Source organism: Microplitis mediator, chromosome 3 (genome assembly GCF_029852145.1).
Source record: "Microplitis mediator isolate UGA2020A chromosome 3, iyMicMedi2.1, whole genome shotgun sequence".
NCBI lineage: Eukaryota > Metazoa > Arthropoda > Insecta > Hymenoptera > Braconidae > Microplitis > Microplitis mediator.
In genome coordinates, this window is record NC_079971.1 from 18,219,888 (window position 1) to 18,364,066 (window position 144,179).

The 144,179-nt window shown below is 29.4% G+C and overlaps 13 protein-coding genes across 14 annotated transcripts; 6 read left to right on the plus strand and 7 right to left on the minus strand.

Moving 5' to 3' along the window:
• Positions 1 to 648: 648 nt before the first annotated feature.
• Positions 649 to 3,955, minus strand: LOC130665954 (uncharacterized). The gene is made up of 5 exons (XM_057466585.1): positions 3,624 to 3,955; positions 2,894 to 3,549; positions 2,741 to 2,851; positions 1,869 to 2,575; positions 649 to 1,659 (listed from the first exon to the last, which is right to left on the minus strand). The coding sequence occupies exons 1-5, from the start codon at positions 3,953 to 3,955 to the stop codon at positions 649 to 651; spliced, it is 2,817 nt and encodes a 938-aa protein (XP_057322568.1).
• Positions 3,956 to 12,871: 8,916 nt separating this feature from the next.
• LOC130665955 (A disintegrin and metalloproteinase with thrombospondin motifs like) lies at positions 12,872 to 18,974 on the plus strand. Its single transcript, XM_057466586.1, has 8 exons — positions 12,872 to 12,932; positions 13,004 to 13,055; positions 14,459 to 14,661; positions 14,731 to 14,832; positions 14,906 to 15,050; positions 15,135 to 15,364; positions 18,564 to 18,721; positions 18,812 to 18,974. The coding sequence occupies exons 1-8, from the start codon at positions 12,909 to 12,911 to the stop codon at positions 18,972 to 18,974; spliced, it is 1,077 nt and encodes a 358-aa protein (XP_057322569.1). The 5' UTR covers positions 12,872 to 12,908.
• A 127-nt stretch (positions 18,975 to 19,101) lies between these two features.
• Positions 19,102 to 20,654, plus strand: LOC130665378 (uncharacterized). Its single transcript, XM_057465721.1, has 2 exons — positions 19,102 to 19,218; positions 19,299 to 20,654. Exons 1-2 carry the CDS (start codon positions 19,145 to 19,147, stop codon positions 20,086 to 20,088), a joined length of 864 nt encoding a protein of 287 aa, XP_057321704.1. The 5' UTR covers positions 19,102 to 19,144; the 3' UTR covers positions 20,089 to 20,654.
• A 22,067-nt stretch (positions 20,655 to 42,721) lies between these two features.
• Positions 42,722 to 46,308, plus strand: LOC130665537 (uncharacterized). Its single transcript, XM_057465980.1, has 3 exons — positions 42,722 to 43,143; positions 43,436 to 44,357; positions 46,169 to 46,308. Exons 1-2 carry the CDS (start codon positions 42,987 to 42,989, stop codon positions 44,350 to 44,352), a joined length of 1,074 nt encoding a protein of 357 aa, XP_057321963.1. The 5' UTR covers positions 42,722 to 42,986; the 3' UTR covers positions 44,353 to 44,357; positions 46,169 to 46,308.
• Positions 46,309 to 55,452: 9,144 nt separating this feature from the next.
• On the minus strand, positions 55,453 to 69,623 carry LOC130664772 (enhancer of polycomb homolog 1). The gene is made up of 9 exons (XM_057464862.1): positions 68,839 to 69,623; positions 67,729 to 67,867; positions 67,394 to 67,635; positions 67,051 to 67,310; positions 66,138 to 66,576; positions 65,905 to 66,056; positions 64,614 to 64,751; positions 63,296 to 64,534; positions 55,453 to 58,273 (listed from the first exon to the last, which is right to left on the minus strand). Exons 1-9 carry the CDS (start codon positions 68,989 to 68,991, stop codon positions 58,153 to 58,155), a joined length of 2,883 nt encoding a protein of 960 aa, XP_057320845.1. The 5' UTR covers positions 68,992 to 69,623; the 3' UTR covers positions 55,453 to 58,152.
• A 1,143-nt stretch (positions 69,624 to 70,766) lies between these two features.
• On the plus strand, positions 70,767 to 74,355 carry LOC130665018 (glyoxylate/hydroxypyruvate reductase A-like). The gene is made up of 4 exons (XM_057465255.1): positions 70,767 to 70,996; positions 71,507 to 71,878; positions 73,546 to 73,910; positions 73,991 to 74,355. The coding sequence occupies exons 1-4, from the start codon at positions 70,903 to 70,905 to the stop codon at positions 74,120 to 74,122; spliced, it is 963 nt and encodes a 320-aa protein (XP_057321238.1). The 5' UTR covers positions 70,767 to 70,902; the 3' UTR covers positions 74,123 to 74,355.
• Positions 74,356 to 74,642: 287 nt separating this feature from the next.
• On the plus strand, positions 74,643 to 77,623 carry LOC130665017 (glyoxylate/hydroxypyruvate reductase A-like). Its single transcript, XM_057465254.1, has 4 exons — positions 74,643 to 74,838; positions 75,588 to 75,962; positions 76,235 to 76,599; positions 77,270 to 77,623. Exons 1-4 carry the CDS (start codon positions 74,745 to 74,747, stop codon positions 77,399 to 77,401), a joined length of 966 nt encoding a protein of 321 aa, XP_057321237.1. The 5' UTR covers positions 74,643 to 74,744; the 3' UTR covers positions 77,402 to 77,623.
• LOC130665019 (translin) lies at positions 76,449 to 80,065 on the minus strand. Its single transcript, XM_057465256.1, has 5 exons — positions 79,864 to 80,065; positions 79,449 to 79,548; positions 79,151 to 79,366; positions 78,955 to 79,034; positions 76,449 to 78,019 (listed from the first exon to the last, which is right to left on the minus strand). Exons 1-5 carry the CDS (start codon positions 79,930 to 79,932, stop codon positions 77,786 to 77,788), a joined length of 699 nt encoding a protein of 232 aa, XP_057321239.1. The 5' UTR covers positions 79,933 to 80,065; the 3' UTR covers positions 76,449 to 77,785.
• Positions 80,066 to 84,477: 4,412 nt separating this feature from the next.
• LOC130665488 (trypsin-like) lies at positions 84,478 to 91,406 on the minus strand. Its single transcript, XM_057465909.1, has 3 exons — positions 91,218 to 91,406; positions 91,003 to 91,127; positions 84,478 to 88,562 (listed from the first exon to the last, which is right to left on the minus strand). Exons 2-3 carry the CDS (start codon positions 91,049 to 91,051, stop codon positions 87,748 to 87,750), a joined length of 864 nt encoding a protein of 287 aa, XP_057321892.1. The 5' UTR covers positions 91,052 to 91,127; positions 91,218 to 91,406; the 3' UTR covers positions 84,478 to 87,747.
• Positions 91,407 to 93,311: 1,905 nt separating this feature from the next.
• LOC130665489 (frizzled-like) lies at positions 93,312 to 95,678 on the minus strand. The gene is made up of 2 exons (XM_057465910.1): positions 94,340 to 95,678; positions 93,312 to 94,219 (listed from the first exon to the last, which is right to left on the minus strand). The coding sequence occupies exons 1-2, from the start codon at positions 94,803 to 94,805 to the stop codon at positions 94,173 to 94,175; spliced, it is 513 nt and encodes a 170-aa protein (XP_057321893.1). The 5' UTR covers positions 94,806 to 95,678; the 3' UTR covers positions 93,312 to 94,172.
• An 8,712-nt stretch (positions 95,679 to 104,390) lies between these two features.
• LOC130665060 (dual specificity protein phosphatase 3) lies at positions 104,391 to 115,687 on the minus strand. 2 transcript variants are annotated; one of them, XM_057465315.1, is made up of 4 exons: positions 115,268 to 115,687; positions 114,580 to 114,755; positions 110,567 to 110,790; positions 104,391 to 104,667 (listed from the first exon to the last, which is right to left on the minus strand). In XM_057465315.1, exons 1-4 carry the CDS (start codon positions 115,295 to 115,297, stop codon positions 104,471 to 104,473), a joined length of 627 nt encoding a protein of 208 aa, XP_057321298.1. In that variant the 5' UTR covers positions 115,298 to 115,687; the 3' UTR covers positions 104,391 to 104,470. The 2 variants fall into 2 exon arrangements, with proteins under 2 accessions (XP_057321298.1, XP_057321299.1); XM_057465316.1 differs by lacking the exon at positions 115,268 to 115,687 and adding an exon at positions 114,818 to 114,959.
• A 9,273-nt stretch (positions 115,688 to 124,960) lies between these two features.
• Positions 124,961 to 127,781, plus strand: LOC130664743 (protein will die slowly-like). Its single transcript, XM_057464824.1, has 2 exons — positions 124,961 to 125,131; positions 126,508 to 127,781. The coding sequence occupies exon 2, from the start codon at positions 126,514 to 126,516 to the stop codon at positions 127,510 to 127,512; it is 999 nt and encodes a 332-aa protein (XP_057320807.1). The 5' UTR covers positions 124,961 to 125,131; positions 126,508 to 126,513; the 3' UTR covers positions 127,513 to 127,781.
• A 9,118-nt stretch (positions 127,782 to 136,899) lies between these two features.
• Positions 136,900 to 142,682, minus strand: LOC130664678 (uncharacterized). Its single transcript, XM_057464711.1, has 2 exons — positions 142,408 to 142,682; positions 136,900 to 138,820 (listed from the first exon to the last, which is right to left on the minus strand). Exon 2 carries the CDS (start codon positions 138,813 to 138,815, stop codon positions 136,953 to 136,955), a length of 1,863 nt encoding a protein of 620 aa, XP_057320694.1. The 5' UTR covers positions 138,816 to 138,820; positions 142,408 to 142,682; the 3' UTR covers positions 136,900 to 136,952.
• Positions 142,683 to 144,179: the final 1,497 nt, after the last annotated feature.

Sequence of the window (144,179 nt, forward strand, 5' to 3'; positions counted from 1 at the left end):
TGCGTAACGATTCGATTTCAAATCAAAGTTGAACTTTTATTTATTTATTTTCTTTTCTTCATAAAGCAATAATAATAATAACAATAACAATAACAATAATAATAATAATAATAATAATAATAATAATAATAATAATAATAATTTAACGATCAAGCGAGCCCGCCGAAGGCGGGCGAAGCTCGATCGCAATTATACGTAGCGTCTCGTTCGAAGATGATTAAATAATTGATTACCTGTAGTACTGTTAGTACGTGTCAACTACACAACGTTTAGAGTTTAAATTCAAATGCTTTTTCGCGCCAGTAGCCCTCAGCGCCTGGCGCGCACCCTAGCAGTCTCATATTTTTTAGAGTCTTTTTCTCTTTTTTTTTTTTTTTTTTATTTTTTACCTATGTAAAGTTATCCCGCCTTTCGCTAGATGATTACTGGGCCTATCTTTCTCCTTTCGGGCTCAAAATCTCTATCGGGAGGGTAGTAATCATCTTCGAACGAGACGCTACGTATAATTGCGATCGAGCTTCGCCCGCCTTCGGCGGGCTCGCTTGATCGTTAAATTATACTAAGCGTCTCGTTCTCGATGATTAAATAATTGATTACCTGTAGAAGTTTAGAGTTAGTGATAACTTTATTGTCAAAATTACACATTCTTTACTTTTTATCGGCTACTGTAAGTGCAAAACTCTCGCTAGAGCTTTGAATCGGCCGATTGTAGAAATTGGCGAAAACCGCGGACTTGGATGACCACCCTGCGGTTCTTCTAATAGTGTCCACATCTACTCCCCTTTTATGTGCCTTCGACACGGATGCATGCTTAACGCTGTAGGCGGTGAAAATCTCTGTATCAACTCCTGCTTTTGCAATAAGTGCCTTTATCCAGTGCCCAATCGTCTGAGCGCCAGCTGGTTTATGTGGTTTTACTGTCCCAATAAACAGTCGATCCGAGTTGGTTCTTAATTCTTTAGTACGCTCTAAGTAGTATAATATGATAGATGCTACACAAATCTTCTTCCTCTTCTTGAAGAATGGAATCGATAATACAGGTTGTTCTTTGCCCGGCTTTGAGGTCTTAATTAAATCAGGTATCTTAATTTTTAATCCAGAAACAGTCTTAGTGATATTTTCGGTTTTTATCAAGGACAACGTTTGCATTCTATGTGCCGTGATGAGAATAAGGAGTGTCACTGCCACCTCTGATAATTCCTTCAATTTTAAGTTGTCTAAGTTTCCCAATTTTTCAATATATGTCAGGACCTGGTCTGTATCCCAGGTATCGGAGTACTTCGGTCGCGATGGTCTCTTCTTGAATGTCCCCCGGATGAACCTCGATAATAAGGAGTCCTTTGAGAGGTTGTTCCTAGAAATCAAGGAAATAGCAGCCCGCATAGAGTTAAGAGTGCCATGCTTCGCCCCTTCATTAAACTGCGCTGTAAGAAACTTGATGACCTCCGTACTCTGGGGATTAAAGGCATCGATATTCCTTGCTTGAGTAAAAACTAGCCATTTCTTCAATGTTCCCTCATACTGCTTAATCGTTGACTCTGACAATGAACTGAGCATGATGTCTATTGATTCCTCTCCGATGCCCTTGGTGACAAAGGCCTGCCGGATAATTTGCCGACCACTAGTGACAACTTGTTCGCTAGGGGGTGACACTCCTGCCTAGAAGGAGATAATAATAAGAATAATGAAGGCTTGAAAATCAAAGGAGGTTCGCAGAGTAGAGAAGTGAATAACGGGTACCATGGTTGCGCTGGCCAAAAGGGAGCAACTACGATACCTGATGCTTCATCGTTGATTATTTTCCTCAAGGTTGGTAAAATTAGGGCAAAGGGTGGGAAAGCATAAAAATATTCGTTTCTCCAAGAAACCGTAAACGCGTCTACTGATTCTGCATCTGGATCTGGATAACGCGAATAGAATCTTACGCACTTCCTGTTAATACGCGATGCAAAGAGATCAATCGAAGGCAAACCAAAGGTGTCCAATACGGTTCGGAAGGCTTCCCTGGATAATTCCCACTCGGTGTCCAGGTTTTCCACTCTGGAAGCGGCATCTGCTTCTACATTCAGCTTCGATGGAATATATGTTGCCCTTGGCCAAATTCCTCTTAATTGACACCATTGCCAAATCTCTCTAGCTAGATCTGATAACTTTGGATGCCTAATTCCGCCAGCTTTATTGACGTAAGCGATCGCTGTTGTATTATCTATACGAAGAAGGACTTCGCGGTCGCGTAACTCGTGAGCAAAACATTTAAGCGCGAAGAAAGCTGCGTAAAGTTCCAGATAATTAATGTGGTGCTTCTGATCCTCTGGATTCCAAAAACCCCTTGTAACAACACCTCCAGCTTCCGCTCCCCAGCCTGTCCTTGAAGCATCCGAAGTTATCACTATGCTATATTTGTGAGACTTTATTCTGCTGTTAGCGCTCATTATATTATCTCTCCACCATTGAAGATCCTCCAAAACGCCCGCATTTATTGTCATAAAACCCTCAAAGTCATTATTATTCAACGTAAGAGCTAACCACTTAGCTCTTTCTAATCTTTTGCAATATGCTCTGCCATACTCTACGCCTGGAATACATGCTACCAGTACCCCAATTAACTGAGCTATAAATCTGATCCTGAACCGTTTTTTCAACCCTATGGAATCTAGTAGCTTCCTAATATATACCCTCTTCTCCATTGTTGGTTCTACACAATATTTCTCTGAGTCTAAGATAAAACCTAGGTATTTACACCTTCTATTAGGAGTCGTCGTACTCTTACGATAGTTAATGATAAAACCAAGCTCCTCTAAGAGGCCTATCGTATTCTGTACATTATTCTTACAAGCTTCGTAATCTTTGCCTACGCATAGAAAATCATCCAGATATACTACCGATAAAAAACCTTTTGACCTAAGTTTATTAACCACCGGTTTCATTATTTTTGTAAAAGTATGAGGGCTAGAACACAAGCCAAAAGGAAGACACACGAATTGATAAAGCTGGCCTTTGAACCTGAATCTAAGGTATTTTCTAGAGGATCTTTTTACCCGGATCAGGAAATACGCATCCTCCAAGTCTAGGTTAGCCATGAACGCGCCCTTATCAATGAGATCTCTAGCGGATCTCAGGTCCTCCATTTTGAAGTGATATGTCTCAATAAACTCATTTAATTGCTTTAGATTAATAATGAAACGATCCGACCCATCTGCTTTTGGTACTAGGAAATACGACGATATAAACTGACTCTCGATGTCTAAGCAAGGCTCGATAGCCCCCTTTTGCAGAAGTTTACCGATAGCTTGCTGGACCCTTAATTCATCACCCGGAGACCTTACAGGTTCACTGGGTTCCACAAATTGTATAGGTTGGGACTTAAAGGGAATACCATAACCTTTGAGACAATCAAAGATGAATTTATCATCCGAAACACCTTCCCAACTCTCTGTGAAGAGACTGAGTCTGCCTGCTAATTTATTTACCTCTTGTTGTTCTTCCACAACAATCTCCGCTACTTCCTGTTCTTCTCTGAGCTGGGCTTCAGTGAAGTCTTCGCCATCCCTGTCGTGGATCTCGGTTTGTACCTCGTGTTCGAGAAGAATCTCCTCTGCTGATAGTTGCCCACCTGCCTGAACTTCGCAGGTGGGCCTCTCAAGTTTCCCTGAGACGCAGTCCTGAATGCCTGTTTCTTGACAACTGGTTTGTCAGAAGGTTTTAAAGATGCAGCCGCTTTAACGATGGCTTTTGCATCCTTAACCTGGTCATTGAGTTTCTGACCGTAAAGCCATTCATCTGGGATACTAGCCTCTAGCGTAGCCTTTATGTCCTTATCCAGAGTCGGAGTAATAAATGATTTTCTCGCTATTGACTGTTGGTGGAAAACATCACTTAAGATTTTTCCCGTGTCCCAGAGATATTTCATCAGAGTAATTTGATCAATCTCCTCTGATGAGTTATCTGACAGCATCGATATGGCTGAGCTTAACGATGATAGCCCAGTAAACACATTGACGTAAATTTGACGTCAGAGTGACGTTACGCTATGTCATCATTTACGTAAGATATAAGTCACGAATGAGTCAGGTGTGACTCATTATTTCCCACTTTTTTACGTAAGATTATGATGTAAAACTAATGACGTATGCATGATGTAAATGTGATGTCTGTGTGACCTTCTATGACGTCAATATGACATATGGGTGATGTCAAAATTATCAATTCGGAAAAAATATATTTTGAAAAAGAAAAAAGTAAAATGAAATACCGAATTTTTGATTTGATTATTACCGCGCGAACGCATTGTGAATTCTGAAACAAGATTAGATAACGTTAAATGATGAAAAAATCCTGGGCGTCTGCTGGGTTCGAACACGGCTCCTCTTGGCTGGTAGTCCTGAACGTTGCTCACTGGTCCACATCACGAGAGTTCAAATCTCGTGCTTAATTGATGTATTTAGAGTGAAATGCCGGAAAAGACAGAGTTAATAAGTTTTCGTGATGGATTTTTACAAAATTTCAAAAACTCCATGAATTTATATGAAATTTTATAGAAGCAATATTTGTCGACCTCGATGATAATTGTATAAAATTTCATTAAGTTTCATCAAATTTTTTAATTTTTTGTTGTGATGTGAAATTTAAAAAATCTTAAATAAAATTTTGCGAAACATTAAATAATTTCACAAAATCGTATGAAATTCAATCGATTGAAAAATTGTGATACTAAACTTTAAAATCATAATAGCAAAAGAGTTCAAACTGTCGTTACATTTTCTTTGTCATCCTAAATGATATTTTCGATATATCATTTAAAAAAATAAAGTTAATTTTTTTATGCTCACGCTAATGTTTTAATCTAAAACGTCTGAATGATCTATTATCGAGTTTATCGATTACTTTGACCCCAAAAATGTTCGACGTTTAGTTGTTATTTTTACACATTTACACATGTTTGAAAATTCATTCTATGATTGTTTTATTTCAATGAATAGATGATAAAAAACTATGACTCGGACATTACATCAGCATTGCGTAAAATACTGACTTGTCACTGATGTAAAGATATTATTTAAGAGTGACATCCACATTACGTATAACCGTGACTTTGCTACTGACATAAATGTATGATTTTAAAATTACGTCATTATGATATACGGATAATGACTTTATTATTACATAACAATGTGATGTAGATTCTATGTCAAACGTACGTAATACATAAGTCATAACTGTGACATCGTACAAGAGTCATGCTTACATCAATATGATGTCACAAGCTTTACATCATATTAAAGTCATGTAGAACGTCAGATTGACATCAAATTTACATCAAATGTCGTGACATTGTTATGACCTACGTATGACGTCAAAATAAGGTCATGTGTTCACTGGGAGCGCTGATCCTACACAATTTTGCGTATCAGTAAAGTGAGCATCACGTTTTTTGGCGATCTCAGTCAAGTGACGCTGAATTTCAAGGTTAACCTTGGGTGCTTCAGTTCGGAATTCTCCATCTCTAACATATTTTTTAAGTAGAGCTTTCTTAACCTCTTCAGTTAAGCCCTTTGACATCCAAGTCTCCCACCATTTTTTCAGGCTGTCATTTACCTTGACTGAGGTATTCGTGTTTGAAACCTCTTCCCCAAGTACTTCACGAAGTTCATCGTCCAAGTCATGCTCATCCTCTACTAAAAACCTCTTCCGGAACTTCTCCGTCTTCCAAAACCCCTACGTCTTCCTTCCGGGAATCGTCGGCTACTGCCGTACTGGTCAATGTCTCAGTACCCTTATTGGGTTCTATACTTTCCTTGTTGGAAATACTGGCCTCCACTGTAATAAAAGATAAGGCCACATAAACAAAAAAGGAAGAGAAAAAAAAAAAAATTTTTTTTTTTTTTTTTTTTTTTTTTTTATAATGATGGTTCCATGCTAGATTTTCTCTCTTTATCTTTTTTTTTTTTTTTTTTTTTTGTATTTCGTGTGGAAATAATGCTTTAGAAAAGTAAAAAATCAAACTTTCTGTCCATAGAGGATTAGGTTATGTTCGTGTGGAAATAACCTGTGTGAAACTTCGTGTGGAAGAGACACACCAACCATATACCCTTGCAAATATTTTTTTTTTTTGCTAAAATGTCCTCACCTCTATTCTGCTCTGCAGTTTCTTTAACTGTAGCCTGCAACTCTTGTTGCGCTTTTACCAGATCTTGGACGCTCTTGGCGATGGCCTCGATTTGGCATTGTAAATCTTTTTTAGATATCTTGGGGCATCTACTTTCCACTGAATTTGATCGGGAACGTTTCTTGGATTTCCCCATTATTAAAAATCCAATCTTTTGATGATGTAATAAAAAATTATCAAGTTTTTTATTACAAAAAATTTTAACCCACGTCCGTTGTTGTTGACACAACAAAACAATATGAGACTGCTAGGGTGCGCGCCAGGCGCTGAGGGCTACTGGCGCGAAAAAGCATTTGAATTTAAACTCTAAACGTTGTGTAGTTGACACGTACTAACAGTACTACAGGTAATCAATTATTTAATCATCTTCGAACGAGACGCTTAGTATAATAATAACGGGATATAAGTTTTAATTCGATCCAGATTATATTCTAGTATACAAAAATATTAATTTATTTGGCACTCAGGTGAGGCCCTCGGTAGAGTCGGACTACCGGGGATAACCCCCTGAGCATTTAACTAAAAAAGAAACAATAATAATAATAATATAATTTATTTAAAGCCGTAAGATGGACGGTGGCGTCTGAAAGTTCACCTAAAGTTTACAAGTCCAATGATATTCATGCTTGTAAACTTTGACTACTTGAAATTGGTTATTTGTCAGTTTTCAGTCAGTAATCTATCGGTCATCAATCAGTCATCTCGATGGAAAGTCTATAGAAAGTGTCTGGCAAGTGTCTGGGAAATGTTTTTCGGAAACATTTCGACCAGATAGATACCTGTCAAAAACTTGCCGAAAAACACTAGTTTCACATAATAAAACATTTCAATTAATAATAATATATTTTATGTTGAATTTATTAAACTTTAAATAAATTATTATTATTATTATTATTAAAAAAAAAAAATCCTGTTCCTAAGTAGGGTTCGAACCTGCATCCCTAGGCACGGTACGAGAAAAATAATTATTATTATTTAAATTGTTATTATTATTCGACGCCTGGTTTCAATGTAATCCTGCACTGAGAAAAAATTTCTCTTTGGACAATTAAATTGGTTTTGTTAAATCCTGTTAAAATAAAATTTATTTGGGACAACTAAATTTTATTACGTCATTATAATCTATTTTGTCATTTTTAACAAATGGTTTAATAGACTCTATTTGGTTGACATTAATATTTCTCTCTCTAAGATAATAAAACCATTTGGTAGAGTTAAGAAAATATTTATTTAATGGACAACTAAACTATTTAATAGTGCCAACAAATCCAAATATTAAAGCAAAATATTATTATATTAACTCTAATAAATATTACTTAGACACAAAAAAATATATTCATTTAGAATAAATATATATATTTGTTCGAGGTTAATAAATGTATATTTGAACCTAATGATTATTGATTTAAAAGTTATGGTGTTAGGCAGCAGTAGCGGGAGTAGTTCGGTGCTCGCCACTAGATTGCGCCCACCATTTGTGGTGTCCCTGGTAAGATACTTATTTCAGAGTTTTTATATTCGCCAGCTTGAAGCATTCATGGGATAGGTTATCCGCTGAATATTTTTGATATTTATGTAGGGGTATCCTGTATTACACTATGACATTAATGTTTAATAATCATGTTTTTCCTGAACAATTTTTGTCATAGTACGAAAAAAAGTACTTGTGAAGGACATAAATTATTTTTCTAAATATGCATTTATTTAACTGTTAAATAAAAATTCTGCCATTTTTAAATAATATTTAATTATTATTAATAACTCATTCTCTTTAATGATCACTCATATATTTCATTATGACTACTTTATAAACTCTACAGGTAATTAATTTGATTTTATGCTTTCTACTAAACGCGTAATTATTTTTACTAAATATTTTATAGTTTCTAATAATTTGTTTTGTTGGTCAATTATACAATATTCAGTGAAAACAACCAAATATATGATTGACAATCGGCAATCAAATCATTTTCTTGTCATAACTAAAATTTAGTTGTCAGAAGAACATTTTTTTCTCAGTGTGTTAAAATGGGACAAAACTCCACTATTTACAGTCAAACCAGGCGTCCAGTTCATATGGTATTTTATAGAGCAGACTCTCTCTTGACCACTCAATTTTCTGAAAATTGTTAGAAAAAAATACAATTTAAACAGGTCTGAGTTTTCGACTCGGGTAATTGACATTGCGAGGCGAAGCCGAAGTTTTTGCTGGTCGGGGCGGGCATCAAAAACATTAAATAATTGAAAAAGAAAATTATAGATTTAATTTTAGTTGAAACTAGGTATTTTATTTCTCTATTTAGCAATATACGATAGACTTCTTTATAAGCTCAAACATTAACTACAATAATACACAATAGTAAGAATATATTATCATCTCTCGTATATTTTCTTACTTAATGCGTTATTTTCTTTACTGATAACAAATTTTTAGCCACAAGACTTTTCAAATTTCATTAAAATTTATGGTTATGATATGATAAATAAATAGACAGGTGCATTCGTGACTATTTTGACACATGCGCTGTCGTGTATTTGTCAGATATTTTTTCATTTTAATAATTGAAAAATATAAAATAAAATGTCGTATGAATAAAGAATAAAAAAAGATGCACATGTAAAGAACTAAAAATACAGTTTAAATAGGTCTGAAGTTTCGACTCGGGAGGCTTCTTAAAACATCGTAAACCAACAAATTTTCATGCGAGATCGAAAAAAAAAAATAGTCGGTTTTTTTGCGCCACCCTAATGATCATGCATAATTGTCTATATATATGATTAAATCCAAAAATTTGCCAGGTCTGATCATACATAACTTGATATGTTTATATATGAACAGATATGATCATATATGATCATGCATGAACGAATATAGTCAATTTTAGAATTTCATTTAGAATATCTGTAAATTATTAATTAAGTAATTTAATTAGAATTTATTGTCTTCATCAATTTAAATAACGGTTAAAATTAAAAAATTAAAAAAAAAAAAATTATTATCCGTTGACTACTATTTTACTACGAGGTCACCCGTCTAATTAATGTCCCACACCGATGCTGCTTAACTTTGGTTATCGATGGATTGTAGTCTGATCCTCTAGTCTGTTGTACACTTATAATTGAGAAAAGTTTATGGCATTACTTAACTTGAATAATCAAATCGATACTTTATGACAGAGTGATTAGCTTTCAAGTCTGGTCACACCTAAGTATTATAGACGAATATTAGGTCGCCACTGGAAGATGGACTCGGCCTTCCAGAACCGGATGTTAATGTAATTTTATTATATGCTCAGGGTCGTTCGTAAATTTTATAATTTTGTGAGAGAGGAGAGGAATAGTGAACAGGCTGAAATAAATTTATTTAAAACTTTAATTCCAATTTCTTATTAATTAAGCACCTTGCTTATTATTTTTATTTTCCCTTAATATTAACAATTAATAGCCTTATGACAAACTATGCTTATGACAAACTAAACTTATGACAATCTAAATGCGTCCCCTGGACATTTCCACACTCCCACCCACACACGTATTTTAAGCGTCTCCCGGACGTAACACACACACACTCTCTCTTTAAAAAACGTAAAAGTAAAGGTTGCCATCAAGTTATAGTACAATTTTTAAACTGAATTCGATAGTATACTGTTAAAAAAATTATTTGAATTTTCAAAACATTGTATATAACGCAATAAACACATACATTTGTGCTTGAATTTCATCACTAATTTCATCACTAATTTCATCACTAATTTCATCACTAATTTCATTTAGAATTTCAAATACATGTTTTTGAATTTTCAAATTAACATTTTGGATTTTCAATCACTTCTTTTTGAATTTCCAAATACAAGTTTTTTAATATTCAAATACTTTTTTTTTAATATTCAAATACTTTTTTTTGAATTTTCAAATACTTTTTTTTAATTTTCAAATACTTTCTTTTTAAATTTTAAATAAATGTATTTGAAAATCTGAAGCATTTATTTGAAAATTCAAAAGCGTGTATTTTAAATTCTATACGATCGTTACAATGAAATTTCAAACACAATTGTATGTGTTTATTGCGTTATATACAATGTTTTGAAAATTCAAACAATTATTTTAACAGTGTATGTCACATTTAATACTGTATCATTTTATCATTTATCATACTGTCAATGATGTTCAGTTCAGTCACAAATTTTATTTACTTTATATTATTGAGGAAAGAAAAACTTAACAATAATAAAGTCTAATGTACACTGCTCACATTACTCACATAGATATTATATATTTCACTAAACAATCCTTGATTACTGAACGCGCAGCACGTCACGCGCAGAAATTACATATACAAGCATTTGAATTTTCAAATTAGTATTATGAAATTTCAAATGGAATTATTATTAAAATTCAATATGTCTTAGAATTTTCAATACTTGGTTTGAAAATTTAAAAAACAAGTGTAAATTATAAGTACGTTTATTAAAATTCATATGTTTTATCTTAATTTTAAGTACCAGCTTGATTATTAAATTACGTTTATTAAATTTGAAGTTTTTTCTATTGAAAATACAATTCAAATATCTAGTTATGAAAATTCAATTTCTTTTGTATTGTAATTTTCAAATTATTTTTAACAGTGTAGTGAATATCATTTAAATTATTAAATAAACAATCTTTTTACTAAAACTTAAAAATTAAAATTTTGCAACATAATAATTTAGAGCTAAAAAATATGTTTTTAATTACAATCTCAGGTTCTGTAAAAGATAACTATTAGTTATAAGCTAACGGTTAAATAATTATAAAATAAAAAACTCATTTCATTTTCTGATAATTTTAATATATTATAAAATCTTTTGTCTGTTCATAGATTACAAATTATTATGATTATTATTATTATTATTATTATTATTATTATTTTTCTATCGTTATTATGTCATTAAAATAAATTACACTGTAAAAAATTCGCGGAGTGAATGCGGATTTAATCCGGAGTGAATGCAGAGTGAATGAATTTTTAATTAATTTAATCCCTCCGGAGTGAAATTCACCCCGGAGGGGAGTTTTAAAAATATTATTGATAAAATATAACTCCACTGAGGAAAATCGAAATAAAAATTCGCGTATTACAGTACTGATCAACCGATACGCACACATTCGCACACACACGCACACACCCGAACACACACACACACACATATTCGCACACACCCGAACACACATACGCACACACTCCTGAACACACACACGCACACATTTGCACACTCGCATGCGAACTATTAAGAAATAGATAAAGAATTGGTCAATTTGGTAAAACCATTCCCGAATCTACAAAAAAATGGTTTTTCCCGGAATAAATGTTATCTACTACAAATTAAATAGCGAGATAAAACATTCCACGTCTGCTCTGCATCATCTGATATTTTTTCCACTATCAAATCAAATTTTCTTAGACGTGGAAATCCTATTTATTATTAGTTATAAATATAGAAAGTAAACAACATTTTTTTGTTAAGTAGAACTTCCTTGGTCGAGTTTTCATTGTTGAAAATTTCTTTTTTTTTTTTTTCCTCAGCCTCTTAGAAAATTGGAATCAGCGAATATTTTCAGATCAAAGGAAAGCTCAGTCACGTTCTCAGTGCTTAAAAATTTTTAAACAATTAATTCCTTCGATACGTTAAGAAATAAATTCATATGTAATGGTTTTTTTTTTATTTTTATGTTGAATCCATTTTTCAATTCGACATTAGTAAGTAATTAAAATCAATTTTAAAAAACCCACTTTATTGTTCTTGACAATCTCGATTTTTATTGATTACTATTTTTTTGTTCGTGGCAATTGATTATAATTATTTTTTTTTTTTATTATTATTAGTATTATTTTCCTTTGTCTTGAATTGATACTGATACTTTATAGATCATTAGTACAATAGATATATAAAGCACTGATGATTTTTTTCAATCATAAACGTTGAATTGAACGATTGGCGAACATATCGACGTGGATTTCAAAGTATTCATTCAATCAACTATGGGTAAATATATTTTTTTATGCACTACATTGACTAGATATACAGTAGGACCTCGTTATAAGACTAGCCCGGGGCTATAGGGGAAAAAATTCTTGAAATTGAGGTACCCCCACTATTGTGCTTAACAGCGATTGCTCCCAAACCTCGCTATAAGACTATCGCCGTTTTGCGTTTATGTATTCGGTTCAACTGTATTATTATACAGTGAATCTATTTTATATATAATCATAAATAAACAGAATTTTGTCGTTATTTTCTGTTAATTAATTATGTGATACCATGAAATTTTAAGTATTCTTTAGGAAAATAAATTATTTAATCTAAAATCTTTATGTATGTTTATTTTATCTCGATTTTAGTCGTACTGGTCGTTAGTCTTATAGCGAGGTTTCGGCGCAAAACGTTTTTTGAGTTGTTGGTGGGGAAAGCGTTCCGAGCGAGTTTGAACAAATTCAGAAGAAGAGTCTTATAACGCGAAGTCTTATAACGAGGTCCCACTGTAATATACTTTTACATGAATTTTCTTATATTACATTCCACTGTAAAAAATTTACTGATTAAACAAGGATTTAATCCGGATTGAAAGAAAATCTTCATTTAATCCAGATTTACTCGAAATTGTTCAATCTTTTATTTGAAATGAGCAAAAAAAATTAATGAATTTTTTTTAATTAGATAACTTGAATACCAAAGTAATAATATCATGGGTATTATTGAGTATCATGCTTTTTGTAATCTCAAATTCGGTGAGTAATATAAATAAATGAATGACTAAATTAACAGACTATTATAATTAATGAACCGAATTAATTAATAGTTGGAGACTGAAGATCAATTTGAAAATACAGATCGGCATGCTGACTCTCAAGGTGATTATTATCAAATAACAATAGTAATTAAATGAAAAATTAAAAAAATACATGATTAATTTTATTTATACACTGTAAAAAATTAGCAGAGTGAACACGGAGTAAATCCTCAGTAGATAAGGAGTGGATGATTGGCATGATTGCTTATTTATTTAATCCCCTCGAAGTGAAATTCACTCCGAAAAGGAGTTTAATTTAATATTGAAAACTCGGTTCGTAGTGAAATTGACTCGTAAAAAGTGTTTATTTTAATATTAAAGCTCTGAATTGGAGTGAATGCAGATTGTAATTAAATCCAGATCAGTCCGAAATCACTCCGCTGAAAAAACAAACTCCTCATTTACTCCATATGCGAAGTGGTTTTTTTTTAAACTCCGGAACTCGAAGTGACGGAGTGAACTTGGATTTAAATTAAATTCGTAATCACGTCGAGTTTGCTCCCAAATTTTTACAGCGTAAAAAAAGTAATAATTTTTTTGGTAATATTGATTTCTTGATGAATAACTTTACTCATACGTTAATAAAAACGATTCAAATCATTAAAATGGTATACGGTGATATCATTTATCTGAAAACGAAAAAAAAATCGGTCTATCGGTTAACCCCGCGGGCCAGCCCCAAAACTTCCCGCTGTTTTCGAGCTCGTTGAGCTCGAAAACATTATTGTGAATACGTTTTCGAGCTCTTCGAGCTCTCAAATACTTTTGCATGCCATTGTTTTCTAAAAAACCATTTTTTAGCATTTCTTTCTCCCACGATATCTCGCGAACGAATTAACCGATTTTGATTGTTGAGGCGGCAATCGACGCGTTTTATTAAGTTCTAAAGCTGATCAAATTTTAAAATTGATTTATCCAGCCGTTTTTTAGAAATTTCAAAAAAACTAAAAAAAAAAAATTTTTTAATTCTTTCGACAATGGTTTCTCTTGAACGAATGAACCGATTTTGATGGTTGGGATGGCATTCGACGCGGCTTATAAAGTTTTAGAGCTAATTAGATTTCGGAATTAATCTATCGAGCAAATGAAAAGTTTTACGACTTCAAGATATTAACAAGCCGCGTCGAATGACACCTCAAAGATCAAAATCGGTTCATCCGTTCAAGAGTTATGAATATTAACATACATACATACGTACGTACGTACGTACACACATACATACACTCGGACATCATCGTGAAATTAGTCAGGATAGCTTCCTAGAACCTCAAAACGTCAAAATCTGATAGAAATTCGGTTTTTGCAAATCGGACCGAAACCAATAACTTCCCGAATTTTTGAAAATTTTTAATTTTCTTAGCGGGAAGTTAAAAAAAATCAAATCTAGGCATGGAAAATAAAAATTAAAACTATTTTGATATTTTTATGTATTTATGTAACTTATAAAAATTTATGTTGCCGTAGAAAAACGTGAAATTATCGAAATAAAAATTCCACGAAGACAGAAACGATCTGCTGATTCTTCAATTAGTTTTCCGCTTAAAGCGTTTGGTCGAGATATAAATTTAAATCTACAACAAACGAACGGCATTCTCTTCAGCTCCAAAACCCCAGTTTACTTTCTAAGAACTGGGCAATCACAAACGTTAATGGAAACAAAATACAATGTACGTATGAAATTTTTTTCTTATAATAACGCATGAAAATAAAATACTCAAACAAAAATTTGTATTTAGATGTTCAGTTCAAACTTACTATCAAAGCTTTATGTCGACGAAGAAAAACAAGCGGCATTTACTCTAACGACTGATCCCACAGACGGATCAACAAAAATTAAAGTAAAATTATAATTTATCGACATTTATAATTGACAGCTTAAAATAATTATTAATCATATTATATACCATCTAGTACGGATTTATCGGCTCAGAAAATCTAATAATTGACCAATTAAACCCCAATGCATCGATAGACAGAGAGTCAGATATTACTTACAATCAAGATCATTATGTGGCTACTTCCATCGCTAATATAATATCTCATGCAGTAGCGGACTGTTAGTATTTTTGTTATAAAAAAAAAAAAATATTCAAATAAATTACTTAATGATGATACTGATTATAATTTTTTTATTGTTCAGTTATTGGAGTTGGTGTAAATCGTCGAAACCCAGCTAAATCAACTACAAGCATTCCCGAGACAATCTATCCTGAGATATTGATAATGGTCGATTATGACCTTTACAGAAAATTTAATGACCATGAAATAATTCCATTTTTGATACAATTTTGGAATGGAGTTGATTTGTATTATCATCAATTACAAAATCCACGGTACAAATTGTGTGTCGCAGGAGTAGCAATAGCTCAGGTACATGAACAGAATTATACTATTTTTCAATTATAAGTTATTAATTGTGAGTGTAGTTGACGTTGAACATAAGAAAACGGTCGTGAAAATAACTGAAAAAGGCCGTTCGGCATCCGAAATGGAAGTATATTACACATTATTTCTTTATTTTAAAGTTTCAAGTTATAATTGAATTAAATACTAATTTTTTTACATTTTTATGAATTTCGAACTCAAAAAACTTGATCAAAATAATTGTCAAAACAATAAGTATATAAAATTTTATAATCTTCCGTTAAAAACTCTTAAAGATATAATAATGACATTTTCACCATAGCAAAAAAATCAATCATGTAACTTTGAACCTTAATTAAAATTCGAAAAATTATCATACAATTAAAAATAAAAAACAATCGAATATACTTTATCTTATCAGCTATGACGTTTTTTTTTATCGAATGAGGCTACATGTTTTCGGTCAAAAGTTATCTAAGAAAAAAGTGGTGAAAGTAACATCTTTTGGTAATTCAAAAATTTCAATTCACCACCATATCTCAATTAATTGACTGATTTTTTTATCTTTGAGCTTAACCGAGCTTACCATTCATAGAATAAGTTTGCCGGGTTTCATTAAGATCCGTTTGGGAATGTAGTTGCTATCGTCGCAACACGATGCGTTACACATTATACATTAGGGTGTTTAAAAAAAAAAAACTTTTTTTCTTATGGTCTCAAAAGTTAGTCTTAGGTATAAAAAAATCCTCCCAAAAGAGCAGCTCGAAATCTCAATTCTACTAAGAGCTCAACGAATATTCATTTTCCCATTCAAATTGCATCTAAAAAAATTTTTTTTTTGGTTTTATGAAAATAAAAGTATTAAAAAATTTTTTTTTCAAGAATCAAAATACATAGTCTGGTAGGAAATTAAATTCTCTACAAAATAAGCTCTTAAGTGTTTTCTCTGGAGAACTTACAGAAAAAAAGTTATCAAGCTTTAAACTATATTAATTAGTATAACTTCATGTTTTGATTATATTAAACAGTTTTTTGATAGAAATTTGTTCATCCGAACTAATGTTAACTGTCAATTGTTTTTTGAACAGATGGGAAAAATTTTCCTTACTTTCAAAACAGAACTTTCTTTTTAATTTAAAAATACAAAAAAAAAAATATTTTTCTTTTGAAATTTATACGAAAAATAAGTAAGATCTTAGAAATCTTTTTTAAACACCTTACTGATTATACATAGTTTATAGATTCACCGTGTAACATGTACACGTAATAAAATCCGGAAATTATCTGTACGTTAAGCTTTTCAATTCACTATTCTTAAAGCTTCATAACTTTTTTTCTGTTAGTTGTACGAAGAAAACACTCGAGGCTTTTCTCTAGATGATTTAATTTCCTACAAGACCATGTCCTTAGATTTTTGAATGCTTTTATTTTCAAAAAACAAAAAAAATATATTTTTTACATGCAATTTGAATGAGAAAATGAATATTCGTTGAGCTCTTAGTAGAATTGAGATTTCGAGCTGCTCTTTTGGAAGGATTTTTTTTATACCTAAAACTAACTTTTCAGACCATAAGACTTAAAAAAAAAAAAATGTTTATTTTGAAACACCCTAATATACACACATATATACACTAATGCAAAAAATTAAAGGAGCAGAAAAATTTTATAAATTTTTTAGTGATTTTTGGAAGGCTGTAACTTGGTGAAAAAAAATCGTATCGAAAATTTAAAAAAAGCATTTTATAGCTTGAAATCTCTAGTTTAGGTGTATTTTTTTCAAAATTTTTTAAAAGTTCCGATTGTTGCGCAAACATGAGAAATACCGCGAGCCAAAAAATTTCTAAATAAATTTTTTTTTTCCGAAGAGCCCACGGACCGCGGAAAAATTCTTTCAACTAAACGAATGCATACATCGTTTAGCAAATTTATTCAGCTTCAATTTGGTTTTTTTTTTAATCTCGTAGGACGATTTGTCGCAGAGATATCAGCCTTCAAACAGAAAATGATCCTTTCGGCTTTGATCTTCGATATTTCAGGTACCAATGATCGCACAGAAAGTTGAAGGGCGGCGTTGAAAACTTGAATAAATTCCCTAGAAGACCCTGCCATCATTTTTTGAAAAAAAAAAATTTTTTTATTTTTAACATCCATTAGAAGAAAGTACAAAAAAATGACTTTTTTTGGTTTTTTAGTAAATCAACCGCTACTCTGCAAATATCGATAAAAAAAATAATGGTGCCAGGGACTTTTTTAGCTTAATGTACCCCCAAAACCCCTGTAAATTTTTAAATTGATCTATCGAACCGTTTTTTGGGAATCATCGATCAAAGTTTAGCTAAACAATTAATGGAGCAAGTTTTGTTTCTTTAATTGTGTAATCATAATCAAAATGAAAAAATTTTTTTTTTCGACTTTTCTCAAATTTTTGCGTTGGTAACTCAGCAAATGCAAGGAAATAACAAAAAAAATGAAAAATTTCCAAAAAATGTCAAAAAAAATCGAAGAAAAAAAAAAAATTGAAACTTGTTTATTGTGTTCTAAATTTTTTTTTTGACATTTTTTGGAAATTTTTCATTTTTTTTGTTATTTCCTTGCATTTGCTGAGTTACCAACGCAAAAATTTGAGAAAAGTCGAAAAAAAAAAATTTTTTCATTTTGATTATGATTAAATTTTCGATACGATTTTTTTTCACCAAGTTACAGCCTTCCAAAAATCACTAAAAAATTTATAAAATTTTTCTGCTCCTTTAATTTTTTGCATTAGTGTACATATTTATAAACTTTTGAATCAATGGTATTTTTGGAACCTACTCGATGAATTAAGATAGACTATGGTGAAATTCTTTGAAAATTCCTCCATGAGGACAACTGCAATAGATAGATTTCTATAAAATCGACTAAAAATTTAAGCAACTAGCAATTAAAATCAATAATGTAAGAGAAAACGCCAAAAACTTTTAATAAAATTAAAATATTAGACTACTATGCGGAGAAGAAAATCGTTATTTTTCCTATTTTTCCATAAGGGTTTTTTAATGGTGATATAGAAATTATTCCTACGTTAATAATGTCAAAATTCCTATGTCAACATTGGAAAAATGGAGCTAAAGTTTTGAAAAAATGAAAAAGAAAAGAAAAGTTGTGTTGATGCCTTCACAACATAAATTTAAGAATTTTAATAACCATATCATTTTCAAAAATCTAGGATCAACATGTCTGGAAAATGTTATCTCCATCATCCTCGTGGGGGGGACAGAGTTTACTTCATTTTAATTCAGTCATATCTCAAATGGGTCCTTGGTTACGAAATGCTGGAAATGCAATCCCCATTAATAGCTACGACACTCATATTATTATGACACCGTAAGTATTTTTTGAAAATATATGAATTCAAAACTTTAAATCCGAAATATATAAATTGATGAATTAATTATATGTTATTGAACTAATAAGTTATCGTGATGGCGTTGAGGTCCCATCTGGAACGGTTGGAATGGCATATATATCCAGTGCATGTTCTAATGTGAATGGATTCGATCTACAAGGAGGAGCTGTTTACGAAACCGGTAATTTACGCCAGATTCTTACTGCTGTTCATGAGTTAGGTCACATGTAAGTTTTTTTTTTCTATCATTATTTCTTCAAAATTTTATTTCAACCAAACCATTACTGATATGAAAACTTGTTTCATCACTAATACTCAAAATATCGATTTTTTTTACAAATCATATCTGAAGCTTTGGTGCAACTCACGATGAAAGTGGGCCTTGTTCTCCTCGTTCAATAATGCAGCCTGTTGAGTCTCCGTCCAATGAAATATGGTCACAATGTTCAATAAATGATTTTAATAACAACCTTAGGTAGCAAAATAATTATCATGTCCATAATCTATGAGAAAAATTACAGATAATCCATAGCTATTCATTATCTTGAATTACAGAAATCGAGATTTTTCATGCATGTACAATCAACCTGCTTTTGATAATGGTGCTGGTAATGGTGATATAAATCCACCAACAATCAACACTCCGATACCTCATGATCCGAATCGTAACGATAATCAAGCACCAACAGTGTTCCACGTCGAAATCACCGACGATAGAGAGCAGTTAACTGTTGGTTTGAAAGATTTTTCAGAGAACCGCAAAATAAAGATCTACTACGATCGTTATAAGCTGGTGATAACCCAACGAGACACCGACTATTCGTCGACATCAACTGGCTACAGGCAAGACCTTCAAATACGTGTAGCTGATAATAGGATGATCACACTGGATCCATCAGAAATAAATCCATCAAAAGTGATATATATTTACCACGATAATGGATACATTTACGTTTATCAAGGTAGAAAACCCGGAAGTGACACAAATGATGTAACTCAACCACCAGTTAATAACAATCCCGGAGGATTTGATCATTGGCCGTGGGGATATCAATATGCATTTTGTTTTGGAAGATCGTATTTCCAATTAAACAAATTGGTATCGATAAGTTTCAGGGACAATAGATTATATGTATCACAGCTTAATGCTCCAAATAATAATAATGTAAATAGCCCACCTCCACCTTCTGATCTGGCGTACACTGGACCTGATACAAAGGGAATATATATTATTCCTAGTGAAATAAAACCTAATAAAGAAGTTTGTGCATGGCAAGCTAATGGTCAGATACATGTTAGAACTCGAAATACGAATTCTGCACATTATAGTTATTGGCATTACTAGGAGGGTAAGTTATTCGTAATGTGTCAGCACGATGCGTTTAGTACGAGTCGTAGGTGCGCAGGCACAAGCGAAACGAGTGCATACTGCGCACCGGAGACGAGAGCTAAACACATCGCGGATGACGAATTATGACTTAACCTACATGTTGCGCCCATAATTTTATTCAACTCATGTGCGCTATTTACGTTTTATTCATCGCCTAAAAAGCGAAGTCTAAATAGTTGTTTACTGACATGGTGAAAAAAAACTTATAATATTAAGAATATGACAAAATTATAGGGATATAGATTTAGTTCAACGGAAATCAAATTCAATAAGTCAAAGTTTCAACTCCACATTAAAAACAATCGGCATCACAATCTTGACTGCTCAATGGGTAACAACAGGGAGTTGTAAATACCCAATATTCCCGAAGTAGTTAGAGCCCGAAAGATAGTTACGTTTATATTTATTACATTTCAATGGCCGTGATAGTAGACATCTTTATTGCGTTTTGACAAATAATTTTTCACCAGCCGGTAATCGGCCTTTTAGGGTTCGGATTTTAGGCATGATAAAATGTGAATAGCGCGCATGAGTTGAATTAAAAATATTGTAAGTCTGTCTTAAAATAGATGACCAAAATAAAGCAATAAAAAAATTGAACTTTATTTATAGCATTCGAACTTTATTTCCAAGAACCTGCATCTAATTCTGAATCATTGAAGCCTTATCATAGAAAACCAGATCAAATCCCCCTGATCCGGTATATAGTTTCCCTCGCAGATTTGAATCACGGTGGAAACACGGTGGGTTTGTTCCATTTTACCACTGTGATTACGCGGTGTATCCACCGTGATCCCACTCTGGCTTGACCACTGTGTATACACAGTGTTTCCACTATGATTACGCGGTGGATACACCGTGGAACCACGGTGGTGAAATAGTACAAAGCCACCGTGGAATCACGGCGGATACACCGCGTAATCACAGTGGAAACTCCGTGTATAGACAGTGGTCAAGCCACCGTGGGATCACGGTGGATACACCGCGTAATCACAGTGGATACACTGTGTATACCCGGCGGTGAAATGGAACAAACCCACCGTGTAACCACGGTGGATCCACGGTGTTTACACTTCCACGGTGTTTCCACCGTGATTCAAATCTGCGAGGGTTTAAATCCTGATTTATTATTAAATATCCTAATCAATAATTAGTATAGTTTTTTTAACACTATAGTTTTGATTTTTAACTTCCCGCTAAGAAAATTGAAAATTTTCAAAAATTCGGGATGTTATTGGCTTCAGTCCGATTTTCGAAAATCGAATTTCTATCAGATCTTGACGTTTTGAGGTTCTAGGAAGCTATTCTGACTAATTTCAAGATGATGTCCGAGTGTATGTACGTACGTACGGAACCAATTTTGATCGTCAAGGTGTCATTTAACGCGGCTTGTTAATATCTAAAAGCTGTGAGAAATTGAGCTTGATCGGTGGGATGCGTTCGGAGATATTCCAAAAATGAAATTTTTTCAAAAATGTTTTTTTTTTATAACTTTTAATATACTCGGTGGATTAATTCCAATATCTAATCAGCTCAAAAACTTCACAAGCCGCGTCAAATACCACCTCAACCATCAAAATCGGTTCATTCGTACAAGAGAAACCGTTGATGAAAGAATTAATAAAAAAAATTTTTTTTTAGTTTTTTTGAAATTTCTTAAAAACAACTACACGGAGAGAATTTTATGGTAAAGGTTGCCATCAAGTTATAGTACAATTTTTGAACTGAATTCGATAGTAGTAAATATCATTTAAATTATTAAATAAACAATCTGAATGGAAGTATCTACCAACTATATGGTACAATTTACAATTATTTATCATAACCAGAAATTATAACTTTTATTATCTTAAATAATTACCACTATTACAAAAAATCGTAATTCTTAATAACCTGATGGTCATGGTTACTATCAGCCTAAATAATGATGACTATCTGAGCTAATAAAAACTTAATAAAATTTTAATATCAACGTTATAGTCTGACGCTAATCTATGTGTAATTTGTTTTACTGGGGAAGTGATTAATTTCACACACACACACACACACACACACACACACACACACACACACACACACACACACACACACACACACACACACACACACACGGCTCGTGGGGGTAATCTGCGTACTCGGTCTCGTTGTATAAGCGCGCCGTTTCTTCTGACGAATGTCTCAATTAAGGCCTGTGAATGTCTCATTTGGGACATATGTATCGAACAATATTTTTTGTAACGACTGCTTTCCAAAGTTCAATAGAGAGAAATTATTCATTTACAAATAAATATTGTAATTAGCTTAACTATATTAGTTATCAAAAAATTTTAATCAATCCATAATACGGTTACATTTTAAATAAAGTTTTTAATTAATTGTCATATAATTTTAATTCTATTATTTCAAATTTAGATCTTAATTGCTGATAATAGAACAAAAATAGTATTGTTGTTTAGCGTCGAAATGAAAATTAACCGTACAGTTATTAAATGTAAAGAAAGATGTTGTTTTGTTTAATTTTTGCCAGGTCATAAATTTATCATACGCTTTTTTGTATTTTGGTCCAGATTTTGCAGGTAATAAATTACGTGTAACATTTTGAGCAGCAGATACTAGGTCAGGAGGCATACAATGTCTCGTTAATTCATTCATTGTTCACGTAGACTTTTAACAACTTTCTTTTTAAATTTTAATTAAAGTGATAGATTACTATAAATAATACACGCAGTTATGGTTAGGAATCGCATGCAGTTGGACGTATGATCGACAGGCTACTTTTTATGAGCGGTTATTTAGTATGCGCAGGCGCTAGAATTAGTCTCAGTACACTTTATGGTTTGAATGTAGTGGTCGTGGCGAACACGTACATTCTATGAATCGTATACATTTCTTGTAGTTAATTTTCATTCCCGCACGGTCAATCAATTGGGAAGTTCGACTCCGCCTACTTTCCCGCACGCTACTATAGTGTATACAACCATCACGGGAATACGCAACTTTACGTTTGCTAGGCAAGGCTCGAATATTGAACTTTGGATGCTGTAGTTACAAAAAAGTATTTTCGAATCCCAAGAGCTCGAAAATGTATTCACAACAATTTTTTCGAGCTCAAGGAGCTCGAAAACAGCAGGAAATTTTGGGGCTGGCCCACGGGGTCAACTGAGACCGATTTTTTTAGATCTAAACGTTAAATTTAAAAATCATTAATGTAATTAATGTTAATTTTCTAACTCTAATTTATACGATCTATAAGTATTAGTTTGAAATTTTAATTAGTCATGTGATGTTGATCTGCAGAAGATTTGATTACAACTACAATGTATACACTGTAAAGAATCACCGGGGTAAGTCCAAGCGGTGTAGGTGTTAAAATTTTCGGTGTTAAATTTACCCCCGAAAGCGGTGTGAAAATAACGCCGCCACCGGTGTAAATATTCTAGACCGGTGTTAAAATAACGCCGCCGCCGGTGTAGATATTCTTTACTTGAACTCTCTACAAAAAAGGTCTGATTGAAAATTTTCGTCACACAAGCCGTTTCCGATTAATTAAGCTTAATAAATAGATATATTTTTTCGATTTAACATTTTTACTTTTGAATTTTGTAACTGACGAATCAATAAATATATAATAAAGACCATGACAAATTTTCGAAGGAAATTTAATGCTCTACAAAAAAAGGCCTTCTAACATTTTTTGCTAAATTCACTCCTACGAAAGTTATTCAAGGTTGAATTTGAGTCAAAACGATTTCAATAACCTGAATGACTTTCGAAGGAGTGAATTTAGCAAAAAATGTTAAGAGGCCTTTTTTGTAGAGCATTAAATTCCCTTCGAAAATTTTTCATGATCTTTTTTAAATATTTATAGATTCGTCAATTACAAAGTTCAAAAGTAAAAATGTTAAATCGAAAAAATATATCTATTTATTAAGCTTAATTAATCGGAAACGGCTTGTGTGACGAAAATTTTCAATCAGACCTTTTTTGTAGAGAGTTTAATTTTAAATAAGAATAAGTGGAAATGAATTTTTTTTACTCCAATGTTTTCGCAGTTCTGACGTAAAACATCAAATTATGAATCAAAATTTAAAATAGCGATGATAGACCTCTCAAAATTAATATTAAGGGCTCAAACTTTCATGAAATTTTTTTTTGTCATTCTGAATAATATTCTCGATATAGCTAAGAACAAAAAAAATAGTCAATTTTTGGCCCAGTCTATTATATATATAAAAAATTATTAAATTTTTCATAATACCAGCATGTGTTGAATACAATTAATGAAAAAAACAAATGTGAGATAATAATTTTCAAAATATATATAGAATTTTTATTATCTTAAAAAAATTCTCATTCTTACATATTAGGTAACGCAAAATATATGATAATATATTACGTAATATTAATTAACAATTTATAAATTATTAATTATTTTGCTTACATTTTATTTATATTAAAAAAATAATAAATAAATAAAAATGAGTTTATGTTAACAAACAATTTTATTTAAATGTTATGAAAAAAAAAAAAAAAATTGAAAATTTACCCGATAAATCCAATGTCCATCTATTGGGAGGTGTCCATCTATTGGTGTTTTACCCTACAGATTGTTTTTTTTTTTTTTTTTTTTTTTTATATTAAATTTATTTTACAATTCGACATTAGTAAGTAATTAAATTAATTACAAAAAAATCACTTTATGACATTCTCGATTTTTATTAATCACTTTTTTTTTTTTGTTCGTGACAATTAATTATTATAATTATTGTTTTTTTTCTATTATTATTATTATTATTATTATCCTTTGTCTTGAATTGACAATAATACTTTGTAGATCATTAGTACAATAGATATATAAAGCACTTAAAATTTTTTTTAATCACACCCGGGAAAAAATGATTTTGCCTAATTATATATAATTATATATGATTATATATGGAATATATATAATTATATATGGTATTATATATACTTATATATGGTTATATATAGGCCTATATATAAGTATATATAGCCTTATATATAATTAGACCTAATTATACCGGGAAAAAAATGATTTTGCCTGATTATATATAGAATATATATGGTTATATATAGACCTATATATAAGTATATATAGTCTTATATATAATTAGACCTAATTATACCGGGAAAAAAATGATTTTGCCTAATTATATATGATTATATATAGAATATATATGGTTATATATAGACCTATATATAAGTATATATAGCCTTATATATAATTAGACCTAATTATACCGGGAAAAAAATGATTTTGCCTAATTATATATGATTATATATAGAATATATATGGTTATATATAGACCTATATATAAGTATATATAGCCTTATATATAATTAGATCTAATTATATCCCGGGACAAAATGATTTTGCCTAATTATATATGATTGTATATGGAATATATATAATAGTATATACCCATATATAGTTGTACATGGGTCTATATATGATTAGATCTGATTAGACCTGACCTATATAGACCCATATATAGTAATTTTTATTATATTTTAGATCTTTAAATCTATATATAATCAAATATAAATTAATTATTTATATATATATATATATATATATATATATATATATATATATATATATATAAGTTAATATTTTATTTATAGAATATATTTAATATTTAGTTTTTCTTATTTAATATATTAGATGCTCTATGGTCTTTATTGATATTTCATAATCAGTACTCGTTAAATGCATTATAGTTTTAGGTGTATATTTACAGAAATAATGATTACAATTTTACTATAAATTATAATTTTAAAATATTTACGAAGCGTTACATTATATTTTTCAGTCTGTTAAAAAAGTAATAAACTTATGTATAATTAAACGTATAATTAAAAAAAAAACTTCCCTCTGAATACTTCAATATTAATCGTACATGAACATACGTAATTGTATATAAATTACACATAATCATATATATGATGAAACCCGCCTAATTTTCGGATCTAATTATATATAAAATATGATATATATGTATTATACATAATCATATCTAATTATATATGAGTATATATAACTTATATATGATTATATATAATTAGACCTGGCCAATTTTCAGATCTAATTATATATAACGTATTATATATAATCATATATAACCTATATATAATTATATATAAATTATATATAATTAGACCTGGCCAATTTTTAGATCTAATTATATATAAGGTCTTATATATAATTATATATAATTAGGCAAAATCATTTTTTCCCGGGCAGACGTTAAATTGAAGGATTGGTGATCATATTGACGTGGTTCCCGAAGAATTAATTCAATTAAATATGAGTAAATATATTTTTTCATACATTACATTCACTAAATGAATATTTAGTTACATGGGTTTTATTATTACACTGCAAAAAATTTACTGAGTAAACAGGAATTTAATCCGGATTGAAATGGAACCTTCATTCAATCCGGATTTACTCCAGATTTCACACACGGAAAAATGTGCAGCTCAAAATTAGCTAATAATTATAGTCGTCAAATAAAAATTACTTTCCTAAGAGAAATTTACAATCCAAACTAAAAATTACTATTATCAATGGAAAAATCAATTTTTTTGCTGATTCTTACAATCAGTATTGTAAATTTTACGATTTGAAAAAATTATAATGAAGATTAGAAAAAATTAAATAAAGAATGGTAATAATCTATAATTATTTTACAACGATCATTCTGGAAATAACAATATTCAAAAATCTCTTTAATAATATTACAATTCTGAGTTAAAAACATTGTTAAGAGTATAAATTGAATATTACAATTCATTATATAAGAATAAATGACTATAAAGCTTATACTTCTTTTTATCTATTCTATAAAATTCAGTAGATAAAATAAAAAATATTAGTATAGAGTAGATAGTGATTTTTATTTGGAAACAACAGAAAAGTCACTCATGACTCAAGTTATGTTTATATGAATTTCGCAAAAATTATTCATTTATATCCCGATTAGTACAATTTGTAAGATTATTAATTTAATTTCATAACATTTTAAAACTATTACTGAAAACATTGTAAAAAGAACTCGAGTATTCTAAAAATTATAATATCAAACGAATTTTGTTGAGGTACCGCAGTTTTTAAAACATCGATAACGTGAATTGCTACTTAGTGGGTATAAATTACTATTTGCCATTGTAACTTCTAATTCGTGAGATTTAATATCGAGCGCATTGTATTTTATTTATATTTGGCATATACTTCAAAATATTTGAAGGCTACCTGTAGCCGAGTGGTTAGCATGCTTGCACTCGAACTGTAATGTTTTGAAATAAATGTAATGGTTTTTAATTATAAACCCGTTAATCTTGACATTTAGTAGAAATTTTGAATTTTAATTACCTAAAGTTCATATATCTTTTTAAATATTGATTTGAGAGATTTGACTTCTAAAAACTTTTTTGTAGAAAACAAAATTCCCTACAAAAAATGTAATGTACTTTTTTTCCCAAAAGTCAACCGTTCCCGGGTCAAAAATAGAACTTGATTTAGACTTGGTTTACCAAGTCGAAATTTGGAGCCGTTTTTCACAAGACAAACTCGACTTTTTTATGGAGGTATGAAATATATTAAGTTTTCGCCTTGGTTTAGACCTCACTGGCTTACTTAGTCACGATTTAAGACGAAAAAGTTGAAATCAACTCGAAATTGACTTGATTTAGACTTATTCGACTTAAATTATAAGTCGAAAAAGTCAGAACTAAGGTGAAATAATTTTTATATATTCAGGCGAAAGTAAGGCGAATAAATGACTTTTGTTCGACTTGGTTTAGCAAGTCTAAAGTAATGTGAATGACTATCGTGCTCAAAGTAAAGACGAATAAGTTGAAACTAAGATAAGAAAAGTTCAAAAAGTTGGAAAAAATTAAATTTAAGTCAAAAAATTCGAGATCTTTTCAAAAAATCGTCGGCAAGTTGATAACTTCAAAAGAAAATAAGGCGAAGCGAGCCTGAATCAAGTTTTATTTTTGACCCGGGTTACAAGTTAACAACAAAAAACCACTAATTTCGTAGGAAATTAGACTTTCAAGGCTTCCACGAGGGCTGTAGTTGAAGGTACTGCTAAGCACATATAGGATTTTTCAAAGAGCATACAATTCTCTTCCAAAAAAACTTTGAACCAATAACATACGTGAATACGGGGCTGAGTTGTATTCGATAAAAAGAAAAGAATCGAAATTTACATGTTTTTAGCATGAGAAAACTTCAACGACGTTGTTCCAGTTCTTAAAATTGTTATTAAGAGTTTTACTGAATTTTTATTTCTACATGTAGAACAAGATTTTTTATGGGGAACGAAAAAAAAAAAAATCTTCATTTTAAACGGAGCACCCTAATATATATATTAGGGTGCATCATTTCGTTGCAACATTTTTTTTTTTTTTAAGTACATGTAGAAAAAATCATAGTTCAATCATAGTTCAACACAAAAAAAAATTTTTCGCGCAAGAAAAAAAATTCTAAGTCGTTTACAGACCTAGCTCATTGAAAACTTCGATTTTCCCATTTAAATAACACGGAAAAAATTTTATTTTTAGCTCTAAGTATTGTTAACTCATTAAACAAATCAATAGATCGGATAGACTACTACATATTTTTGTAGGAAATTGAACGTTCTACAAAAATGGTCTCTTATCATTTTTCGATAAATCCATCTGTTCAAAAGTTATTGGAGCTCGGAGTAAAGTTGGAGATCTTTTTACTCTACCGACAAAAATATCAGACTTATCACAAAATGTTGTGAAATCTTTTTTGTTAACAAATTTATTTTTTACAAATTATCATCAGTAAAGTTATTTCAAATTCCGCATCGTTTTCTAGTTATTTCCATTTTAATTTCAAGCTCTTAAAAAAGTGGTTCTGATCGATTTCAAGAGCTCGACATTAAAATGGAAATAACTAAAAAAACGATGCGGAATTTGAAAAAAAACTTTACTGATAATAATTTGGAAAGAATAAATTCGTCAACAAAAAAGAATCCACAACATTTTGTGATAAGTCTGATAGTTTCGCCGGTAAAGTAAAAAGATCTCCAACTTTACTCCGAGCTCCAATAACTTTTGAACAGATGGATTTATCGAAAAATGATAAGAGACCATTTTTGTAGAACGTTCAATTTCCTACAAAAATATGTTTTAGTCTATTCGATCTATTGATTTGTTTAATGAGTTAACAATACTTAAAGCTAAAAAAAAATTTTTTCCATGTTATTTAAATGGGAAAATCGAATTTTTCAATGAGCTAGGTCTGTAATCGACATAAAATTTTTTTTCTTGCGCGAAAATTTTCTTTTTGTGTTGAACTATGATTTTTTCTACATGCACTTAAAAAAAAAAAATGTTGGAACGAAATGACGCACCCTAATATATATATTAGAGTGTCCCAAAAAAAAAATCTGGGCGTCGGTTGAGCCTGCGGGCCAGCCCCAAAACTTCCCGCTGTTTTCGAGCTCAAGGAGCTTGAAAACATCACTGTGTATGTATTTTCGAGCTCGAAAATGCTATTACATGAAATCATTTTTTTATGAGCTTTTCAAGCTCTAACAAGTTACGTTTTATGCTAGAGTTTGAAAAGTTAAGAATCGAAAATCATTAATGAAGAAGCGGCTTTTCAATTTTTATTATCGATTATGTTCTCTGAAATATATGTGTTAAGGCAGAAATCAATGTCAGTGATCAAAATCAAGATTTGAATGAGTTTTGACTTAGGTCAGAGCAATAATAAATGGAATATCTGAGAAAAACATTAAAGACTGGGTTTTTCCATTTTTTTCTGACAATATGTTTAAAACTAAGGAGCAAGTTATATGATATTATCTGATGATCGAAAGAGACTATAAAAAGAAAGAGTTGGTATGATTTCAGACACATTTTAGCACATTATATTTTGATTTATCTGGAAAAAATAACATAAAATGTTATTTTTTTAACTTTTCAGCGCCGATAACTTTTGAACTAATCAACCGATTTTGACGTTTGAGGTGGCAATCGGTGCGTTTTCTTAAATTCTAGAGCTGAGTAAAATTTAAAATTGATCGGATAAGTCACTTCAAAGATAATCGAAAAAAACCGTTTTTTATCATTTCTTTCGCCTACGATATCTCTCGAACAAATTAACCAATTGAGATGGTTGAGGTGGCATTCGACGCGGCTTATAAAGTTCTAGAGCTGATTAGATTTTGAAGCCGATCGTTCGTCTCTGAGAAATCACTAAAAAACTAAATAAAAAAATTTTTTTTTTTCGTAATTCGCCAATATTTTCGAGTCTACTTGATCAAATGATCTGAAATTTTCAGGAAAGTTGAGGGCATTGTTTTCTAGTTATTTTCATTTTAATGTTAAGTTCTCAGAATAGACTAGAAGACTATTATTCTTACGAGCTTGGCATTAAAATGAAAATAACTAGAAAACAATGCGGAATTTCAAAAAACTTCACAAAAGATAATTTGTAGTGAATAAAATTGTCTATAAAAAAGATCTTATAATATTTTTTGATAAGTCTGATAGTTTTACTGGAAAAGTACAAAGATCTGGAAATTTATTATAAATTTGACTTCCAGCTCCAATAACTTTCGAATGGATGGATTTATCAAAAAATGATAAGAGATCTTTTTTGTAGAGCGTTAAATTTTCTACAAAAATGTGCTATGGACTGATTTATATGAGGTGCGAATGCCGAGCTAGAAAAATAAAAAAATTTTTTTTCCCATGTTATTTAAATGGGAAATAGAAAATTACGATCCGCGATCTGTAAATCTTCAAATTAAGAACTCTTACTTTGACGAGGTCCTTATTTTGGCATTCTCTGAAAGAATTTGCTGGCCATTTGAAGAAATAACAAAAGTCGATTTTTTTAAAACACCCTAATATATATATATATATATATATATATGAATGTGTGTTGGAAACAAAATTTATTATTACACACAAGGAGACAATTTTTACAATCTGGATTAGTAAATTTCGATAACAGTCTCAGTGAAAGTTTTATTCTAAAATAGATTTTTTACTAAATCAAACAGTAAATTTTATTGAATGCTCTTGTTTTATACTCTAAAACTCAAAGTAATTTTACTTATAATTTAGTAATTCATTGGATTAAGCGATTATAATTTTTACTTATTCAAAAGGAAAATTTCTACGTTGTTGGACCGTTTCAAGTTTGCCTCGGCGAAATAGTGATTTTTATTTGAAAAATAACGAAAGTTATCAGATTTTTTTCTCCGTTCAGTGTCTAGTTTAAGATGAGTAAATGAAATTAACAATTTTTTTTTTTCAATTAGATAATTTAAATACCAAAGTAATAATGTCATGGGTATTGTTGAGTACTGTGTTTTTTTTTATCGCAAATTCAGTGAGTATGATAAATAAATGAATGACTAAATTAATAAACTATTGTAATTAATAAACTGAATTAATAAATAGTTGGAGACTGAGGATCAATTTGAAAATACAGATCGGCATGCTGGCTACCGAGGTAATTAGCAATAATAGGAAACGATTTGAATCTTTAAAAGGGTACAATAATATCATTTACTCTCTAAACATGAATTAGTGAAAATTTTATTAATTGCGTTAGTGAAGCAGTATTCACTTAACAATCAGTGTATTTCAACAACAAATTAGTGAATTTCCACTAATGAATTTAGATTTATAATTTTCACTAGAAAATTAATGATTTTCACTAATAATGATCTAGCGATATTTTTATAATTTCCACAAGTGAAGCTGTTATGCACTTCTTAATTTGTGAATTTGACAATTTTACTAGTCACATTAATGATTTTCACTAGTGATCTAGCGACATTTTCATAACTTCCACAAGTGAAGCTGTTATGCACTTCTTAATTTGTGAGTTTCACTAATTCACTAGTAACTTTAACTAGCAAATAATTAAATATTTTATTAGATATAAATAGAATTAATAATTATTGTGCTATTTTTAAAAATTTTAATAAAAAACTTTCAAAATAAAAAAAAAATAGAAGTACAGAACAATAATATATTTATATGAAGAGTACGTCAATCATAACATCACGGACTTTTTATTTCTTCATCAGTTTTCGTTTGTTATCATACCGAATATACTATTTACGCTCACGCGATCACATGCGTAGGTCAGTGCAGTGGATAGCATCAAAGACTTTGAATCGGAAGGATGCAGGTTCAAGCCCAGCAGTCACCGGGATTTTTTCATCAATCAAAATCATGTATACTTCCTCTAAGTAATGATTTTAATACATTGATCACATTTCGGATCTAATTACAAGTGTCTTATATTTTTTTTTGCGATATAATATTTTTTTTCACCGATGAAATCAGTGGATTCCCATATTCACTTTTCAATTTAGTGGATTCTCATATTCACTTATCAAATCAGTGAATTTTGATATTCACATATTCATTTAATGAATAGTCACTAATTCTGAGTGGTACGATTGTCACATATACAAAAAGTGAATATTCACTTAGAATTAGTGAAAAATCACTAATTCATGTTTAGAGAGTATCTATGTGTTAAGATAAGTGATTAAAATGAGGCACGGGAGATAAAAATCAAAAAATATTTTGATATTTTTACTCTCTAAAAATGAATCACTGAAATTCACTTCGAATGAGTAAATATTCACAGCCCGGGTCAAAAATAAAACTTGATTCAGGCTCGCTTCGCCTTATTTTCTTTTGAAGTTATCGACTTGCCGACGATTTTTTGAAAAGATCTCGAATTTTTTGACTTAAATTTAATTTTTTCCAACTTTTTGAACTTTTCTTATCTTAGTTTCAACTTATTCGTCTTTACTTTGAGCACGATAGTCATTCACATTACTTTAGACTTGCTAAACCAAGTCGAACAAAAGTCATTTATTCGCCTTACTTTCGCCTTAATATATAAAAATTATTTCACCTTAGTTCTGACTTTTTCGACTTATAATTTAAGTCGAATAAGTCTACATCAAGTCAGTTTCGACTTGATTTAGACTTTTTCGCCTTACATTTTGAGTCGAATAAGTCTAAACCAAGTCAATTTCGACTTAATTTCAACTTTTTCGTCTTTAATCGTGACTAAGTAAGCCAGTTAAATATGAACCAAGGCGAAAACTTAATATATTTCATACCTCCGTAAAAAAAGTCGAGTTTGTTTTGTGAAAAACGGCTCCAAATTTCGACTTGGTAAGCCAAGTCTAAATCAAGTTTTATTTTTGACCCGGGAGGGGACCAGCTATAAGTATACCACTGGTTGAATCAGTGGTATACTTATAGCTGTAAAAATAGTGACTATCCACTGATTCGCAGTGAATTTCACTAATTCATTTTTAGAGGGTACACGGAAAAAAATAAATAGTAAATGCAACATGATGCAGTCTTGGTAAATAAACATGATGAAATCGTGTTGCATCCACATGATTTGTCATGTAGCCTTAATAGGATAAAATTAAGCTGCAACAACTAAATATTTATGCTTCAGAAAAATTATTTATTATCAAGCAACTAGATTTTTTCGGATTTATAATATCGCAGATGAAAAGTAGAGTAAATTATCAAGTTAAATCATTTGCAAATGATATTTTTGCTTAAGGGGTTAGGGGTAGTCAGGATTTTCAAAAAATCGATTTTTTGCTTGATTTTTGCTTGATAATAAATAATTTTTCTGAAGCATAAATATTTGGTTGTTGCAGCTTAATTTTATGCTATTAAGGCCACATGAAAATCATGTTGCTGCCACATGATTTTTCTCATGTTACTGCAACATGATCATCATGTAGCCGAAACATGACAAATCATGTGGATGCAACATGATTTCATCATGTTCATTTACCAGGACTGCATCATGTTGCATTTACTATTTATTTTTTTCCGTGTATTTACCACGATAATGGATACATTTACGTTTATCAAGTTAGTAAACCTGGAAGTGACACAAATGATGTAACTCAACCACCAGTTAATAACAATTCCGAAGAATCTGATCATTGGCCGAGGGGACATCAATATGCACTTTGTTTTGGTAGATCGTATTTCCAATTACACAAATTGGTATCTATAAATTTCAGGAACAATATATTATATGTATCACAGCGTAATGCTCCAAATAATCAGTATGAAAATAGCCCACCTCCACCTTTTGATTTGGAGTACACTGGACCTGATACGAATGCAATATATATTATTCCTAGTAATATAAAACCAAATAAAGAAATTTGTGCATGGCACGCTGATGGTCTGATAAATGTTAGAACACGAAATATCAAGTCTGTAAATTAAAAATATTGTAGCCCTGACTTCAATTAAGTGACTAAAATAAAGTCATAAGAAAACCTGAAATTTGTTTAAAGTGTTTGAACCTTATTATCAGGAACCCACACCTAGTCTTAAATAATCTAAACCTGATCATAGACGACCAAATTAAACCTCTCTATTTAATTATAACCAGTTTGAACTTGGACCTAGATCATTTAAACCTGATCATAGAAGACTAGATTAAATCCCCCTGACCCTACATTTGGTTCTAAATCCTGATTTATAATCAAATAATAATTAGTATAATTTTTTAATCACTAATTACGATTTTTGCACGACTCATAATGCGAAGCATTAGGGAGTGCTTTACGATCGAAAACTTTTTTTCTCCTCCTTTCTACAACTATTTCTGTTATTATCGTCTTATTAGTGAACAGAAACATCTCAAATGATTCACCAATTTAAAGACAATGTAATAAAGATTATTTCTGCAATTTTCAAAAACAAATTCAGTGCAATAGAAACGAGAAAATCATTAAAATAAACGAAAATTTTTTCCTGTCAAGCAGTAAAAAAATTTGTAGCTTGAAAATACAATATCTCAAAAAAGAATCCATAATTTAATTCCATTTTTTTTTTTTTAAATGACCCGTTTTGCCCTAGAAGGATTTGCTTTCGAAAATGACTATCTAACTTTGTGTTATGCAATTATAATTAATAAAAAATTAAATCGCATTTTCTTTAATTCTAACCACGAAGGCTACATAGGAGGAGAACGATCGTAGTGTTAAAGTGGTCCCAGTAAGAAAATACACCTCGGAAATTGCCCCCACCACCGAAAATTTATGAACTGCGCATGCGCACAGAAAAGTGGGAGACATTTAACACATAAAACATCCAGAGTGGGAGCAAAAACCGACGACACCCGAGGTGCATTCTCTTGTTGGGATGACAATATAAATCTGTCCCGAATTTTACGTATGATAGGATGATTTATACTGCCACCAGAGAGCGTATCGGTTCGACAGGCCGGATTCTTTCTTAATGTAGGTATATAACTATATATGTGAGTTGAAAAAATAGATGATTAAATTAATTAACTAAACAATTAATTGGATATTAATAGTAAATTAGTAATTAATAATAATATTTTTTAACGAAGCAACTAATAAGTAAATCTATTAAAATGTAGATAAAAATTAAATTAATAGTTATAGTAAGCGAAAACATCAGTTATAAAAAGTACGAGTGTGAATGTAGCAGACGTCAAACAAATTTTAAATTATAAATAAATGGAATAAATAATTTAAAACATAATATATATAAAAAATGCACTTATTAATTTCAAAATTTTTTAAATGCGCATTTAAAAAAAAGTTTATTTTATTAATTATTTACTCTATTTATCAATAAATTAAAATTTGTTTGATGTCTGATACATTCACATTCATTAAAAAATTACTTGGTGAGCTGTAAGTAAATGAATCGATTAAATGATAATTAATTGGGAATTGTTAATTAAATTGCAAGAAATATGCCATTTATAAGAATAATAATTTTATTTTACGGAACTAATACTGATTAGCTTATTATAACCATTTAAAGAATAATAAAATGATGTGTAAATTATCTCTTACGCCAATTTTGCACTTTTACGATGACGTTTAGTCAATAGTTTTCGTTGGTTAAAATTTTTATTGAATAATTTAGTGAAAAAGTTACCTCGCATAACTATAAAATAATTAATTACTTTGACCATTAACTGTTTAGTATGATCCAACAGTAGGTAGTGATTCTCTTAGTGATATTTTGTCTAGAACTTGATGCATTGTATTGCACTTGATAGTTTTAGTTCCTACCACTGATAAAACATCTTCTTCGAGGCTTTTAATAAGCAAGAATAAATTTTCACTTGGGTAAATCAATGCACCATCACTCATTAGTTCGATAAATTTATCTCGGCCACTTGTAGCTTTATTTAATGATTGTAACGTGTCTATGCATGTAAAGCACTTGGTATACCGACTCGTTTTTCGTGCCAAGTAACCAGCAATATACGCGACAATTTCATCACTCGATCGGACGACATCATAATCATGATCGTGGTGAGGGTCTTGAAATGTAGAAGTATTTTGTTGGTCTGAAAGGTATCCGCTTGTGCTCTCGTTTTCATGGTAATTGTCGCAATCGTCATCACTGTCATCACTATCGTCTACCAAACTCTCGAAAGGTTTCGATAAAATATAGCTGTTAATGAAATAAATTTTGACACAGCCATAAACGAAAATCAGTGAACGGTTAAAATATATTCAATGAAGACCAGGCGGTCTTCATTATAGTTGATATGATGTCGTGAATCATACAATCGATAATCAATGTGTGATTAATGTGTGATAAAAAGCAGGTCAAAGGGTGACATTAGTTAAGTAATCAGACAACGTAGTATTCACGTCTTTCACTTTTTATAAATTTATGTACTTACACTAGTTACGTTTTGCACCAGTAATAGATTAAATAGTGATATCATTATCACTTTTATCCTGACATATTCTTTGTAGACAGGCTTTGATAAGTCACTAAAAAACTTGTATCATCGGAAAAGAAATTTTGCTATGTCAGATAAAATACCTTTCTCATTTCACATAAAATATCTGGGCGTAAAGCATTTTCTGGTGTCCTTGAAGTCATAGCAGTAATAAGTCGATCACCTCTTTCCATAAATGCAATCGTAGATTTACACCCTTTCAGCTCAGAGCACTTCTCTTCAAACATCTCCATTGCCACTCTCAATCGCTTGGAAAACAACTACAAAGAAACTTGTTATGATAAAAAAAAAAAAATGATAATTCAATTTACCTCCACAGCCAAAAGTACATTCATTTTCTGATATTGTTCCGGCTTGATGTGTCCAGGTGTTAATCTATAAGTCACGGATAAATTAGCTTTGAAGCTATTTTCGTAAGCTAAAAGAGCCTCCCAATGTTTCCGGTAAACATAACCATCTGGAGTCTAAAAACAGTGTAATGTAAGGAAGTATGAATTGGGGGAATCTATATCAAAATGTTACCCAAAAAGACGGCATTTCCATGATTTTATTTCTCAAATTTTTTAGTAAATGATGAAAATCCGAAATGAACCACAAACGCCTACTCGGATCATGTGGATGCTGACAGCTAAATTTATAATCCTCAATTCCAAACAGCTTCCATGCGCCTCGATTCCATTGAGCTCCATCACAAGTCACTGCATCAACTTTAAATCCAGCGTTTTCCAGTAGTAATACACATTCAATTATTAATTTATGTAAAATTTCACTGACAGTCGCACTGCGACTCAGAAAGCAGCCTATCACCTACACCCAGTCGCCTTCAAATGGTTGGAACATGAATACCAACGCATGATCAGCTCTAGTGTTAATATCTTTTTCCGGCGTATGAGAACCTAAATCAACGAAACCATCGAGCTGCATAGTTCGTTGATTTAATTTAATAGCTTTGCTTAAAGCTACTTCATCGAGCAATACAGTGCCTAGCAAATGGAGAAAAATATTTTTTATTAGTATACGCGTACTTGGAATTCAGTTATTATAAGCGTTAACGAAGCTTCAAAAAAGTCTGAAATAAACAAGTAGAATTGGTTTTGAAGCAAGGAAAAACAAAAGCCAACTACAGCAAAATAGAAAGGGTTAAGAAGCAAATTTGGCTGAAACGCGATAGTTTTTTAAAAAATACTCGGAATAGGTTTTCAATTGGCTAATTTTGTTTGCACCAATAAATATAACTTCTTTGAACAATTAAAAAAAATGCAATCTGTTTATATCGCTAACATAAAACATACAAATATTGACTGATTGAACCATTATTTTCAGCATACTTTTCAATTTAGTTACGGAAAAGACGAATTCAGCTAGTGGTTTCCAAGATTAGCCAATTATTCATTGTGAGAATATGAATATTCCAGTTATAATATAATATGTTTTGGTGTAAGTTAGGAAGTACGTTACTTAGCTATTGTTAATTCTACGATATGCTGCAACAGGCTACAAATAAATAAAATAAAAAAATACCCCTTTTCGTATTTACTTCCATTCGAGAACCTTTTAGTTTTAGAGTTTCAAAACGAGCTTCAGAAAAACCGAATGCGCTATCTAATTTTTGGATATATTTTTGAAGGGTATCTTTACAAGGAAGGGGTAAAATTTGTCTAGATCTGAGTCGTTCATAAACAGATGCACTTTTTATTCTTATTAAGAGGCACTCGTATATCCACTCAATTGTATATCTCCGTTGCTTAGAGTTTTTAACTTTAGCAGCAGCAAAACACGCTCTAACTGATTCTTGTTGGATAGGTGGCAAATTGAGAATTTCCTACTCGATTACTGTTTCAGAAGCATTAGCACATCGTTGTCTTTCTTCCTCTACTGTTTGTTTTAATGTTTGATTTTAAAATAATGAAGTTATTATACCAGTGTATAAAGTATATTCTCAGAAGTCTTATTGATCGAATAAAAAAATCAAAAACTTTAGAACAAGAGTTAGTCGTATGGAAATCAAAATACAAACCTTATGAATCAGACGAGTACACTTCTTCTTTGTTAAGTTCAGGTTTTGTTTTAATTTTTTGTTTTGTTCATCAATATCAATTTTTGGTCTATACAATTGATTACTTATTTTTTTTCTGAGTTGTCTACATGCATCACAGCGATACGTTCCCGCCCGTTTTTTATATTGTTCATTCGGCGCCAAGAAAACTGTACATGCTTCTGATGATCTATCATAGAATGGGTATAGTAATGAAATTAGAATGTATTTCTAGGAAAAAGAAAGTGATAGTATGAAAGAATAAATTATAGAATAAATACTTTTCACTGTCATATCCACTACCACTGCACATTTGGGAGGTCTCCAACAGTTCTAGTAATTTCCAAAAATCTAGTATACTAGAAAAAACAAAATTACTTTTTGCTGATCGATTGACTTTTACATTTGTGACCTGTAAAAGTATACAATCAATAAACTTCTCTAGGAATTTCAAAATAAAATTAAAAATTATTACTATTATATTCAGAGCTTTATCAATTTTAACACGAAACTTGACATCAAATGATTTATAATCTAGGTGGCAAAGAATGACTGCAGGTGAGTCCAGATGATCGTCAACCCAGCTCCATTTTTTCGGTAATTTTTGCGTTTCCAAAATTTATGTCGGTTTGAAGGCGATTTTGCGGAAAATCAAATTCAAAACCCGCGATTAGTTTTAATTCGATTCAAATTATGTCTAAGTATACAAAAATATTAATTTATTTAATGCCGTACGATGGACGGTGGAGTTTAGGTCTATCAAAGTCACGAGAATACCGGTATACTGTTCCCGTGGTTGCGGTCAAACTTTAAGAGCGAGGTTATCTGTTTAATTACCTGTCTATAAAATGTAACAATAGAAATATTTCTATTTTTTTGAATTATTTTCTACTATTATTTATAATACAGTGATAAATCAACATTTAAAATTCATTTTTAAAAGAAAAAGATCATAGTTGTAAAAAATTTTTTTTTTTCAATTGGAAAAAAAAGTACACGGAGAGAAAAAAATAGTTATAATTCCTATGTAGAATGGTAACCATTACTATGTTACATAGAAACGAGGATTTTTTAACGTCGAGAGTCACCGGGCAGAGTAACCCTGATTAAAAAAGTGAATTGAAAAGTATTGAAAATTATCTCAATTCTTTTCAATCCCTCGGCGGTTTTGGAAAGTATTGAATGGAATTGAAATTTCGATCGTTTGAATACTTTCCAATTCCAAAGTGGAATTCGAAAGTATTGAAAAGAATTCAATCTTTCATCATTTCAATTCAGGTATTGAGAAGGATTCGGAAAGATTCAAAAATTTCAATTCATTTCAATCTTTTTCAATCCCACTCATGACCCGAAATGTGAAATTATTTAGGTATTGAGAAGGATTCAGAAAGATTCAAAAATTTCAATTCATTTCAATCTTTTTCAATCCCACACTTGATCCGAAATATCGGACTATTTAGGTATTGAGAAGGATTCAGAAAGATTAAAAAATTTCAATTCATTTCAATCTTTTTCAATCCCACACTTGATCGAAATATCGGATTATTTAGGTATTGAGAAGGATTCGGAAAGATTCGAAAATTTCAATTCATTTCAATCTTTTTCAATCCCACACTTGATCCGAAATGTCGGATTATTTAGGTATTGAGAAGGATTCAGAAAGATTAAAAATATCAATTCATTTGAATCTTTTTCAATTCCTCGGAAGTTCAGAAATTCTTTTATTATTTTGGGATTGAAAAGTATTCATTTTATGTCAAAATGAATACCTTGGGGTATAGAAAGTATTCGAAAGGATTCATTTCTCATCATTTCCAATACTTTTCAATTCACTTTTTTAATCAGGGAATCCCCCCCATTCTACACAGTAACGGTGGCTATGCTAGCATAGAAGTGATTACTATTCTACATTGACGAGAGAACTATGTAAATGGATATGGCTACAATGTTACCTAGTAACGTTTACGATGTTTTATTTATTTCATTTTTAGTAAATAAGGTTATGACAAAACAAATAACTCAGGTTACTATAAATAGATATATGTAGAAATTGAATTAATCTATTGAAATAATTAAGATATTGCTCAAAATGAAATATCATTTTTTGATAACAGATAAATAATAATTAAATAAATTAAAATATTTAATAATATACTTCGCACATATACATGTAACACATACACATAGGTTACTGCGCAAACGTCCGCGCATGTTTACTTTCTTGTCTCACTTATTAAACTGTAACGACAGCTATTCCAGCATGGGACTGAGTACCATTCTACATAGCCCTGATTCCCATGCTAGATAGCGATTTTTACCATTTTAGTTGTTTCAATGTAACATAGTAATCATTACCAGAAAAATGGTAATGAGTCCTATTCTACATAGCATTATTTACCATTTTACAAAAAATGAGTCTGGTTACTATGTAACATAGTAATCATTACTATTTTTTTCTCTCCGTGTATACATCGAAAAAACCATCACTCGGAAAAAATTTAAGGATTTGCAGAAAATGTCAAAGTTTTAGATAAAAAAAAAAAATTAAAAATCAAAAATGGTAAACATCGAAAAATTTTTGATTTTTTCCAAAAGTACATTTAAAACCAAAAATTTTGAAAAAAACGTCCCGATCAGTCGAATTTTGAAAAAGTTATAGCTATTTACAATAAAAAAAGCCATTTTTTTCAAAAATTTATAACTTTTTTTTGGTTGGATGAAAACATTTGAAAAAATTATGAGAAACGTTTTTGATGGAGTAGAAAAAGAGAAAAAATTTTTAGCCAAATCTAAAGGGGTCGAGTTCAAAAGTGGTCGATTTGGCGTGAAATGCCCCATATATAAAGAGTTAACAATTTTTTTCTAATTACCCACACGGAAAAACATATATCTGGGAATATATGCCGGCAAAATAGCATACATACGACAATATTAAAGATATAAGCCGGATATATACTATTTTGCCGGGATATATATTTTTTCGTGTGGGTAATATGCCAATGGTAATGGAAATTATATCCGTTTATATATAACCAACACGATAATATGACTTCAAACTTTTAATATTTTTTGTTTTATGCGGAATATAGCATTTATTAATTTAAATTTAAAGATAAAGCGCGGAATCAGTTCAAGGATTATAACCTTTTGTTTGATAACCCGCAAACAAATGTTATGTCATGATAACTAAACGTCATGAAAATCTAACAAATAAAAACCTAATTTTTAAAACAATTTCTATCTCCCTAGAGTATTTGGGGGCGTAGATTAGCATAAATTATGAATTATCAGAAAGCATAATCCATACTATACTTGATCAGAGAATCGACAGCTTCTGAAGAAATGTAAGTAGAAATCATACATTAAATAAAAATTATATATATTATAGTATATCATTATAAAATGTTAAAATAATTGTTATAAAAATCCAGTATTTTATAATAAATTTAAAATTGCTTCGTATCGAAAATGGAAATTTTTGAATTCGCAATCGAGATGTTTTGTTTTTGATTAAAAAAATTTTTCAATCTGCACACTTCAAGCGCGTAAATAAAAATTGTAAAAAATGTTATTATCAATTTATATTTTTTCAGTCGCAGAATTCTTTTACTTGAAAATGTTCAACATGAAGATATTCTTATTGGCAGTTTTGGTCGCGGCTCTGTTTACTGTCAAAGCGAACGCTTGTATTACAGACGACGCTGATGTATGAACGAAATATCATTATACTACGCGGCTCGTTCGAAGATGATAGATAACATGTAGTACTGTCAAGTATGCTTAAACTTTACAACTTTTAGAGATTTGAATTCAAATTTATTACCGCCCGCCTGGGTCAGTTGCTCTCGCGCGCCTCTATCGGTCGTCATATTGTTTTGTTGTGCCAACAGCTTTAGACGCTTAGAGAGATTTATCAAACTAATAATATCATTTAAATAATATTAATTGGAATTTAAATTTTATTGCTTGCTCTTCTTCACAATGGGTAAGAAGAGGTCTCGCTCACGATCTAGGGAGAGAGATCGGGACGATCGTAAAACTAGTAAAAGATTAAAAGCAATGCGGGACCAGATTGATAACCTCACAAACTGTGTAAAAGAATTCATTCAGAGCCAAAGCCATGAAATTCAGCCTGCAGGTAAGGAATTAAATTACTTAATGTGTTTGTTCCATACGAACATTACATATTTGGGTAACTCCATACGAGCATTCCCAGTTCCACACGAACACAATAAGCTTGTGATTTCCATACGAATAACAAGCATAGTTACTAAAAGACATTTATTGTCATATGAGAGTAAAGTTCAATAAGAACTAACTCGAAAAAAAAAAAAAAAAAAAAAAGCAAAAAGCAAATAGGTTCTATACAGATGTTGTGGATATATATTTATGTATATATAAATATATATATACCTTATTTTTGCTTACAGATGTAGATGATGCTAATAAGGAAAATTCACCAGAAGAATTTAATAAAAATTCTGAAGGGTCTAAAACTCCTGAAAAACAAACAGATGATTTCGAGGTCGAGGGCCTTGTGACCACAAAAAATAATGCCCAGGAAGCAGATGATGAGTCCTCAGACTGGAACAAAGAGTTCCTCGAGCTGATGGGAGAGGAACTCTCACCTACAGGTCCGACGACAAAAGTCGATGATACCATCGAGAAACAGTGGACAAATTGGATGGCTAAAGGCCTAACAGGTGAAGCTCGAAAGGAACTACTCAAAAAATATTCTCGAGTAGATAATTTTCGAACAGAAGCACCAAAGGTTAATTTGGAGGTAATCACCCATTTGTCAGAAGTTGCAAAAAAGAGAGATCAACATTTTGCTGACACCCAGAACTGCGTAGGTACAGCTCTTGTATCTCTTGGTTCAGCAATATCAATGCTGATGGAAAATCCTGAGGATGGTGTAGATCAGGTGCAACTCATGAAATACATCTGGGATGCAGGAAAAATTATGGCAGATGTTTTTCATCAACATTCAACTGCACGAAAATCATTTATTACTCCTAATCTCGATAAAGATATCAAGTCAACGTTAGAAGCGACAGTTTCTGATGAATGGCTTTATGGTCAAAAGCTAACTGATCAGGTGAAAGACGCTAAAAATATTAAAAAAGCGTCTACATCACTTAAAGCCCCGGAAAAACCAACAGCTAAGAAGACAACTAGTCAGGTAAATTGGAGAGGCCCACCTGGGAAAGCCAGACAGGTGGGCTATTACCCAAAACGGCAGTTCACGAACGTGAAATACAAATCGAGACCATTTCAGACAAGACCATCTCAGAGTTCAAGTCGCTCGACGACGCAAACGTCAAGTCGATCGACGTCGAAGAAGTAGAAAAAGTAAGTTTCATCGCAGGTAGGCTACGACATTTTGTAGAAGAATGGAAAACGATCACAAGTGATAAGTTTATTCTTAATTGTTTGAGAGGGTATGATCTAACTTTCAAGTCCAAACCAGTTCAATTTCGAGAACCAAGTATACCCAACTGGTCCTCAGACGAACTTGAAAAAATTAACCAAGAGGTTTCCAATCTTTTATCAAAAAGAGCAATCGAGAAATGTGTAGCTTGTGAGGGCCAATTTGTATCATCCTACTTCCTAGTTGCAAAGCCAGACAAATCTAATAGATTTATATTAAATTTAAGCAGGTTGAATGAGTTTATCGAAACGACACATTTTAAAATGGAAGACCTCAGGACAGTAAAAAATTTAATATCACAGGGTTCATACATGGCGACCTTAGATTTAAAAGACGCATATTTTCTAGTACCAGTCAATGAACGTGATAGAAAATATTTAAGATTCAGATTTAATAATATCTTATATCAGTTTACTTGTCTTCCATTTGGCTTATCGACTAGTCCGTACATTTTTACAAAAATAATGAAACCAGTAGTCAATATTTTGCGCTCAAAAGGCTGGTTATCGGTGATATACTTAGACGATCTTTTATGCATTTGCAGTTCATACGAATCTTGCAGCAGTAATGTAAAAAATATCATCAAGTCGTTGGAAAAATTAGGGTTTATTATAAACTACAAAAAAAGTTGTACAAGACCGAGTACAAGATGTAAGTATCTTGGATTTATTGTCGATTCAGGAAAATATTCTGTAGACCTACCAGACAATAAGAAAAATCAAATACTGCAATTTTTGAACCACTTTGAAGTAGGGAACAAATATAAAATCCGGGCTTTTGCGCAGTTAATAGGAGTCCTCGTTGCGGCATCCCCAGCGGTAGAGTACAGTAAAATATATATCGTAAGATTAGAGAGGGAAAAATGGTTAGCGTTAACTATCAATGATAATAACTTTGAGGCTTATATTAAAATCACTAACTCCATAATGGAAGATCTTACGTGGTGGAAAATAAATTTGTTAACTGGTTCTAACCCAATAAGGACACAAAATTATAAAATCACAATATCATCTGATGCATCCAGATCAGGTTGGGGTGCGGAATCTAATTTAGAAGTCACTCAGGGGTTTTGGAGCCAGAAAGAAAAAAAGTTCCACATCAATTACTTAGAACTTCTTGCTGCCTTTTTTGCTTTAAAATGTTTTGCTTCAAATCTCAGCAATTGCGAAATTCTGATGCGTATAGATAACACCACAGCTATTTCATACATTAATAAAGCAGGTGGAATAAAATTTCCTCACCTGAGTGCGCTAGCACGAGAGATCTGGCAGTGGTGCGAAGGAAAAAAGATTTGGATAAAAGCATCATATATAGCCTCAAAAGAAAATATCCACGCAGATGCAGCCTCTCGTGTTACTAATTTAGATACCGAATGGGAACTTAGGGCAAAGTACTTCGAACAAATAGTCGAAAAATTTGGCCTTTGTACTATTGATCTATTCGCATCTAGAATTAACACGAAGTGTAAAAAATTTTGTTCACGTTACCCTGATCCAGAGGCATTAGTAGTAGACTCTTTTACAATTTCATGGGAGAAAAAACAATTTTATGCATTTCCTCCTTTTGCCATGGTATTACCAGTACTTAGAAAAATAGTCAATGATGGAGCAACTGGGGTAGTGGTTGTCCCTAATTGGCCCACCCAAGCATGGTACCCGTTTTTTACCTCACTTCTCTGCGAGGATCCCTTAGTTCTAGATCCATCAGCTGACTTGTTAATTTCTCCTTGCAGGAAGAAGATCCATCCTCTATCACACAAGCTTTCTCTAGTGGTAGGGAAACTATCAGGGAAGCGTTTCTAATAAAGGGAGTACCGGAGGACTCCGTCGACTTCATGGTAAATTCAATCACGCCATCAACACTCAAACAATACGAAGGCTGTCTCAAAAGATGGATACAATTTGCCACAGAGAAAAAATTCAATGCATTCGATCCTAGCACTGCCAATATAATTGAATTCCTGACGAAAAGATTTAATGAAAACGTGGGCTATGGAACCTTAAACTCGACGAGATCAGCAATCTCACTCATCGTAAAAAGAGACTTATCTAAAGATGACCTTATATCAAGATTCTTTAAGGGAGTTTTTAAGAAACGGCCCCCTGCTCCAAAATATTCCACTACATGGAATACAGAACAAGTGTTAGAGTACATAGAAAACCAAAATACAATAGAAAATCAAACTCTAAAACAAGTATCTGAAATCGCAGCAACACTACTTGTCCTCATTACTGCTCACAGACTCCAGACTATATCTCTTATCGACATAGATAATATTAGTAAAGGTTCATCAGGCCTTCAGATCAAAATAACGGAATTAATCAAGACGTCTAAGTTAGGAAAGAACCAGCCAATATTAATAGTACCATTTTTCAAAGAAAGACAAAAAGTTTGCGTAGCTTCTATAATACTACATTACTTAAAAATAACACGATCTATTCGAGCAGAAAATAAAAAACTGTTTTTATCGACGGTAAAACCACACAATCCAGTAACCGCTCAGACAATCGGGCACTGGATTAAGACGTTATTAAACAAAGCTGGTATCGATACCGAGAAATTTAGCGCATACAGTGCTAAACATGCTTCTGTATCGGCAGCATATAGAAAAGGAGTAGACATCGACACTATCAGAAAAACAGCAGGCTGGACAGATGGATCTGCAACGTTCGCGCGTTTTTATAATAGACCCCTTACAGAATCAAGCAATAAGTTTGCTTCAGCAGTTATAAATAAATAAATTAATTAAAATATATAAGAAACGTTAAGACCTATAGAGGTAATTAAAGACGGGAAATAGTTATAAGCATTTTTTTTTTTTTTTCCCTTTTGTTTGATGTGATTTCATGGAAAATAGAAACATTATCACAGACGCTAAAGATCTACATGTTATCTATCATCGAGAACGAGACGCGTTGTATAATTGATCGATCAAACGAGCCCGCGAAGCGGGCGAAGTTCGATCGAGATTATACTACGCGGCTCGTTCGAAGATGATCACTCCCCACCCATATTGGACCCACAATCCAGTAATCATCAATACGAATCTGTGATAACGACAAAAAAAAAAAAAAAAAACAACAAAAAAGGTAAGTAACACTCTAAAATATATGACGACCGATAGAGGCGCGCGAGAGCAACTGACCCAGGCGGGCGGTAATAAATTTGAATTCAAATCTCTAAAAGTTGTAAAGTTTAAGCATACTTGACAGTACTACATGTTATCTATCATCTTCGAACGAGCCGCGTAGTATAATCTCGATCGAACTTCGCCCGCTTCGCGGGCTCGTTTGATCGATCAATTATACACATGTATATATTAGGGTGCTTCGTTTGAGATGACTATTTTTTTTTCCAAGTCTCATGTCAAAATATCATTGTACACATTCGAAAAAAAAAAATTCTCACCAAAGATGAGCTCTTAATTTTAATTTTAAGTACTCGCTAATTGAATTAAAAATTTTCCCATTTAATTAACACGTAAATTTTAATTTTTTTTTTTCAATTATCTATAGCTTCGCGGCATTTCAAAACATTTAATCGGCCATAGGTGGAAATCATAGAGGAATCGTTCCTCTTTGAAAGTGCTTGTAGCTAATTTATGTTTTCTAACTGACCTCACCGGTAAAAAATCTTAAAGCCAATTTTTTCTCGAATTTCATGGTTTCTTTTATTTTACTCACAAACCATTAACTCTACGACAAAATTTTACAGGACTTTTTTTTGTAGGGAATTTGATTTCCTACAAAAGAAGTTATGTAAGCTATTACCGTAGAGCTAGTAGTTTTCGAGATAAATCCAATTAAACATCTCAAAATTTGAAAAATCGTTGTTTTATCCAAGATTTTAGTACTTTTTGGTAAAATCATTGCTGAAAACACAAATAATGTATAAGAACAAAATATAAAAATACATATTACACATTCATATGTAAATATAACAAGTATGAAACAATTATCTTTGTACTGAGAGAGAAAGTAATTAAAAAAGCTTCCGATGGTCAAACAGAGGCGATTGGATTAAGTGAAGAAAAGATGGAGGAAATGTAGTAGGAGACAGTTTTGTTTTACATGACATATTTTTGATGATATATTAACCATGATATGTCATATATTTCTTCGGCCACAATTTTATCAAAAAGTACTAAAATCTTGGATAAAACAGCGATTTTTTAAATTTTGAGATGTTTAATTGGATTTATCTCGAAAACTACTAGCTTTACGGTAATAGCTTACATGATTACTTTTGTAGGAAATCAAATTCCCTACAAGAAAAGTCCTGTATAATTTTGTCGTAAAGTTAATGGTTTGTGAGTAAAATAAAAGAAACCATGAAATTTGAGAAAAAATTGGCTTTAAGATTTTTTACCGGTGAGGTCGGTTAGAAAACGTAAATTAGCTACAAGCACTTTCAAAGAGGAACGATTCCTCTGTGATTTCCACCTATGTTCGATCAAATATCTTGAAATGCCGTAAAGCTATAGATAATTGAAAAATTAAAATTTACGTGTTAATCAAATGGGAAAATTTCAAATTCATTTAGCGAGTACTTAAAATTAAAATTAAGAGCTCATCTTTGGTGAGAATTTTTTTTTCAATGTGTAAAATGATATTTTGACATGGGACTTGGAAAAAAAAAATAGTCATCTCAAACGAAGCACCCTAATATATATATATATTTGGAGAGGGCGGGCAAAACGGGACCTGGTGAGTAAAACAGACCATCCCCAAAGTTTGGCAAAAAATTTGTTATTCCATCATTTTTTGGCAGTTTTGAGTGTCCAAAAATTTTTTCCCATGAATTTTCCAGTAGGTTCCATTATATTGTTGGCCATAAAAAATACATACGGTGTATACTTAGCTATATTTAAAATTTAAATAAGTTAATTACCTTCAATAACGTTTTTCTCGGCAAACGGAGAAAAATGTCAAGTAAATATTCCTATGCAACATAGTAATGGTTACATTACTCTATAGTTTGTGTCATGCCGCTCTTGTGTGACTGATTTTACACAGCAAAGTAATGAAACCATTACACGGAGAGAAATTTATGATAACCGTTCCTAGTACGTTTATGAAATATCATCCCATACCGTTATGGTAATGATTACTTGGAATTATGGGATATAGGCCCATACTGTCTGGTAAAAGTTCCCATAAGTATGGGCATATCGCATGTGAAAGAATTATGGTAATGATTACCATAATATTATAGTAAACGTTACCATAATATTATGGTGATGGTTACCATAATATTATCCCATACGAAAAAAATATATATCCGGATGTATCCCGGCCAATCTGCATATAAACGACATATATAAAAATGTATGTCTCATATATTATGCAGATTGGCCCGGATATATCCGGATATATATTTTTTTCGTATGGGATGGTAAACATTACTATAATATTTTGGTAATGGTTACCATAATATTATGGTAACGATTACTATGATATTATGGTAATGGTTACCATATATTATGGTGATGGTTACCATATATATGGTAATCGTTACCATAATGTTATGGTAATGGTTACCATAATGACATAGTAATGGTTACCATAATATTATGGTAACCATTACCATATTATATAGTCATGGTTACCATATATTACGGTAATGGTTACCATACATCATGGTAATGGTTACCATAACATTATGGCGTTCCTATGATCAACATTTCAAGAAAACCAGTTACCATGCATTATGGGAACCATTCCCATAATATATTGTAATTGTTACCATAAATTTCTCTCCGTGTACTATTCTGCATACGAATATTTACTTGACATTTCTCTGTGCTTCTTTATTTACTAACACGATTGCAAATCCATTTTTTCACTTAGATTTGATATAAATAACTTTACTCGTCATTTCTTTTTTTGGAGGTGGTTCATTTTGCTCACCGGGAAAAAAAAATTTTTTCACGGTATTGATAATTTGGTTTCATTGCTTAAAATGTTACTCAAAAAAAGAAAATTCACTGCCTTCCCATGCATACAACTCCAATATTTTTTTAGCGGTCTCGTTTTGCCCACCCGCTCTCTATATACAAATATAAATATCTATTATATTGTTTACTGAAATACGTGTATTTCTTAAATAAATTTATTATTTTTCTTTTAAGTGTGTAAATAATGAGGACTGTTGCAGCCATATTTGTTATACTGGTGATTTTATGCTCCGCCATTTTTGTGGTACAACTACTGCTTAAATACCAAAAACTTCTCAAAAGCTTTTAAAAATAATTTTTATATTAAATATTTTTAATTCATCTCTACAATAAAAATTTACTTAAAAATTACGTTATTGTTAACATAATTAATATTAATTAATAATAATTCATGAAACTGAACATAGAATTTGTTAATTTTTAAATAATATATAGAAATTTATTTAATTATCTTCCATTTAAATAAAATATTTTGAAAATAAAAAAATATGCAAACGCTGAGCAAATAAATTTTTTTTTTCTGTCCATATATAAGTTACTTATATGACGCTAAATGTATATGCATTTCTAGCCAGCACAGGCCATGCTGTCAAGAGATGCATAAGCGTCTCTGGATGTTGCTAACTTACTTTTCACGATGTGTCAGTCAGGGTCAATTAACAGATAAATAAATAAATGTTGATGAAAAAATTACTTTTTTTACGCTAATGCTCAGTCATTTTATCTAATTGCGTCGTACAAGGTGACTGAACGTTATTACACAGAAAAAAAGAATTTCTTGGCGCAAGAAATATTTTGTATTATGAATTGAAGATAAAAATTTTTCTTGGCTCAAGAATTTTTATCTCGCCTTAAAAATTTTTTTCTTGTTCCGAGAAAATTTTTTTTACCCCAAGAAAAGTTTTTTTTTCACTTTATAATACAGAAAAATTTCTTGGGTCAAGTAAAAATTTTTTGCGCCAAGAAATCCTTTTTTTCTGTGTATAAATAAATCAATCTATTTATAATAATCTTCAGTTATTTTGTACGAATCAATTAGATAAAAGACACGAGTCTAAATAAATAAATATAGTAAGATCAAATAATATAAATAGACATTTTGAGTATTACACAGAAAAAACAGTTAACTTGGTTCAAGAAAAATTGTCTTCTGAATTTTCTTTTTGATGATTCTTCTTTTTTTTTTTAACTTCCCGCTAAGAAAATCGAGGATTTTTGAAAAATTCGGGAAGTTATTATTTTCACCCCGATTTACGAAAATCGATATTTCATCAGATGTCGACGTTTTGAGGTCCAAGGAAGCTATTCTGACTATTTTCAGAATTATGTCCGAGTGTCTGTATGTATGTACGCGTGCGTGTGTGTGTGTGTGTGTGTGTGTGTGTGTGTGTGTGTGTGTGTGTGTGTGTGTGTGTGTGTGTGTTTGTGTGTGTGTGTGTGTGTGTGTGTGTGTGTGTTTGTGTGTGTGTGTGTGTGTGTGTGTGTGTGTGTGTTTGTGTGTGTGTGTGTGTGTGTGTGTGTGTGTGTGTGTGTGTGTGTGTGTGTGTGTGTGTGTGTGTGTGTGTGTGTGTGTGTGTGTGTGACCGGACTATAACTTTTTAACTAATGAACCGATTTGGATGATTAAGGCAGCAATCGAAAGAGCTTGTTGGCCATCAACTTTTCTGAAAATTTCAGATGCTTTGATCAAGTAGACTCGAAAATATTGGCGAATTACGAAAAAAAAATTTTTTTTTTCTTAGTTTTTTATTGATTTCTCAGAAACGAGTCCGTTAACCATCTCAATCGGTTAATTTGTTTGAGAAATATCGTTGGAGAAAGAAATGGTAAAGAACGATTTCTTTCGAAAACAATGGCACACAAAAGTATTTTCGAGCTCGAAAACAGCGGAAAGTTTTGGAGCTGGCCCGCACGGTCAACCGATAGACAGATTTTTTTTTAATTTTCTAAATATTGAATACTGGAATACACTAATTTTCAATGTTTTTTTCGTTATATTTATAAATTTATATATACAACACAATAAAACGTGTACATAAGTACACTGTTTACAAGCGTATTTATCTGAGTATGATTAATTTAAAAAACCAGAAAAAATATCAAACGCGACAATCAATAATAAAAACAAATTAATCATAACATATGTGTTAAAATAATGAAACAAAGAAAGAACTCATGCAATTTTTTTTCTTTCCTATTAAATTAAAATTACTTTCAATAAACAACTTCTACTTAAGTCAAAATATTAAATCCAAAATTCTTTCAAACTATATACGATAAAAATTTTTAAAACGATGTTTAATATTTTAACGCGGTATTTTTAAACAATGTTGAGAGATGAAAACATGATTAACACTGTAATATTTTGCATCAAAAGTTTAAATATTTATGCGGAAAATTAATTTTTTACTCATTTTTATTATAAAATTTATTATATAGAGTAGAAGTACCATTTATGGCCACTGCTCTATTTTTGGACATTTAATATTTTATTTTCATTAATGAAAAAGTATCAAAAAAAATTTCATTCAAATACAGTAACAAAATTGTCCTTGAATGAATTAAAAAATTTAATTATGTCACTGCGAACATTGCAAATTATTTTATTAAAATTTTTTAAGTGGCCGAAACTGGCCCTATAAAACGGAACCTCTACCCTATATATAACAAATAAAAAAAAATACTGATAACTTTTTAGAATTGCAGTCGATCCACGCACAAAAATTAATTTTCGAGCACGACATGGAAGTTTTAGAATCAGAAATATACACTAATGCAAAAAATTAAAGGAGCAGAAAAATTTTATAAATTTTTTAGTGATTTTTGGAAGGCTGTAACTTGGTGAAAAAAAATCGTATCGAAAATTTAAAAAAAGCATTTTATAGCTTGAAATCTCTAGTTTAGGTGTATTTTTTTCAAAATTTTTTGAAAGCTCCGATTATTGCGCAAACATGAGAAATACCGCGAGCCAAAAAATTTCTAAATTTTTTTTTTTTTCCGAAGAGCCCACGGACCGTGGAAAAATTATTTCAACTAAACGAATGCATACATCGTCTAGCAAATTTATTCAGCTTCAATTTGGTTTTTTTTTTAACCTCGTAGGACGATTTGTCGCAGAGATATCAGCCTTCAAACAAAAAATGATCCTTTTGGCTTTGATCTTCGATATTTCAGGTACCAATAATCGCACAGAAAGTTAAAGGGCGGCGTTAAAAACTTGAATAAATTCCCTACAAGACCCTGTCATCATTTTTTGAAAAAAAATTTTTTTTTTATTTTTTACATTCATTAGAAGAAACTACAAAAAAATGACTTTTTTTGGTTTTTTAGTAAATCAACCGCTACTCTGCAAATATCGATAAAAAAAATAATGTTGCCAGGGACTTTTTTAGCTTAATGTACCCCCAAGACCCCTGTAAATTTTTAAATTGATCTATCGAACCGTTTTCTGGGAATCATCGATCAAAGTTTAGCTAAACAATTAAAGGAGCAAGTTTTGTTCCTTTAATTGTGTAATCATAATCAAAATGAAAAAATTTTTTTGTTTCGACTTTTCTCAAATTTTTGCGTTGGTAACTCAGCAAATGCAAGGAAATGACAAAAAAAAAATGAAAAATTTCCAAAAAATGTCAAAAAAAAAATTTAGAACACAAAAAACAAGTTTCAATTTTTTTTTCCTTCGATTTTTGTATATTTTATTTTTTTGTAGTTTCTTCTAATGAATGTTAAAAATAAAAAAAAATTTTTTTTTCAAAAAATGATGACAGGGTCTTGTAGGGAATTTATTCAAGTTTTCAACGCCGCCCTTTAACTTTCTGTGCGATCATTGGTACCTGAAATATCGAAGATCAAACCCAAAAGGATCATTTGTTGTTTGAAGGCTGATATCTCTGCGACAAATCGTCCTACGAGGTTAAAAAAAAACCAAATTGAAGCTGAATAAATTTGCTAGACGATGTATGCATTCGTTTAGTTGAAATAATTTTTCCACGGTCCGTGGGCTCTTCGGAAAAAAAAAAAAAATTTAGAAATTTTTTGGCTCGCGGTATTTCTCATGTTTGCGCAATAATCGGAGCTTTCAAAAAATTTTGAAAAAAATACACCTAAACTAGAGATTTCAAGCTATAAAATGCTTTTTTTAAATTTTCGATACGATTTTTTTTCACCAAGTTACAGCCTTCCAAAAATCACTAAAAAATTTATAAAATTTTTCTGCTCCTTTAATTTTTTGCATTAGTGTATTTTGAAATGATCTTCTGAGCATTTATTGGATACTTTAGAAACTCAGAGAAAGTGAAGCATTTTTTAATTTCCAAAATTTCTAACTCATTAACATATTAAGATTTTTTCACTTTTCGTTCTTTTTCATCCATCAGCGAAACGTTATTAAATATTTTTAAAAAATCCAATTCCTAAAGTAACAAGAATTTGTTTTCCTTAATCGCATTCAAAGTCAGCCCCAATTCAAAATATTTAACAATAAATTTTTTAATTTATAATAAGATAAATGATAAAATTCATGCTGCATTTAAAAAAAATTCTTTGTTTTTATTATACTAAAGGGAAAAATTGTTTTGAGCGCTATAGCTAACATTCAATAGAAAATAAAACAAAATAATTTAAAAGTTACATCACACGATTGTTTACTCGTCTAATTATTTATTATTAACTAATAATTAATTAATCAATTAATTATTATGGTGGTTACTGTTTTATTATTTTATTTATTACATATTAATTATCACATGAGAAAAAAAATTTGAGTTTTTCTTTTGTTATTTATTTATTTAATTTATAACGTTAATTTTCTTATTTTATTTGACCTCTACCCTTGGTTATGTATTGTTAAATATTCTTCATTTATTTATTTCATTCTATTACTTTTTTTGTAATTTATTCACATCGGAATGTTGCAAATATTTTCTTATATTTTATAATTTATTATTATAATATATGTGTATATATAATTATATACAATCATTGCAATTATTTTATATAAACTAATTTAAATTTTTATTAATCAATTAGATTTTCAACTTCGAATAATTCTATAGGAAGTGTTTTTTTTTTAATTTTTTTTTTGTTTAATATGTTTTTTTGCGCATTATAATTTTATATGTATATTAAATAATCCAATTAATAAGTTTATTTATAATAATTAATTTAATGTCAAAATTCGACCCGTAGTTGGCTCACTATTTACAATACCTTTATTTAGTTTTATTATCTAAATTTACTAATTTCATATATTATTATTATTATTCTTTTGTTTTTAGTATAATAATAATCATTTTATTTGTTACTCATAATAATAATTAGTAAAGCTTACATGAACAAAATTAATCAAGGCAAAAAGTCCATAAAAAAGAGGAATACCCTAAATTTCAATTTAAAAAAAAACATTGAGTATTTTATTGGCGCTACTGTCGATGGAATTAGAGCGCAAAATTTTAAATTGCTTGAATATTTTTTTGTTAGTAATATTAGTTTTTTTTGTTACTGCTCAATAATAAATAAATATTAGATGGTTTAAACTCACAATCAGTCTTGTTTATTTATTTATTTTTTTCACATTCTTTATCATTTATTATTAGTACTATTATTAATATTATTATTATTATTATTATTATTATTAATATTATTATTATTGTAATCGTAATAATCTAAAGTTGATTATTTTTATTACTAATATTTTACGAAAACTTGTTTTTCTAATTTATTTTTTTAGTTTCTTCTCATATTTACTATCTTCTTTTATTACAGTCCAATTGAATAGATAAAATGTGTTTGGCAGTGTTATAATTCTACTCACAACATCTCTACTCAAGGGAAGTAGCTATAACTCTACTCACTCACAACTTTACTCAGCCTCAACTCTACTCACAGTTCTTTTTACTCAGGTTTAACTCTGCTCAGTTATATTTTTACTCAGCCTCAACTCTACTCACAGTTCTTTTTACTCAGGTTTAACTCTACTCAGTTATATTTTTACTCAGCCTCAACTCTACTCACAGTTCTTTTTACTCAGGTTTAACTCTACTCAGTTATATTTTTACTCGGCCTCAACTCTACTCACAGTTCTTTTTACTTAGGTTTAACTCTACTCAGTTATATTTTTACTCAGCTACAATTCTACTCAGAAAGAGTTGCTATTTTATCGATAGGCTAAAATACGTGAGTAAAGTTGTGAGTGAGTAGAGTTGCAGCTGAGTAAAAATATAACAGAGTAGAGTTAAACCTGAGTAAAAAGAACTGTGAGTAGAGTTGAGGCTGAGTAAAGTTGTGAGTGAGTAGAGTTGTAGCTACTTCCCTTGAATAGAGATGTTGTGAGTAGAATTGTAACACTGCCATGTGTATTATAAAAAAAAAAAAAAGTGAAAATAATTCATTTGTTTTTATTGCGCATTATCAGTAACATTAGGATTAAAAAATAATTATTATAAAATAATAGTAGACAATTGATTTTGAGCTGCTAGAATAAAAATGTAAAAAAAAAACAATTTAGAAATGAAAAAAATTAAGGCATTCAAAGGAATTGAAAAATATTCAATACACAACAGTATAAAAAATAAATGAGTTTAACAAAAAACAAAATAAAGAAAGAAAAAAATAATTAGTTTATGAAGGATAAAATTTCTTTATTACTTCTCCTAAAAATTGTAGTTTTTTTTAAATGTATATATTTTTTTTACTTGGAATTAGTCCATATTTTTGTTTTTTATTCTTTACACATCGCTGTGTACCTACCACAACATTTAATTACATTTATTTATTAATTAATAATTAATTAAATTGCCTAAAGTTAAGAGATACAATAAGCGTAATGTATTTTTTTTTTAATATTTACAACGATTTTTATTATTTTTATTTGTATTTGTATTATTTTATATTTTTTATTTAATAAATCGTCATCTATAACTAAACTCTTCATTCTTTCTCATACTCCCATTTACACTTTTTGTCCATTTATTTAATTTTTCTTCGAGGTTTCTCTGTTGAACGGCTAATAAAAAAGAAAATTACAATTTTTTTTTTTTAATTAATCGAAATTTATTTCTTAAAATGAAATTAGGCTAATTACAATTTAATTGTTAAACCCTATCAATATTAAATTGTATTATTTATACATTTTTTTTAATTGTTTAAACATATAACAAAATTTATTATTTGAATTTGACAATTAATATCTTAGCGTCATTCTATTTTTTTTTTTTTGTTAATTAAGTAGATTTCTTTTCAATTTGAAAAAAAAAGTTCATTACAACTATTTTTTATTTTCTGTACAAATTTGAATCATTATAACTATAATAATAACAATACAATAAACAAGTTAATTTGACTTAGAAAAAAGGAAGAAAATATGTTTAAGCATTGTTTTTTTTCATTTTTTTTTCTTTTTTTTTTACAATGTACAATAAATAATATAAACAATTGACATGTTTTTCGTCTATCAATTTATTATTTCGTCATAAAGTTAATGATGAATTAATAATTATATTATTGGCTTGAAATTATATAAATTATATATAATACAGAAAAAACCTCGAAAATGATATAGTTGACTATATTAGATTTTTTCTCTTTCATTCATTTTTACTTTTATCTTGGTTGTTTCATTCTTAATTATTTAATTTTATTTTTTTATATAATTTTTTTTTCTTTATTTTTACTTTCAAGACAAATGTCTCGAGCAATTTTATTTATTAGCAAATCCCCCAATTACAAGACGCAAGTAATAATGGGGATGTCAACAGTAGGCATCATGTCACTTCCATCGCGAGTGAATTATTTTTGTTAGTTCGTACAAGTTGCTGTTGCTGCTGTTGTTTACTTTCGCATGATGATCCCTCGACACCATCTACTTCCATGCTCAATCCTTCACTAAAACATTTATAGAAATAATATACAATTAATTTATTTTTTTAAAAATTATTACTATTATTTAAAACTACTGATATAAAAACAAATCAATAATCTTTAATATCTTGAGTTATTGATTAATTTTTCATCAAAGATAGGTAGGGTATAAATATTAGTTCAAACATTTTGGATAGAGATTTTGAACTGAAATAATTTTTTTATGATTTACACGGAGAAAAATGGGCTTAAGAAATCTACGAATTTTTATTATGATGTCGACCAAACTTGAAACAGAAAGTTGAGTTGCAAAAAAATAGTATGTTACACTACAAAAAGTATTATACACTTAAAATTTATCGATAAATTGTAATTAATATTATCTGTCTAAATTAGGAATTTTAGTAGAAAATGAAAAATTTTTAGAGGCTCACAATAATAATTATAGTGCAGCATGATAATTTTTTGACGAATCAATTTCCCGTTTCAAGTTTGTTCAACAGCATAATAAAAATTCGTACATTTTTTGTGTCCGTTTTTCTCTGTGCATACACATGAGGTAAAAACGTCACGGATGTTCTATCGTATTTAATGATTAATTACATTTATTATAATAACAATATTAAATACACCTCGAGCGCGAATGCGCTGAATGGATTTTACTGTTACTTCAAAATTTGCGGGTGTTTTACTCAGATTAAGGGGTAACGGTAACCGATTTTCAATTTAATTTAATTCATGGACAAACACTGGATACCTAACATAGAGAGTCTTTAGCGTTTTTTATATCCTTAACAAAGAGCTAGAAATTTCGTATTTTTAAAAATTCTAATTCGTCTCCGAGAAAAATTGTTTTAAAATTCTCATTTACTCTACGAGTGCAACAGAGACAGTCTCGTTTATTTTTCTGAGTGTGAGAAAGAGGTCCGGTAGCGTATCCCCTTAAAAGGGCCCAGGCATTGGTTAAAAGAAATTCGTTTACGATGCAGTATTCATAAAACGGCAACTCATCGAATATAGAATCTTATTTAGAAAAAAAAAACTAATAATAAATAAATAAATAAAATTCGAAATTTGTAATAATAAAAACTTCAAAAACGAAGTATTATGAAAAAAAAAATGGCAAAATGCAAATAGTTTCGAAATAACATTTAAGGTAAAAATTCTTTATATTTTATATTTTTAAGGTAAAAATTAAAGTTACAGATCAGAAACTAGTAACCAATTACTGCATGTGTTTCAAATAGAAATATCTAAATAGAGAAAAAGTATACATAAAAAATAATATAGATATAGAAATACATGGAGTGATTGGGTATTAGGTCTTTTAACTTTTAGAAAATAATCAATTATTGAATAATAAAGATTATAAAGAAAAATTGAAATAAATAAAAACGGTGATTGCCATAGAAAAATTAATCAATTTTTCTCATTTCCGAGGAATTTTTTTTTAACAATATCTCTGGCTCCCCATATTAAATAATTTATTCACTTTTTGTAGTAAGCAAAAATAAGTTAAAATTTATATCATCCTAAGAAGGATCCTAAGGTAATAGAACATGGATTTATTAATTTACTGATTAAAAAAAAATAATTTAGTTCAAGTTATCTTAGATTTCGATTAATATGTATAGACATTTGTAACCATGATAACTATCAAAAAACTACTAATCAACATAATTATATTTCTATTAGCTGTAGTGACGGCACTGTTTTGACGTCAAGGATTCTATTGAAAATTGTTATCTAAATTCTATTTATTTAATTATAATCAATCAAAAATTTTAATTTGACAGAGTTCGGCGTTAAACAAGCATGTATATTTGTGTTCTCTTTTTGTTAGCGATATCTATGATTATTATGATAAAAAAGACGGTTCATTTGAAAAATCTCGAGAGGATAAAATATATCATGATGCAGCAATTTAAAAATCGATATTTAGATAAATTTTATTTTACTGTTAAGAAGTAACGTTCAACTATTTTTCATTAAATTTAATTCACTGATTAAGATTATAAATCTCAAATGGAGAGTTTTACGTATTTACAAAAATTCAAATTTTTTTTCGTGCATAATCGTTTAGAAATTCTCATTTGTCCTACGAGTGCAATAAAGATATTAACGTTCATTTCTCCGGTTGTGAGAAAGAGGTCTAGTACCATTCCACCCTAACAGAATGTTTTAAAAGATGTCGCGTATTTATTGGGAGGAATATTACTTAAGTCGAAAACTTAAATCCTCACGGTCTTAATTTATAATTTGAATGCAATATTTTGTATTGTAATATACTATTGAGGTGTGCACTTTTTGATTTTCTGCCTATTTTATATTATTCATATATAAAAAAAAATATAATGGTGTCCAAATCGAATGCTACTACCCTATTTTTATATGAAAATTATTTGTAAAAATATAACATACTATCGACATCAGTTTATCGGAAGATTTAATTTTAAATTAATGCACTGTTAAAAATTTTCCTTAAAATTCAAAGCAAATTACTTGAAGTTTGACAAGTTTAAATCAGTTAGAAATATAAAATGTAAATATGATGATTATAAATTAACTTGTTTATATACTTCATTTTGAATGTTCGTCATAAATATAAAAAATTAAAATTACAATGCATTTAGTTTTACTTCATTTAAGTAATTATTTTTATATTATCTACAAGTCAATAAATTTTGAATAATATTAATTTAAAGATGTTAGTTATTCAAGGAACCATAATTTTAATTTGAAAATATTTTTTTTCATGTATAATTAATTTTTAAATACGATACAATTCATAGCAAAACTTTAATAAACTCACAATTATCAAAAACTAATTAGGGTTTTTACAAAAAAGTTAGTGCTGTGACTTGAACACCAACGCAGTATATGAGTACCTTCATATCAATTATTTAGCGAATTTAAGGCAAGTTAATGACATTTCGTTCTTCTACAAGGTAATTAACGGGTACATTAACTCCCCAGAAATACTTGAACGCTTTGAATTTATCTGCCCCAAAACGGGTCTACGACATAGCCGGCTACTAAATACTACAAAATCCTCCAAAAACTATGTTCGTTTTGGGCCTATCAACAGAATATCTCATTCGGTCAATGCTATCTGCTCGGATGTGAACTTTTTTGGTTGTCCCTACCCATCCTTTCGAACGTCTGTCAAAAAGTTGGTACTCGAATACAACAACGAATATAACCACGAACCCCTTCACGTGCAATCTTTTTTGTCTGTTTGATTTCATTATTTATTTTTGTATATCTATTAGAGTGGTCCAAAAAAAAAGTTTTTTGGCTATCATTCCAAAAGCTTCTCTAAGGTATAAAAAAAATTCCCTCCACAGCGCAGCTTGATATCTCAATTCTTCAAGAAGCTCAATACATTTATATTTTCCCATTTAAATAACACGTAAAAAATTTTTTTTTACGTTTTCATCCGGTAAAACTACGAAAAAAATTTTTTTCTATATTTTCCATCAATCATTCTTGTAGGAAATTTAATTCTCTACAAAAAAGTATCGAAATAGTTTTTTCGTAATCCTAACGGTTAAAAAGTTATTGAGCGTTAAGTACTCGTTACTAAGTAAATTTGAAGGAAGATAGTTTTAAAGCAACTCTTTAATAGAATTGACACCATTACTAGATAATTTATTTAATTTTTATAGATTTGAAATAATTTTCCACTTTTTGAAAACTTTTTTGGTGACTGCATGTATTTATTTCAAAATTAATCAAACTCTAAACTCTTTATAATAATTAAATAATTTAATAATCGTTTATATAATTATGAATAATTTTTCTTATTCCAATTTGGATATTTTTTCCTATGATCAGCAACTATTTGTAACAGATATTGTTTCTGTTCTTCATCTTTTGTCCCAAATTCATTATATTTTTCAATTAAAGCTAGTACTTGCGGATGGATACTGAATTTAATTTTCTTCATATCTAATTAAATTTTCTTTTATTGCGAATATTTAAAGCTCAATAACTTTTTACCGGTTAGGATTACGAAAAAACTAAATCAATAATTTTTTTTAGAGAATTAAATCCCCTACAAGAATAATTGTTGGAAAATTCAGAGAAAAATTTTTTTCGTAGTTTTACCGGATGAAAACGTAAAAAAAAATTTTTTACGTGTTATTTAAATGGGAAAATATAAATGTATTGAGCTTCTTGAAGAATTGAGATATCAAGCTGCGCTTTGGAGGGAATTTTTTTTATACTTGAGAAAAGCTTTTGAGATAATAGCCCTTGAAAAAAATTAAAAAAATGTTTTTTTGGACCACTCTAATATCTATATTACAATCCATTGCTTAAAGCGTTATTTCGACTGTTACTCTTCTTTCATATCGTATGTAAATTATTATTGTATATTGCCGCTTGGCGTTAAATAAATAAATAAATAAGTATCTTGATTATTTACATAAATCAGTAATTATTCTAAATTCAAAAAAATTTCTTTTGAAAACTCCAATTTTCTCGGATAAAATAGAAATCTCCTCTGACCAAGAAAAATTTTCTTGGCTCAGGAAAATCTTTACTTGGTTCCTGAAAACAGTTGTCTTCCAAAATAATTTCTTGACTCAAGATAACTTTTTTTCTGTATAAGTTTTCGAATTACTTTTTTTAAATTGTTATTTCAAATGTTTAATTTTTATCTCACATGTAATGAATTATAAAAAAATTTTTACAATACAGTAAGAATAATTCGAATAATTTGACAACTTAGGAATAATTCGGAAAATTATCAATATCCGATTCAATAATAGTTTGCAAGTACGTTTTTTGCGGAACGAAAATAAAAAAAAAAAATGAGGAGCAAAAAATCTACTAGATCTAGATTCCTGAAATATTTTGCATAAACGCTAGTATGTCGGCCGAAAATTGCAGCCACCCCCAATTACCCATTGTTACCTTAAGCAGTCAAATAGCATAAAACTTTTTTCATTTTCGTTGCGCGAAAAACGTTCCGATCTTCAGGTACATAATAAAAATAAAACATGTCTACAAATGATAAATGAAAAGTAAATAAAAAATTACCTATTATTACTAGTAAGCGTAATTTCCCCGGACGTAGGTATTTGTTGTTGTATTTGTCCTTGTTGTTGTTGCTGTAACTGTTGTTGTTGTTGTTGCTGCCTCGCTAAATTAGCAAGTTTAGTTTGAGCTATAAACCCAGGTAATAAACCGGACGGTGAAGAATGTTTTTGGGGTATAATAATGGTTGATTGATTATTACTAACATAAGTTCCAGTATTATTTTGCACAACAGCAGCCGATCCACTAACAACAACACTATTACTATTAATTATATGAGAGGTTGGACCATTTTGATGGCCATTACCATAGTTTGTAACACTAGTAACTCGTAAATTTCTCGTTGGACTAGTCAATGATTTCGATAATATAGACGACGATGTTGCCGATGACGTCGTTCCCGACGTCGACGATGACGAGGGTAATGATGATAATTGATTGTTCATTAATTGTCTATAATGATTAACGTGTTTCGTTATTCCACTTTCGGTTTGTGTTACCAAGGAAGTAGTTACTGTTGTTAATGGTAAGGAAAATGATTGAACGTTAGAGGTAGATGACAATGATATTGATGATGAAGACGACGTCGACGACGATGACGATGAGGATGATGATGATGATGACGATAATGAAGAGGATGAAGATGAAGATAATAATGATTGTGTTGATGAAGATAATGATGATGTGGAAGTTGTTGTTGTTGTTGTTATTGTTGTTGTTGTTGTTGTTGAACCAGATGAATTATTTACACTTTTACCGACACTATTACACTGATTACGACAACTAAACACATTATTGTTTACTGGAGTCACTTGAAAGCGCGAACTACCGAGTTCTTCACAAATTGTAGGTGCTGTTGATGATAATAACGATACTGCTGACGTTGTTATTGTTGTTGTAGACGTCGATGACGATGTTGTTAAAACACCGAGGTCAAAACTCGTCAGTCCATCATCATCAACTGAAAAATAATCAGCGATATTGAATTCCGCTGTAAATATTTCATCACTGCTAGGTCGATCGGGCTCTATATCAACGCATATTGACGTTGCTTCCGTTGGAAATGGATACGACGATGCTGGTTTTTTAGTTTTTGTTCCTATTGAACTATTCGTGTAAAAATTATCCATTTCAGACTCGGATTCTTCACTACTACTATTACTTGATGTACTCCAACCTGTTGCTACCTCTTCATTTTGGTTTGCATCTGTGCCTAACGGAGTTTTTGGCCGGAAATGTAACCTGTGAATAATTTTTTTTGTATTTATTAATTAATTTTATAAGAATTTTAGTTAATTATACTATAAAATTATTTCGTTACCATTCTTTTTTAACGGAGTTTGTTGTTGTTGGTGTGGCAGTAGTTATTGAATCATTATTTTGACATGATTCGTGTATTGTGAAGTCTAATGATGACCAAATATCATCAATATCACTTGGATAACGATCCAATATGACTCTGTAATAAAAAAATTTAAGAATTTTAAATTTATTAATTGAATAAAATATCATTAGTACAATATTTTTATTTGAAAATTATTTAAACTCTAAAAAAAACTCCTTCAAAGTAATTTTTAAAGAAAACTATTCATAAATTCAATGACTTTTCAACATTAAAACCAATTATTTCTTGTCAGCTCATTAAAAATCGAACTGTCAAACATATTTATATTTGTTTATAATTTCCCTTTAAATAATTTAATTAAAATTTCAATATTAATAAATAAAAAATCATCTATAATATTATAATATGGATACTAATCTTTGCACTGTAAATAATTTTCAGAGTGAATGCGAATTAAATCCGGATTGAACGCAGAGTGGATGACTTTTTATTTATTCACTCCCCTTCGGAATGAAATTCACTCCGAATGGGAGTCATCGATGAGTGGATGATTTTTTATTTAATTCCCTCAGAGTGAATTTCACTTCGAAGAGGAATTTCGGAAAATATTAATTATAAAAAAAATAACTAATACATAGTGAGCTTAGGTCTTTGATATTTTGACATTTATATTGTATGGAAATAATTACGAGCTATCTTTCCAAATACTCACGCGAAATGATTCTTAAAAATTATAAGCAGCTGATAATGAAACTTTTACGATATAATTCCACTGAGTCACAAACTGTCGTATGACTTACATCAACCATACCACGAGATAATATTTCATATTGCAACAAAATATCAAATATTCCATATTCAATAATTTAATATTTCCACTATGTATTATATATATGAAATTATAATTTAGTGAGTTACTAAAACGTTTTATAAATTAAAAACATAATATTTTCAGTTTAATTATTAATACCTGAATTAATTATTTATTGAAATAATTATGTTTCTAATTAACAGCTGCTTCTATTAAATATTAATTTATTTAAGTATTAAAACTCCGGACCAGAGTGAATGCGGATTGAAATAAAATCCGTGTCACTCCGAAATCACTCTGGCCATAAAAAATCCCCATTCACTCCGCATGCGGAGTTATTTTTTTTTTAAACTCCAGAACTTCGAGTGACGGAGTGAATTTGGATTAAAATAAATTCATATTCACTCTCAATTTTTTACAGTGAAATAAATAAATTTTGATAATAAATAAAATTACCTTCCGCCACGACCATATCTTCGTCTTGCAAGACCAATACATCTTGGAGTAGGTTTACTAATACTTGTTAACGCAAACCTGTATTTTTTATCAGCTGTACCACCTTCGTCTTTATTACACCAAGGCCAATTACCAAAACCACCTGGTACAGGCTGTAGAAAAATAATTAAGTTGTAATTTAAAAATTATTTTATAAAATATATAAGATGGTGATAAATAAAGTAAATACTTACAGGTAAATAATTGCAATACCGATTGCGCCTAAATGCAAACGGACCCTCATCGGCAGTATCATCATCATCACGTTCTTTAGAAATTGATAACTGCGTATGAGGAAATGGATTATCTTCGTCAGAGCTGACAAGCGGGTCCAGCCCACTACCGAGGACACCAGTACGTGAATTACGATTACTACCACCAACACCACCACAAGCACTACCACTACGTAATACACTATCGTCTAATCCACTACGGCCGTCTAATTTATGTTTTCGTTTTTTATACTGTCGTTTTTCTTTTCTTTGTAAACCATCATCTTTATTACAAACTTTATTTGACCAATTTTGATGTACGCCAAATTGATTTGTAAATAATGGAGCAAATGCTGGACGTGTTGTTTTTAATGCTGATACTTCTGCTAATATTTGACCACTGAAATCTTCTGCTTGATACCTGTAACATTTTAATATTTATTTTATTAATCAAAATTTAGTTTTAATTAACTATATATTGAGTAATTTAAACAATTAAAAGTTTTATAATTGTAGTACTCCGTCTAGTGAATGAACATAATTAAAATTTCAAGTACTAATGCCATAATTTTCATCATATGTATGTGAAAAAAAATAATTTTATTATTGAAATTAATAAATAAAATTCACTTAATGGCTCAGTAATTTTATCAATTCTTTAAAACAACTAGATAAATATGATCCTGAAGTAAGAAGACAATTAAAAATCTTCAGATTTATTTTAAGAAATCAATTACAAGAAAAAAAAATTAAAAATATGCACATGTAGAAAATAATAAAAAACTACAGGTGCAATTTTTAGAAGTATTTTTTTTTTATAATTTATCGTTTCTAAAAAAATCTAGTTATTAGACGTCGGATAGTTTCAGTGTCATAAATAAATTTTTTTTCATACCTTTTTTCAAAAACTTCAATGGTCAGATGAAGATGTTCACGTTTTGTTTTCTCACGTCTTTTAACTAATTCAAGTAGTGTAACCGCTTTACTAAGATCCCTACGTAATTTAAGCATTTTTTCATAACTAGTTTCATCATTTTTACGATTTTTACGTGTTTGCATTTTTTCAGTTATCCTACGAAATGCTAAGTAAGGATTGTTGGCCGCAGATCCAAGACGATTATCCGTTTTCACAGTTAATAATAATGGATGTTGTGGCTATACAAATAAATATTCGCATAAAATGGTACATAATAAACTATCAAAATAATAAATGAACCAATAAATATTATAAGACTTACGTTTCTAAGACGTTTATCTAACCAATAATCAAAAACAGCGATAATAAGATCATCGTCTTCTTTTAATAAAGCTTTAGCTTCTTGTAATGATACTGTTTTTTGTGCTGAATTTTTTTCAAGTCTATCCATCATTTCTTCAAATTGCAATGGCGTCAAGTCCATTTTTTCACTTTGTATTCCGACCCATTTTTCATCTTCGGAATCCATATCATAGTCTGGTATATCTTGTTCCATTGCAAATGCTAATTTATTTATTTTTTATGTGGAACAAAACAAAAAATTATAATTATTTCTAGATATATATCGACAATTTAATGTTAATATTAAATACTTACGTTGCATGTGTATTAATTGTCGTGGTAATTTGTAATCGGCAGGATAAATTTTATCGTAAGCTTCTACATCTGTTAAATCCGTAACTTCGGGAGTTGGAATAATTAAACCCGCGCATATCGCTCTTTGAAGATGGTGTTCCTGAATTATGAAAAATAAAATAACAATTATTAATTTGTTACTTAAAAACTTTAATATTTCCTTTTTAAAATAAAAAATTATATTTAATAATAAAATTTAATAAATAAAATCAATTAAAATTATTTGATTCGTCGATTGATTTCTAAATTAGTTAAAAAATTTTAAAATATATACCGAAAAAATTATGAGTGTGAATGTAGCAGACATCAGACAAATTTAAAACTATAAATAAATGGAGTAAATAATTTAAAAAATAATATTTGTAAAAAATGCACTTACTAATTTTTAAATTTTTTAAATGCGCCTTTTTTTTTTTTTTGAATTTTGTTAATTATTTACTCTATTTATTTGAAATTTACAATTTGTCTGATGTCTGCTACATTCACACTCATAAAAAATTGACTTTACTCAATTAATTTAATCTGTTTTCATTTTTTAATTTAAATAGTTCATTAAATCTCCAAAATTCAAAAATAAATACAAATAATTCAAATGAAATTACTTGGGAATAATAAATCATTGTTTCTTTGTTTACAAATGATTTAAAAAATTATATTTTTGGATTCTTAATACCCATAAATATTAACGTAATAGATAATCTAGTCGTTAAAAAGAATTACTCATAAATAATATAAAAAAATATTTAAAAAGTGACATTAACATTGGTATGAAATTTCGCGCCAATTTTAAAATTGACTTTTTAGACTTTTACCGCGGTAATATTCAAAACCAAATGAATTCCACAGAAACTTTATATATATTTATTGATATTAATAATAACACCGATTGACAATAACAAATAAGAAAATAAAAAAATAATAAAAAAAAGCAGAATAAATATTAATAAAAGTGCCATCTATCGGTTGTTTACAAAAATTAAATGTAAAAAAGCGATTTCAAAATGGTTGCCATACAGAAAACATGCTGTGATCCAAAAACGTGTTTGACAAAAATAATTCCTAATAACTTACACATTCTTCCTCTTTAGTCATACCACTTGGCATTTGTGGTACTGCACGATTAATTGCTGAATAATCCGGCAAATCAGGCAAATCTTCAGCCATAAAAATAGGCATTGGTTTAGAAGCGTCCAGGGGCTTCGCCCTGAACGACAGCTTGCTCATCGTAGATGCACGTAATAACCTAGCTTCAACTAAATATATATTTAAAATAAAAATTGACGTCTATTTATTTACACTCGCGTCACTAAAACAAGGGTCTTAAAATTGGGCCCAAACTTTTAAGTAACACCAAGGGCCCCTTTAATCCCTCTCCCTCCCTCGAAATAAATAGTATATTGTATAAACTGTCGTTGTATATAATATGAATGTGTGTGAATGATACTGAGGAGAGGGAGCGGGGTGTCCGGGGCGTGCTTTGGAACCTCGAGTTCCTTTTCGGGGCCCTAGAAGTTTGAGGCACCACCATAGGCCTCAACACCCACCGCAATAAATTCTTCAGGGTCTCATCGTTCATCAGCCATTATATCTAATCACCCTCACTCATTCACTAAACTAAATATTTCACTGTTAATACATGTTTGCGTTACACGGTCCCTGCTCAAAGCCATCATGGCCGACGTACAGCCATTTAATCTACGGGTGAACCAGTCGCAAAACAGGACCGTAGCTCAAACCATTTATTTTAAAGGTATCCTTATTCCTTATACTCGCCTTCTTTTTCAACGCTCATGTTTTAAGGCTGCTTCAAAGCCAGATAGTTATACCACGGGCACTCAACTTTACTAGCTAAATTCAACCCCGGGTACACACAATCTCAGCTAAGGCTCAATCGCAATCACTCACTTTTGTTTACATCGAGCGACAGCCGATTTAATCTTGGTGGGTGTTTTGTCGCTCATTATTTTTCGCGGGATTTTCAAATTTTGTTCTTTTGATACCAATATTAACATTTATTTTTTTTATTTTTTACTTATAATTATTTTTAATTTCTCATATTTCTATGAGTGTGAATGTAGCAGACATCAGACAAATTTTGAATTATTAATAAATAGAGTAAATAATTAATAAAATTAAATTTAAAAAAAATGCGCCTTTAAAAAATTTTTAAATAAGTGCATTTTTTATAAATATTATTTTTTAAATTATTAACTCTATTTATTTATACTTTTAAATTTGCCTGGTATTTGCTACATTCACATTCATTAATTTCTCCATAAAAAAATTTTAAATTAAAAAAAAAACAATTTATTGTTTGCAGTCCGATTTTCTAAAACTGAGTTTTCATCAAATGTTGATGTTTTGAGGTCCGTTATTTTTAATCAATTTTTTTTTTTTACGAATTAACTATTTAATAATCGTCATTATTTTTGTTTCGGAAAAATGATCCTGAAGTTAGCAGACAACTAACAATTTTCCGATTTTTTTTCAATTTAATTTTAAAAAATATGCACATGTAGAAAATTTAAAAAGTTGTGTGTAATTTTCTGAAATATTTTCTTTTTAAATTTAGCGTTTTTAAAAAAATTCAAATTTATTAGACGTCAGCTAAATTGAGTATCATTCAGAAAATTCAATTTTAAACGGATAAATTTAATAATAATGATAATTTATATTTATAATTATTATTATTATAAATAACTAACTGAAAATATAATTGATGTTAAATGAAATCTATTATCTCAAATATTTTATGTATATTTTTATCTATTCATACTAGAATATTTAAAAAAATTATTAACATAAACTAGTATAAATTAAATAATTACATTTTATCATTAAAAATTAATAATTTTCACAACTAAAATATAAAAATTTGCATATTTTAGCATAAAATAAATAATTTTTAATACTGTATTTATCTATGCATTAAAAGACTATGTACATGACTGTGATAAATAAAAGATTGTATATCAATTACTCGATAGGTAAAGTAGTCAACATACTGAGATAATTTTTAGCCAGTTTAATTGTAATTGTAAATTGTATGCATAGCTCTCATCTATTCAATGCAGTTAAGAAGAGGATAATATGTGTTGACATTCTGATACGTGCAATAGATGTAGGATAAAAAAAATGAATCATGTTATTGTCTACTCTAGCTTATCAAAATTAGCACAACATATCAAAAAACTTATGCCACTATTAAACGTTATCAACATTAATCCAGGTATGTAATTTCTGTAAATTAATTGGAGAGAATACGCGAGTACTCGAAATATTATTGGTATGTTAATTGTAAATTAATCATGATTATTTACGAGAATGAAAGTGGAGAAAAAAAAATTTTCACGTGTCGAGAGAGTTCTTATTGTTTGTAATATTGGCCATCATAAAAATACTCCAATCTAAATAAATATATAACTTATTAATTACTTGTTACTTAATTTAAATTTTAAAAAATTGAAGAATAAATAAAATAAAATTCAAACTTTTTACAGGCATGCAATATTTTTTAAAATTTATTGTTATTTTGAGTAAAATATTTATAATTAATTGATAAAATTTGTAACATTTCATTTGTATTTTTCTTATCACTGATAGATATAATTTTTTTGCGGTTTTCCGTCGTATAATTTTCCTTAATTTCTAAGAATTTTAATTATAAATAAAAAATATATGTTTTGATTCAAAAATAATTTTGAAAGTATTTTAAACTTAAAACTATTTTTTTTTACAGATAATAGTGAGCCGGTGGAATTAAATAATGCTGAGATAATGGTAGCAGATTGTTCATTATTACCTAATATTAAACATAAATTAAGTAATATTAAATGGATACAGTCAACATTCGCTGGAGTTGAAAAATTAATGGAATTACGTGACGATAAAAATATTAATTTTATTGTCACTAGATTCGTTGATGATACTTTTGGTATAGAAATGGCTGAATATGTTGTTATGCAAATTGTTGCTCATGAAAGAAAACAATGGGATGAATATGAGGCACAGAAAAAAACGATTTGGGCCAGTGATTCGTTGTTCGGAACTCGTAGATTGATTTCTGATATGAATATCGGGATTATGGGCGTTGGTAATATTGGAAAGCCTGGTAAGTTTTAAATAATTGCTTTACGAAATCAGGTAAAATTTTATTAATCTTTAATAGTTACATTGATTTTGTAGTTGTAGAGTAAATATGAGTATTTTCATCGTTAATTTTTGAAGTTGAATATTCCAATTAACTATTTAATGATAAAAATTCTGAGTAAATACTTTAATAACGATTTAATAAAAACAACAACAATAAAATACGAATAGTTACTATTAATTACTTTAGTTGTTTTGTTTTTTTAATTGATCGCTAATTAAATCCGGTGAATTTCGAATGTAGGATTTTTTTATTTATTTAATCCCCTTGAAGTAAAATTTCAAAAGGGAGTTTAATTTAATATTCAAATTCCGGATCAAGTTGAATGTGAATCGAATTAAAATCCACATCACTCCGAAACTCTTTCCGTGAAAAAAAACTCCTCTTTACTCCGTATGCGGAGTGATTTTTTAAAAAAACTCCGTAACTCCGACTGACGGAGTGTATAAAATTCATATATAAAGTAAGTAAAATCAATGAAAATCTTAATTTGATGGTTTAATTTTGGATTCGCTACTGCAAGTATTTAGAAAATAAATCAGATATACATATTACTGTGATATATAAATTTAATTAATGAATAAACCAGGCAGTTAAAAATTTAGAATAAATCTACAATTCCAGTAACTTAATGAATAGTAAAAACCCGTTTTAGTAAACTTGTTATTTTTCCTTGTGAACAGAAAATTTATCCAATAAATATAATTATCACACAGAAAAGAATATGTAATATTTTATTTCCCAATAAAATTTCTGGACAAATGTATAATTTTTTATTTATTTATCAATATCAAACGCCAATCGGCTATATACAACTGGTTACAAAATATATAGTAATAAATATAAGGAAAACTATGATTTAAAAGGCGAAACAAATTCAATTATAATTCAACTTTGACTTTTTGACTGAGAAAAGAAAAAACTTGACTAATTATTTAAGAGATTTTTAATATTTGATATAATTTTATATTATTTATTAATTATCCTTTCCTAAACCTTTGATTTGCTTTGTAATACATTTTTAATTTTTTTGACCCAATAATTGAAAATTCAAAGTACTAGATACCCAATAACATTTTCGAATTTTCCAAGAGCGATAGCAATAAATTTATATGGAATTTTTTAATTACTATCTCTTATTTTGTTAAAATACTTTTTTATTATTTTAACAATTTATTTTTTATTCTACACTGAGAGCAAAGTCACATTCATTTAAAAAACTACATTCTTAAGCCAAGAAATTCATTTTTTGATTAAATAAATCACGATCTCTATTGTAATTATTCTATTTGAAAAAAAAGATAACTTACTATAAATTAAAATATTTTTCAAACAAATTGACAGATTCTTAAATCAAAACTTAAATTTTTGAAACTAATATAATATGTAAATGCATAAAAATTTTTTTATCAATAAGCACTTAAAATTTTGATAGAACGATTTGTTAATTTTTTTTTTTTTAACTAAGAACGTATCGACATGGAAGTAAAAGTTATTAATAATTCACTTGAATTAAAAAATAAAATTTGAAAAACAGAGAGCATTAATTAAAATATACATTTAAATTATTCTACTTACGAATAATATTTTTATGAAATTTTAAATTGTTTATATTTTATTTTCTTTAGTTGCAAGAATATTAAAAAATTTCGGTGCGAAAATTCGGGGCTTGACACGTACAGTTCCTACGATAAAAGAGTCTTACATTGATGAATACCGGACGACAAATTTGTTACCAGAGTTTTTATCCAACTGTGATTATGTTATAAACATATTGCCAGCAACTCCAGAAACTGATGGATTATTAAACGGCGATGTTTTAAAAAATTGTAAAGAAAATAATACAATTTTTATTAACGTTGGTAGGGGAAATATAATTAAAGAAAATGACTTGGTGACAGCTCTTGAAAATAAATGGATAGCAGCAGCTATTTTAGATGTTTTTGAAGTTGAACCTTTACCGCCGACTAGTAAACTTTGGACAATGCCTCAAGTAAAAATAATTTCAATAATGATTTTTTTAATAATTTTACACTGAAGTTTGTTATGTGATTAATTATTTATTTATTATAGGTAATAATAACACCACACAATTCATGTTCTGCCCGGACGGAAAGTGTGGCGAAATTATTTGTGAATAATTACAAAAAATTTATCAATGGTGAACCATTACCCAATACCGTAGACTTCCAACGTGGGTATTGATATGATTTTGTGATCATCCACGATAAAATAATAGCATAATTTAATTATAAAGAGTTCAAAATTATTTTAAAAAAAACGATTAATTCTAATAAACTTCGCAGATGATAATTTTACTTCTGAAAGAATCAATTCAATTCTTCTTAATTTAAAACGAAAATCAAACTTTGGCTTAGGAATTAACTGCATAATTTATCTTTTATTTTAGCTACTCAATAGCGTTTATTTTTTCATTTATAATTTTATATTATTTCAGAATTTATATATTTTTGATAAACTAAATTTACCAATAGTTTTTATATATTGATATTTACAAATAAAAGTTTAATAAAAATATTTTTTATCGAATATAATTTTTTAATTTAAAAATGATAATTTTTTTTTTATACCTTTTATTACAGCGAATAAATTAAAGGCTCGTTTACATAAACTATGATATATGTGCCTCACATCAGCATGACGCGAAATTTAAAATTTCCTAATACGCTGTTTGACTATCGCAGTGCATTAGAAGATATAAATATATTGACATAATGCATTGTATTGTATTTAGTTGACGTTTGAATAACTTTCATTGAATTAAATACGTACTGATAGAATTTATTTTTAAAAAATTACGAAAAAAATGAACCGTGTTGTTGTTTATACTTCAATGTCAATATTAGCACAACATATTCAAAAAATAATGCCAGAACTTGAATTTATAAATATTAATCCAGGTAACTGAAAAATAATAATTAGTTTACATAAATAAAAAAGTTATTCAAGGTCATAATTCATTGTCACCTTTTTTTTAAACTCATCAAGTGTTTTATTAAATTCCGTATTATTATTATTTGATTATTTCCTAATATTTTTAGTTAATAATTAGGTTGAGAATAATTATAATTTTTTTCTTGCATTCAAAAATTTTTCAATAAGAAAATATAATTGTTTGTTAATTTTTTTGTATTTAAATATTAATGAGTCATTATAAAAATTTTAATTCGACGAAATTTAAAATATAATTCGATTTTAAATCAAAATTTTTTTTTATTTATGAATAAAAAAAAATGATACTGAAGTTAGCCGACGTCAAAAAAATTTTGGATTATTTTTCAAAACGATAAATTATAAAAAAAAATATTTGAAAAAATTGCACCTATAGTTTTTATAATTTTCTAAATGTGCATATTTTTAGTTCTTTTTTTGGAATTGATTTGTTGAAAAAAAAAAGTCCGAAAATTATTTATTGTCAATTTCAGGATCATTGAAAATCAATTTTGAATTTTTAACTTTCAATTTCTTCATTCATAATTAGATAGAATTACAATACATTTGCGTTACATAAAAATTCAAAGTAATTAGATGTTTCAAATCATCTAATCATGTTAAATGTGTATAGTTTATCATTGTTCAACGAATGATAGTGCTGATCAAAAGCCTTGACTTTGAAGTAATATAATTTTTAAAATAATTTTCCCGATAGATAACAGTGTTGAGTCATTGGAATTGGATAATGTTGAGATAATGATAGCAGATTGTCGATATTTACCGAAAATAAAAAACAAATTAAATAATATAAAATGGATACAGTCAATATCAGCAGGGGTTGAACAATTAGTTGAATTACGTGACGAGAAAAATATTAATTTTGTGGTCACTAGGTTTGTTGATGATGTTTACGGTATAGATATGGCTGAGTATATTGTTATGCAAATCGTTGCACATGAGAGACGACAAAAAGAAGAATATGAACGGTTAAAAAGTGCTGTTTGGCCCAATAATTCGATGTTTGTTGCTCGTAGATTAATTTCGCAAATGAATATCGGGATTATGGGTGTTGGCAACATAGGAAAAGTTGGTAAATATTAAAAAATTATCATTATAAATAATATATCATTATTTCGATTCAAATGAAACATTTTTTACCGCGGATTCTTTAAAATACCGATCAAAAATAGGATACTTTTGAGATCAAAGAAAAAATTGAAAACTATATTAACTAATAATTTACTTTTTAGGTAAATTATAAAATAATAGCTGAAAATTGATTCATTGTTTATCAATTAGTATTTTTTTATAGGAGGAATAAGTTTTTTAAATTTTTAATTGTTTATATTTTATTGTCATTAGTTGCAAAATCATTAAAAAATTTCGGTGCAAAAATTTGGGGCTTGAAACGTACAGTTCCTACGATAAAAGAGCCTTACATTGATGAATACCGAACGACAAATTTGTTACCAGAATTTTTATCCAACTGTGATTATATTATAAACATAATGCCAGCAACTCCAGAAACTGATGGATTATTAAACGGCGACGTTTTAAAAAATTGTAAAGAAAATAATACAATTTTTATTAACGTTGGTAGGGGAAATATAATTAAAGAAAGCGACTTGGTGACAGCTCTTGAAAATAAATGGATAGCAGCAGCTATTTTAGATGTTTTTGAAGTTGAACCTTTACCGCCGACCAGTAAACTTTGGACAATGCCTCAAGTAAAAATAATTTTTTATAACTATAAATTCAAATCACAGTTAAAAGGATATATCAGTTGTTATTAATTAGTGTTATTATTTTTTAACTAAAAATCAAAACATAGTGCATATAAGCTATTTATTTATTTTAAAAATGATTATTGTGAAAAAGGAAAACTGTTACCATATTGTCTCAATTTATAATTATTTACTTAACAGTTAATGTTTTATTGATTGAGTACTTGAAAAAGTTGGGAAACCAACGAAACGTTGTATAGTGATCAGAATAAACATTAATTAATAACAACTAATATATCCTTTTAACTGTGATTTGAATTTATAATTATTATTAAAATGGATATGAATCAACGGAATACCAATTTTTTATAACATTTGTCAGAAGTTTTTAATGAGTGTGAATGTAGCAGACATCAGGCAAATTTAAAAGTATAAATAAATAGAGTAAATAATTTAAAAAATAATATTTATAAAAAATGCACTTAGAAATTTCAAAACTTTATAAATGCGCATGTTTTCTTAATGTAATTTTGTTAATTATTTACTCTATTTATTAATAATTTAAAATTTTTCTGGTGTCTGCTACTTTCATACTCATGATTTTAATTCTAATCTAAATATGGAATGGTATTTTTTCAAATAGTAATTACCATCTTTTTATTTTTTTTTTTAGGTGACAATAACACCACATAATGCGTGTACTGTAAGACCAGAGGGTATAGCAAAATTGTTTAAAAATAATTATGAAAAATATATCAAAGGTGAACCATTACCAAATATTTTAGATTTTAAACGCGGATATTGATAAATGCTGCCAATTTTTTTTTTTTTTTCATTGAGATTTTAGTAACTATAAAAAGTTTATTATAAATTATTTCAACAAAAAGTTATACTTGGAAAAAATGATTGAATATTAATTTTATTGTTTATTAATGTATCAAATATTATATCACTTATTATCAGTATTATATACTTAAATATTTATATTTCTTATGAAAAAGTAAACGTATATTCGAAATGAAGTAATGATTTTATCATTTTTTTTTTTTTAAATTAAATAGTTATAAGAAATTAAATTTCATTAAACTTTTGTAATGTTTGTAATAATTACTAATATAATATAATATAAGAAAGTTATTAAGTAAAGAAAAGTATGAAAAAATAGAACGATGTAATAAACAGTTTTTAATTATTGAACCTGTGGAGTTGGTTGACCAGTTGGCTTCAATCCCCGAATACTTAAATCGTAAACAACTTCTTCAATTTTTTTGACGTCATACTTCAAAGCATCGAAACGTTTTCTTAAATTGTCGTTCTTTAAATTTAACAATCGAAAACCAGCATTCAACTCATTTACAAAACGAGCGATCTCAATTGGTCGATTGTAATCACCACATGTTACGCTGTTTACTGCAAAACGTGTCTGTAACACGAAAATAAGTACAAATATAAGAGTAATTATTTATAAATTACTAATTAAAATGTTATACTTTTTGCAAAATTTTAAACTCAATTAAAGTGTAATAAAAATATAGTTATTAAGGCCATTCTCGGACAGTGTCTCCCACTTTTTAAAAATTTTTAATTACTTTCAACTGTTATAAGCGTACAAAAATTTTATAAATTAATTAAAAAAAAAAAAATTAAAGCATGAATTGAAAAAAGGACAACGCAGTCGCAATGTCACCGCGATATAGATTTAAAAAAAATTACAGTTATTATCAATGGACAGGGTACGGAAGTTTGTGTTCAACAATAAGAATAAAAGAAAAAAATTCGCGCAAATTTCTCAAAGAAATTTCTAAAAGATATATTCAAATGTCGAGTGTCATTAAAGCCGTCGATATTAAGGTTGTGAAAAAAATATGTTAATAAGACAATCAGCAAGATAATTAGCAAACCATCTACAAGACAATTGTCTTGCTCGTTTTCTTACTGGCGGTCTTGCTAATTGTCTTGCTATTTGTCTTATTGACATTTTTTTCACAACCTCAATTTTAACATTCTTTTATGGCATTCGATATTTGAATATATCTTTTAATTTAATTCACGTGAATTTGCTCGCGATCGTAATTTTGATATAGAAAAATTCGGGCGAATTCTTTTCTTTTATTTTTCTTGTTAAGCACAAACTTCTGTACCCTGCCAATGGAATTTAAACGAAATTTGTTAAATAAATACCAGTAAAATCTTCATGTCAATTTTATAATTCGAAGTTTTAAATTTTGTGGGCTAAAATTTATTCAACAAATTTCGTTTAACCCTTTATTGATAATAACTCTGTAAGTAATATTTTTCAATTATGTTTTAGTTTAATATTAATCACAAAAATTATAAAAAAAAATTTTATTTACTCACTAATTCAGCAGATAATTCAAGTAGACCCATAAGAAATTCTTCGATATCTAAATGAAAACCTTCTTCGCGGTTGCTTTTGACTTAAAAATAAAAGATTAAATTTATTAAAAATTTTGTATTTTATATAATAATTTATAATTTATTAATCTTGAGAAATAATAATAAAAATTTCATGTTTTTTTATTTATGAACTCACTTCCAAGAAACTCAGCTACTGTTTCTTTGGTAACAAGTGTTTTGACCTCTAGATAAATGATTAAAGATACTAGAAAACATAATCTTTGTGTAACATAACGCCATTGATCATGAAATCTATAATATTGATCATTTGGAACCAGTTTTTCTAATTCACCATAATACTGACGAACAGTTTCAAAATGTTCTCTTGCTTTTGCGCAATACTGTGATACAACTATGCAAATAAAAACAATAATTACTTTATGTCATTAAAAATTTATTCATAAACTATTAATTCAATGTAATTTATAACTTACTAATGTCTTCTTCCATTGGATTTTCATTGTGGATATTTTGTAAAATCATCAAAATATCGCGAGAACACTTTTCAAGTTTTCTTACGATAACACGTATTTCCTTTATTGACAATTTTTTAAAATTTCAAACAATAAATAAAAATTTATCAAATTATTAATTAATTAATTTTTCATGAGTGAGAATGTAGCAGACGTCAGACAAATTTAAAATTATAAATAAATAGAGTAAATAATTAAAAAAATAATATTTATAAAAAATGCACTTATTAATTTTAAAATTTTTTGAATGCTCATTTTTTATAAATATTATTTTTTAAATTATTTACTCTATTTATTTATAACTTTGAATTTGTATGATGTCTGCTACATTCACACTCGTAAATTTTTCATATCAAAAAATTTTTAAATTATATACCTCACGTAATTCTTGTTCATAGTTCAAATAATCTTGAAATGAATTAAATATTCTTGCAACTTCTGCCATTATTATTTATTGATGTTCTAATATAGTTATCAATGTTATTATTCAATTCTGTATGTTGTTTTTTTAATAACAAATACTTTTTATAGCAAGCAGGTACGCATGAAAATTTACCGAAATTGTTAGTATTGTAAATGCTTTTAAATTTGTAGGTTAGAATTCGCAATAAAATCTAGGGACATTTAATTGATAAATTTCTATATGTTGTATTCTTGTGTATTCGAAAAAGAAAAATGTTAACTTATTGTGAGCAAGCGTAACAGCAATTCAAAAAAAAAACGCGGTAGTATTAAAAAAACTTGGACCATATTTTCAATACTTCGTTAATATATGTTATTTAAAATTCCAAATGTTTTAAAAATAACTTTTATCTCTTAGTAATATATATTTTATATATGAGAAATGTAATAAAATAGAGAGTACTTTTTACTTACATTTTTTTGTGAAAAATTTACTCTTCTGCTTAATTAGCACGAAAGTCTTTTAAATAGACATCAAGTTTTCCCGTATGAAAATAACATATATGGTCGAAATATATGTAAAAATATATGATAAATATCAGAAAATATATGTGGCCAATTTAACTATATTTTCTGATATATTTTTTTTTATACTAAAAAATATAATATTCATCATATACGAGTACGTACATGTCTAGCATATATAAAATATATATGTCAATCATATACAAAAAATATATTTTTATCGTATATGAAAAGATATATTCTTGTCATATACGAAAACTATATTTTTTCAAAATTGACAAGCAGAAATATAATTGAACTTATAAGCTATAGATGAACCTTTAAACGTCACCGTCAATCTTACGGATTTAAATAATTAAATCAATCATGAAAAATCGGTCCACTGCGTTTTGGGACCAGGACAATTCATCCTCGACAATTCATCTCCACGACAATTCAACCTTTGATAATTTATCCCCACGAGGATTGATCACCACGACAATGACTCCCAATAATATACAGTAGAAACTCTGTAAGTCGAACATCGATCAGTCGAAAACCTCCTAAACTCGAAGAAATGTTTCATCCCCTTCCTTCTAAGCCCCAAAACCTCCGGTGCTCAAAATTTTTACCCTCTATAAGTCGAAATAATTAGTGAGCCTCTACAAGCTATTTGTGTAGATTTTTACCCTCCATAACTCGAATACATACACTTTGACCTCTTTATCTCGAATTTAAAATTATTACCGTATGCAAGTATCTTATTAGGATTACCAGTTCTACGAAATGGTAATAGAATTTATAGCTGACGTCAGGTTTTCTGTTGGCGATTGTAAAATTATCATACCTTTAGACGTAGTTAGGATTCACTGCAATACACATCAATTTCGACGGCCTGCTGCCTAACTCGAAATCCTCTATACCTCGAAAACTCTATAACTCGATTTTTTTTACCTCTCCCTTGAAGTTCGAGTTATAGAGGTTCTACTGTAATTTTATACCCAAGATAATATAAATTATAATAAAATTAAGACAAACGCAAATAATCAATTAAATAAATAAACGAAAAAATAAAATAAAATCACAAAAAAAAATATAATATCCGTGGATACTATTGCTCGCCTAAAAGTAAATGCTCGCCTAAAAGTAAATAGCAAAATTTTAAATACAACTATGCGTAGACGTCTGATTGCTACTCTCATTTTACCAATCTTCGACTATTGTAGTGCTGTATACACTAACATTTCTGGTAATCTTCAAACTAAGCTGCAAAGAAAATTCAACGCCTGCATTCATCTACCTTCTACGACGATATGAGCATATAACACAATATAGAGTGCGTCTTGGCTGGTTAACGATTCAGAGGAGACGAGAATTCTTAATTGCCTGTATAATATATAAAATGCTACATCTAAATCATGACAGTATCCTTCGAGAGAATTTTCGAATCCTACTGTCTGTTCGAGATCGAGCTGTAAGGCGTAATGATGTATTTTATCAACCGACATGCAGAACTTCGACTTATGAAAAGTCGTTTCTAATAACGGCTATTAAAATCTGGAATCAACTACCCTCTGATGTCGTTGCACTAAGTACATACCAAGAATTTAGATCAGCGTGTTACTCACTATTCTATGATATTGATAATGTATAAATGAAGATTTATGATTTATTATTATTGTTATTATCTTCGATAATATTTGAAAATTTGTATAGAGTTAATAATAAATAATAATTAATAATTAATAATTAATTAATAATAAATAATGATATATATATATTTATATATATTTAATATATAATATATGTATATATAATATAATATTATAATATAATTTAATATAATATAATTTAATACGAATTATGTATGTATTACTATTATTATTTGTACACAGAAAAAAAGAATTTCTGGGCGCAAGAATTTTTTCGTATTATGAATTGAACACAAAAATTTTCTTGGGACGAGAAAAAATTTATTGACTCAAAAATTTTTTTCTTGCTCTGAGAAAATCCATTCTCGCCGTAAGAAAATTTCTGTTTTCAATTCATAATGCAAAAAATTTCTTGGGCTGGGAAAAAATTTTCTTGGGGCGAGTAAAAAATTCTTGTGACAAGAAATCTTTTTTTTCTGTGTATACTTTGTATTTGCGGCCCTTAGGGGACATAAGTCTCAGGGTCGATAAAATTAATAAATAAAATAAAATAAATAAATACTATTTCATATATTTTGTGTACGTGTGTAACTGTAGAAATATACCCACACACAAAAAAGTGTGAAAAATAGCGCCCTTTTTTTACGAATTTTGTGTGTGTGCAATCTAAAAAATATACCCACACATAAAAAGGTGTAAAACATAGCGCCCTTTTTTCACGAATTTTGTGTGTCACAATTAAAAAAACATACCCACACATAAGAAGGTGTAAAACATAGAGCCCTTTTTTCACGAAATTTGTGTATGCGCAATTAAATAAATATGCCCACACATAAAAAAATGTGAAAAATTGCTCTAGGCCCCAGGACCTTTTTTTTTTTTTTTATTAAATTTCGTTTTTGTTTTTTTAATAAAGTTTAGTAAAAATGTCTTGATTTCTATTAAGAATATCAGAATTAAGTAATAAGTTATCGGGGATGAGTTGTCAGGGGATGAATTGGCGCGGGGATGAACTGTCCGGAATGAATCGTCGGGGATGAATTGTCTTGGTCCCAAAAATCGTCACACCTGAAAAATCTACTTCTATTTCGGCTGCCGAACGGCCTTTGTAATGTTAAAAACAAAAATGAATTTCAATTTTATTTATTGAAAATTTAATAAATTGTTACAACTTCTTAATAAAAAAAAGTTTTCAAGGTACGTACTTTTTTTAACTTCCCGCTACGAAAATCGATGATTTTCAAAAAATTCGGAAAGTTATTGTTTTCACCCCAATTTTCGAAAATCGAGTTTTCATCAGATGTCGACTTTTTATACAAGGTCATAGGAAGCTATTCTGACTATTTTCAGAATGATGTCCGAGTGTCTGTATGTACATATGTGTGTGTGTATGTGCGTTTTGTACGTGAGTGTGTGTGTGGATAAACGCTCTATAACTTTTTAACTAATAAACCGATTTGGATGGTTAAGGCGGCAATCGAAAGAGCTTGTTGGCCATCAACTTTTCTATAAATTTCGGATCATTTGATCAAGTAGACTCGAAAATATTTGCGAATTATGAAAAAAAAATTTTTTTTAACTTCTCGCTAAGAAAATTGAAAATTTTCAAAAATTCGGGAAGTTATTGGTTTCAGTCCGAATTTCGAAAATTGAATTTCTATCAAATCTTGACGTTTTGAGGTTCTAGGAAGCTATTTTGACTAATTTCAAGATGATGTCCGAGTGTATGTGTTGAGGAAAATAAAATATAATTTTAATTTTTTTACTTTTCGTGTTATTGAAGCTCGAAGGATACGGCAATCAGAATAAATGACTGAATTTGTCAATGGTATTAAATAACTAATAAATAAAAATTGTTTAAATATTAACTTTTCACCTGGCAATATTATATTATCCTTTCTTTATTGTTTTCTAAGACATCATTCCAAATAATTCCATCTTTTGAATTACCACTAATGCAAAGTATTTTTTTTATTTCAAGTCCTACATGATAATAATAATCATTGGTGGTGGTTTGTTGACGAAATACTCGTAAATCACTGCTAAAAACGACTACAATAGTTAAAATATCTACAGTCAACAGTAATGGCAACTTCATATTTTTTTTTTTAATTTACAATGAGACTGATATGATAAATTTTTTTTCGAGCAAACCCATAAATTCGAATTTAAATGTCTGTGAATAAGCAATAAGTGAATGGTACACATGAAAAAAAAAAAATATATGCAGTGCGAACTATAGATTTAATTTACTCAAATAACCCGGTTTTCTATTAATAAATCATATTCGCCGCGTCGTTGAGCCAACGATGGCAGTAATGAGTAGACTAAATGTATTTTGCAGAAAATATTTTATAAAAAAAAAAAGAAAAAATGATAAAAAAAAATAAAGATTGTAATTTTATCATTTTTATGAATCTAAAATGATAAATTTTTATAATAATTGTTTATTTCGTGGAAAGAATAAGTTGCCTTATTGTCAAATTGAGACAAACGTTTCCGATGGCTTTATTATTTGAACGTTTACAATGCATATGATAAATAATTAAACTTAACATAAGTTGATAAAATTCATTAGGTACAGAATTTTTATTTTATACAATATGTAACAAAAAGATTTTATACTTATATCAATAATTCAGAAAATAATTGGAAAATTTATTAAAAATTTAAGTAATGACTTCCCTGATTAAACAAAATGATTAAAAATGATTTCACACGTTAAATGTCCATAAGAGACAGGATTAGAAATGATTTGAAGGATTAAAAAGTATTTAAAATGATTAAAAAACAAATCATTTTAAATCATTTTTAATCATTTTGTTTAATCAGGGTTAATTTGACTCATATAAAATACCGAATGTTTTACCATAAAACCATAAAACCAGATCAGTTCCAAGCGGAAAACTCATAAATGTCGGCAGTAATATTATCTAATAAAAATTCTGGGCAAAGTGATTCACCATTAACAATAAACTATTACATCTGAGAATTGATGATCTAACAAGACTTATAATCCTGTCTAACAATGTAACAACGTTGAAAACTTTGCTAAGTTACAGCTAATAAACTACATTTTTGCTGTATGCTATTCATATAACCCGCACGAAAAAGTTTATATTCTGGCAAAATAGTATGTATCCGACTTATATCTTTTACTGTCGTATGTGTGCTATTTCACCGGCATTGATTCCCAGATATATCATCTTTTTCCGTGTAGGAAAATCTTAATCGAATAATAAAATTATTTCATTAAAATTACAAATATTATCTTTATTAAAAAATGATATTTTGGAAACTGATTGATTGAATTAATAAACCATACATGCTATATTTGTAGTCTAATAATAATTTTTAAAAATAATAACAGATAAATAATTTTGAAAATCACAATTTCAAATACAAATATTTATTCATTTAATATTATTGAATTTATTAAAAGTCGGTTGTATGAATAAATTTTATAAAACATAGGGCAGAGGGGAGCAGAGTGGGCCCCTTAAAGAAAATAATTATAATATCATTGATTTTTTTTACGCCTTTACTTATTTAGACCCTTGATACTTATTTTCACTTCATTATGCTGCGTCCATTAAAATTGAAAAATCGAAAATTAGGGGCAAAGTGGGCCCTCCAAAAAATTTCGGATTTGATATTTTTTATTTCTTACACGTGTGATATTTGCAAATAACTATAAAACAATTGTATTTTAATAACATAAAAGTCATTTTAATAGTCTGCTGCGATATAAACTTTAAAACGTAATTTTATTATCTTTAACTTCCTTAATAAATTATATTTAATGAACAGTTTTCGTGGTCTATTTTAGCCCTTATTATATAAGAATTTTAGATAAGCTTATTATCCGCTCGAATTTATTGGCGTATAGAAAATTTTGAGGGGCCTACTTTGCCCCTATATTTTTTGAAGTTTTGAAAATTTTAAGGGGCTCGCTTTGCCCCCTCCTCCCCTATATATTTTATAATTTTTATTCAAACGATTATTGATATTGTACACTGTAAAAAGAGCGGTGTTAAAAATGGACTAGTTTTAACTCCGCCCAGTGTAACATTGAAATTACACTGGTGTAGGAGGAGTAATACACCGGTGTTAAAAATACCGATGTTAAAGCGGGGTAACCGGTGTAAAAGCGGGGTAAATTGCGTCCGCTTGGAGTATTAACTTTAAAGATTATAAAACACAAAAAATGTCAGTTCTTTATGGAAATTAATAAAAAATATCATTTATTAACAAGTATAGTGATCGAGTAAGTAAAAATATTCACAAAGTAAAGTATTTTAACACCGGTAAAGAATATCTACACCGGCGGCCGCGTTATTTTAACACCGATCTAGAATATTTACACCGGTGGCGGCGTTATTTTCACACCGCTTTCGGGGGTAAATTTAACACCGATAATTTTAACACCTACACCGCTTGGACTTACCCCGGTGATTTTTTACAGTGTAGGTACAAATATTGTCTAGTTTTTTTTTATAATAATTGTTACCCTATCAGCAGCACACAATATTGCATATCTCTAACGCAAAGCAAAGAGGTTGAGCGTTACTATCGACCTGACAAGGTCACACGACTCATTCACATTTAATCTAGGGTTCAAAAACATATACATAGTACATGACCAATCAAGATATCTCGAGAACGACTTGACAAAAAAACTTTATGTATTTTCCTTCATCTTCAGAATCATATACAGATTGATAATTTAGTCTCATTGGAATGGTTGTGACTTGAATTTGTGCTTTTTCGTAGTTTTAACGTTTTTTTTTTTTTTTTTTTTTTTATTGAATACAGAAAAAAAAATTGTAGGACATCGGGATATTATACACAGAAAAAACAGATATCTTGAGTCAAGAAAATATTTTTGAAGACAAACGTTTTCGGGAACCAAGTCAAGATTTTCTTGAGCCAAGAGAATTCGTCTTGGTTGGAAAAGATTTCTACTTTATCCGAGAAAAGTTAGGTCTCCAAAAAATTTTCTTGAATCAAGAATATTTACCTTCAGTCGAGAATTTTTTTTTTTGTGTAGGAGCTCAAACTCTATTGGCTCCATGTAGACTCTATTTCGGTTGTTAAATATTACAATAGGTTCTAAATTTTGACTCGAGAAGGAATAATTTTTTTTACGTACTTCCGAGTCGAAATATTAGACGTAAGTTGAACGTTTTTAACGTAATTTGAACGTTCTTAACGTTTTAAACGTTTTGAAAGTAATTTGAACGATTTTTTTTTATTTTGGTTCATAAAAAATTGGTAATTTCATGAGTTATGATTTTAGTTTAATGATAACATTAATTAATTTATTTCAATATTTGTAATCACAATTTTCATCACCTTGATATCATAATATATGAACAGATATACATATATAGTGTTAAAGATAGAAGTATGAAACTGAAAAAAATTTTTTTTTTAAAATACGAATTCTTTATTTAAGAGCCAGAAAAGCGGATGACAAAATTTTAGGGAATTGACGTGATTATAATCCTGGAGTACAAAATCGATGAAAAAATTTTTTTGGTATATGCTTATGTTTTCTTATTGGAAGTATAAATGAGTTTTAGTTTTATGATAAATATGTTTTCAATTTATGATACTCCAATCTACGTTCAAAACGTTAAAAACGTTCAATTTACGTCTAATATTTCGACTCAGGTCTTTAATAATTAGTTGTAGTAAATTTAGCATAAAGCTCCGTCAGTATGGTTATCAATCCAATCAAAATAGTCTCTGACATTTCGATAAAGTACTGGTGAATCGGGAAAATTACAACCCATCCGCCACATTTTAATACCAATAAGTTTACCATCGATCATCAGAGGATTTCCTAAATCACCAGGACACATTTTAACATCATTACGTATATTACTAGTCTTAACTGCACAAATCCGTGCAGCACTTGCCACCTTATTACCCATAAATGAATAATAATTATTACACTGTTCATCAGAAATAATTTTCCATTCAATTAAAAGTGAATTATCTAATGACAACATATTGTTATCAGCCCACTCAGCAACAGTGGCATCCTTATCTATTATTGTTGATTTGCCAGTATTTTTTAATCCAATACAAGCTTGATTACGAGTGTCATCAAAAATAATACGTTCTGAAAGACGAATTGTTGCAATATCCCAAGCTGGTATTGTATGATTACTTAATCTAAATGATGAATGTACTCTAACAGATGAAACTTTATACGTAGAGCCACCTTTATAACGATTTGTACTTCCAATGTAAATTGAAATCAATTTATGAGTTGATGGAGATACAAAAGGGTAGGCACATTGTCCCAATGTTAAAATTTCCCATGATGTAATAATTACACCACTGCAAATATGGATACCATTCAATTGTATACTAACTAAATAAGGCACTTTATCAGGCACTATACTGGGAGAATAATAATGTTCTCTGATGTCGTCAAATAAGTCTTCAAATTGATTATCATGATCGCAACATGCCTGTATACAAATTATAGATTTTAAAAATATACCTGTAAAAATTTAGTTATTATTTATTGAAATTAAAAATTTAAACAGAACAAATTTAAATTGACAAGTAAAAAAAAACCTAAATAATATTTTTTTTTAACTTCCCGCTGAGAAAATTGGAAATTTTCAAAAATTCAGGAAGTTATTGGTTTTACCCCGATTTTCGAAAATCGAATTTTCATCAGATGTCGACGTTTTGAGGTCCTAGGAAGCTATTCTGACTATTTTCAGAAGGATGTCCGAATGTCTGTATGTATGTATGTGTGTATGTGTGTGTGTGTGTGTGTGTGTGTGTGTGTGTGTGTGTGTGTGTGTGTGTGTGTGTGTGTGTGTGTGTGTGTGTGTGTGTGTGTGTGTGTGTGTGTGTGTGTGTGTGTGTGTGTGTGGATGTAAACTCTTTATATCTTTTTCATGAATTGACCGATTGAGATGGTTGAGGGGGCAATCGAAAGAGTTTGTTGGCCGTCAACTTTTCTAAAAATTTCAAATCGATCTATTGAATGGACTCTAAGATATAGAAGAAATAAAAAAAAAACTTTTTTTTTTCAGTTTTTTTCAAATTTTTCAGAGATGGCTCGATCCATCAATTCCAAAATCTAATTAGCACTAGAACTCAATAAAACGCGTCGATTGCCGCCTCAGCCATCTCAATCGATTTATTCGTTCGAGAGAAATCGATCGAGAAAGAAATGGTGAAGAACGGTTTTCTTCGAAGGGACTCCCCGATCAATTCCAAAATTTTATCAACTCTAGAACTCAATAAAACGCGTCGACTGCCACCTTAACAATCAGAATCGGTTTATTCGTTCAAGAGAAACCGTTAACGGAAGAATTAAAAAAAAAACTTTTTTTTAGTTTTTTTGAAATTTCTCAAAAAATGACTCGATAAATCAATTTCAAAATTTGATCAGCTTCAGAACTTGCTAAAACGCGTCGATTGCCACCTCAACCGTCTCAATCGGTCAATTCGATTGAGAGATATCGTTGGAGAAAAAATGATTAGAAACGGTTTTTTTCAATAAAAACGGCATACAAAAGTATTTTCGAGCTCGAAGAGCTCGAAATAGTAGTTTATCTATCGAATGCGATCGTGTTTAAGACGCGAGTGTGAAGATTGGTGCCCGAGCCGAAGGCGAGGACACCGACACACGAGCGTCTTAGACTCGATTGTACTAGATAAATACATTAGTTTTTGTGACAGATATTTGAAATTTACTACATTTAGTGCCTACACGGAAAGAACAAGATAGTTCTGGCAAACATGCCAGATTATTCTCAGATACATCTGAGTGAAAAAAAAATTTCAGATGCTTGTGAGGTCTATCCAGATAGAACTGAGATGAATGTAGATTATATTGAAATCTATCTCAGATTTACCTCAGATGCATCTTGGATTATTTATTGTTAGATACTTCTGGCGACTATCCGAAATAGTTCCCAGAAACATCTGCATTGGTTCAGTATCTATCCGAGATTATTCTCAAGTAAATCTCCGATACTTTTTGGCTAGCGCATGCGCGTTGAACGTAGTCATTACAATAAAATTTAATGGTTATGCTTTATTATATTACCGGCGTATAAATAAATAGGCATATGTGAAAATCAATCTACGCGCATGCGCTAGCCAAAAAGTATCGGAGATTTACTTGAGAATAATCTCGGATAGATACTGAACCAATGCAGATGTTTCTGGGAACTATTTCGGATAGTCGCCAGAAGTATCTAACAATAAATAATCCAAGATGCATCTGAGGTAAATCTGAGATAGATTTCAATATAATCTACATTCATCTCAGTTCTATCTGGATAGACCTCACAAGCATCTGAAATTTTTTTTTCATTCAGATGTATCTGAGAATAATCTGGCATGTTTGCCAGAACTATCTTGTTCTTTCCGTGTATAAATGGCAGGTTATAAATCCGCGTTTATTTATTTGGTAAGATTGTTTTGAGTATTTGTTGAAAATTAGAGAGAAGTCGGTAAGTGGACGAATTAAAATGATGATAAATTTTGTCACAAGATGGCTCGTTAAGTTACTTCGATATTTTTTGGTCGTTTGCTATCGCACATGTAACCAAAAAATATTTTTTGATCCGATGATGACGTCACTATTAGAACGATTAGGTATCTTTTTTACCTGCTGTATCTTATCTAATATTTTTAGCTGCCGGCTATAGGCGCTAAATGTCGTAGATTTTAAGTGTCTGTCACAAAAATGTATTCACAACATTGTTTTTGAGCTCAAGTAGCTCGAAAATAGCGGGAAGTTTTAGGGCTGGCCCGCAGGGTCAACCGATAGACCGATTTTTTAATCTTTTCCTATCGCTATAAGTTTCTGTATGATTTATATTTATTCCAAATGCCCGGAAAAAAGTTTGTAAAATAAGAATTATTACTGAATTCGATCATTTTTATTACGATAAATAATAAAATAAAATTACCTGCTAAAATGGTAGAAAAAACAGAAAAGATCACTGACTTAAACATCATCTTTATGCTGTTACTATTGAAAAGCTTTTGATTATTTATTCACCAACCATCTTCTTTTTATACTCACATCAATTATCTAACACAGATATGTAATATATCATCTTTAATTTATCATAAAAAGTTATTTTTTCAAACAACTATATATTAAGAAACATTAAATATTCACCAGCTGTCAAGATTGAATCTTAAATTAATGACTTTATTTTATCAAATTTCATAAAATTCAGATAGGGTAGGGAGGGGCTAGTTGATCATAGGGGCAAGTTGTGCAATCGAAATATCTCGAAAACTAAGCAACTTACAAGAAAAGTTTAAATATATATAAGAATAATGCGATTTGTTACATTGTCTGAATACTATACTTTTTGAAGAAATATCTCTGTAATATAGTATAACACGGATAATTTTTTTTTTTTCAGATAAGGTAAGTGACCCCTGTATCGGCCAGGCCCCCTTTATCGGCCACTTAGTCGAAGAATCGATATATTTCTACAATAAGTACGTATTCATGCGTAAATAGTTTTTTAAAAAAAAGTAAAATTAATCTAGTTTAGATTAAACATACTTTGATTGTTGTAAAAATTCACTTTATAATTAAAAAAAAAATAGCAGTGCGTCAGATGCGATTTCTGGTGATTTCTTATCAGGTTGGTTAAGGTTTCTTGTATTTTCAATAACCTATTACTAATATTGAAAATAACAATAAAAACCCGATTTTTTTTGTAATCTCATTAGCTCGTTTCATAGTAATTTTAGGAGTTAATAATTTAATAATTTTTGCCTAATTTATATTAAAAATAGGGTGGCCGAATATAGATACAAGAAAATTACCTCTGTATGCATTATCGGCCACCTTAGTTTTATTTTTTTTTGAGGTTATCAGCATTTATATGCAAAATAGTCAATTTAATTTGTGAATGTCAAAATAAATAAACTAATTGATTAAGTTATATTTCAAAATAAATATAAGTATTTAGAATACATGTAAATAAATTATATACATCCAATCAGCTAAAATTTTATCTATAAGGTGGCCGATAAAGGGGGTCTAGGCAGGCCGATAGAAATGACAGCTAGGCCGATAGAGGAGACATCAGGAATTGAAGTTATTTTAATTTATTATTTAATTTCTAATAAATATTTTTACATTTATTTTTTTTTAATTTGACGTTAAATGTATAAGCTTCAAGGTTCTATCACTGTTTTATACATGAATTGGTTTTTTATATTTTAATTCTTAATTCGGAAAAAAAAATACGCTTAACTGGCCGATAGAGGGGTCACTTACCTTAATCGATTTTACTCGTCTTTTTATTAAATGAACATTTGTTAATAACCACACGGAGATAGGTAAAAAATATTTAGGGAACTTTAGTAAAAAATATGAGTTGAAATTACTAAATTGATATTGTAAAGTTAAAATGTTATTGAAATTCTATATTTTTCTGTATATTCTCGTAATTAAATGATTAATATATATATTAGACTGGGCCAAAAAAATCGACTATTTATTTTTTTTAACGATACTGTGTAAATATCATTTGGGATAACAAAAAAAAAAATTATTGTGAAAATTTGAGCCCTTAATTTTGATATTAAGAGGTGTATCATCGCAATTTTCGATTTTTTTTAAATGAGCGGGTTTTTGTCTCATAACTCTCAATCCATCGAGATAAACGAAATCGACTCAGATACATTTTTTGAAGGAAATTTGATGCTCTACAAAAAAGGTCTGATTAAAATTTTCCGTCAGATGAACCGTTTCCTTATAATCATGCTTTGAACTTTGGTATGATTTTAAAATTTGATTGTTCAACTTTGGAATTTTTTAATTCATGTAAAAATGAGTTTCTGGGAAAAGACAATGAATATTCTTGAAGGAAATTGAATGCTCTACAAAAAAAGTTTCTTAACAATTTTCGCTAAATTCACTCCTTCAAAAGTTATTCAAGATTATTGAAGTCGTTTTACATAACTTCAACCTTGAATAACTTTTGAAGGAGTGAATTTAGCGAAAATTGTTAAGAAACTTTTTTTGTAGAGCATTCAATTTCCTTCAAGAATATTCATTGTCTTTTCCCAGAAACTCATTTTTACATGAATTAAAAAATTCCAAAGTTGAACAATTAAATTTTAAAATCATACCAATGTTCAAAGCATGATTATAAGGAAACGGTTCATCTGACAAAAAATTTCACTCAAATCTTTTTTGTAGAGCATTAAATTTCCTTCAAAAAACGTATCTGAGTCGATTTCGTTTATCTCGATGGTTTGAGAGTTATGAGACAAAAACCCGCTCATTAAAAAAAAATAAAAAATTGCGATGATACACCTCTTAATATCAAAATTAAGGGCTCAAATTTTCACAATAATTTTTTTTTGTCATCCCAAATAATATTTCCACAGTATCGTTAAAAAAAAAAAATTGTCGATTTTTTTGGCCCAGTCTAATATATATATATATTTTAAAAGTTTTTTCTTTCCTCAGTCAAAAAAGTCAAAGTTGAATTATAATTGAATATGTTTTTCCGTTCAAATCATAGTTTTCCTTAAATTTGTAACTATATATTCTGTAACCAGTTGTGTATAGCCTATCGGCGTATGATATTAATCAATAAAAAAAAAAAAAATATTTTGATCAAGCTAAAAAGTGAGCGAAATCGGTCTATAAGTTTTGAAGTAATGGGTATAGAAATTTCCGGAATTAAAAAAAAATAATTTACCGGTACAGAATGTTTAATCAAAAACTATAAAAGCCGCAATATTTACAGTAAAATCTCATTTTATTATTATTTATTATAAAATTTAACATGTTAATTATTAAAAAAAAACTATTTTCTTAAATTATTGAATTACTTATAAAACTGCATTCATTAATTTTTTTTACATTTTTTTGTTTAGGTAGTATTCCAAAAACTATAATAACTTTTAACATTTAGTTAATGATTGTATTATAAGAAATTTGCTTCAATTTTGGCTACTGAATGTCTTTTTTACAGCAGTAATAATAACATCAAATAATTATGTGTAGTTTATAATGTTTTAGTTGAGATTAGTTGCTGCTGATGTTGAAGATTCTTAAATTGATGGCGTCATTTTGTTAAAGATATCATTGATTAAATCATGGCAGCGATTTATTTATACGAAATCCTAAATTCGGCGTGAACTCTGAAAAAATATTTGATTTATTTCCATTCGATTAATTGAAGAATAAATTGTTTTAAACAAAATTGATTGTATCAAGATTAAATATAACGATGCTAATAAGAATAATGTCTGATTTATTACCAATACATAATTTATCAGGATCACTATAGACTGGAAATTTCGAGCACTTTAAATCCGATGGCCAACGCAATCTAAAGTTTCTTAAGAACTGATTGCACCCTGCTTTAGCACGTTTGCAGACAGAACGACAAGGTGGTATTGCTTTTTTAAAACTAGTACAAACTGGTACATACATCGAACACAAGAAAACACGTATATCAGAGCTACAGTGTGCTTTTACCAGCGGTGCATACATATGCATATCCTGACCAGCATCTCCCTGGTCTTGATGATTAAACAAATTTGGCATTACTGTTTCATTGTAAGGCAAATTCAAACATAAATTAATGTTTATTGGTTCACATCTATTATGATGTTCCAATTCTTCTCGTACTTCTATTGCTGCTGTTCCCCCTTCAGTTATAATACAGCCAAGAATTACACTAATTCCGATAACTAGATTCAGCATCTCGTTTCTCGTTGTCATTTTTTTTTCTTTTAATTTATTGCTTAAATTTACTTTATCTTGGAAGTCTGATATCGGCGATGTTTCTTTACTTTTGAGCAATAAATAGTTCCAAATAATAATTAAAATTAAAAACAAAAACAAACTAACCTAAGTAAATTGAATTATTTATTTTTATTTTATCCAGTGCTCTGCTACAGTAGTCCTGGCGAAAAAGTCGTCCTAAAATGGATAGTGGAGGTATAGGAAATACGTGCTAACTAATGGTAGTGGGAAGACGACTTTTTCGCCGGGACTACTATAGATCTGGCCCACAGTTGATGTTATGGAGGATGGAGGGTAGAGGTCTCTCTACCCTCTATAGTTTTTGGGTCCAGTTTTAGTATTTTTTTTTTTTTGCTACTGGCTCGCCACTGTAGATCTTATAGATAACAACATTCGACGGAAAAAATAGAAATAAAAAAAAATGAGATGTACAAAAGAATCCGTCATGCGCAACATCGGTAGAAAGTCAACAACAACAAAAAATATAAATATAGACATAGAAAAAAATCGATTTGTAGATTATATAGAGGAATGTAATGCCGACTATCATTTTTAAATAATTATAAAAAAAAAATCCGGGCAACGATTGGCTCTGCGGGCCAGCCCCAAAATTTCCCGCTCTTTTCAAGTTCGGAGAGCTCGAAAACGTCTGGGCCGAAAAAACACACATTTCGCTGAAAGAAAGTAATTTTTGTCCGACAATATCTTCAAAACAAATAAACCGATTTGCACGTGCTTTGCAGCAATCGAAAGAACTTGTTGAGATTTTAATTTGATCAAACTTAGAATTAAATGGTTCAAGCGAGTTACGAGTTATGCAACAAAAACTTAAAACAATTTTATTTTTATTTTTCGTATAAGGTAATCAAGAGACCTAGTACCCGATCACTCCATGTATTTGTATATCTATATTTACTAAATTCTACTAAATATAGATATACAAATACATGAGTGATCGGGTAAACTAGTTCCTTGATCGGGTACTAGGTCTCTTACCTTAACTTGTAAACTTCTTGACCGATCGACTCCAAAATTTAATCAGTTCTAAGTCTTGGTAAGCCCTTTCGACAGCCGCGAAGAACGTTCAAATCGGTTGATTCGCTCCAAAGATATCGTCGGACAAAAAAAGCTTACACACACACACGCGCGGCCGGATGTTCATCCGGAAATGGTCAGAATAGCCTCCTAGGACCTTAAAACGTTGGGATGTGATGAAAACTCCATTTTCGAAAATTGAACTGAAACCATCCCTATAAATAGACCAAAATTGACGTCCAACAAAATGATTTTTCATATCACCTGTATTGAAACTGCGAGCTTCAATGCCTGTTTTGCCAATCGAAAAAATTTCAGATCAACACGATTTAATGGGTAGAAACTTATCAGTTTTTACTCCTAAATTATTTTCTGACTTTATTTCGTTCCTATCAGAATCGCATTTGTTTATTGTAAACCCAAATAACACAGAACAACCTCAAGATGTCATAAAGATGTCTTATAAAAAGACAAGACAAATTTTTTTTCTGTCTCAAAACCACGTTTTTTCTTATATATTTAAAAAAAAAAAATAATATTTTAAAACAATGAATTGGAAAGTTTACTATTTTCAAGTATGAAAAAGATTGAAGAGAATAATCATATATTTGTCTATCCATTTCCATGATTATTCGGAAATATCAAACAGCAAGTATCAAATAGCAAAATATATCAAACTTAACTCCACCGCCCATCTTACGGCGTTAAATAAGACATACAGTTGTTGGTCCTAGGAGTCATAGGAAGTTTGTGTTCTTTTTTCTGTCCTAAAAAATTAATTTCAATTAAATAATCGTTTAGATGACTTATTTGACCATTAATTGTAATTAACTTTTTGTCGTCAAGTCTTTTTAGCAGATATTTTTTCGGTAATATAAATTGCTGATCGCTATGCGCATAGCGTCAACATGTCAACATTTTGGTACCTTATTAGGTCAAAAAATAGTCTAAAAACTTACACTGAGAGAGTATTTGATAAAATTTATCCTACAATTTAGAGTAAACATGGGCCAAAAGTTAAACAAACACGGCAAGAATAAAAACAGATTTTTTTGTTTTTTATTTTACTCTTTTTAACTTCCCGCTAAGAAAATTGTAAATTTTCAAAAATTCGGGAAGTTATTGGTTTTGGTCTGATTTTCGAAAATCGAATTTCTAAGAGATCTTGACGTTTTGAGGTTCTAGGAAGCTATTCTGACTAATTTCAAGAAAAAGAGAAAAAATGATAAAAATCGTTTTTTTTTCGAAAAGAATCGCAAACAAAAGTATTTTCGAGCTCGAGGAGCTCAAAAATAGCGGGAAATTTTGGGGCTGGCCTGCAGGGTCAACCGATAGACCGAGTAATTTTTATTTAAAAATTACTCGACATTGGGTGTTTTTACCCCATAATTGAACACTATCTAGAAACGGAAGAGTAATTATTAATCCAGGCCCAGTTTTACTCACAATTGTCGAGTAACATTTATTATATAGATAATTCTTCCTGTATATAGATGTCATAAAGCCAAGTGTGCTACTTGGAAAACTATAAATATTTGTCATTTTGTAAATGTTCTATTACGAAACACTAAAATTCAAATTTGAGTTATAAAAAAATAATTTCTTATAAAGTTATTATATATGCACAGGTAAACTACAAACATATTCTTGGTTTTCGAACATATGAAACCTGTATATAAATAGAAACCGGTAGATCTTGGCGGGTTTGGCTCTCAACTGCATAATAAAATAACACAAAAAATACGAAGAAAACATGATGAAGAAGTAGACGAAGAATAATAAGAAGAAGAAAAAGTAGTTGAAGACGAGTAAGAAGAAGGCGAATAAGAAGCCGAGAAAGAAGAAGAAGAAAAAGATCGTTGGAATTCACTGCAATGATAGCAAGCGTAGGTCGTATGAGGATATACTCATATAAGAATCTTTCAGAGGGTGTCATTGATCCCGATAAACGTGTTACAAGACTTCGACTAAGTACTGAAAGCGTAGAATAATGACCGCAATCTAACTTTTAATAAAGATACATTTTTTTTTTTTTTTTTTAATCAACAAAACTTCAAATTATAACGGAAAATTTTTTATTATATCCTTGCTAATGAAGATTAAAATGAATCTGAAAGGCAGTCAATATATTAGTATAATTTAACAATTTTTATAAGTACATCTAATTTATTATTCATTTAATGAATATATTAACATTGCCTTAAATTAATAAAATAAATGAATTTATTTTATTTAATAAGATTGTCAGACATATATAGGACACAAATATAAAAAAAATTGATGTGGAATTTATTTTTAGCACGGCACGATCGCATACGATCATAACCAATCTTAACTCTCGCCCTCTTTTCTCTTCTAACCGTACCTTTTCAGTATGCCTTGAAGCCTTCCCGCTTATTTTGGCGAATGAACGCCTTGAAAAAGCGAGACAGAGAAAACAAGAATGAAAAAGAAAGATACAGCGAGGACAGAGAAGACGAGGTAAGGAAATATAACGGTATCTTTGTATCAATGCTTAAGAGAAATTTATTTACAAATAAAGTTTTATTTTTTTTCAAATTGCAAATCATCTTAATTTATTTATTTATCATTATTTTTTTATTTATTCAAATTAAGGGCGTAAATACTTAAAATTGAATAATAAAGTGGCCGATATTAAGGCTTTATTTTAAAACAAATTTTTCATAGAAGAAAGCTAACTGTAGAATCTGCGAATTTTAAATTAAAATGAGATCATTTTTTCAACTTCAAACGTCACTACAAACTTTGATTTACGTAAAACTTCTTACATGTAGTATATAAATAAATTTTAAATCTGTTTTCAACTAACTATTAAAGTATATATGTATATATTGGCATGCAAAATGCATCAACTTAAATGTCACGGTCAGACTCTCAGACAAATACCAATTAAATGTCAATATTTTTTAAAATTTGCTTGATCTATGAATTATGTTATTTTTTAAACATTAAGAATTCGTAAGAAAATATAAATACGAATTTATTTGTTAATATAATAGAAAAAAAAATATCTTATAATCTCTAAAAACGAAAGTGCCATTCAAAATTTGTCTATGTCTAGTTGGATGTTAATTTTTATGCAACAACAAAAACTTTTTTGTTAGTTAATTTTATAACTATAGATTACAATTGATAAAAATAAATTGAAACGATATCTATAAAAAAAATTAATAGATTATAATTGTCTCGAGTATAATTAATAACGCATGACAAATTGCAATCGATATTCTATTAGACATTTTACTTTCACCAAATTACACGTACGATAATATATATTAAATTCATATATATCACGTAAATGCGATAGCGCACGAACTTAAACTAATTTTTATCACATTTGAGTCGCAAAATCGAACAATAGATTAACCGACAAAGAAAAATAAAGTGAGATAAGGCTATTTTGCAGGTGTGCATTATTAAAAGTGTAACAAAAATATACTAAAGAAATAACGTAAATAATGAAAAATTTTAAATAAATAAATGTAAACATGTATGTAGATGTGGAACTTTTTAAGATCGTTGAGAAAGTTGTATAGTAAAAAACGTGTCAAATTTTAAATTCCAATGTTATTTCCTGTTACTCTATTCGTAAATTTGTGACCTATTTTAGTTGATCAAATATAACCGACCTACGATCATTCGATAATAATATCTGCTCTCTCTCAATTTTATACAAAAATCTTAAAAGATTTTATGCTTTAATTCAATGAATTTTTTGATAGAAATAAAATTTTTTTAATGTTTCATTCAAAGAGTAGCTTTAATTTTGTGATTTAAAATATTTTAGCTTATTTACAATAATATGTTATATATTTTAATAAGATTAAATATGAGAAAATCATTTTTAGTTTTTAATCATTTAATTTACAAAACTTACGAACAGAGAAGACTAGGAAGTTCTGTGAGAAAAAAAATCTTTATAATTTTAATTGAGCTAAATTTCATCTGAGCATAGTAAAAGTAATGAAAGCCAATAAAAAATATAATGTGCAGTTAGCAATAAAATAGAACAAACTATTCGCATTAGAAGTAATTTCTCGATCCATTATCATTTTAATTATTAATTTGCTGTAATTACTAAATAAATGATTACAATCTATAGTTCATCCAATAAAAATCTTAAAATAAGGGGATTCACAAAAAAAATTTAATCCGTGAATGGCGGGCTCACGCATGCGCGCATATTAACGGTAATTTATTTTATTTAGTCATCTGAGCTTGTTGATGATGATGATGATGATTACGATAGTATGAGAGAGCTGAGACAAACACGAGACTAGACCGCGACCTTCATAAAAAGCCGCGATCGGTCGATCCAAAGATTGTCCAGACTCCAAAGAAGATACAAGCCAACGAGTGACTCGTTTACTCGTTAGTAAGAACTGGTCAGGGATCTAAATAAAAAATTGCATACCAAAGTCTTACTTTATTTTATTCTCAACTATAAATAGCTTACATTATCTTTACAATTAAGCACTTACTTAATAATGTAAATTGGTTTATGTGAAATGAAAAAAAAAAAAAAAAAAAAAAAAAAAAAAAAATTCTTTTTTTAAATATTAATTGCGAAAAAGTAATTTTCATCATTATTATTATTATTTTTTTTTTTAATTAATAAGGAACCTAAAGATTAAATTAAAAAGATAAGCAATTGTAAGTGAAGATAAGAAGTAATTGTAGTAAAGACAAAATTGAAGAGACAAAAATCGGTATGACTAATAAACCCCACTACTTACTTTATATTATATATAAATAAAAGGTATAGAGCGAGTTATGGTCTGTGGAGATGTTGTCGTCATACTATATGTATGTTCGGAAAGTTCTCTCACGTGGTTAATATATGTAGATACATATATTACCATGGTCTCTTGAGCGCACCTTCGCTTATTGGCTCCTTGGCCATCTCCGGACACGGTTGTTGCGTTCAGTGGTTAGTGGGTGCTCGGTGCAACAGGTCGATTTTTAATTTTTTTTAAATTCAAATCTTAAGTTATTTTATTTTATTCATATATATATTTATTATTGCTTATTTTAAACGCGAAACATTAAAGGTATACTTGATATTTGGTTTAAAATTTTTATTATATTTTATTCCTCGGTCGTAAAATAGATATTATTCCTTTTTTATAAATTTAAAATCAGTTTAAATTCATTTAAAAATTTATCAATAAATTTATTAATTATTTATATAAAAAAACATATTTATAGAAAATTATTTTGCTTTAATATTTTAAGAAAATTTTCTATAAACTTTTAAACACGATTACTTTATAATTTAATTTTTATATCTTCGTTCATAAAATGGTTATTATTATTAACTTTCAGAAGTCGAAATTTATCAAGAAATTTTTAAATTTATTATAATATTTTTGTATATATTTTTTATTGTTGCTTTAGATTCTTATATTGTACGAAGCAAATGCGTGATACGAATTTTATTGCCTTCTTGTTACTAAGAAGAAGAAAAGTAAAAAAAAAAACACGAAAGAACCAGAAAAATTTTTTTTTTAATCACGTGATGTGTATATGTCCCATATATTTTATTATTTTATTTTTTATAATAATAACTAAAATAATTATTTATCCTCAATAAAATAAGCCATAGTGGAAGTGGTGAAGAGACTTCAATGAGAGAGAGTTCAATTAAACTAAACTGCATAAGCAATATTTAGGTATAGAAGTGAAGTGTTTAAAAATTAAATTTAAAAAAATGTGAAAACAAAAAAAAAGTATTGAAGAAACGAGTTGTGACTCATATATTTTTAAAAATAGATATTACTAAATTCGGAGTTGGTGATAAAGATTAAAAAATAGTGTTTTACTGAAGTGACCTGGATATAAATTAAAGTCACTTGATATAGCCTCTCCTAGGCTTTGTCTGTACTTTAAAAACAGAGACATAGCCTAGAATAGGTTAGGTCAGGGCTTGTGTACAACAAATTTAAAAATTTATTTAATTATTTTTATATACGTACAAGTATATAATAATATAAAGGTTTAAACACCATCATAAAATATTATTATTATCTTCATATTTTACCTCTTTCTTCCTTTTTTTTTTTTATATACATTAGTCTTCTGATATTTTTTTCAGTTCTTCTCACTGCGATCATCATCTTTACAAAATGAAAAAAAAGTGCTAATTGATGTTACGCTAAAATGTTCAAGTACGGACATTCTCAAGGTCGCACAGTCTGTATAGACTGTTCTATCAAGCTTGAAGCTTTATTATTTTTTAATGTAGTATAAATATAAGTATGAATTTAGGATTATAAAAAAAGAGAAAGTACTAAAATTTTAATTATAAAAAAGAACTACCTAGTAAAACGATCGCACAATTTTTATTATACTATATCTTAAAAATTTATAAATAATAAATATTTTGTTTCATTAACATATTTGCCACTTAAGTTTTTAAATTAATAATTTATTTGCAAATAAAAATAATTTACATTCAATGTTTTTTATTTTTTATTATTATGATTATTATTATTAAATGGTTGGCTTATGAATATTACCAATAACCGGATAAAGAAAAAAAAATTCAACAAGATTTCTTGTAGAATGAAAATTGAACATTCGAACGGAAGGTTTACATTGTTTATATATCGATAAATCAGACATTTACTAGCAAGTATGTAATCTTTTTTTAATGGAATAATTTTTAATCAATTTTAATAATTGTACACTATTTAGAGAGTGCTGTAAAATTTATTGCAAATTTTTTTAAATGTAGACATGAAAAATTTTTAAAAACCTAATTATGCAATAACTATAAATATTACGTTGTTTATTTAAGGAATAGTGACAAAAAATAATGCAAAGTGTGAATAATTAATCATTAACATAACTAGGGGAAGGGGGGGGGGGGGCAAAAGTGGTAGGGTAGGCAAAACGGGGTACCCCAGAAATTTTATAAAAAAAAAATTTTTATTTTAAGGCCATGCTCAGACAGTGTCCCCTATTTTTTAAAAAATTTCAATGGCTTTCAACTTTCATAACTGTATTAAAATTATATTAATTAAATAGAAAAAAATTAAAACCTTAGTTAAAAAAGGGAGGACGTAGTCGTAATTTCGCTAAGATATAGATTTTAAAAAAAATTACTTGCAGTTGATAACAATTGGAAGCTGAACGAAATTTGTAAAATAAATTTCAGTAAAATCTTCATGTTAATTTTATAATTCGAATTTTCTTATTTTACAGGCTAAAATTTATTCAACAAATTTCGTTCAACTCCTCATTGATATCAATTGCAAGTAACCTTTTTTTAAATTGTCTACCTCGGTGAAATTACGACTACCTTCTCCCTTTTTTAACTAAGGTTTTAATTTTTTTCTAATTAATTAATATAATTTAAATACAGTTATGACAGTTGAAAGCCATTGAAATTTTTTTAAAATGTGGGGGGCACTGTCTGAGAATGCTCTTAAATGGGTTTTAAACATTCCAAAACCACTTTTGTAAATATAATTGTGCGTTATTTTGAATTTTTTTGTTAAACTTTTTCAAAAATCAATTTTCAGTTGAAAAATATTAATGACTTTTGTTTTATGATAAAAACTATTGAAAATTTGATTTTCTTTTTTTATATCCAATAATCATGCAAAATATAATTTTTCTTCGTATAAATTACTTGCAAAAAAGTTTAACTTAATAAAATTCATTTAAAATTTAGAAATTTTTTTTTTTACCTTTTTTAGGGGGTACCCCATTTGGCCCGCAAAAATAAAATTTTTTTTTTTTTAACGGTAACTGAAAATTTTTTCTATTTACTTTGAATATCATTAAAAAAAAAAAAAAATTTAGTGTATTTAAGTTCTCGAAATCTTGGTATTTTCTTAAGTACCCCATTTTGCCCCTCCCCTATAACCATAATAATAACAAAAACAAAAACCAAGCCCAGAATTCTCAGTTTAAAATAATTTTAATAAAAAAAATAATTATTATGTAGGCGAAAAAAAAAAATACGTATGAAAAATTTGTTTATTTTTTTTACTTTATTCAAATTCACATAAAAAAGCAATTATGGTCTCCAGCGTTATCAAGTTTATATATAACATATTAATTTAATGTGGATAAAAAATATTTTTATTTGTAAATAAACATTTTAACGAAATGCTATATTTTTTAATAATAGAAAAGTATGATATTTTTTTTGACTAGCTTTACTAATAAATAAAAAATAAATTGTTTTTTTCCTTATGTTTAATTAATTTATATAAGATTTATAATTTGAAAAAAATAGTTATACTAGATTTAATAAGTATATTAATACATTTGTAAATCAAAAATCGAAAAATGGTTAAAATACTGTAATTGATTAATTAACTACGCGAGAAAATGATTTTAATTTGAATGTCTCACAATTTCAAAATTAAAAAGCTTTGAAATCATAAATAATACATTTATTTTACTATTTTTAATAGTAAAAATTCATATGACACAAACTGATTAATTTTTAAATAGAATTACCATCAATGTTTTTAATTTTTTTTGTTATCGTTTCTAATATTATTGTTTATTTTTTTTTTTTTAGTTTTTTTAATTGACTAATAACAATAGATAATTTTATTAGAAACAAATTAAAGGCGATGACGGCGTAATTGATTGTCAAGTGCCGCTAATTGACGCAAAAAACCATCATTAGGATGAATGCTACGGCTTTTACGAATCAAACGTATTGCATCTGCACATAGCATATTACGTTTAATCATCAAAAATGCGATAACGCATGTTGCACTTCTTGATACACCCATCACGCAATGAACAAATACTTTACCTAGTAAATTAAATTTATGTAATAAACAATTAATTTGTAAAAAAAAAAAAATAATAAATTGAAGGCATTTACAATACTAAGCTGTTAATTTTATTTTTTAAATTTGTTTGTTATAAAATAATTAAATAAATAATTTGTATGATGATCCAACTAATAAATTTTCGAATATTCTAGAATATTCATAACTTTTTTAAAATCATTGATCGATTCGTGCCTATTAATCTATAACTGCTGTACTATCCCGTATGAAAAAGCGACATATTTGCCGTATATTGAAAAATATATGGTAAATATATACTATATTGCAGCCAAATTATCTGCATGAAAATATATATGTTTTCATATATTCAAGTATATATTTTTTACAATGTGCTAATTTATATAATGTGATATTAAATAATCATCGATACAACTTTTAACATAATAGATAATATACACCGGCCCACAAAAAAAGTGGTCTGTATTTTTGACCGGATCTACCTATCATTATGTATTTTGACGCGCTGGATCCGAATCTGAAGTCAGTTTTGCCTGTTCACCCTCAAAATTTTGAGTAAATTGCAAAAAACCATAAAAATCGCCAAAAACTACACTGTAGAAAATCAGCGGGGTAAGTCCAAGCGGTGTAGGTGTTAAAATTATCGGTGTTAAATTTACCCCCGAAAGCGGTGTTAAAATAACGCCGCCACCGGTGTAAATATTCTTTACCGGTGTTAAAATATTTTACTTTGTGAATATTTTTACTTACTCGATCACTATACTTGTTAATAAATGATATTTTTTATTAATTTTCATGAAGAACTGACATTTTTTGTATTTTATAATCTTTAAAGATAATACTCCAAGTGGACGCAATTTACCCCGCTTTTACACCGACATTACTCCACTTTTACACCTGTTACCCCGCTTTTACACCGGTATTTTTAACACAGGTGTATTACTCCTCCTACACCGGTGTAATTTCATTTTTACACCGGGCGGAGTTAAAACGAGTCCATTTTTAACACCGCTCTTTTTACAGTGTAGCAGTTTTAGGAAGAAAAAAATTTATGGAACTATAGACCAATTATGATTTTTATGTATTTTGGTTCGCTGAATCCAAATCTGAAGTTTATTCAACCATGAGCCATTTAAAATCTAAGTAAATTGCAAAAAAACCCCTGAAAATTGCGAAAAATGGCAAAAAAAAATTGAAGGTTAGAAGCTTATGCCTGTAACCAGGGTACCTCCACGTGGTGACGGTAGGCAACAGAACCATTTGGCAGAATCCCTGGGTTAACGGCGTCTGGTCAGAGTGAGAAAGCAGGCTCGCAGGCGTCGTCATCCAGTTACTGCAGCTCTTCATTAGTGGGTGACTTGGCTTCTGAAGGGTATAATATTACAAGAAGTGTCTCTCACATATGTAACAAAAGTTCTGATTGGTTTTGTTACATATGTGGAGAGTTTGAAGTGGCAAAGTACCGTAGACCTTTTTCAAACAAATTGAAAAAGGTTTATGAAGATTGCTTTGGTATTCAAATTACCAACTGGAATGCAACCTGGGTACCAAATACCGTTTGTGGTCGGTGTCACACGATGTTAATTCGTTGGGAGCAGACGAGAAATCAAGAGAGCTTAAAATTTTCGAAGCCCATGATATGGTCTGCACCAACAAATCGAAAGAACTGTTACTTTTGTATGACTGACGTTGCAGGTTTTACTTCGACAACTAAACATAAGATTCAATATCCCAAGTTCTATCAATTGTAAAACCTCAAAAAATTTTGGTTGTCGAAGAAACTGCTACTCTTGAGCCGATGGATGAGGACGAAGAAGGGATGCAAGTTGACGACGTCTATGAAGAAAACAGTTCTTAGGACGAAGAATACTTGCCCGATGTTGTTAGTTAAAATAAAGACCCTGAAATCTTCGACCAACTAGAATTAAATGACCTTGTGCGAGATATAGGGCTATCCAAAGAAGGATCTGATTATTTCGCGGCTGTATTAAAGAAGAAAAATTTATTAGCTAAAGGAACATCAGCTTATTTTTATCGCGATAGGGAGAAAGAGTTCCGAAAATTTTTCAACAACGATAGCGAAAATTCATTGGTTTACTGTTCAGATGTGAAAGGTTTGGTTGATGAATTGAAACCGAACACATACAAAGACAATGAATGGAGGCTTTTTATTGATTCATCAAAGAGAAGTCTCGAAGCTGTTCTTCTTCATAACGGAAACACGTATGCACCGATTCCAACAGCCCACTCGACCAAACTTAAAGAAACTTATGAAAATTTACAGATTGTATTAAATAAAATAAAGTTTTCGGAGCATCAGGGGTGTTTTTGCAATTTACTTAAATTTTAAAAGGCTTATGGTTGAATAAACTTCAGATTTGGATTTAGCGGACCAAAATACATAAAAATCATACTTGGTCTATAATTCTATAAATTTTTTTCTTACTAAAACTGCTAATTTTTGGTGATTTTTATGGTTTTTTGCAATTTACTTAAAATTTTGAGGGTGTACGGGCAAAACTGACTTCAGGTTCGAATTCAGCGCGTCGAAATATATGAAGATAGGTAGGTCCGGTCAAAAGTACAGACCACTTTTTTTTTGTGGGCCGGTGTATATTGCCTCAATATAATCAATTATATAAACGATCATATAAGTTTACCTATGCCCGTTCTTAGTAGAAAACCGTCTAATTCAATTTTTGGAAATTTTTTTAAATTGAAAAGAAAAATATATAAATATGCATAACCTGCAGATATTTTTTGTCAGGATATAATTTATTTTTCTAATGTACGTGGAAAAAATATTTTTCATCTTAATTTTAGAAAGTATCGGTTCTCTCTTACAACTTTTGTTAGTGTTATGCGGTTTTGTGCGACAACTTTTATAATTTTTAAATTTGAAACAAATGTAATTCTACAAATGTAAATTTTAGCTTCAAACACACACGGAAAAATATATATCCGTATATAATCAGGCAAATCTGAATATATGCGGCATATATTCAGATTTGCCCCAAAATATATGGATATATACTTTTTCCGTGTGGGAATATCTTGTTTTTTGATCTCGTCTTGAACTTTTTTTATTATGCACGGTTCTAGTATAATACAAAATCGTTCATAGTCATCGAAAAAAATTTATTGAAGCTTGTAGATCGTTTTTGAGACAAGCAAAAATTTGGAAATTTTTTTTTTCGATGGTTTTCTTAAGATTACTCCGAAACCGGGCATAATAAAAAAAATTAAAGACCAGATCAGAAAAATAGATACTTAAAGCTACAATTTGCTTTCTTTGTCTTTGTTGTACGACCATTTTCCTTCGAGTTACAACCTTTTGAAAATGACTTGAAAATTTGAAATTTTTTTTAATATCCCTTAATTTTTGTGACTAATGTAGTATTGAAAAATTTTTAAATTGTTAATTGTCACAATTAAAATCTATTGATTTTTTCTACTTCTTTTTTAATAAATTTTTTTTATGTTAAAATCGATTAAAAAAAATACCCTGTTGCCTAAGATTAATGATCGTACTTTCTGTTAAAGGAAAAAAACAAAAATTCCACAAAAATCCAAGCATTTTGTAGTTTTAGTTTCCGAATGAAACTGTTAAAATAATGATTTTAAAGAAAATAACAAATTTTGAGGTTTCTTGTATTATTCAATCCAAATCAGGTATTGGAATGGGCAGTATAAAGTTATATTGGCTCAAGTATAAAAATTAAAAATAAGAAGGGTAAAATGAGTAATCTAATAATAAATTGCTAACTATGTATTTTTTACGATTTCAATCGTTGTAAATTTTTGAACTTCCTACGATGAAAATTTACGAATTTTGAACAATTCGAGAAGTTATTGTTTTCACCCCGATTTAAAAAAATTGAGTTTTCAACATTTTGACGTCCTAAGGAAGCTATTTAGACTGTTTTCAGATTGATGCCCGACCGTCGCACGCGCGCGCGTGTGTGTGTGTGTGTGTCTTTAGAACTTTTTAACTAACAAAGTAATCGGAATGGTTCATGCGGATATCGAAAGAGCTGTGTCAGCTGTTAACTTTTCTGTAAATTTCAGATTTTTCGATCAAATAGATCCTGAGGTAATTAAGAAATTCGAAAGGAAGACATTTTTTGTTTATTTTTCAAAAACGACTTGATCGATCAATTCCAAAATCTAATTAGCTGTAGAACTTAACAGAACGCGTCGATTGCTGTGAGAACCTTCTTAATAAATTTGTTCATTCTAGAGATATTGTTGAACAAAGAAATTATAAAAAACGGTTTTTTCAAATAAATCAGCTCTAAAACTTGATAAAACGCGTCGATTACTTCATTAACCGGTGAAACATCAAAACTGGTGAATTCATTCGTGAGATATCGATACCGACATTTCAAAAATAACAGTTTACCTTATTTTCTTTAGATACCTCGTAATGTAATGTACCAAATGTTCTAAAAATTCATCCAAATCCTTGTCTACACGGTTTCTTTTTATCACTGCATAATTCAGTGTAATCGGTTTGTTAGTTTAGAAAATATCATCAAAAAAACATTTAAAAAATTATTGTTCTCTGAAGTTTTGACGGACGTTTCATATTTCGACATGAGGATCTAATTCAATTCTCCTTATACTCTTTATCTTAATTACTTATATTCATTTCCGTATGAATCCATGCATTTCATCAAGAATAATCGTGAACAAAAACTTAAGAGTTCTCTAATAATTAAAATATAAATTCACTAATGAAAAAAATTAAAGTAAAAAGAAAATTGAAATTTTTGGTGGATTTTTGAGCTGTATTCAAGTGAAAAATGGCCATTCGGAAATTTTAAAGAAGCATTTTGAAGCTCCAAGGCCATTATAGGGCATTTTGACATTAATATTTAAAATTTTGATTTTTGATCAATTTCGTGATTCCAAAGCGATAGGTGAATTTTAAAAAATAAATATGCCTTGTTAGTTTTCGAAAGCCAAAAAGGCATATCATATTTATGTCTTTTTGGTATTAAGAATGCGATATAAAATCCTAAAGAAAAAATTTACAACGATTGAAATTCTAAAAAAGTACGTAACTAGTAATTTATTATGCAGTCACTCATTTTATCCCTCTTATTTTTAATTTTTATACTCTAACTAATCTTACTGTATAATGCATATTCTAAAACTCGACGTAGATCGAATAATTAATAAATTTTTATTGTCAAAGTTTACAGACGTTTGTGTCCGAGGGTGCGTCGTCAAAAATGTAATCTAGTGATATCATGAAATAATTAAAATAGTCCGGATACAAACCAAAGTGTTTAGATTATAAATATATTTTGCTAATATTTGAACGGAGGCTATCAGATACTTTCGGCTGAGTTATTTTCGGAAACAAAATCTCCAAATACTACGGGCTGCACTTTGACGCACTACTGGCTAATCTACCGAAGCGCTTTAACTGGAATCGTATTCAGGTTTTTTTTCACATTTTATGTGTATGTCATAAATAAATAGAATGTGTTACGCATACATGTATGAAATCATGGGAAATTCCCAGCCCAAATTTGACATCATCGTCAATTGCAAGAACTTGACGTTAACTTACTGTGAAGTTAATCAAAATCACTGAACGTCAAGTTTTTGAAGTGATAGTATGGCTATCAGAGATTGGACTGATAAAAATAATTTTAGAAATTTTATCCTGGAGAGATTTTGTCATAGGGAGATTTTGTCGTGGGTAGATTTTGCCAAGGAGATTTTGTCCAGAGAGGTAAAGTCGTGTTACCCTAATTATTGTGGACAGAAATTTATACTTTGCAGCAAAAGTGATATTGAAAATACCTTCAAACTCTTGTTTATGAACTTTATTTATTTCAACCACAAAAGTTAATTTATTTTATTAAATAAAAATATTATAAAACTTACCGTTGCGTTTCAAAGCATTATCAATAAAATTAGCGGCATCGTTGAAGTATTTACTGATATCAACGGTTGGTAAATCGCTTGCTGGTATTCCAAGATATTCAATCGCCGTATCACGATAATAATATTGATTTGTATTGACATGTCCAAAGCGATTGCCTTCTGCGGCATTTAAAACATGTGTAATACCAATTTTTTGTAGATATTGTTTATTTTTTGCGGTTGCTCTGTAAAATTAAAATTATGAAAACAAAAATAAATAAATATATGTACCCATAATTTTCCACTAGTCAACGAAATTACTAAATAATGAAACTAAATTTTTATTTAATAAAATTTGTAAATATATTTATGAATATTCATGTAAATTTTTTTGTAACTCGATCATTCAACTGCTCAATTTCACAAGTCAATAAGAGCTAATTTTATATTTGTATTAAAATTTTCTTATAACAAAAAATGAACATGCTACACTGTAAAAAATCGGGAGTGAATACGGGTTTTATTTCAATCCGAATTCACTCCGTCACTCGGAGTTCCGGAGTTTAAAAAAATAAATCACGCTGCATGCGAAGTAAATAAGGAGTTTGTCTTTTTAACGGAGTGATTTTGGAGTGACGCGGATTTTATTTCAACTCGCATTCACTACAGTCCGGAGTTTTAATACTTAAATAAATTTATATTTAATAGAAACATCTGTTAATTACACAGAAAAAAAGGATTTCTTGACACAAAAAATTTTTACTCGCCCCAAGAAAATTTTTTCCCAGCCCAAGAAATTTTTTGCATTATGAATTGAAAACAGAAATTTTCTTACGGCGAGAATAAATTTTCTCAGAGCAAGAAAAAACTTTTTGCGTCAATAGATTTTTTCTCGTCCCAAGAAAATTTTTGTGTTCAATTTATAATGCAAAAAAATTCTTGCGCCCAGAAATTCTTTTTTTCTGTGTAGAAACATAATTATTTAAATAAATAATTCATTCAAATATTAATAATTAAACTTAAAATATTGTTTTTAATTTTTAAAATATTGCAGTAACTCACTAATTTCATATATATAATACATAATGAAAATATTAAATTATTGAATATCTATAGTGACATAGTTTTTATGGGAATATTTGATATTTCTGATATCTGATATAATCAAAAGTCATTTCTGATAAGAAGGATTAAATTTTGGAATTCGCTGCCTAAAAATATAACATCAGCTGATAGTTTGAGTATTTTTAAGAAATTATACTGTAAACATTTAATGATATCTAAGAAAAATGGTTAAAATTGAAAATTTATGTATTAAATAAATATGTTATGATGTATCTTTCTTTTGTTAAATGGCTCTGAAGGGTATACTCCTAGAGTCAATATTATTTATGCTTATTTACACATGCTAATCAGAAATTTTTATTCTAGAAATTATTTGTAAATAAGTTAATAAATAAATAAAATATTTCGGTACAATATGAAATGTTATCTCGTGATATGTTTGATGTAAGTCGTATGATAGTTTATATCAGTGGAATTATATTTGTGAGAGTTTTATTATCAGCTACTCACAAGTTTTTTAAATCGTTTCGCGTGAATCTATGAAAGGGAGCACGTAATTATTTCCCTACTCAATATAAATATCAAAATATCAAAGTCCTACCCTCACTATGTATTAGTAATTTTTGTTGCAATTAAAATTTTCCGAAACTCCCCTTCGGAGTAAAAGTCACTCCGAGGGAATTAAATAAATAAAAAATTATCCACTTCGCGATAACTCCTATTCGAAGTGAATTTCATTCCGAAGGGGAGTAAGTAAAAAGTCGTCAACTCCGCGTTCACGCCGAAAATTTTGTACAGAGTAGGCTTTAACAAAAAAATGTTTGGCTAAAAAAAAAGGAGATACTTGGCAAAAACTTTCAGAGTGAAAAAGCACTAAATTAGCTTTTACTGTTTTGAAATTGCCCTAAGACAAGAGTAGGTAAAAATGAATACCTGTCACTAAAAGTTATTCATACTAACAATAAATGTTCAGTAGGGTGAGCCAAAAAAAAAACAACCTATCGAATTTATGTCTTAAAAAGGACCTATATATCGAGAAAAAAATTCTCCCAATGGGCAAAATTTTTAGCTCAATTTTAAAAGGTGTCGGTAGCCATTTGAAATTTCCCATTTAAATAACATGCAAAAAAATTTTTTTTGATTAAAAATATTATAACTTTTGAACCGTGTGAGATAAAAATTCGGCTCTAGAATATTCTTGTATAGCATTAAATTTCTTTAAAAAAAGTCCTGGGAGACGAATTTGTAAACTTGATATATCGTATACTAACAAGCCATCAAAGTCTAGAGTAAACAAAATCATACAAATTTGAGGCTTTGTTATTAAAAATGTCAATACTACGAGAAAATTTGTTCTACATGTGGTGCAATGAAATCACCAACAATATCCACGTTGTTACAAATAATATTTTGTTATCGATCACAATAACAGAGAAGTAGTTGGAAAATCCAAATAAAGCCTTAAATTTGTATGATTCTGTTTACTCTAGACTTTGATAGCCTGTGAGTATACGAAATATCAAGTTAATAAATTCGACTCCCAGGACTTTTTTTTAAGAAATTTAATGCCCTACAAGAATATTCTAGAGCTGAATTTTTGTCTCACATGGTTCAAAAGATATAATATTTTTAATCAAAAAAATTTTTTTGCATGTTATTTAAATGGGAAATTTCAAATGGCTACTGACACCTTTTAAAATTGAGCTAAAAATTTTGCCCAATGGGAGAATTTTTTTTTTCAATATATAGGTCCTCTTTAAGACGTAAAGTCGATAGGTTGGTTTTTTTGGCTTACCCTAATGTTCAGGTTCGTTAAGATCAGTGATTTATTTGATGTTTAAATTATATCAAAATCCGCAACGTTTTGTTGACAATCTTAACTTCATCAGGCGTCTATAAATTAATAACAAACCACCATTTACATATAACATATACAGATATAAATATATGATACAAATCTATAAATTCTTAGATACATCAAAATTCTAATAAAAATAATTAACAACAATTAAATCAATAAATACCTTTGAAGAAATTTATGTAAACATCAAAGTCCAAATAAAATTTGAACGAAGGCTAAGGTTAGACACACGGTCTGTAAAAAGTGTATCTATTGATTAAAAATATTAGTTTATTGTTGATAATACTTGTCATATTTCCAAATGACAATTATTAATTTGTAAAACCTTAATTCTATGGACACTTGGATAGATTTTAATGTACTGATTAACTTATTTTATGAGACTGTAATACAGCGCAATTTTATTTGGACTTTTATGTTTACATAAATTCCTTCAAAGGTATTAATTGATTTAATTGTTGTTACCCTGGCGGTTTTGAATCACCCTGGAAACACCCTGGGAGTGGAAACACGGTGGAATCACGGTGGATCCAGGGTGGTTACACGGTGGGTTTGTGCCATTTTACTACTGTGTATACACGGTGGTTACACGGTGTTTCCACGATCGTTACACGGTGTACTCACCGTGATTCCACGGTGTATTCACCGAGATTCCACGGTGTATCCACGGTGATTACGCGGTGTACGTGGAATCAGGGTGGGTACACCGTGTAACCACCGTGATTCCACTGTGTTTCCAGGGTGATTCAAAACCGCCAGGGTAATTATTTTTATTAGAATTTTGATGTATCTAAGAATTTATAGATTTGTATCATATATTCATATCTGTATATGTGACATGTAAATGATGGTTTGTTATTAATTTATAGACTCCTGATGAAGTTGAGATTGTCAACGAAACGTTGCGGATTTTGATATAATTTAAACATCAAATAAATCACTGATCTTAAACAACCTGAACATTCATTGTTATTTATTTGCTGAGATCTGAATATTATCATCGTTAATCATACTTTGAGAAAATCTAGAATTTACTAGAAGTATACGTTTAGTAATTCAACGATAATAGTGTCGTTAAATGTTTTTTGTATATATGTTAAAAACTTACGCATCTCCAATATAAATGTTCGGATAAACTTCATCACAATCAATATCCTGTGTGTAGTTATCAACTACATGTTCAAAACCTGGTATTGCTTTGAAAAAATCAACTCTGTTTTCTCTTAGTGCATGTGATAATGAAGCAAATGTCGTTTCGCCACCTTCCAACGTTTGCAAAAAATCCTAAAATCATAATTTAATAATTAAAACATAAAAAAACTACTTTTTAAAATGAAAAAAATTACTCGATCACGATCCCTCCAAGTTATCTTCATTATTATTATTAATAATTAATTACAGTAATTAAAATACAAAATATAAATGAAAAGAATATTCAGTAAGAATCCAGAAATTTTTAACTTCACAATAAAATGTATCGAAAATAATTTCTAGTAGGCGTGTAATGAAAAATTTTATTTTTAAACATTACGAAACAATTACTATGTTTATTTTTATTTATAATACACAGGTTGTGTACGGAAAAAAAATAAAACTAGAATGCAAGTATAAAAAACAAAATACAGACAAAAAATTGTCGTTCTTTAAAAAAAAATAACTAAGAAAATTTGTATTTTTAACCTCGAAAAATTGTTACTTTGGTTCATAAGTTTTATTAATTGAATATTTTATAAGAATTATTTTATAAATATAAAGAACAATGCAATTATATTTATTTAATAGATTAATTAACTTACTTTTTGATGTGAGCCAAAAGAACCCGCCATAATTTCGGTTTTACAAGACCACAATTGCTTAATAAAATTATTTGCTAGCGTTTACTACGCAGTATTAGAAAAGTGTTAGTTTATATAAGTATAAGTTAAAGAAGTATACTTCCTTTTTTACTGAATTATCTAATTAATTCCAATGACAACTGACAATAATATCGAACTATTTATGTAAGAGAATTACTAATCGTGTAGGAATATTAAAAATACAAACATATCTATAAACTTCGAGAATCTACAGATATTATTATTTTTTTTTATAGAAAATTCAAGATCAAATGATTACTTATATTTATCAATACATAATCTACTTAGAGATGACAATGTTTTGTTGATTCATTCACACTTTCAAGCACTCACGTGTGTATATTGACAATAACAAATACTACCGCCATATTTTTTATTTATTATTGTGTTGTCTACATTACTATTATGATTATTAGTTTTAAGGCTGACTTCTATGAAATTAAAATATCAAAGTTTCATTGGCAGTTTTCAAAAAAATTTTCAAATTTTTGAATTTTACTTTTCTTTTAATCTATTAATTAATTGTCATTATAGCAATTCTTATAGTTTACAAAAAATGTGTAAAACATTAACGAATGTGAATGTAGCAGACATCAGATGAATTAAAATTTTTAAATAAATAGAGTAAATGATTAAAAAAATAATATTTACAAAAAATGCACTTATTAATTTCAAAATTTTTTAAATGCGCATTTTTTAAAAATTTTATTTCATTAATTATTTACTCTATTTATTTATAATTTTAAATTTGTCTGATCTCTGCTACATTTACACTCATAAAACATTATTATACTGAACTTACCCGACGTTTTATAATTTTTTTGGATTTTTTTTTAAAACGATAAATTATAAAAAAAAAATCTGTCTATCGGTTGACCTTGCGGGCCAGCTCTAAAACTTCCCGCTGTATTCGAGCTCCTTGAGCCCCGAGTAAAAATGAAATTTTAATTTTTTGATCAAAAAAATAATTCTAAGTCGATCGCCGAACGACCGCTGCATGGTGTCCGCACCATATCGCCGCACCACCGCTGCACCACTGCCATTTGGCGGAAAATTCCGCCGCACGCTTTAAAAAAAATCTCCCAGCACCGCCGCACCACAGCCGAAGCAGAGCCAGACGTTTAGATTTTTATTGTTTCTCACCGCCGCACCACAGCCGAAGCATAGCCGAACGTTTCGAATTTTTGAATTTTATACCGCCGCACCACAGCTGAAGCACCGCTGCACGTTGACAAAAAACAGTGGATAAATTGATACAATTAATGGATCCTGCAATGGTCATTAATTAGTATTAATTAAACAATTCATAAATATTTATTTTTATTTTAACGAATTTTATTAAATGAGCATACCGACAGTCACTACTAAGTTTACTTGTGCTATATGAGATTGAAAAGAATATACCACTTTTAAATCACTAATTGTTGGATTCTCTGTACAAAAATCAATCTTTATTCTTATATATATTTTATTTAATATTTCTCTTTACTAAATATTCTGTTCGAAATAATATTTCGAACAGTGTTGCATTTAAGTTGTAGTATATATATTTAAGTTGAGTTCAAAATATGTATATGTTTACTTAAAGAAAAAAGAAAGCTAGCATGGATCAAATTTTATGACCTTAGGTACATGGGTCGACGAGAGATTCCAAATAAATGCAAGGCAATATGTTTTTCTTCATTTGCACTCATATATATATATATATATATTTTGAACTTAGAGATCTTTGTTATACAAAAAGAGGAGAGGTTGGTGGACCTCAGTGTTAAATAATATTAAAAGAATAAGTTAGTCTAAGCTAAATCTCTTTCGAGTGAAGACATACCCTAGAGCGCGTATTTTAATAAAAGATATAATATTCATTTGTTTAATAAATTGATTTGTTTCATTCACGATTACCATACCTAAATTCCCAACACTAATAAAAAATAATTTACAACGAAATATCACAGCTATGGTGCGGCGGTGGTGCAGCAGTGGTGCGGCGGTATGGTGCGGTAGTGGTGCAGCGGTGGTGCGGCGGTTGATAAAAATATATAATTTTTTCGTAAAAATAATAATTTCATTTTTACTCGGGTTGTCACGGCGGTGGTGCGGCGGTGGTGCAGCGAATAGATAAATCTTTAGTCGTCACGGCGGTGGTGCGGCGGTAGTGCAGCGAATAGATAAATTCTTTAGTTGTCACGGCGGTGGTGCGGCATTTATAAAATAATCGGAATTGTCACGGCTGTAGTGCAGCGGTGGTGCGGCGCTCAAAAAGCCGTGCAGCGGTGTTGCGGCGGTGGTGCGGCGGAATTCTGTTTTTACTCGGGGCTCGAAAACGTTATTGTGAGTACATGTTCAAGCTCTTCGAGCTCGAAAATACTTTTCTATGCCATTGTTTTCGAAAAAAACCGTTTTTTAGCATTTCTTTCTCCCACGATATCTCGCGAACGAATTAACCGACTTTGATGGTTGAGGCGGCAATCGACGTATTTTATTGAATTCTAGAGCGGATAAGATTTTGAAATTGTTTGGCTCCGTTGTTTCAAAGATATTTCAAAAAAACCTAAAAAAATTTTTGCACACCTTAAGCGCGAAAGCGCAAGGGGTGCTTTACTGACGGTTCTTTCTCTTTGACAATTTTTTTTTTTATTTTCTTTCGACAACGGTTTCTCTTGAACGAACAAACCGATTTTGATGGTTGAGGTGACATTCAACGCAGCTTATAAAGCTTTAGAGCCCAGTCGATTTTGGAATCAATCCACCGAGCAAATTAGAAGTTATCTGAAAAAAACATTTTTGTAAAAATTTTATTTTTGGAATATCTCTGAACGAGCTCTACCGATCAAGCTCAATTTTCTCTCGGCTTCAAGATATTGACAATCCGCGTCGAATGACACCTTACGTTCAAAATCGGTTCATCCGTTCAAAAGATACAGGTATTTACATACGTATACATACATTAGGATGCTTCAAAAAAAAACTTTAATTTTTAACTTCCCGCTAAGAAAATTGTAAATTTTAAAAAATTCGGGAAGTTATTGGTTTCGGTCCAATTTACGAAAATCGAATTTCCATCAGATGTCGACGTTTTGAGATCCGAGGGAGCTATTCTGAATAATTTCACGATGATGTCCGAGTGTATGTATGTATGTATGTACGTACGTATGTAAATACCTGTATCTTTTGAACGGATGAACCGATTTTGAACGTAAGGTGTCATTCGACGCGGATTGTCAATATCTTGAAGCCGAGAGAAAATTGAGCTTGATCGGTAGGGCTCGGTCAGAGATATTCCAAAAATAAAGTTTTTTGAAAAATGTTTTTTTTTGATAACTTTTAATGTGGTCGATAGATTGATTCCAAAATGGACTGGGCTCTAGAGCTTTATAAGCCGCGTCGAATGCCACCTCAACCATCGAAATCGGTTTATTCGTTCAAGAGAAACCGTTGTCGAAAGAATTAGAAAAAAAAAATTTTTTTATTTTTCCTGAAATATCTCAAAAACGACTCGATAAATCGAATCCAAAATTCAATCAGCTTTAGAACTTGACAAAACACGTCGATTGCCGCCTCAACCATCAAAATCGGTTAATTCGTTCGCGAGATATCGTGGGGGAAAGAAATGCTAAAAAATGGTTTTTTACAAAACAATGGCATACAAAAGTATTTGCGAGCTCGAAGAGCTTGAAAATGTATTCACAATAGTGTTTTCGAGCTCAACGAGCTCGAAAACAACGGGAAGTTTTGGGGCTGGCCTGCAGGGTCAACTTATAGACCGATTTTTTTTTTTCGCTCTTACCCCATAAAACGTTAGTGGTTGCCGAGAAAAAAATCCTCCCAAAAGATGGGCTCTCTAGCTCAACTCTAAGAGGTCGCTATTTTAATTTTAATTTCCCATCTGATTAACATGTAAAAATTTATTTTTTTATTCAGAGTGTAAGTACTCGTAAACTGCTTAATATTTTTCAAATTTATACATAAATCTTCAAAGTTGATTTCTCAAGCTTTCCAAAACCCTATGACAAGTCATAATTATCCCCAATTGAAGCTAGCAAAATAAAAATCGAAAATTAACAATTTCATTTTGAAATACAAAATCGATACTTTTCGGATAGCTTCAATTGACATTTGAATAATGGTAATTATGACTTATCATAGGGTTTTGGAAAGCTTGAGGACTCAGCTTTGAAAATCTATGTATAAATTTGAAAAATATTGAGCAGCGTACGAGTAATTACACTTTGAATGAAAAAATAAATTTTTACATGTTAATCAGATAGGAAATTAAAATTAAAATAGCGACCTCTTAGAGTTTAGCTAGAGAGCCCATCTTTTGGGAGGATTTTTTTCTCGGCAACCACTAACGTCTTATGAGGTAAGAGCGAAAAAAAAAAATTAAAGTTTTTTTTTGAAGCACCCTAACATACATACATACATACACTCGGACATCATCTTGAAATTAGTCAGAATAGCTTCCTAGAAGCTCAAAACGTCAAGATCTCTTAGAAATTCGATTTTCGTAAATCGGACCGAAACCAATAACTTCCCGAATTTTTGAAAATTTCCAATTTTCTTAGCGGGAAGTTAAAAATTGCGTCTATAGTTTTTTAATTTTCTACAAGTGCATAATTTTTTGGCAATTGATTTATTGGAAAAAAAATCTGAAAATTTTTAATTGTCTATTAACTTCAGGAGCTTCAGGCTCACAAAGAATTGATTTTTTTTCGAATTTTTTTTTTCCTTAACATGTTCCCAATGCTTTAAGATTATAAAAAAAATATGATACTGAAGTTAGCAGACGCCTAATAATTTTTGGATTTTTTTTTAGACGATAAGCCATAAAAAGAAAAATATTTAAAAAAGTTGCACCTGTAGTTTTTTAAATTTTCTCCATGTGCATATTTTTGGTTTTTGTTTTTTTGTAATTAATATGGTGAAAAAAAAAAATTCGAAAATTACTAATTGTCTGCTACACTGAAAAAAATAATCGCTAGCTGCTAGCGTTTTTTTTCTTTAGCAGCTAGCGATTTTTAATCGTTAGCTGCAAGCGATTATTTCGCTAGCGGCTAGCGATTTTCTCTTTAGCAGCTAGCGATTGTTAATCGTTAGCTGCAAGCGATTTTTTCGCTAGCTGCTAACGATTTTTTCTTTAGCAGCTAGCGATTAAAAGTCGCTTGCTGGAAGCGATTTATTCGCTAGCAGGTAGCGATTAAAAATCGCTTGCTGGAAGCGATTTTTTCTTTGGCAGAGAGCGATTAAAAATACTGTTTTTATCATTGAAATAAATTTATAGATATATATATATATATATATATATATATATATATATATATATATATATATATATATATATATATATATATATATATATATATATATTAGAGTGTCTCAAAAAATCGACTTTTTTTTTTTTCTTGAAGAACATTGAAAAATCGACAGAGTATCTCTAGACAAAGACCCTGTTAAAATATGAGATCTTAATATTAATATTTAAAGGTGGCGATTCACGATTTTCTATTTTCCATTTAAATAACATGGGAAAAAAAAAATTTTAATTTTGGAATTTTATACCTCGGCGATGGCTTATTGAACAGATAAGTTCAGGATATATTTTTGTAGGGAATTAAACGCTCTACAAAAAAAGTTTCTTATCATTTTTTGATAAATCCATCTGTTCAAAAGTTATTGGAGTTCGAAGTCAAGTTAGAATAAATTTCGAGATCTTTTTACTTTTCCGGCGAAGCTATCGGACTTATCATAAAATGTCATGAAATCTTTTTTGTAGACAATTTTATTCCCTACAAATTATCATTGATAAATTTTTTTCATATTCTGCATTGTTTTCTAGTTGTTTCCATTTTAATGCCAAGCTCTTAAAATCGATCAGAACACTACTTTTTTAGGAGCTTGGCATTAAAATGGAAATAACTAGAAAAAAATGCAGAATTTGAAAAAAATTTATCAATGATAATTTGTAGGGAATAAAATTGTCTACAAAAAAGATTTCACGACACTTTATGATAAGTCCGATAGTTTCGCCGGAAAAGTAAAAAGATCTCGAAATTTACTCTAGCTTGACTTCGAGCTCCAATAACTTTTGAACAGATGGATTTATCAAAAAATGATAAGAAACTTTTTTTGTAGAGCGTTCAATTCCCTACAAAAATATATTCTGAACTTATCTGTCCAATAAGCCATCGCCGAGGTATAAAATTCCGAAATTAAAATTTTTTTTTCCCCATGTTATTTAAATGGAAACTAGAAAATCGTGAATCGCCACCTTTAAATATTAATATTAAGGTCTCATATTTTAACAGGGTCTTTGTCTAGAGTTACTCTGTCGATTTTTCAATGTTCTTCAAGAAAAAAAAAAAAAGTCGATTTTTTGAGACACTCTATATATATATATATATATATATATATATATATATATATATATATATATATATATATATATATATATATATATATATATATATATATATATGAATATATAAATATATATTTATATATATGTATAAACATATATGAATATGTATATTTATAAATTTATTTCAATGATAAAAACAGTATTTTTAATCGCTCCCTGCCAAAAAAAAACGCTTCCAGCTAGCGAAAAAATCGCTTCCAGCAAGCGATTTTTAATCGCTACCTGCTAAAGAAAAAATCGCTTCCAGCTAGCGAAATAATCGCTTGCAGCTAACGAATAAAAATCGCTAGCTGCTAAAGAAAAAATCGCTAGCCGCTAGCGAAATAATCGCTTGCAGCTAACGATTAAAAATCGCTAGCTGCTAAAGAAAAAAATCGCTAGCAGCTAGCGATTATTTTTTTCAGTGTAACTTCAGGATCATAAAAAAAATTGTAAACATGATGAGGGAAAAATTATAAAAATAAATCGATTTTCATGAATAATCAATGTTTTTGATCGAAGAAATAAAGATTATCACTAAAAAAATAACCTTTTGAAATTGGAAAAAATGAATGAATACCAAAAAACACCAAAGAATTGCTCATTACGCTCATTCGTTCATTCATTATATCCAAAGTTATACCAAGTTATCCAAATATCCTTAAATATACGAATATTTACTTTTTTTTAAATCAACAATACGCTTCGAAAAATTTTTTTTGTCAAAAGTCACTAATTTTGTCTTATATTTTATAAAATTGAATTAGTGGAAATTAGTGACTATTAACTATTTGCTCATGAATTTCGCTAATTTACTTTGAGAGAGTTGAGAATGTTTCGCAGTTTTTTCAAAACCCTACTTCCATTCTCCTTATAAAATCAATAGGTCCCGAATTATTGATTGTCTAAGTCAAAATGGACTTGTTTGCTTTGATCGACGATAAACTCGTGCCAAATCGTCGTACAGACTTTTTAAGGGCAACAAATTAAAAGGCATTAAAATACCTAAGAAAGTTTCAAGGTACACGGAAAGAAATGTATGGTGCTTATCGCCATACTCTTATTATAGTATTGCAGCAAGTACCATAAGTATGGCGTTATCTACTATACTGTATAGTACAAAAATCTTTGCGTAGTTTACATGTCTGTATAGCGGGATAGACAATATCAGTATGGGCTTGAGTCCCATACTACATTGAAGTAACGGCAATGCCACTAGGCTGAGTCACAATAGATCTTTGTGGAGTAGTCAATACACTATCGGATTAACATCAATACTGCATAAATGTAGTTGCTAATTTTTTATATAATCTTTATTAATATCAATAATGCTGTAAATTAATCAAATTAAAAAAGAAATCATAAATAAATAAATTTGAAAAAGAAATTAATATTTATTTTCTTATTCATCTTTTAAATTTTACAAAAAATAATGCCTCCTAATTTAAAAATTAATTTTTCTAAAAGATATATTTTTATTATTTAAAGCAATCAATATCTTTCAGAACATTTTTATCATATTTGAATTTTCACTGAATCCCATCGAGAATTTTTAAGTGGTATGAATTGATTTTAATCGGGAAAAAAAAAAATCATATAGTTTATACTGAAAATAATTAATATTAATAAGAACATAGATTTATCATTAATATTATGTTCTTATATATTTTTCTGCTTATAAATATTGGGTTTAATCTTATAAAATTTATGGATAATATATTTGAAGCTATAACCAAACATAACCTATGTTTTGATTTTAATAAACTTTCGTACTACTGCAATATAAGCATACGTAATTTTACAATATCAAATAGGGTTATCTGCCAGAAACATTGTGGGTACCACCAAGCAGTATGGGCCTGACGCCCATACTGACATAGATTCATACGCCATGACTATTGTGAATGTTACCATTCCCGTATGGTCAAATCATCTATACATACAATTTTTAAACGAATGAAAAAATCCTTGCTACCATACAGTATGGTGGAATCGACCATACAGCATAGTGGTATCCGCGAAAAATTTCTTTCCGTGTAATTTTATCAAAAAAAAAAAATTATTGAAGCCTATAGACCGTTTTTAAGACAAGCAAAAATTTCGAATTTTTTTTTTCAGTGGTTTTCTTAGGATCCCGGTTTAGAAAATCTCATAGAATCCAATAATTCTCATAAATTCCCATAGAGATTTTATGAGAATGAATGAGTTCTATGAGAAGTGCTATACTGTTTTAGTTAGCCCTGTAGCAAAAATATTCGGCTCTGGAGCGTTGCCGCTGATAAAGAAGAGTTACATAATGAGTCATTTCATCGCGTCGATTAGCATGAAATAGAAATATTTCGATTGCTTTTTCATTAATTATATTTTTCATCAGCAGATAAACAGCCATTTCATGTTCATTTTTTTGGCACGATAAAACGCGAAAATCGTGCATGTTTGATAAATGTAAAAATACATACTGGTAACCAAAAAAAAAAAAACAACCACAATAGATTGCTACACTTTTGTAATAACAATAACTCATTACAGCAGTACAAAGATCATATAGTTGCGGTTGGGGGCTGATTTTGGCTGAGAAAATTTGAGTTTTGGTGAAACCGCATTTCGTTTGTTTCCCATCATTTTAGTAAAAGTGACAATAAATGATGATATACAATATGATGTACCTATAAAAGATGATACTTCGTAATCTCGAAATTTAAATTCCTAATTATATATGTTGTAAATATTTAAGGGACGCGAATGATGAAAATCTTCTGATCAAGTTTATTTTCTGTTTTGTTCGGAATCTAAAGAAATTGCTGTACTGATAATTAATTAATAAATTAATTAATAGAAATCTAAAATTCGAGAATTCATTGGGCACGACCCAGCCCGCCCAACCTTGAGGGTGGGTAGTATACTCATCGAATTTTCGAATTTTACTTTTCTAATTACGTTACTCGAATGATGAAATCCTTCCGAAAAAGTTTGTCTTACACATTTTTCAGAAGCTATAAAAATTGCTATAATAACAATTAATTAATAAATTAAAAGAAAATTCAAATTCAAAAATTAGTTTAGTACGGACCAGTCTTAAGTCTTCTCAGAGAGCAATCCGCCATCGGGAATTTCGGGGAATTTTCGGTTTGTAAAGTCCTCCCAGAAAGTAAGTCGCCGTCGGGAATAGTCGGAAATTTTCGGTTTTTAAAATTAATGTGTATTAACGGCGTGATATTAGTTTTTTTTTCAATAGTGGAGGTAAGAAACAACGGCGGCTTTTACTCTCTGGGAAGACTAATCTTGAAATGTAATAACGGCGTGAGGTTAGACTGGTTTTCAAAGAGTCGGGGTAAAAATCAACGGTGACTTGCTGCTTAGAAGAACCTTAATCGTTAATTTGAGGAGTTTGTGAATATATTGTAAAGGTATTTATCTTATTTTATTCTTAATAATGACATATTTGAAAATAAATACCATGATAAGTCAAAAAACAAATTAACTTCTCGATACTAACCGTCTAGCTTGTTAGTATTGAATTCCTAACCTCAATCTGGGCGTAGCATTTTTATTTAAACTATAGAAATCTCACATTATTAAAATATGGCTTACAAAATCAAAAATATGGACAGAATGAGATATTTTGATTCAGCCCGACTAATTTGGTCTCTTCTAAATTAGTTTACATTCTTTATTCTTATCAAACAACTTGCTGAAGGTATTTGTAACTGTTCTAATGCTTCATTTTAATTACAGTAGTTTACCTTAATACAAAAATCATGTTCTTTAATGAAATTGCTACTAATTTTTTTTTTAAATGTCAGAAGAAAAAAAAAGCCAAAGTGTATAGGTGACGAAATCCAGTAGTTATTAAAAAAAGTTTGTTATTAAGGATTTCTCATAAATTTATTTACATTTATGGAACATTCAATGTCAAGCTAAACAGTTTTGGAACTTACATTTTGTTCTTTTTTTTGTCAAGTCATTCTTAAGATTTAGATTTTATTTGAAAATACTAATAACTCCTTTTTTGTAATATGTGTATAGTGTTATATGGATAGTACTCATAAATGTTACATATTTGTCCCGAAGAAAGCTTGGCAATTTTTTTCCGCCATTATTTTTTCCCCCTCTACTATACCCTGAAAAAGATATTCTGCACATGCGCAAATCCAAATGTTGTGGTAGATATCCCTAACGGACCCAAATTACGGTGGGTTTACCGTAGATTACGGTAATTCGGTAATCCACCCGAATTTTTACGGTAGGTTTACCGTATTCTGCGGTAAATTTGCGGTAAAAATACCGTAATTTGCACCGTAATTCCACCGTAATGTCCCCATTTACCGCAAATCTACCCTAGCTTACCGTAAATTACGGTAAATCCACCGTATTCTACGGTATACTTACGGTAAAAATCCTGTGAATTTACGGTAAATTCGGTCTGCTAGGGATGGAATAATTATGGTCGGGCAAAATCCCAAACTTTCATTGGGACGACTCGATGACTATATAACGTGTCACAAAATGTCTTTCAAATACAAAGCAAATTACATAAAATTAGTATCGAGTTCAAATAAGTCAGGAATATATTATCTTATTTATAAACTTGATTTTTGAAAACACAGGAAACATTAGTCATTCACGCTGTTTACAGTCGTGCTGTTTAATAACTCAACAATACTCAAACCGAAAAATATAATTATTTTCTAGTTAGAAACTAATAAACGAGGTTATTCTATTTTATTATAATAAAATTAGTATTTATTTTATTGGTCATAATTCGTATACTTTATATTTCTAGGCAACAATGATTCCTCATGGAGCATCTCTAGCTCATCAATCATCAACTAGTACTACGTCAACGCCAGAAAGTGCAGCTGGGAGAAGTTCTGCTGTTAAACCAAACTATACATTGAAATACACACTAACCGGACATACTAGATCTATATCATCGGTCAAATTTAGTCCTGATGGAAAATGGCTTGCAAGTTCATCTGCCGATAAACTCATTAAAATATGGGGATCTTATGATGGAAAGTTCGAAAAAACTATCGAAGGTCATGAATTAGGAATTTCAGATGTAGCATGGTCAAGTGACAGTAGGCTATTAGTTTCTGCTTCTGATGATACAACTCTCAAAATATGGGAGCTTAGTTCGGCTCGATGTTTAAAAACTTTGAGAGGTCATAGTCATTATGTTTTTTGCTGCAATTTTAATCCTCAGTGTAATCTTGTCGTTTCTGGTTCATTTGATGAGAGTATTAGAATTTGGGATGTTATAACAGGAAGATATTTGAGAATATTACCGGCGCACTCTGACGTTATAAGTGCAGTTGATTTCAACAGAGATGGATCCTTAATTGTTTCGAGCAGTTATGATGGTTTGATTCGCTTATGGGATACTGCGTCTGGGCAATGCTTAAAAACTCTAAAGGAAGCTGATACTCTTGTATCATTTGTTAAATTTTCTCCAAATGGCAAATATATTTTGGCAGCAACTCTTAATCACACTTTTAAGTTGTGGAACTACAGTAAAGGGAAATGTTTAAAAACTTACACGGGTCATCGCAATGATACATACTGCATGTCCGCCAATTTTTCCATCACAGGAGGAAAGTGGATCGTTTCTGGTTCGGAAGATAATATGGTATATATCTGGGATATACAGACAAAGGAAGTTGTTCAAAAACTTGAGGGTCATACAGATGTAGTACTTTGTACAGCATGTCATCCAACGGAAAATATTATTGCTTCAGGTACTCTGGCTAATGATAAAACTATAAAATTATGGAAAAGCGATACATAAGATTATTCAATTTAAGCAAACTGTTATGTGTATAAATTTTCGTTACTTCATTTCTGTAAATAACATTACTACAAAACGTTTATTATGTAAAAACATTTTTATTTTTTATATTTTTGTAATTTAAAAAATGAGTTTTAAGTCGCATTCAGTGGATATTTCGGGGTATTTAAATAATAGGTGACTGATTTTATAATTAATAAAAAAGAATATTATATACTTCATTTTTATATTACTTTAAATTTCTAAGTCATAAATATCATAAAAATTAAAATCACTGTACATTTTATTTTATTCTACTTCAATAAAAATTTTTTTATTGTCCATAAGTTAATTGTTTCTCAACACTATTAATTTGTAAGTTGATAATTGTTTGTAAAATCATAGTTTGGATTCCAAATTTTACTTTTTCATAAATAACTAATTGCTAAATACTTAAAATCGCACAAGCTATGGTTTTTTATCTATACCCTTGCGAATTCTTGGCCACGGCGGAAAGTTTGTAAAACGGTAATAAAAAATTACTGTACAGTAACTTTATAATGCATAACTCAAGTAGGTTAAATTAGTTATTAGTTGCTAAGTACAGTATTTTTAATATGAGTTGAAGGTGCACATTTTCGAGCATCGGTGTGCTTTCCAGATAGCCCAATTGGTTTAACAGAAGTTTTATCAATTTAACAAAAAACTGTTGCTGACTATGAGCTATTTCAAATTTTGACTACAATTTGGGTGAAACATGAACTACAAGATGCCGTAAATTTATGTTCGATTTTTGAATGAGAGAAGTTGAAAGAAAGTATTGCTTGAAAGTCATGGAAAAGAAGCTAAACAATAAACGTACCTTATAATTTGACAGAAAGTTGGTATCACTTAATCTGTCAACTGAAAGTCAAGATTACTATTTCGGAATTAGTGTGCACCGAAGACGAGTGCTAAAAACACTGTGATAAATGGATAAGAATTTAGCCTGTGTATTGCGTACGTTACTTTATTCAACACGTGTCTGGTTGACGCGTTTTATTGCGATAAAATTTTAGTAGGTTTATTATTCATTTTAATTTCAACTATTTTATAAAAAATACGTAAGACTTGCGATGAATCAAAATGTTTGAAGTCATGTTTAAATGTTTTATTAGTTAGTCCTGTGGCAAAAATATTCGGCACTAGAACGCCGCCGCTGACAAAGAAAGAAGATTTATATAATGAGTCACGTCATTATGTTGGTTAATATAAAATAAGAATATTTCGATTGCTTTTTCATTAATTACATATTTTTCATCAGTAAATTAACAGCCATTTCATTTTCTGTTTTTCGACATAATAACGCACCAAAACTATGCATATAGTGAATATATATAAATATAATAATGAACAAAATTTAAATAATACAAATTTTATAAATTGAAAATAAAATTGAATGACGATCCAAAAATAATCGACAGATTACTGTACTTTTGTAATAAAGCGTCATAGCTATAATAACAATCATAATTGCGAAGTGAAGAGTGATTTTGACTGGGAAAATTTAAGTTTTGGTAAAACTGCACTTCGCTTTCCCGCCATTCCAGTAAAAGTGACAGTACCCTCATTAAACAACTGAATTCGATCGAATTAACAATTTTAATTCTGTTATATTCTGTCGAATTCTGCAAAACAGAATTCAACTGAATTGAAAATTTAAATAAAACCGATTTAAAAATTTCAAATTCGTTTTAATTCAGTTTAATTCGGATTCAGAACCAGAAATTGGACAATTATTTTCGAATTAATCAGAATTTAACCGAATAGAATTATTTAAATTCGTTTTAATTTGGACAAATTCTGGTTTTCCTGCCGAATTAGACAGAATTCATTTTCAAGTTAGGTACTGAATTAACAGAATTTATCTGAATTAAAAATTTAATTCTGTTTAATTCGATCGAATTCAGTTATTGTTTAATCAGGGTAGACAGTACAAGGTGATATACATAATCGCGAATGTATTGAAAAGGTATTATCTTATTTTTATACTTGATTATGATACATAATTAAAAGTAAATACAATGATAAGTCGAAAAAAAATTAAATTATCGATAATAACTGTCTGGCTTATGTTAGTATTAAATTCCTATTACCTCAGTCTGGAGGTAGGATTGACATTTAAATTGTAGAAATATTATTTTGTTGAAATGGTTTACAAAATCAAGAATATAATGAATAGATTAAGATATTTTGCTTTATCGCGACTAATTATCGCCTCTGAACTAATTTACATTCTCTGTTCTTATTTCATAATTAGCTAAAAGTATTAGTAACTGTTTTAATGTTTTATTTCATATGATATGCTATATATAGCAGATCTTTCATATTTTTTTAATACACTTGAGAAGCCCAGATCACTTCGATGAACATTTACGGTCTGATACGTTGTAACCTTTTTTTTCCATCAAACTATTGAACATTTTAAATTCACACAATATCAAAAATTGAAACTAATTCACCAGAACATTTTATATATTTTTATATATTCATAATTAAAATCATTAGGATTAGTGTTAATGTTTAAATTACTATTATTTAAAGCATTTTCGTTATCATCACCTTGTTCTGGATGATCTGCAATGTCACCTGAATCATTTGTATTTGTAGAAACCGGCTCATTCGAACCGTCAATGAATTCAAAAAGGATTGAAAAGTCAGACTGAGATTCTTTTTCAATTGTATTGAATAAACTAGACTCGTCGATAATTGTCGAAGACTCCGATTGAGTGATACTACTCAATGACGTAGTCGCGAAAGTCATTTCTATTAAAGTCAAATCTAATCCTGTAGTATTTTATTTTTCGTTATCCAAAAAATGATTTAAAAATTCTGATACTTGTGGATTTGCTATTGAAAATTAAAATTAAAGCAATCCTTCCAGATACATCGGCTAGAGATTTCGTTCGTATAAATAAGTGTGTATACCCGGGAAAAAATCACCATGCATGATCATGTATGATCATGCAGGATTCATGCATGATTCGTGCCTGATCGTGCATGATTCACGCATAATTCAGGCTTGATCCTGCATGACTCATTCATGGCCAGGCATGACTCATTCGTGATCAAGCATGATCATGCATGACTCATTCTAGATCAAGCTTGCGCATGCATTAAGTTTGAAATAATTGTATCCAGAGATATTATCCATCAGGAAAGGTCATGCTTGAGCATGCTCTATTATGCATGACCATGCATGGTTCATACTTGATCATGCATAACTCATTCATGGCCAGACATGACTCATTGGTGATCAAGCATGATCATGCATGGCTCATTCTAGATTAGACTTGCTCATAACTTACGTTATGAATAATTGTCTACAGAGAAATTATTTATCAGGAAAGGTCATGATTGAGCATGCTCTGTCACGCATGACCATACGTGGTTCATACTTGATCATGTATAACTCATTTGTGATCAAGCATGATCATGCATGATTCATTCTAGATCAGGCTTGCTCATGACTTACGTTAGAAATCATTGTATCTCGAGATGGAATCCCTCGGGAAAGGTCATGGTTGAGCATGCTCTGTCATCCATGATCATGCACGGTGTAGACATGATCATCATCGGTTATATGCAAATAGTGAAAACTATTTATAAATATTCAGGCTTGATCATAAATGACTAAGCATACTCGTTCATATTTGTATTCATTCGGGCTATCTATATTTTTCTCAATTTATCTATAAATTGTCTTATTGAGAAGGTTATTTGCATGTTTGCATGTTTAGGTTTCCACTATATATAGATGGTTTTCGCTAAATTTAAATTTGTATTCATAAATATTAATTGTTTAATGCATTAAGTGAATAATATGTTAAAAACAGTTTTTAATGAAAGTTCAAAATAAATGAACCAATGAAAATTGATAAATTACTCTCTATCATTTGTATAGTACGATTAATTATATACCTTAGTTTCTAATACTTACAGCAACATCTTTCAAATAAATAAGCTATGGGAATGCATGTGCATGCATAATAACGCGTGCTCATGTATGGGAATGCCTGATCGTATTTTTCATAAGCAGCCAATATTTAAATACGACCAAACGTGCTCAAGAGGAATCACAGATTACAAAATCATATGCCTGCTCAGGGAAGATCATGCATGATAATGTATGATCATTAGACTGGGCCAAAAAAATCGACTATTTTTTTTTTTAACGATACTGTGGAAATATTATTTGGGATGACAAAATAAAATTATTGTGAAAATTTGAGCCCTTAATTTTGATATTAAGAGGTGTATCATCGCAATTTTCGATTTTTTTTAAATAAGCGGGTTTTTGTCTCATAACTCTCAATCCATCGAGATAAACGGAATCGACTCCGATACATTTTTTGAAGGAAATTTGATGCTCTACAAAAAAGGTCCGATTGAAATTTTTCGTCAGATGAACCGTTTCCTTATAATCAAGCTTTGAACGTTGGTATGATTTTAAAATTTGATTGTTCAACTTTGGAATTTTGTAATTCATGTAAAAATAAGTTTCCGGAAAAAAACAATGAATATTTTTGATGGAAATTGAATGCTCTACAAAAAAAGTCTCTTATCAATTTTCGCTAAATTCATTCCTTCAAAAGTTATTCAAGGTTGAAGTTATGTAAAACGACTTCAATAATCTTGAATAACTTTTGAAGGAGTGAATTTAGCGAAAATTGTTAAGGGACTTTTTTTGTAGAGCATTCAATTTCCTTCAAGAATATTCATTGTCTTTTCCCATTAACTTATTTTTACATGAATTACAAAATTCCAAAGTTGAACAATCAAATTTTAAAATCATACCAACGTTCAAAGCATGATTATAAGGAAACGGTTCATCTGACGAAAAATTTTAATCAGACCTTTTTTGTAGAGCATCAAATTTCCTTCAAAAAATGTATCGGAGTCGATTTCGTTTATCTCGATGGATTGAGAGTTATGAGACAAAAACCCGCTTATTTAAAAAAAATCGAAAATTGCGATGATACACCTCTTAATATCAAAATTAAGGGCTCAAATTTTCACAATAATTTTTTTTTGTCATCCCAAATAATATTTCCACAGTATCGTTAAAAAAAAAAATAGTCGATTTTTTTGGCCCAGTCTAATGATCATGCATGATAATGTATGGTCATGCATGATCATGTCTGGCCAAAATCCAGGTCTGATCATGCATGACTGGGCACGATCATGACTTCTCAGGCAGAATCATGCATGATCATGACTGCTCAGGCAAAATCATGCCTGTTCATGTCTGGCCAAAATTCAGGCCTGATCATCCATGAGATTTAAGCCTGCTCAGGCATGATCATGCATGCTGATTTTTTCCCGGGTATACGTACACTGTAAAAAGAGCGGTGTTAAAAATAGGCTCATTTTAACTCCACCCGGTTAAAATGCAATTACACCGGTGTAGAAGGCGTAATTCGGCGATGTTAAAATACCGGTTTTCTACCGGTGTAAAAGCGGAGTAATACCGGTGTAAAAGCGGGGTAAACTGCGTTCGCTTGGAGTATTAACTTTGAAAAGCTTATAAATCACGAAAAATGTCAGTTCTTTATGAAAAATTTTCATTGAAAATTAATAAAAAATATCATTTATTATCAAGTATAGAATTAGAAGACTAAGTATTACAATGATTGAACTATTACATACACGGAAAAAAAATATTGTGTTTATCGCTCACCAACGGAGAGCGACATGTGTATCGTGATTAGTTCTAAATTGTATTGCTACTACCACAATATATATATCGATATGAATGAAACACTAGATACTTATAATAATGATCCTACGGATTGTGCATATACTTAAATGTACACTGAGAGAAAAAATCGGTTTTCTGAACTAAGGAATCGTAGTTCACAGACGACTCAGCTATTGAAGTCAGTTTCAGTAACTAATACGCCACAGTAAAGTGCTCTACGACTACATAGTCGTTCTTACTATTTTTAGTTACATATACTAAGATAGCAATAATGAACATAACTAGTTTAGGGAAAGTTTTTATTACTATCAGTTTAAAGTTAACATAACTATAATTTATATTGTAGTAAGCAATTTATTCTTAGTCTAATAAACATTAAGATTATTGTGATGTTAATAATGTACACTTAGTTCTTCAGATCATTTATAATAGTAGCAAAAAGTATTTGTGTCTAGATGTACACACTAGAAAATCGAACTTTCTGCGAATGTACTAATTTGACTTATTGTAACTAAACATTCATAGTTACCATTGCCATAATTTAGTATTGCAAGAAACAAATTTATTTAGCGATCTGTAGTGCAAATTTTGTTTTATTGTTACTGAATTCTTTTTTCTTTAATAGCCAACATTTATATGATAAATACAGAAAATTTTTTTTCTATTACATTAAATGTACTTGATGTTTTTCTATTATTACAAAAATTATTTTAGGAAACATTAATGTTAAACATTAATGTCATAATGTAATTTAGTACATACTATATTACAATCAAAAATGATACTAGTCACTCTGTCAAATAACAGATAAATTCTAATGCCAGAATTGTTCTCAAGCTTGGAATATAATACTTCTGAAATAAATTTCTTATCAGGGACACTACAAAAGGTGGGCGCGATCTAGTGGCGAGCACCGAACTACTCCCAATGCTGTTGCCTTGCTCTGGTGACTTCTCTCTCCTCCATATATATCTTTTCTCCCAAGAAATTTATCCCTTAGTTTAAGCAACTATTCTGTTTTGGTTGGAGCATGAAAAGTTCTTGCGCTAAATAATAGTACTCATTCAGAGAAATTTTATTTTCTTTAAACAAAAAAGTGCAGATTGCTACAAAAAACTATTACATCTTGCTTCAAAAAAATATCTAATATTAAGAAATAAAAACTTCTGTGACAAGTAAAAATTTATCTTGAATTTTTATCTCGAATCGAAATATTTTTTTTCAAGTCAACATATTCTCACGCTTAAATCGAAAAATGTTTACTTATTTAAAGAGTTTTAATTTCTTAATATAGGAGATATGTTAGTTTTTAGTAACAATTGCATTTTTTAGTTTGAAGAAAATAAATTTTCTCAGAATAACTACTATTTTTTTAACGCGAGAATTTTTGTATGCTTCAACCAAAAAAAAAAAAAAAAAAAAGTTGTTTAAGCTAAAAGGAAAATTTATTGGGAGAAAAGATATAAATTATCTTGATTGATTTTCATTTTAATAAATAATTCCGAATTGATTGACAACAAAAAATTTTTACACGCCCTTTTGGTATAAAAAAAAAATTTTTTTTCACTTTTTTAATCGATCTTCACATTTTTAACAATTCGGAATTGATAAGCAAAAAAAATGTTTGATACGCTTCTTTGGCTCAGCAGAACCAATAAGGTGTATATTTTGCAGTACGCACTTTTGGCATTAGGATCGGAATTTATAGCCAGAGAAACTAAATATTAAGGATATCCATAACTATATTCTCCTTTGAATTTTTTTTTACAGTTGATTATTAGTCAGCAGAAATATTCTATAATTATTAAATTAACTGGAAATTGGTTGTTTAGACAACTAAGATGAAATAGTACGGTTGATACTTTTGTCAGTAGTAAAAGAAACTAAATAAATGCAGTTCTATGAGACGGCAACTAAACTCTTAGTTGAGTCAACTATTAAAATTATTTCTACCAACTATCATACAGTCACTAAGCTAACATAGTTACTGTATCTATATTATGTTAATCGACTCAATGATAAAGGTAATATTGTGTTCACTACTAAGTCTTGATTTAAAAAGATTGAAGTTTTGTAGTGACCATAATGAGGCAAAAATAGTTTCTTAAGTTTAGTTAATGTAACTATTTTTTCGTGCTGATTCACACTAGTATATAGTTCCAGTAACAATAAAAATTGGTTAAGGAGACTATATTTTTATATCTGTCGCTGAATAGTTCAGGTTACTAAGCACTTTTCTCTCAGTGTATAGTGATCGTCAGTTAACGTATCCATATCGTACCAAAACGGATCGTGATTATCGCGATCTACTTCTCAAGCGCCACCACTCATAACCAAATTACTAAACTTTATAATGCATATCTTGCAAATTATACAGTGTTTATTTATAAAATTATTAATTATTTAAAGCGCGCACAACGACAATGAAAAAATACTAATTATATATCTAATGCAAGAATTTCTGTTTTTTATCTATTAATTTTTTAATTTATCTTTGAAACAAAAAAAAGACTGTAAAATTTACATCAATTAATTACGTATATTCTATTACTTAACATTTCTTGATATTAAATAATAATTTTTTATTGCACCTATTAGAATTATTAATATGTGATTATTAATGACAGCTAAAAATAAAATTGTAATGAAGTTAAAGTTGTAAATTTATCTATTTTAACCTCAAATTAGTTTTAATAACAAAACGGATCGTTACTATAGCGAAACGATCTTATGATTTCGGGATCCGCCTGGATCGTGATAATCACGATCCGATAGACCAGCACTTTCCGTATACAACGGATACCCAACCGAGGAGAGTGAATATCACGATACCGTTGAGTGATGAGCGCAATATTTTTTTCTCCGTGTACAGTAATATATAATATTATATTATTGTTAAATACTAATTATATATAATATTATTCGTAAACTATAGTACATTTCGTTATTTACATTATTAAATGTTTAGGAACGATATAATAATTGTTTTCATCGTAACTCTGATGTTTTTCATAAGATAAAGCATTTTTTTAAAAATATGTAGTCCACGTATAGTATTTAAAAGAAAAATTTTATTAAATATGAAAAAATAAAAAAATCTAATGAATATTATCAGGAGGGAATTTCAACTTTGCTATGTATTTTAATTTTACTCCCACCATTTCAATCACCAATAATTTAATTAATTTATAAAAACGCTGATTAACTGTAGTGATCGAGTAAGTAAAAATATTCACAAAGTAAAATATTTTAACACCGGTAAAGCGCATTCTGTAACCGGATTAAAATTTTAATTTTTTGCTAAAAACAGTGAAAAAATAACTTGGCTTTTTTTTCATTGCCGCCATTTTAATATTTATCAATAAATATTAACATCCATAGAATGCGTGAGAGCCACAATCATACTGAAGCTGATATTTTTAATTTTTTCGTTTATAAAGAGTCCAAAATAAGTAAAAAAAAAATCAGTGCGGGTATCGGTAAATGTGTACACGCGGAAAAAGTGGAGTTTTTCTGGCAATTTTAAGTGTTGCAATAAAGTTTCATTGTAAATTAATCTTATATATAGGTAACACATTTATTATTATTATTATTATTTTAAACTATGTATATTGAAAAATTATTCAAATGAAAAGGTATCAATAAAAACAAAATTGTCATTTTCAATATATAGTTTAAAAATATTTTATTGTGCATTGATCTATCTTTTCAATCTACAGCATTAGCTATAAGCTTTTGGTTTGAGGCTATTACTATCGAAAAAAAACTGATCAATTTTTATATAATACGTAATATAACGTGGAGATTTTACTGAAAACTGCAACCAAAGTTTTATGGTACCTTTGTTGATCATACCGTGCAAACAACTCGACTTATAAATTTTTTTTCGTTTAACATCCACATTGATGCAGTGATCATCAGCAATGTTTCTAAGGAGACTACTGACCATCGTGTAGATACAATCTGGAACATTAATTACTTGGCCACGAATAACATATTGACCATTAACGTGTTTCAGTCGTTTTATTTCCATAAATGGAATTCGCGGAGAAATCAATCTTTCTGATACTAAGTTTAACGAGGGTAAATGTTTAGGTTTCCGTGGAAATTTGAATCCGTTATAAACAGCCATGGTTTGAATATTTTTCTTGTTCAAAGATTGTCTACATGTTTTACATATTAAAATATTATCTTTATCAAGATGTGGAACTATAATTTTCAAAATATCTTCATGTTCGGAAGATGGAGGTTGTAAATCATATTTAAACCATAGTTTCTCACAAACTGAACAAATGCCACCAAATGGATTTTCCTCAAATTCCATTTTTATTTCTTCATGAGCAAGCTGATGACGGTGAAAATCGCTGTACAATAACAGAGTAGTATTTTCACTTTTGTCAAGGTATGGTACTTGATTTTGTGATTCTTGAACTGGCTCTAATTTAACGGAACTGTGCGCTCGCATAGGCTCAGTTGCTCTTTTCTGACATATTGCGTTGATATCTTGGTCAGATAATTCGACTAATTTATGCACATTACTTGAATCATCACAAGTTTGAACGCTAATATCATCTTCTTGATTATGGACAACTGAAGAAGTAACACTAGTTGATTGAATGCAAATTTTTTTCCGGGCTCTGTACCCTCTTATATACTCAGTTCGCGTTTTCTTAGGTGTCGCGTTGAAGTTGGGCTTAGGTAATTCAACAAATTTATGTACATTATTTAAATCATCACCAGCTTGTAAAATATCATCTTTTTGTTGAGGGATAACCAAAGGATCACTAATTGATTGATTGCGAATTTTTCTTTTGGCTCTGTACTGTCGCATATACACAGCTAGTTTGCTAGTACTTTTACGTGTTGCGTTAGTGTCTTGACAAGGCAATCCGACACCTTCAATCGGATTATTTAAATTATTATCAGCTTGTAAAATATCACCTTCTTGATGATGGATATCCAAAGGATTATCAGTAGTTATTTGATCGCGAATTTTTTTCCGGGCTCTGTACTCTCGCATATACGCAGCTGTTGATTTTCTACGGGTCACTTTGGTTTTTCGACAAGGTAATGCGACAAATTCAAACGGATTATTAAAAGTACCATCAGCTTGTAAAACATCATCTTCTTGATGGGCAACTATAGGAGTGTGATTACTTAACTGCATGAGAATTTTTTTCCGGGCTCTGTACTCTCGCATATACTCAGCATTGTTTTCTCTTCGAGTCGTGTTGATGTCTTCATAAGTTAATCCAACAAATTCAAATGACTTATTTAAATTATCATCAGCTTGTAAAATATCATCTATTTTTTTTATGACAATTGAAGGAGTATCACTAGGAGTATCACTAGTGGATTGAGTGCGAATTTTCTTCCGAGCTCTGTACTCTCGCATATACTCAGCTCGCTTTTTTTTAACTTTGTGATTGTTTAGCTGCGATTGTACAATTTTTGATGCCTTGTCTGGATCAAAAATCTGACTTACTTGAGAATTATGACGTTGATGAAGATCGATTGGAACAACTACAACATCTTCCTGATAATTTTGGATTGGAATAGCATTCCCACTAGATTCTGCCATCATAAAATCTGGAAATCCATAAGTTGTATTATATTAAATTATATAGGTCAAAACATAATACTTTTTTGTAAAACTTGAACTATAAATATTTTTAAGAAAAAATATTTATTTTCTAATAAGTCATTAAAATAATTATATTGATGATAAATAAATAATTGAAATTCTGCAATTTGACAATGTACACGGAAAGAAAAAAATGGGAATTTTTCCAATTTTACATGGGGAAAATTCCTTTGTTGACATTGTAAATTTTACTATGTCAACATGTAAATTGTAACTATGTCACATGGTAAATCTTGCTTTGTTACATAGGAATTATTCCTATATTGAAAATGTAAATTTTCCCATATCAACATTGGAAAAATAACTATGTAATATAGGAACAATTCCAATGTTAACATGGGAAAAATTCCCATGTTGACATGGGAACAATTCCCATGTCAACATGGGAAAAATTCCCATGTCAACATGGGAAAAATTCCCATGTTAACAAAGTAGAAATTTCCATGTATATAAAAGTAAAATATTTGTAAATTGATGTTTTTTTTACGTAAGTTATTAAGTTAATCAAAATTAATTAATTAAATTGATGATTATATAGGGGAAGAGAGGGAGGCAATTTTGCCCCTCCCCCGCCCAAACACTATTCATGTTAATAATTTGGGAGGGGGGGGGGATTTTGGCCCCAAATATTTTGAGGCATCCAAAATTTTAGGGGCCCATTTTGCCCCCTCTTCCCCTACTCATTTATATTAATCGAATTTATAAAAACATTTGTTGTTTGGTAGGTGCTACAAAAAAATTTTAATTAAATTACACAAAATTTTTTCGGAAACTTTGAAATTCTATTTTCGTAAATCTTAAAACCTTCATACATCCCTATTTTATCGCTTTAAGGCCTAAATAATAAAAATGACCAAAATATTTGGTATTTTAGTGATCTCAGCTTCTTGCGGACTTTTCCCATGCAACATTGCAATTTTTCCTATGTTGACATGGGAATTTTTCCCATGCCATCATGGATATTTTTACTATGTGAACATAGGAATATTTACCATGTTAACAGAGGAATTTTTTCCTTGTCAACACGGGAAAAATTCCCATGTCAACATAGAAGAAATTACTCCAGTAACATGGGAAAAATTCCTATACTGACATGGTAAAAATACCCATGTCAATAAAGGAATTTCAGCAATGGTAACAAAGCAATTTTACCATTTCTACATGGAAATTTTTCCAATGGCAACATGGAAGATATTCCTATAATATATGGGTAAAATTCCCATAAAATATGGTTATATTCCCATTTTTCCCTAGTAAAATTTCCCATGTTGATAAAGTAAAATTTGCCATGTCAACGAGGGAATTTCTCCTAAGTAAAATTGGAAAAATTCCCATGTTTTTCTTTCCGTGTAGATTAAAAAAAATTTAATTATTTAAATTTGATTTAATACTTAATTTTAATTTTGAGTACTTTACATTAGATTTTAAGTTTTCCCATTTAAATTACACGGAAGTTTAGGATTTTCAATTTGTCGGGTCGCATTTTGTAGGTAATTTAATACTCTTCAAAAGCCTTTTTTTTAATTTTACTGGGATTCTAATTGTTTCTTCTGAATTGGTTCTGAAAATTATTTTTTTAATAACAATTTAGGTTTTTAGTTGATATTGACTAAATAACGAAATTCACAGTAAAAAAGTAGATAACGATTTTCTATGAAATTTGATTCTCTACAAAAAAGATCCTCTTAGTTAAATGGCTTAAGGTAGTTGTCCTGCTACAATATTGTCGAAAAGTTATGAGCTATATACGCGGTAAGAGTAGGTTAGGTAGTAGTTAAAACGAGACGTTGTTTTTGTTTGATACTGTACCCGTGAGAAGTTTACCTACACACTAATCATATATACGTATACACAAATACTATTGATCATTTTCTTAAATTACTCTCTAAATCTGAAACAGTGAAAACCACTGAATAATAGTGAATATTCACTGTTTCAGATTTAGAGAGTAAAATTTGACAACGTCGCATATGCTCTGCCAGTTGCTGTATAGTGTACTGAGTATATGTTTAAATTTACCGCTCAAATAATACTATGTATACTCGCGTACAGCGTTGTCAGATTGTTTTTTTCCGATTCACCGACATGTATATTTTTTCATCTATTATTGAACTTTGTGTTGCTATATCTCAACAATGAGATGGTGAATATTTTTTTTTTTTTTTAATTAAATTCAGGACAAATTCATTAACTTTCTGTTAGTTTTTCAAAAGTTTCTGACTGTTAGTTTTTTTATTAGAATTATGAACGCGATTCGAAATGCATACTCCTCATTGCTCGCAATGTTAATGATACGGGCTTTGATTGTAAATATTTCAAATTAGAGATGGTCAATCGACTTCAAATTTTGATGGTAATTGTATCTTAATACCCTTAACAAGTATAATAAATTTTAGAACTTTCTGACACTATGCCCATCACCCGACAACTACCTTAAGTGTTTCGTTCATGTGATATAGGGATTTTATTAAATTTGTAAATAAAATATTTGTCAAAAATTTTTCCTAAGCTTATCGAATTTAATCCTTCGTATTTTTATTAATGGTTTAAATTAATAAAAGTGAAATTGATTACTTATTAAAAATTTAAATTAAAAGGCATTCGGTCAAATTTTTTAATTACAAATTCAATTAAATTCCATTATCACATGAACGAAGCACTTGAGCCACTTAACTAAAAGGACCTTTTTTGTAGAGAATCAAATTTCCTAGAAAATTGTTATCTACATTTTTACTGTAAATTTCGTTATTTAGTCAATATCAACTAAAAACCCAAATTATTTTTAAACAATAATTCTCAGAACCAACACAGAAAAAACAATTAGAATCGCAGTAAAATTAGAGACTTTTGAAGAGTATTAAATTACCTAAAAAATGCGACTCAATAAATTTAAATGCGGCTGAGCTATAGAGAATTTAAAAAGAAAATCCTACACTTTCCTGTAATTTGAATGGTAAAACTTAAAAATCAAATGTAAAGTACTTGAAATTAAAATTAAGACCTGAAACTTTCAGAGAATTTTTTTTTAACGTCTAAAACAATATTTTGAAATGGGAGGGAAAAAAAAGTAGTATTTCCAAATGGACCACCCTAATATATATAAGTATATAAACGAAATAGAAGCTCGAAAATTTATTGACAGCGGAAAGTTCTGGGGCTGGCCCGTCGGTTTTCCAGATTTTTTTTTTTTTTACAAAACTGACTTATGGGTTTCGCCGGGATATTAAAAAATTGCCTCTATATTACGTTATTACCACTTACAATTTTTTTTCTTTACATACAAAGGTGCAGGAGAATAAAAATATTTACGGATGTACAAACAGTTAATGCTAAGACATTGATATCAATAATCAAAACAAATATATAGTCATTTATAAAATACTAGTTCATATTGAATGATAAAATGACATTTGACTCAAAATACACGAAACTTTTTAGTTCTTTAAGTACGACTAATTGTAATTTGTATAAGATAAATTAGTCTCTCAGTGTATTTATATTAATATAATAATTACAATTTACGAATACTTACAATGCAATTGACGGGTTAAGATAACCTATAAATAAAAATTTTACCAACGAGTTTTTTTCACTATAGTTTTTTATTGTCTTTTAGCTAGTAACTTGCACTGCCAATGTTTATAATTTACACATATACATTGAATATGAGAATACAATTTTAAAATGCGAACTGATAAATCACTATACCACGCTTTTACAATTATCAAGTTAAATAAGTATAAGCACGTTGATTCGACTGAGGCGTTCATGTGATTTAAAAACACAGAAACAGACTGTATGCATAATGTATTGCCTCGTGAATATCTTTCTATAGTGTGGTGTGTACACTTATAGTATATATGTGTATATATATATATATATATATATATATATATATATATATATATATATATATATATATATATATATATATATATATATATATATATATATATATATATATATATATATATATATATACATATATATTAGGGTGCTTCATTTCGGAGCCAGATTATTTTTTTTCAAGTGCATGTGGAAAAAACCATAGTTCAACACAAAAAAAAAAATTTCGCGCAAGAAAAAAAATTCTATGTCGATTACAGACCTAGCTCATTGAAAAATTCGATTTTCCCATTTAAATAACATGGGAAAAATTTTTTTTTTAGCTCTAAGTATTTTCAACTTCGTTAACAAATCAATAGATCAAATAGACTAATACATATTTTTGTAGGAAATTGAACGCTCTACAAAAAAGGTTTTTTATCATTTTTCGAGTAATTCATCTATTCAAAAGTTATTAGAGCTCGAAGTAAAGTTGGAGACCTTTTTACTTTTCCGGTAAAACTATCAGACTTATCACAAAATTTTGTGAAGTCTTTTTTGTTGCCAATTTTATTCTCTACAAGTTATTATTCATAAAGTTTTTTCAAATTCCGCATTGTTTTCTAGTTATTTTCATTTCGATGTCGAGCTCTTGAAATCGATCAGAACCACTTTTTTAAACAGACCTAATAAAAGTTTATTCAAAGTTGATAGTTACAAAGATAACAGCGATTCTTGGTGAAAGCCACCAAATAACGAGAAATGTGACTGTCTAAATATAAAACTGCCAGTTTCTGAATAACTATAAATTTCAAGTTTTTACCAGAAGGCCAATTTTGTAAGCAATTTAATTTTTCATGAAATTTATATGATAAAATTCATATTTTACCCTGAAAAAGTGATAATATCTTGAAAAATTATATTTTTTAGAACAAAATTGCAATTATCTCAGTAACTATCAACTTTACGTAATTTTATTATAGGACCTTTTTTGTAGACAATTAAATTTCCGATCAAAATAAGTTAGAAAAAAAATTTTAAACTTCTAACTTTAGCGGGATTTGGCGAGCCTAAGATATCGACCTAAAATTTTTTTTGTTTTCCGAATAATTTTTTTTTTGTACAAAGAAAAATATTTTTGGTATTAATAATAAAAATTCAAAAAAAGCACATTTTCGGCCCACCCTACTTACTACAGTACTAATCTTTTTTACTGTAAAATTAAAAAATGCATGTATCTCATGAACAGTGCACTTTAGCAATATGAGTGTCATGAGCAATTTTGTAGAAGACAAAATTTTCTACAAGATTGGACCTATGCATATTTTTTTTAAGATGAGCCGTTTCTTCACTATTAACAAGAATAAATGAAAAAAGTGAAAAATTGACTTTCGGAGCTGATACAATCGACATGGATCGAGTTAGACCAAAACTGTTTCATACACTTTTAAAAAGCAACAATTACTCTACAAATAAAAA

Coding starts and splice junctions, on each gene's coding strand:
- LOC130665954 (XM_057466585.1), bottom strand. CDS start 3,955: ATGCTGTCAGATAACTCATCAGAGGAGATTGATCAAATTACTCTGATG. Junction 2,576..2,740: donor GACGACTCCTAATAGAAGGT/GTAAATACCTAG, acceptor CATGTATTCCAG/GCGTAGAGTATGGCAGAGCA. Junction 1,660..1,868: donor AATCAGTAGACGCGTTTACG/GTTTCTTGGAGA, acceptor ATCTCCTTCTAG/GCAGGAGTGTCACCCCCTAG.
- LOC130665955 (XM_057466586.1), top strand. CDS start 12,909: ATGCTTTTTGTAATCTCAAATTCG. Junction 14,833..14,905: donor ACGGATCAACAAAAATTAAA/GTAAAATTATAA, acceptor TATACCATCTAG/TACGGATTTATCGGCTCAGA. Junction 18,722..18,811: donor ACTCATATTATTATGACACC/GTAAGTATTTTT, acceptor TGAACTAATAAG/TTATCGTGATGGCGTTGAGG.
- LOC130665378 (XM_057465721.1), top strand. CDS start 19,145: ATGCAGCCTGTTGAGTCTCCGTCCAATGAAATATGGTCACAATGTTCA. Junction 19,219..19,298: donor GATTTTAATAACAACCTTAG/GTAGCAAAATAA, acceptor CTTGAATTACAG/AAATCGAGATTTTTCATGCA.
- LOC130665537 (XM_057465980.1), top strand. CDS start 42,987: ATGGGTAAGAAGAGGTCTCGCTCACGATCTAGGGAGAGAGATCGGGAC. Junction 43,144..43,435: donor CCATGAAATTCAGCCTGCAG/GTAAGGAATTAA, acceptor TTTTGCTTACAG/ATGTAGATGATGCTAATAAG.
- LOC130664772 (XM_057464862.1), bottom strand. CDS start 68,991: ATGAGCAAGCTGTCGTTCAGGGCGAAGCCCCTGGACGCTTCTAAACCA. Junction 67,311..67,393: donor TAGATAAACGTCTTAGAAAC/GTAAGTCTTATA, acceptor TTATTTGTATAG/CCACAACATCCATTATTATT. Junction 58,274..63,295: donor ACGCTTACTAGTAATAATAG/GTAATTTTTTAT, acceptor TAAATGTTTTAG/TGAAGGATTGAGCATGGAAG.
- LOC130665018 (XM_057465255.1), top strand. CDS start 70,903: ATGAATCATGTTATTGTCTACTCTAGCTTATCAAAATTAGCACAACAT. Junction 71,879..73,545: donor TGGTAATATTGGAAAGCCTG/GTAAGTTTTAAA, acceptor TATTTTCTTTAG/TTGCAAGAATATTAAAAAAT. Junction 73,911..73,990: donor AACTTTGGACAATGCCTCAA/GTAAAAATAATT, acceptor TATTTATTATAG/GTAATAATAACACCACACAA.
- LOC130665017 (XM_057465254.1), top strand. CDS start 74,745: ATGAACCGTGTTGTTGTTTATACTTCAATGTCAATATTAGCACAACAT. Junction 74,839..75,587: donor ATTTATAAATATTAATCCAG/GTAACTGAAAAA, acceptor TTTTCCCGATAG/ATAACAGTGTTGAGTCATTG. Junction 75,963..76,234: donor TGGCAACATAGGAAAAGTTG/GTAAATATTAAA, acceptor TATTGTCATTAG/TTGCAAAATCATTAAAAAAT.
- LOC130665019 (XM_057465256.1), bottom strand. CDS start 79,932: ATGGCAGAAGTTGCAAGAATATTTAATTCATTTCAAGATTATTTGAAC. Junction 79,549..79,863: donor ATGAACAAGAATTACGTGAG/GTATATAATTTA, acceptor TTGTCAATAAAG/GAAATACGTGTTATCGTAAG. Junction 78,020..78,954: donor TTGAATTATCTGCTGAATTA/GTGAGTAAATAA, acceptor TTCGTGTTACAG/ACACGTTTTGCAGTAAACAG.
- LOC130665488 (XM_057465909.1), bottom strand. CDS start 91,051: ATGATGTTTAAGTCAGTGATCTTTTCTGTTTTTTCTACCATTTTAGCA. Junction 88,563..91,002: donor TTTTTCTACCATTTTAGCAG/GTAATTTTATTT, acceptor AAATTTTTACAG/GTATATTTTTAAAATCTATA.
- LOC130665489 (XM_057465910.1), bottom strand. CDS start 94,805: ATGACAACGAGAAACGAGATGCTGAATCTAGTTATCGGAATTAGTGTA. Junction 94,220..94,339: donor TCCTGATAAATTATGTATTG/GTAATAAATCAG, acceptor ATATTTTTTCAG/AGTTCACGCCGAATTTAGGA.
- LOC130665060 (XM_057465315.1), bottom strand. CDS start 115,297: ATGGCGGGTTCTTTTGGCTCACATCAAAAA. Junction 110,791..114,579: donor AACATTTATATTGGAGATGC/GTAAGTTTTTAA, acceptor TTAATTTTACAG/AGCAACCGCAAAAAATAAAC. Junction 104,668..110,566: donor TAATGCTTTGAAACGCAACG/GTAAGTTTTATA, acceptor TTAATTTACTAG/GTAAAGTATTTGTTCATTGC.
- LOC130664743 (XM_057464824.1), top strand. CDS start 126,514: ATGATTCCTCATGGAGCATCTCTAGCTCATCAATCATCAACTAGTACT.
- LOC130664678 (XM_057464711.1), bottom strand. CDS start 138,815: ATGATGGCAGAATCTAGTGGGAATGCTATTCCAATCCAAAATTATCAG.